Source organism: Muscardinus avellanarius, assembly GCF_963383645.1.
Source record: "Muscardinus avellanarius genome assembly, chromosome: 1".
NCBI classification, from domain to species: domain Eukaryota; kingdom Metazoa; phylum Chordata; class Mammalia; order Rodentia; family Gliridae; genus Muscardinus; species Muscardinus avellanarius.
The window spans coordinates 61,874,417-61,995,242 of record NC_137786.1 but is presented as its reverse complement, the minus strand read 5'-3'; the positions used below and the strand labels follow the sequence as shown (position 1 = coordinate 61,995,242).

Sequence of the window (120,826 nt, the reverse complement as noted above, 5' to 3'; positions counted from 1 at the left end):
CATAATATATTTTTCTTTAGCAGGTGGGACATCTGACCATTAATATTACAAAATATATAAATTAAAAAATTAAATAGGCTTTCCATTACTTGTAAGGATCACAGAAATCTTTTATACTAAGGATTTTAATAGTAAAAGTTGGTGAGAGTTCTAGAAATTTTATCTTAAGTATCAAAACTAATCACCATGTTTTTCAAATTACAAGATTTTATTAAAATCTTTAGTACTATAAGTTAGAAAATATGTAAAGATAATTGCGTTATTTTTTTTACTTTTATTTATAAGTGGAACATATTGAAAATGGTATACATTTAGACTGTGCTTGATGCCTTCTCTCCTCCCTTCCCCCTCCCAACAATGAGTGTCCAGATTAACCATGCTATATTCTCATTTTACACATATTTAGATGTAGCTCCTCCATTAATCAACCTCAGCCTTCTTCTTCTCTTACCCTTCCATTCTAGCTTTGCTGAGATTTCCCCTCCATCATCTGGAGTCCCTCTGGTATCCCCAATGCTCCCTAGTTTGGGCATATTAGAGAAAACATGTCTCTTCTCTTTCTGTTCTTGGCTATCACTTATCATAATGTTCTCCAAATCTTTCCATCTTCTTGCGAATGCCATGATTTTGTTCTTTAAGATATATCATGCCAGTGGAGACCAAAAATGGGCAGGGGTAGCAACGCTGATATCTAATCACCATTTTTAAAATGTTGGTATGGCTAAACAAAAATAAGTGCAGTAAATTAGAATAAATTTAACCTCAAGTAAATGAGAGCACAAAAATAGAAATTTATGGTCACAGGCTTATCAAGGTGATATTTTGGTTTGACCTCTTAATCTTAGATGAGATGCAGTTTCGTTTGTAGTCATAGAAGATCTATTTTTTACCCTTATTATTTGATATTAACAAGACTGATAGGGATTTAACACGTGGGTACATTATTTAAAATTCCATTTGAAGTATTTGCTGTGATTTTTAAAAATCTCTGTATATTTGAAGATGTTTACAAGCTTGAGTGCCCTTCCACTCTTAGTCAGGTAAACATCTCAACTAATGGAATTTAGCAATATAGTTTAATTTAGACTGTCTGGTCCCGATCTCAGATAAATTAAGCCAGAGACAATACTTTTGTTCCCATCTAATTAATCTCAACACTTCAGAAGTGAGGCTTCTTAAGCCTTCTCTTTAATCCCCCTACTGCCCTAATTCTATAGTTCTATTTCTACTCAGCTTTGACCTGCTCCTCTAACTAATGGAGTGATTCTCCAGTCAAAATGCCAGCTTGCCACTCAGCCAGTCAGCCAGTTTATAGCCCTTGGTATCCATTGGTTGGCTACTTTGGAACTGCCCCCACAATCTTAGAACCTAGACAGCAGGAGTAAAGCTGCCTTAGGAGCTGTAGTCACAGAGCGTGAAATCAAATGTTCAGTTGTTCTGTTGATCTTCTTCACTTCAGATTTGTTCTGAGAATACCGGTTTCAAGGTTGTCTCCTTTTCATACTTTGCATTTATTTGCCTAGGCAATATTGGAGGGAAAAGTTTTCATTTTTGTTTGGTAATTTGTTTTAAAATAAAAAAGGTTATTCTTACAATCCAAAGAGAATTTCAAAACTAGCCCTAATCTTTGGAAGTATTACGTGTACTTCTGTTTGCAGTTAGGTTGGAGAACGTTTTAAGACCATTGTGGTTTGTTTTTGAAACAGCTTGTTATTAATCCCTTTGTAAAAGAAACATGACTTTCTGCCATCATTTGTGGTGCTATGGCTTTATGTTGAAAGTTTATTCAGTCCTTAGTTGGGTGATGTCATGTCATTACGTTTATTTTGGGATATTGGTGTCATAGAAAGATCTAATTAGTTAGGAATCCTTAAGTAAAATAATAAGCACTCATATTTATATCAGATCTTGAACATTCATAGTTCCCATTTTCTGAACTGGTTAGGAAGTTAGATGGCAAGCAAAAAAGCACATTGGCCATTTCTCAGCAAATGCTAATTAAGTAAAAGAATAAGTATGACTAATGATACCAAATCTATCAAATGTTTGTGCTGTTTTGTACATTTTATGAGAAACTCGTTAAAATCACAACTAGGGATTTAACTTAAAAGACTGTTAAGATTCTGAAAATTCTTAACTTTCCTATTTTTCTTTTCCTCAAGTCAATTTTTAAAATTGTAGATATCTTCATATACTAATCTTTTTGTTCATTATTATGTTCACCTTTTTGCAGGTATAGTTTTTAAGAGATTGTGCAATACTGTTGATTTGTGAATAGTTGTGAGTTTAACAAAAAAAATTATTCATATACAGTCAGTCACTGGGGACTAACAGTATAAACTTGTTAAGCTTGTTTGGGTTAAACAGTAAAGGAATTAGCAATTTTAAAACTTTTGTTCAGCATATAAAATCTTGTTATATATTTTCTGCCAGAAAATGTTATTTTGGGGTTTATAGATCATAGAGAAAAGTTAGGTCACATGGGAAAAGCTAACTTTCATGGTCAGTAACCTGTGTTGATTATGTAAAATTAATTAACAAATTTTATTCTTCATAGAAAACCTAAATAAAGTTAATCAGATACTTGTAGGTTTTACAGGGCATTATAGAAACTTCCAGAATTAAAGAGGACTGCAATGTGATTTCAACCAGCTAGTCTAGTTGTTGAGTGTTTAGTCACATCTGCATAGTCCTTTGTGAACTATTTTGTTTAGAAGTCTTGTTTGTGGAGAAGTTGACTTTTGTGTATATACATATATATAAATATATATTTCCTTGTGTAATATAAAGCAGATGGTTATTAGCAAAATTTTAGTTCTACAGGTTTATTCAATTGCTAGACCTCACAAAAATTAGTATATTTAAGAATTTATTATAAAGTTCCTCTACAACTTTTAAGTGTTCTATTATGATTTTTTATAAACTCAACAGCATGACTTAGAATGTCAATCTTCTACTTAAAATGTATCTATATTCATGGTTTCCATTCATTGCAGAGATGGTAAGGATAACATCTAGTCATTGATGGTTTACTTTTAGCAGATTACCAGAACACTACCTAAAATAGTTTCAGTGACTTTAGAAAAATATCTTGAAGGTTTATGATTGCATCAAACGGAACCTTTACCTAATATCTAAATATCTACTCTTATGTTGTTTTATCCTTCAGGATTACCTTCTAAGGTTTGGTTACACCAGCAAACTGAGACAATTTTAATGTATATAACTTATACTAACAGTATTCATCTGTGTAACAGAATTTTAGAAACAGATTTCTGCCTTTCATGTCCACTAGTAGTAATATGGTGTTTCAGGTGTGTGATCCAGTCTTTCACAGGTGACTTGTTGTGTTATGCTTGTTTTCATTCTTAATATCAAGCTTCCTTTTACAAGATAATTTGCTTCTTTATTTTTTAAAAAAATAAGCAAGCTTTGCTTCTGTAGCATCTAATGATTATCTGGTCATTTTTTCTTTCACCTTCTAGAACCTAATTCACACATTACCTACCCATTTTTATTAGTGGCAGAATAATTTGTTAACTTCTAATAGTAACAAAGGTTTGGCCACTGTCAAGTGATCCTGTCCTACTAAATTGTCATTTCCAAAGAACTAGTCTTCCTTCCTGTCTGTGATCTGAAACTTGAACCATTTATAGGACCTTGAAACAGTGTTACGTTATGCAGAGTAGCAAGTCTTACCAAAATACTTATGTTTATTTTCTTGATAGTTTTTTTCCCTTTTCTTTTTAAAAGTATGAAGTAGTTATTAAACTTACACTTTGTATTTTTTTCTGGTCTGTTTTGAAATTCTTTTACCTTCTCTTTTCCCCATGTTCATTCATGAAGTTGTGCTTAATGAAATTGTTTAGACACTGAATGACTTTGTTAAAGGCACAATTACTCATACTGGCTGTACTTTGAAGACAGACTAAAAAATAAACAGAATTTAAAGTGATGTGGTGATTAGAGATTAATGTATTAGATACCCTAAAAGTTTGAAGTCATGACCATTGAATTCTGATCACAAAATTGCTTTGATCAAGTTATAACCCTAAAACATGTTTTTATATTTGCTTATTAACTGTAAATAAATTTCTCTTCAGGATACCAGTGCAAACTAAGAATTATCTAAACAATTTTTAGAAGCATGAGAATAGTCTACCTTATATTTAGAGAATTGACTTACTATACTAAGAAGGGTTAATCGTAGGTAGAGATACGAGTTAAAGTTTTTTTGTGTGTGTGGAACTGGGGATGGAATCCAAAGGGCATTCTACTTCCAAGCTATACCCCCATCCCTATTTTATTCTTTATTTGGAAACAGGGTCTCACTAAGTTGTGAAGGGCCTCATAAGTAGCTGAGGCTGGCTTTGAACCTTTGATCCTCCTGTCTCAGCCTCACAAGTACTGGGATTACAAGTGTGTGCCACCAGGCTTGGCTGAGTTGAACTTTTTCTATTTAGTGTAGCCTGCCTTCTCTTAAAATTTAGCGTAAATATTTTATAAGCTTAAACTATCATGTGTTAATCCTACAATGAGGTGGAAATTAACAAGCCTAATCCTTCTAAGTAAATTTGCATTAACTTTTGTAACTACAATATTTATTCCAGAAATGACAGATCTATATTGCTGAATATGCATTGTTTAATGCAAATATTTACAAGTTTGCTTTTAGAGTTAATTTTTTGGGGGGACATACTGGGGATGGAACCCAGGGGCATTCTACCTCCGAGCTATACCAAGCCCTATTTTTTATGCTTTATTTTGAAACAGGGTCTCACTGAATTGCAAAGGGCCTCGCTAAGTAGCTTGAGGCTATCTGTGAACCGTGATCCTTTAGTTTCAGTCTTCCAAATGCTGGGATTACAAGTGTGTACCACCATGCCTGGCTATAGTTATTCAATCTTAGTAAGATGGAAAAGCCAACCCAAAAATAAAGACCAATTTGTAAAAGTGGGCCATTTTAATGATTTTCTTTTTTTACAGTTTAATTAATAGTTCTCTTGATGACAACAGATATGGTAGTTACTAAGAAATATCTCAGCAGTGGTGGTTTATCTGACTGGTTTGTAAGTTGGAATCAACTTGTATGAAGTTGCTGTTAAACCAGTAAGACTGCATTTATGCATCCATCATTTTCAGGATTGTTGGTAACCTGGGCATATTTCCCTAGGAAAGAAAAAGAAAAAAAGAAAAAGGAATGTTAGCTAATAAAAATTAATCTGAGTTTAGTGCTGAGGATCAAACCCTGGGGTATGTAAGTATGCAACTACTAAGCTACATCGCTAGCCCTCAAAGAATTTAACCTTTGCCTAAAATATTTCTAATTACCACTTTTAAGTGAACAATGAAGGATAAATGAAATTTTTACAAATTTAAGTCATGGAAAATCAAGTTGTGTTCTTTTGGGGGGAAGTACTCAGGATCCAACCGAGAGGCATTCTACCTCTGAGTTACACACCCAGCCCTATTTATTTCTCTTTTGAAACAGGGTCTCACAAGATTGATAAGATTTTCACTATCTGCTGAGGCTGTCCTCAAACCCATAATCCTCCTGTTTAGCCTCCCAAGTATTAGACAAGTATACACTACCATTCCCAGCTTCTAAGATGTGTTCTGAATACTCTGTGTGTGTGTGTTGGGGGGGGGGGGCTGAGGATTGAACCCAGGGACATTCTACCTCCAAGCTACACCCCAAGCCCTATTTTATATTTCATTTCCCTAAATTGTAGGAGGCCTCACTAAGAAGCTGAGGCTGGCCTCGAACCTGCAGTCCTCTTCCCAAGTACTGGGATACTGGGATTACAAGTGTGTACCACCACACCTGTCTTGAATGCAATGGTTTTTTTTTTTTTTTTTTTTTTTCATTTGACAAATAGTAGTCAGCTTCACTAGTAGATTGTACTAACAAGCCTCTAGTTTTCCACATGACTCTTCCTGAAAAATGCATCAGATTTTAAATGAGTTTTTAATCACCTTAACCTATTTTATTTTTTGGTGGTACTGGGGGTGGAATCAGGGACTTTTCTACCTCTGGGCTATACTCCCAGACCTATTTTATACTTTATTTGGAAACAGGGTCTCACTAAGTTGCTGAGAGCCTCACTCAGAGGCTGGCTTTGAACCTGTGCGAACCTCCTGTCTCAGCTTCCCAATTGCTGGGATTACAAGCATGCACCACCACACCCGGCTACCTTAACCTATTTTAAAACAGGTTAGCTAACATGAAGTATGAGTCAAGAATTTCAGGGGTTGTCTTTCCTTTTGAAGAACATAAAAATTTAGAGATAATCTGGCACTAACACCAGGAAACTATGCAATGAAAAACATTTTAAATTCTATATGACAAATTTCAATGATAAATTACGGTAGAAATACTATGGTTCAATGATAAAAGCCTCCCTTCCCCAGCTCACAGTATATTTATTGTACTGTATTTTTTTGTTGTGGTCATAACTTGGTATGTTTGCTTTAGAAAAATAAGCATCAAATTTAACAATGCAAATACCTTATATAATGAAGACCAATATGCTAAATGATTTTATTTTTAATTTTTTTTGTGTGTGTTACTGAGGATTGAACCCAGGGGCATTCCGCCTCTTAAGATACATCCTAGTCCTATTACATTTGTTTTGAAACAGGGTCTCATTATGTTGCCTAGACTGGCCTTTAACTTGCAATCCTACTCTTCCAGCCTCCCAAGCAGTGGTGGGATTACAGGTACGTGCCACCACACCAGGTTCCAATAAGCTAAATTTAGAAAAAAAAACTGCATTTCTAACTTTTTCTACAAAAAAATTCTTCCTAATCCTAAAGATTTACATCAAGTTTTAAATTAACTCATTAAAAAAAATCTTGATGTATATTTTTTAATCAGCTTCAAAACTATTCCTATTAGTATGGATCAGCAACAGCCCAGCATTCAAAAATTCACTTACCCCAAATAACCTTGCCTCCTTGTGTTACAAGGCCCAGCTCGCTCACGTTCACCTCAATGACTGTACCTTTGGTAATAACACCCAAAGTTGTATATAGTGGGGATGAAGGATTTTTTTTCACACCAAGAATTGGCAGGCAAAAGGTGGCTTTCAGTTCAGGATGTGTCACATGGGCCTTCTTGAAACGTAAGCCCTAGTAAGTCAAACACAACAAAGTATATCCAAAATGTTAATGAGTAGTAGTCATTTTTTTTTTAATCTTTTCTAATCATGTCAAAAACCCATGGGTTGAGTTGGTTATATCTTAAATCACCTAACAAAATACATAATTTCTACAGAATAACAACCTGACAAATAAGTATGAGGATAAACTCTATACATGTACTCTTGAAAAAAATTTTTAATCATTTAATGGCTACCTATCAAAATACTCATATTTTGTCTAGTCATTTACACTGAATGAAAACTTGCTACATGCCATTCACAATGCTAGAGTTCACATCTGGCTCCTTGAAATGTGGAACATTGCAACATAGCCCGATAAGACAAATCCCTCCATTTTAAATGATAAAAACAAGTACCAGCAGGCTTAATGACTCGATTCCAGATTAAATGGCATGTGGTAAATAAAATAAAATCTAAACACTTATATACCTCAGCTACTTTTCATGATGCAAAACAGGATGGACTGTCAGCCAGCCTTCTTTGGTTGATGGTAACAGTTCAAAAACGAGATCATCCAGAGAGGTCTTCCTTATAAAGACCAGTGTGACACTAATCACCTAGACAGGGTCTTCTGGGGTGTACTACATCAAATGTCACACAACACTATAGTATTATTGTGTGTGTGTGTGTGTGTGTGGTACTGAGGATGGAACCCAGGGGCCTTCTACCTCTGGGCTACACGCCCAGACTGAGTTTTTTATATTTTATTTGGAAACAGGGTCTCTTAAGCCAGCTGAGGCTGGCTTTTACCTGCACGATCCTCCTGTCTCAGCCTCCCAAGTGCCACCACACCTGGCCTATAGTCTTAATTTTACCTGTATGAGAGTAGGGGTAAAATAATACTAAGTCAGGTCTTAGTAATCGACTCACTAATTCTATGGAACTGCTACCAAAGTATATTGAGAAGATTATAAATATGAAATTAATTGAGCTGGCCATGGTGGCACAAACCTATATGTGTAGTACTTGGGAGGCTGATACACATTGTAGGTTCAAAGCCAGCCTCAGCAAGACTCTGTTTCAAAGTAAAATAGAGATGGGGTTGTAGCTAGGAGGCAGAATGCTTCTGGTTTCAATCCTAGCACTATCAAAATAAATAAAATATAAAGAGGGAGGTCAACAATATAACCTAAGATGCAAGTTTTCTATAAAAGATTACAGAATAGACAAGAGCCATGTGTGGTACCACACACTTGTAATCCCAATACTTGGGGGCTGAAACAGGAAGATCACAGGTTCAAAGCTAGACTCAGCTACTTAGTGAGGACCTCCACAACTTAGTGAGACCTTTTTTCAACATAATAAAAAACAGGGCTGAGAATATCGCTCAGAGGTAGAATGCCTCTGGGTTTAAGCCAGATGAGGTAGTGCACACTTGTAATTCCAGTAGTTGGGAGGTTGAAATGGGAGGATTGCAGGTTTGAGGTCAGTCTCAGCTATTTAGTGAGGCCCTCTGCAACTTAGACCCTGTTTCAAACAAAAAACAAAATAAGCCCAACATAGGCTTTGCAGACCTTGGGGTCTATAGTGTAGCTATTCAACTCTTGAGGAATGGAGTGGGTATGTAATATACACATGAACAGACATAGCTGAGTTCAGGAAGGCTATACAAAAACAAGACTGTGTTACTGGGGTTCAAACCTAGGGGCATTCTTCCTCCAATGTACACCCCCAAACCTTTTTGTTTTGAAACAGTCTTGCTAGGTTGCTGAGGCTGGTCTGGAACCTGCGACCTTCCTATTGCACTCTCCCAAGTATTGGGATTACAGCCTGTTTGCCAATATTTTAATCCACTAAAAACTGAGTACTAGGATTAATACTACTAGCTTCCCTCTGATTCTTCCTATTTTGGTGGTGGTATTAGGGATTGAACCCAGGATCATTCTACCACTGAACCACACTCCAAGGCCTTTCAAAAAAATTTATTTTTAAATAGGATTTTACTAAATTACAACATGCTGGCTTTAAACCTGCAGTCCTCCTGTCTCAGCCTTGTGAGATTACAGGTACTGGGATTACACATGTGCATCACGATGCCCAGCTTTGATTCCTTTTTTTTTTCTAAGCAGGCTGGTATCTTGTAGTGTAATTCACTCTTTGAAGGGGTTGTATATTTTATTTTTCCTAAAGTAGGGGTGAGCAGGTGGGGGTGGGGATTAGATTGGGGACATACTACTATCACTGATGTCAAAAAATTTAGGCTATTTTTCTGTTTCTCAGGAGACTGAACTCAGGAGCATTCCACCTCTGAGGTATACTGCCAGTCCCATTTTACTTTTTATCTTGAAACAAGATCTCACCAAGTTACTGAGGGTGACCAAAATCCTGCAATCTTCCTGGGTCAGGATGAAGGTGCTTCCTTAGTAAACTAGAACTGAACGAACAAGCTGCTACTCAAGTTTTTTAGCTGGTGTCAAAGACAAATGTTTAATATCTAGCACTGTTAGATATATATGTTTTAAATAATTCACTGATAAGGCCCATTATGAAAATTCCTTTTAATTTAAATCTCTTAAAAAGGTGAAGATTTGATTCTTGACTGTGATGGAAAAGTGCTAAACAATCCCTATCAAAGCAAGAAAAACAGTATAAAAACATCTTGCAACCTGTTTTTCATATGAATCTTATAAAATTGTAATGTACTTTATCCAGTTTAACATGGGGAACTATAATACTTAAGTCACCACATCTTGGAAAGGACTTACCATAGGTCTGATGAATCTTTCATATTTAGGTGGTTTTCTCGTAAAGCCATCTCCAACAAAACAGACTTTAGTAACCATTCTCTTCCATGCCTTCTTTTTCCTTTTTCCTGTTCGAATCACCTTTAATACTTCTGTTTCTCCTTGGGCACGAACTTTTGGCAGAGGAACTTCCCATTTTCCCTAATAATAGACCACAGTTAAAAAGATAATGTTAAATATATTTCAGTTGTGCATAATAGTAGATTTACTTTTTCCTTTAATCATTCAAAATGGTTTTTGTTCAGTTTTTTTCTACAAGTCTGTACTGTCTCTTTGTAAAGCCACAATTAGAGAAAACTAGTAAGATTTACATTTGTGGGCACATTAAATCATTTGCTTAAGCTAAAATTGTTTTTTTTTTTTTTTTTGGTCATACCGGGGATGGAACCCAGGGGCATTCAATCTCCAAGCTACACTATTTTTTTGTGTGTGTGTGGTACTGGGGTTCCTGGAAGCCCATCTACCTCCGGGCTACACTCCCAGACCTATTTTTTTATATTTTGAAACAGGGTCTCGTAAGCCAGCGCGGCTGGCTTCGAACCTGCACAATCCTCCTGTCTCCGCCTCCCAAGCGCGGGGATTACAAGCGTGCGCCACCACGCCTGGCCTATTTTTTATTTTTGAAACAGAGTCTTACTAAATTGCAGAGGGCCTCACTAAGTAGCTGAGGCAGTCCACGAACCGCGATCCTCCTGTTTCAGCCTCCTAAATGCTGGGATTATAAGAGTGCACCGCCACGCCCGGCTAAGCTAAAATTCTTAATGCCTTGTTATGGGGAAATGTACCATCTGCAATAAGGTGACTTCTAAAAGCAGGGACTGTGTACTATTAGTTAATAGTACAACACTGGAAGACTGTTTCCACTTAATTGTATCTTTACAATTCTACTTTAAATGGAATTTGGGGTTGTATAATATTAGTGAGATAAAGTTCTCATCATATGTTTTGTACTTCCCTAGAATGCAACTTTGTGTGGGTGCACACATATATACATTAAGTTATGGCATTATAATTTTGATACTACAAATAAGAAAAAATGGGAGGCAGTTAAGATTTATTTTTTTCCACTAATGGGGATTGAACCCAGGGATATCTATCTCCAAGCTACACTCCCAGCCCTATTTTTTTTTTTTTAATTCTTTATTCTAAAACAGGGCTTCACTAAGTAGCTGAAGCTGGCCACAAACCTGTGATCCTCCTGTCTCAGCTTCCCAAGTATTGGAATTATAAGTGTGCACCACCATGCCCAGCTAGGGCAGTTAAAATAAAAAAAAATCAAATTTTGGAAACTATAAGCTCTTCAAATCAAATAAAAATACTGCATAGTCTTAGATTTCTTTCTTTCTTTCTTCCTTTCTTTTTTTGCGGGTCTGGGGATGGAACCCAGGGGCATTGACCTCCGAGCTACACCCCCTGTCCTATTTTTTATTTTGAAACTGGATCTCACAAGTTGCAGAGGGCCTCACTAAATAGATGGGGCTGTCTGCAAACCGCCATCCTCCAGGTCTCAGCCTCCTGAATGCTGGGATTACAAGCATAAGCCACCATGCTGGGCTTTTCTTAGATTTCTATCAACATATTCACACATGTTTAAAAGTATGTCCCTGTTTTTGGCAGAATTTTTACTTTTATTTTCTGGTAGTACTGGGGTTCCTGGAAACCCTTCACCTCCTGGCTACACTGGCTTCGAACCTGCACAATCCTCCTGTCTCCGCCTCCCAAGCGCAGGGATTACAAGCGCGCACTACCACGCCCAGCCAGAATTTTATTTTGATACCAAATGCAATCTAAAGGTATTTGTTAAAAAATATTTAAGTCAAATCATCTTCCTTCTTTCTGTTTTGGTTCTGAGGCTTGAACCCAGGGTCATCTGTCCTCCAGACTATACCCCAGCCTTATTTTTTTTACTCTGAAACAGGATCTTGCTAAGTGGCTGAACCTGGCATTTAAACTTTTTATTATAAAATTTGCAAAATTTTTAAGCATTTCAACATCTATATGAAATCTATATATAAGAATAATGTTTCAAATTAAACTGAACCTCAAAACTAAAGATAACAAAGTAAAAAAAAAGACTTCAATATTTATTGCTTACCGCCTTTTCTTTTCGTTTTTGTTTAATCATGTTGGAAAGTACTTTGGCTCGGGATTGTCCTTCTCTGTCCAGCAGATAGGCAGGCACTGCTCCCTGTGGAGTCTTGTCATCATTCTTCTGTTTGGTGTTTCTCTTTTCATGCATCTTAATACTATCAAGAAGAAAATTGATTCACGATTACCTGTTTGACAAGTATTCACCCAAAGGATATAACCTTATGAGAAATAAATCACTTACGTCTTTTTCATTTGTATTTTCTCAGCATGGCGCTGTTTATGGTAGAGCTTAGCCTTCAGGCCTATCATTTTTTTTGCCTTCTTTGAGCGTTCATGAGCCTCTCGACTTTCTTTTTTTCTCTTTTTCTCATGGTAATCCAAACGATATCCATAGCGTTTACGGTGCAACTCAATATACTCGTTTTGTGGCTATAATGATGCAAGAAATGTTACTTAAATATTATAACGATAAACAAAGATTACTTAAATATTATAAAGCACATAAAGTAAGCAAGACTCCATATTGCTCAAATGCTCACTTGCTTAAATAACTCTAACGCTTGGGTCTATTTACATGCTCTAAGTTAAATAATTTTGATCTTGGATGATAGCAAAGCAGAGTTTACATCTGTAATAATCTCAGTGACAATCACTCTTCAATGAAAGGAACTGTCCAAAATCTACTGGACCACTAAAAGGATGAGCTGACTACAGGATCTCTTGTTCTTTCCTCTCTGAGAGAGGTAGTTGAGTTTTTAATAACATTACCATTATTTTATATTTTATTTAAAAAAATGTAAGCCAATTTTGCCTGGCATGCTGGTGCACGCTTGTAATCCCAGCATTTGGGAGGCTGAAACAGGAGAATCGTATGTTCAAGGCCAGCCTCAGCTACTTAGTGAGACCCTCTGCAACTCAGTGAGATCCTGTTTCAAAATAAAGAATAAAAAAATAGGGCTGGGGGTGTAGCTCAGTGGTAGAACTCCCTGGGTTCTATACCACACACACACACACACACACACAAAGCCAATTTTATTGAAATAGAATGTGCCTCTTTTTAGGTGTACATATATACTTTTCCTAACCCCCAATCTAATAGTTTTGCCTTTCCCAGAATAGAATGTGAATGGAAGCTGTAGTACATAGTCTTTTACATCTGGCTTATACTAGTATAAGGCTTTTGAGATTCACCTACCTTGTTAAACATATCAGTTCTTCAATAGTTTTTATTGCTAAGTAATACTGCATTGTATGGATATAACATTACTTGTTTATCCATTATCCATTAACCAGATGATGGACTTTTGGAGCTATTTGGACTGTTCATAGATTTTGGTAATTAGGAAGAAAGCTCTATGAAGATCCATGTGGACATGTTTATTGCCAGACGTAAGTGGCTGTATCACTTTGCATTTCATTAGTAATGTATAGGATCCCTTTTGCCTTGGGGGGAGGGTACTCAGGATTGAACGCAGGGGCATTCTTCTTCACAGCTACCGTCAGCCCTATTTTATTTTGAAACAGGGCCTCCCTAAGTTGCTGAATGCCTCACTGAGTAGCTTAGGCTGATCTTGAACCTGTGATGCTCCAGTTTCTGCCTCTCAAGTGCTTGGATAACAGGGTTGTGCCACCATGCCTGGCTCCCACTTTTGCATTTTAAACAAGATGTTGTATTTTACATACATGGCCAGTCTATTTGTATTTTAAGACAAAAATACGCAAAACATAATGCTGCAAAGCCAATTCCAGCTCAGAAAATAATGATAAAGTATTAGTTGTAGTGTTTTCAAAACTGCTAACACAAATCGCAAACACAACAGAAAGGCATAAGAATTCATTCTGTAGAAAACACACAGAAGTAGAAAGTAAGAATCTGGTAGTCAGTTCTGGGCCCTTAAGTTCGACTTCGCAATTCAGTCATCTTTAGGTCTCTGGAAAGGATCTGTTTCCTCAGCAGTAAAATGAAATGATGCGATTAATGCTTACTGTATGGGGCAACCACAAGGCTCAACCATGCTCCCATTAGGCGCTGGCACTAATAACCAAACCCACATGAAGCGAAACCAGGAAGTTTACAGGATGAAATGCACTCGTTCCCAGATTCGTGTCCTGGCAAACTCGCAGAATGGGATACTCTACGTTCCAAAGGTAAAGTTTTTTCCCACTCCAAGTCCACCTTTCCTCTCTTCAGAAGCATCGCATTTCCGCTTCCCCGCTCTCGCTCCCCGCCCCGGCGCCGTGGCCTCCCAGGCTCCACGAACTCAGACGCCCCAAGTCGCGAGCGCCGGAGGCAGCCTCCTCACCATGGTGACGCTCGCAGAGCCGCCGGGTGCAGCCTCCGGGGCAAGAAGTTTTCAACTTTGGGTCCCGTAGACACACAGTCCAGCTCCAAGCAGTCCGGAACAGGAAAGAGTTACACTCAAAGATGGCCGAGCGAAGCGCTAGCGCAACGCGCCCGTTCCGAGCTTATCCACTCTGGGCATGCGGGCGGACGTTGCTGGCCGGCGACATTTGGCTGGTGCACCACCGGAAGTCCCGGCGCGCGGCTGCCCGCGGAGCCGAGTCGGCGAGCTAACCGCGTTCCTTCCTGCAGGTAAGAGGGCTGTCGCGTTGTGGTGCTTTAAGCGCGAGGCCTTTACACACTTTGGAGGGCTTGGTCCCTCTTGCTCTCTACAGCCTGGCAAGAAGAAGCGAGACCCCGTGCACGGCGGAGCGCCAGGTGGCTGCCGCGCCGAGCCACCCCGCGCACCTCGACCCTGCCCTGTGCTGGGCGTCGCTGACCGCCAGCCACCGAGGACCACAGGGCCCCGGCCGCGCCCGGGACCTCGCCGACGTCCATCGCCATCCTCAGCTTGGGACACTGACCCCCCACTTCCAGCGTATTGTCTGCACAGTTAAGAAGAACGCGGAGGAATGAAAATTTATTGAATAGGAAAGTAAAAGCACTAGACTTTATAACCTGGAGCTTCAGAAAGAGTTGCAGAAATTCCTAAGGCCTTGCGGTGTACTGGACTAAGGCCTGAGTGGACTTGCCTGTAGTGGGCCTTTAGTGCCGCCAAGGAAGTAATTCACAAGCAAGTAACATCTAAGAACAAGCCTTTCCTGCCTTCAGAAACATCGCATTTCTGCTTCCCACTCTTTTTTTTTTTTTTTTTTTACTAGTCACAGAAGTTTCCTTAATTACTCCACGGTTTGGAACCTGATTCAGTTAGGAAAATAAGAGCAACCAACAACAGCAAATGCATACTGTACCCCCCAAAAAAGTGCATTTCATTAAATCTTAGTGCTTGGATTTGAGGCAGTTCCTTGAGGCTCCATCTTCTAATGGGATCTTATTTTATTTTTTGGTGGTACTGGGGATGGAACCCAGAGCCTTTCTACCTCTGGGCTATACTCCCAGACCCATTTTTATATTTTATTTGGAAACAGGGTCTCACTAAGTTGCTGAGAGCCTCACTAAGCTGCTGAGGCTGGCTTCGAACCTGTGCGATCCTCCTGTCTCAGCCTCCCAAGTGCGGGGATTACAAGGGTGCACCACCACTCCCGGCTAATGGGATCTTATTTTAAAACCAGAACTAATATTAGCATTTGTGTATTTGCAGGTGCAATCAATTATATAATCTCTATTTGCAGGTGCAATCAATTATATAATCTCTGCCTAGGGTATGCTTCCTTCCCCCCATTGCCTTCCACACATACTTTAGGTCTTTGCTTAAATGTCACTTGTTAGGCCTCTTTTGACCTCCTTACAGTTATAACTGCCTCAGTTCAACCCCTTTCCTGCTTATAGCACCTGTCACCATAGTAGATGCTGTGTATTTTTCTGTTTGTGTCTATCCCTTGAGAAGGATGGAGGCAGTGTAAAAGCAGGGATTGTTATATTTTGTTCACTGCTTTTTTTTTTTTTTCTTGTACTCAAGGTTGAACTCAGAAGCATTCTACCTCTGATCTACACCCCATCCATATTTTATTCTTTAAATTTTGAAAGAGGATTTCACTAAGTTGCTGAGGCTAACCTCAAACCTGTAGTCCTGTCTCAGCCTCCCAAGTACTGGATTACAGTTGTGTGCCACCATACTCAGCCTTTTTGTTCATAGTTTTAACCCCAGCACCAAGAAGGGAATGGTCTAGACATTTTTTCTTTTTTTTTTTTTTCAGATCTGGGGATGAAACCCAGGGACATTTGATCTACGAGCTACATCCCCTACCCAGTCAGTCAGTCATCTTTCAGTCTGTCTGTCTGTCTGTCTTTCTGGTGGCACTGGGGTTCCTGGAAGCCCTTCTACTTCTGGGCTACACTTCCAGACCTATTTTATACTTTTTTATTTTTGGAAACAGGGTCTCGTAAGCCAGCGTGTCTGGCTTCGAACCTGCGCGATCTTCCTGTCTCCGCCTCCCAAGTGTGGGGATTACAAGCGTGCGCCACCACGCCCGGCTTCTTTATTTTGAAACAGGGTCTTACTGAGTTGCAGAGGGCCTCACTAAGTAGCTGAGGCTGTCCTCAAACCGCGATCCTCCGGTCTCAGCCTCCCAAATGCTGGGATTACAAGTGTGTGTCACCATGCCCGGCTCATACTTCTTACTAAATAAGTGAATTTAATTCTCATACCAAATCCTGTAATGTGATAAATGAAAGATATTTTCATGAGATTTTAAATGATTTAGACAAGATCACAGAAGACTTGGAACCCCAGCAAGTCCTTTTATTCTAAAGTCTTTTCTCAAAGACTTTATTCAAATGTCAAATACATGCAGAAAAATGCATGTACTATAGTTGTTCATTTCATTGGGTTTTCAAATCTGAACACACCCATGTTATCTGCACCCAGATCAAGAAATTACTTTGACAAGCCACCCCAGAAGCCCTTCTCTTGCCTCTTTCCCCAAAAGTAAACACTATCCTGACCTCTAACATAATTACTTTTACCTTTTTATCCATGGCATAATTGAAATCCAATGGGATACATTCTTTCATGTTGCTTTCTTTTGCTTAACATTTGAGCTTTATTATTCTTGTTTCCTGGTTTTGTTTTGTGGTACTGGGGATGGAACCCGGGGGCATTTTACCTCCGAGCTTTACCCCCCAGCCCTATTTTTTTAATTCTTTAGTTTGAAACAGGATCTCACTAAGTAGCTGAGTCTGTCCAAGAACCTGGGATCCTCCTGTCTCGGCCTCCCAAGTACTAGGATTACAAGCATGCACCACCACACCTGGCACTGTTTCCTGTTTTTGTAGCTTGTTCAGATAGTGGACATTTTTAATAGGTTAGATTAATATGTACCAATATCTTTTTCATTTATAATTTCTCAAACCACTAGTTCCCCTTTTTCTTTCTGAATCAAGAAGAGAAAGTAAGTGAAGTTTGAAAGGTTGGCCAATGAGCACTCCTTGATTTGTGCAAAATATAAAAGGCAGAGTGATTGGTTATGCTATTTAGTGTTTATTCCTAATTTCACGTGTTATCATGACATTAAAATGGGCCAAACAGACCAAAAGCAAAAAGTTCTCTTAAAAGATTATGCTCTGTATTCATGGAAGAAGCTAAATTGAATATTATCACTACTTTGTTAAATCTACCAAAGGTTGTAGGTACCCAGTCTTTGCTTCTTGATGATCAGAAGCATAAAATGATATTCTTCTGATCTTGATGAAACTTTACATAACATTTATTGGTGTAGATTAGATTTGATGTGAAAAGCCAGAGGAATGTAGGAGCTACTTTGTCGTTTGATTGTGTGCAGTTAAAGAGTGATGCTAGCCGGGTATGGTGGCTTGGAATCTCAGTACTTAGGAGGCTGAGACAGGAGGAGGACCACAGATTTGAGGACAATCTTTGCAGTGTAGCCAGACTCTCAGCAACCTAGTGAGACCCTATTTCAAAACAAAACAAAAAAGGGTTGAGGGTGTAGCTCAGAGGTAGACCATCCCTGGGTTCAATCCCCAGAACCACAAAACAAAACAAAGAGTAAAGCTTATTTATATTAAGAAGAAAAAACAGGTATAATTTTAAGAGCTTTGCAAAAAGTTATAATGAACAATAATGCTTGCTATGTGTGATATGCAGGGGATTGACTAGAATTTTTAATACTTTTATTAGTGCATTGGAAAGATACATCATACTGTGGCTCAACATGACAGAAAGACACAGGCACACAGCATTTGATGTATTTCCTTCTGCATCCCACTTGTCTCCCTTCTGCTTCCCTGTAGGTTAGTGAGATTGTTGGTGGTGCCTGTGTATATGGACATAGCATTATTTGAACTGTTTCCTTTCTCAATCCTCCTTTTTCCCCTCTTCACTTCCCTCCTGACTCCCTCCCACTCTTCTACTGGTCTCTTTTCTGGTCCGTTATGTTTCCTCTTTAAGCTTCCACATAGGAGAGAAAACATAGGCTCCTTATTGAGACTCACTGATCTCACTAGGCATAATATTCTCTGATTCCATTCATTTTCCTGTAAATTACATAGTTTTGTTTTTTTTTTTTAATGACTGAGTAAACTTCCATTGTATGTATATAGCAATTGGTTCCCTAATTTGGCTATTGTGAATTGTGCTGCTATGAACATGGCTGTTCAGGTATCCCTGTAGTATTCTGACTTTAATTCTTTTGGAAGGATGTCAAGGAGTGGTATAGCTGGGTCATAGGTGGCTCCATTCCTAGTCTTTTGAGGAACCTCTGTGCTGATCTCCATAGTGGTTGTTCTAATTTATAATCCCACCAACAGTGTAGAAATGTTACTATTTTCCCACATCATTGCCCGTATTTATTATTGTCTCTTTCTTGATTGCCATTCTAACTGGACTTAGATGGAATCTCAGTATAGTTTTGATTCGCATTTCTCTGATTGCTAATGATGTTGAACGTTTTTTCATATATCCATTTGTACTGAGAAGTGTCTATTCAGTTCAGTTGTCCATTTTTAAATGTGTGTGTGTGTGTGTGTGTGTGTGTGTGTGTTATGTTTTTCAAGTTCTTTATTTATTCTAGATATTAGTCCTCTACCATAAATAAGGTTCCTCAGCTTTGGCACTGCTAAAAATTTGGACTAGCTAGTCCTTTGCTGTAGGGTGCTGCACTGCCAATGGTAGACTTTTTTGGTAGACTTTTTGGTAGCATAAATCTCCTGGAGTAGCAGCTTTTACTTACCTACTAAATACCATAGTGGTTTGAAGTCATTGCCAGATGTCTCTTGGGCAGGGTGGGTGCAAAATTGCTCCTGGTTGACAATTGCTGAGACAAATATGTATTACAGTGGTAACCAGAGAGGGATGATGAGACCCTGAACCTTGGCATTCGAATGAAGAGGGAACGGGTTCATGAAACATTTAGGAAATAGAACAAAAGGACCTGGTGACTTCCTAAATAAGAAAGGAACAGATTTGGGAATAGTACTGTTGAGTTTCTACATGACTTCCTAAGTGACCCTGAGTATTGTGGTTTAGCATTGCCTCCTCCCACCCCTAGTGTCTCAGATGCTTCCATGCTTTCCCCAGAGCCTTGATACTGTGTTTAAAGCAGTAATTTAGTTGGTTTTTTTTTTTTTTTTTGGTGTGTGTGTGTGTGTGTGTGTGTGTGTGTGTGTGTGTGGTACTAGGGGTGGAACCCAGAGGCTTTCTACCTCTGGGCTATACTCCCAGACCTATTTTATATTTTATTTGGAAACAGGGTCTCACTAAGTAGCTGAGGCTGGCTTCGAACCTTTGCGATCCTCCTGTCTCATCCTGTCTCAGCCTCCCAAGCACAGGGATTACAAGTGTGCACCTCCACGCCTGGCTAGTAATTTAGTTTTTTTTTTTTTTTTTTTTTTTTTTTTTTTGGGTGATACTGGGAGTGGAACCCAGAGGCTTTCTACCTCCGGGCTATACTCCCAGACCCATTTTATATTTTATTTGGAAACAGGGTCTCACTAAGTTGCTGAGAGCCTCACTAAGTAGCCGAGTCTGGTTTCGAACCTGCGCAATCCTCCTGTCTCAGCCTCCCAAGCGCGGGGATTACAAGCATGCGCCACCACGCCTGGCTAGTAATTTAGTTTAATAAGTATGTTTCTTTTTGCTCCTGGGGATGAACTCAGGTCTTTGCACATACTAGGCAAGCACTCCACTACTGAGTTAAAACTCCAGTCCCATTAATTTTATTTATTTATTATTATTATTACTATTACTATTATTATTTGTGGTACTAGGGATGGAACTCAGGGGCAGTCTACCTCCAGGCTATACTCCCAGCCTGATTTTTTATTCTTTATTTGAAAACAGAGTCTCACTGAATTGCAAAGGGCCTCACTAGCTGAGGCTGTCATAAACTGCGATCTTCCTGTCTTAGCCTCCCAAATGCTGGGATTACAAGTGTGTGCCACCATGCCTGGCTCTCCAGTAAATTTTTATTTTTTTATTTTTTGTGACACTGGGGATTAAACCCAGGGGTGTTCTACCTCTCAGCCATGCCCCAAGACCTATTTTACTTTTTATTTTGAAACAGTCTCACCAAGTTGTGGAAGGCCTTGGGAGTTTCTGAGGCTGGCCATGAACCTGTGATTCTTTTCTATCAGCCTCCCAAGTCCTGGGATTGCAGGGCGTGCACTGTCACGCTCATCTCCTAATAAATATTCTTAAAATAAAAATTCTTAGTTTCTATAATCATAGAGTAAGAAGACTTGCTTCTGTGCCTTTTATGCATGATTTTACCTTTACATATTTTTGGTAAGACAATCAGAATATAGAGAGGAGTTTCATGCCAATGAGAAATTACCATATTTACATGAGAAATGTTTACCTTTCTATACTAAACTCTATATACTTACATAAAAATGTATTTGGTTGGTATGATGTTTTTCAATTTCAGTAAATTTATTTCAATATCTTCATATCTTTAAGGATTCAGAAGTGTGTTGAACAAATAAGAGATATTTTAATCATGATCATATTCTCATATTTAGTCAGAATATTTGTTTTTGGAATGATGCATTGAATGTTTTGATAGCTAAAAATTTTTTCTAAAGGTAATACACTTCTACCAAACATATGTCTTATAAATGTCTTATTTACTTGTATTATAAAAATTAATTTTAAAATTTTCTGTATTTTTTCAGAGGCTAACACTTTAGAAGATCAAGATGTTGACCAACTTGAGGATATTTGCACTGAATCATCAGAAAATACCCAGCTTGCACATTAATGTAAGCTTTTCTTGTGAAATTAAATAAACTATAATAACCTCAGTTATTTTACTCCCCACACCTACTGTAGCTTATCAGTTTTTTTTTTAATCTCAAACTTAGTTTAATCATAACCTTTAGCTATCCTCAAGGCAAACTAATTTAAAAGAAAATAATTTAGTAAGAAATATAATAAGAAATTAACTTAAAAATAACCTTGAAAGCAACAGTTTAAACCAAAGGGTGTTCTCAGGAGTACTGAAATATCAGTTGTTTTTGGAGGTAGATGTGCTCTATATCTCTTCTAAGAATAGCAGCACTTAAGGCACATTAAACTTGTAACTATGAGTGTGCTTTATGCTGTTCACAAATGGAAACTTCTATGAAATAAATTTCTCTTAAGTTAATGGCAAGATATGTTACTTACAATGGCGGCTGTAATTTTAGCTTGGGCAGACTTGCTCTCAGTCAGTGATTGTCAGCTGCACTGCTACACTGGAGACACTTGGAGAACTTTTAAAATGCTGCAACCCAAAGCCGGGCGTGGTGGCGCACGCTTGTAATCCCAGCGCTTGGGAGCTTGAGACAGGAGGATTGCACAGGTTCAAAGCCAGCCTCAGCTACTGAGTGAGGCTCTCAGCAACTTAGTGAGACCCTGTTTCCAAATAAAGTATAAAATAGGTCTGGGAGTATAGCCCAGAAGATAAAAAGGCCTCTGGGTTCCACCCTCAGTACCACCAAAAAAAAAAAAAATTCTGTAACCCAGTTCTCCCAATTCTCCTTTCCTTCTTCCACCCCCTTGGGAGGCTGATGAGACAGGAGGATGACAGGGTTTTTTTTTTTTTTTTTGGTGGTACTGGGGTTCCTGGAAGCCCTTCTACCTCCAGGCTACACTCCCAGACCTTGTATGTATATGTGTGTGTGTGTGTGTGTGTGTGTGTGTGTGTGTGTGTGTGTACTTTTTTTTTTTTTTTTTTTTTTGAAACAGGGTCTCTTAAGCCAGCGCAAATGGCTTCGTTTTCGCCTCCCAATCACAGGGATTCAGTGCGATCCTCCTGTTTCCGCCTCCCAAGCACGGGGATTACAAGTGTGTGCCACCACGCCCGGCAAGGATCACAGTTTTGAGGACAGTCTCAGCAAGTAGTGAGACTCTCATCAACCTAGTGAGACCCTGTTTCAAAATAAAATAGGGCTGGAGGTGTAGCTTTGAGGTAGAATTCCCCTGGGTTCAATCCCCAATGATAGACAGACAGACAGACAGACACACACACACACACACACACACACACACACACACACACTTTCCAGATGATTCTCATTGTAACTACTGTTACAAGTCCTGAAAACAGCTAATTATTTTTAAATTCAGGACCCCCACAGGCTCCTAGCAGCTGCAAAAGAGAGGGTATGTTCAAGGTTATTTAACCTTTCTGATTTCCTTATCTAAACTGTAGGATACTGGTTTTCAAACTTTAGCTGCTAAAGTCACCTGGAGTGCTTGTTAAAACCAGGTTATTTGCCCTATCTCTAGGAGTGGAGCCTGAGAATGTGTATTCTGTATAAATTCCCATCCCATGCCAAAGATGCAGGTCTAAGAGAGTTCTCGTTGTTTTAAAATCAGCCCAAAATAGCAAATTAATATTAATCTTATTCTTTCCTGTGGTATAAATTTGGGTTGTCACTTTGTACCTGAGTGCATATGTGTGTGTGGTACTGGGGATGGGACCCAGGGGCATTCCACCTCTGAGCTGAACCCCCAGCCCTATTTTATTTTTTATTTTGAAATAGGGTCTCACCTAGTTGCTGAGACTGGCCTTCAAATCTGATCCTCTTGTCTCAGCCTTCCCTGTACTGAGATTACAGGCCTGTACCACCAGACCCAGCTGGGTTGTCACTGTGTGTGTGTGTGTGTGTGTGTGTGTGTGTGTGTGTGTGTGTGTGTGTGTGACATATACTGGGGATGGAACCCAGGGGAATTCCACCTCTGAGCTGCACCCACAGCCATATTTTATTCTTTAATTTGAAACAGGGTCTTACTAATTGCTGAGCTGGCTGTGAACCTGTGATCTTCCTGTCTCAACCTCCCAGGTACTGGAATTAGAAGCATGAGCTGTCACATGTGGCTCTTACTTTTTTTTTTTTTTCTTGTTTAAGAATTATTTTATTAGCCGGGCGTGGTGGCGCACGCTTGTAATCCCCGCGCTTGGGAGGCAGAGACAGGAGGATCGCAGTGGTTCGGAGCCAGCCTCGCTGGCTTAAGAGACCCTGTTTCCAAATTTAAAAAATATATAAAATAGATCAGGGAGAGTAGCCCGGCGGTAGAAGGGCTTCAAGGAACCCCAGTACCACCAAAAAAAAAAAAAAGATTTTATTAAACCTTGAGTATACATGCTTTTAATATTCTGAGCAATGAAACGGGAAAACACATAAAGCATTTCTGATGCATGCATAAATGAAATTGTCCCCCCAAAACGCTCATGTTATTATTTGAGTCAAAAGTTCAGCTAGTTGCTTTATTATTGAAAACAATTTTTACTCTTTGAAAGAATTAGAGTTAATTGAGACTGCTTTAAGAAGAGTCAAGCCGGGCTTGGTGGCGCATGCTTGTAATCCCAACATTCAGGAGGCTGAAACCAGAGAACGGTTCGCAGACAGCCTCAGCTACTTAGTGAGGCCCTCTGTAACTTAGTGAGACCCTGTTTCGAAATAATAGGGCAGGGGGTGTAGCTCGGAGGTCAAATGCTTCTGAGTTTCGTCCCCAGACCCGCAAAAAAAAAAGGGGCAAAATACTTTCTTCTGACAAATCATAGGGACAAAGTTTAAACTACTTAATAAGTATCTATAATACTAAAATAAAAATTAATACCAAATTCTTTTTTCTCTTTACTAGAATATATGCTGCTGTAACATAAGAACAAGTTTAAGAAGATCAAAGCCACATGTACCTCCTGGAAGAAATTACAGTTCCCTACCAGGTAGAAATGTTAGGTTCTTCTCATTTTACCACGTAACCTGCTTTCTCTTTTCTTTTTCTCTTCATTTTGTTGGTGAGAATCTTCCTTTTTTAAGGCCTCCAACCTTTTTTTTTCTATTTCCCTGAGATCATCAGAGGTAGGAGTGTTCTGATAGATCAGGCGGGAATGCTCGTACAGTCATGCTCTTCATCCCCTGGATGTGCTGATGAGCCGAGCAAGGGGTGCATTGGTGACTTTTATAGATGGCTTACAAGTTTAGCATGGGAACTGACTTGTAGAGTGCTTTTGCGACAAAATATGGATTCTCTAGTTCATTGTTGGGTTTTATGCAAAACTGTTTTCTGTCACAGAGGTTTACTAAAATAGATACATAGCTCTTAGAAGCTGGAAGGCCGAGGTGGGGCCACTTTAAATTCCTGGTGTTTTTCTTGTGTTTGAAGTAAGCAAACATGGTAGACTCCATGAAACTAGTTTAATTCTGTTGCTGTTCTCATTACCATCTTTGTCACTTGAGACTAATGGAGTAAAAATATTGATTGGTTTTTGACTTATAAGGACACATGAATTCAATGTGTTTCACTATGGAGTTATGTAGGTTTTTGTATTCTGCCCATGTAAATTTACCTGTAGTAATATACATTATCTTCTGATCTTCACTAAATTAACTGTTGTTGCTTTAATATTACTTATTATTAAAGCCTGTGGTAAGCATGAAATTGGTCATTATGGAAATATTTTAAATTTAGGAACTACTACCTGACCTTTTAGAAGCAATACATCATCATAAGTTCTGTCCAGTGTTGCCTCCCAGGTCATCCTTAAAGGTATTCTGGCCTAGGATTACTGAGGTTTCACGTTGTGCAAAAACTTGTATCGGCTGGGTGAGGGCCGCTCGAGCTCTTCAGCCCTTGGGACATGCATGTCTGTAGGGTGGAAACTAGTGCCGTTAAATATTATCATTCTGAAATTCTAATTCTGCGCTTCTGTTAATAGAGCTATTAAATGACAGAGATTGGGGTAAATCTGTATTTTTCTAAAAATAGATTTATAAATTGATGTTAAAATTTTTTACCTTAGCCTTTTTCCTTGCAGACTATACGTAAATAAATTTTAGATTCAGTGATTTTTATTTTGCTTGAATTTTACTTTATTTGCAATTACAGTATTTGACTTACATTAAATTTATTTGTAAATTAAAAGAAAATTTCATGAATGTAACAGTTTAATTTTAACCCTCTTTCCATTAGGCTTAATAGGAAATGATATCAAATCCCTTCATTCCATCATTAATCCTCCAATAGCTAAGTAAGTATTATAATTCGTACTTTTTTTTTAATAGGCTGCTGAGAAAAGTTACAGGTTTTTTCTAATGCACATTATTAGTAAATATTGTAATTTCTGTGACTTTCTGTCCTGATAATTATAAGTAGATGATGATAGGTATCTTAAAAGTGGTTTTCTTTTCTCAGTGCTATAAAGTTTTAATGTGAAAATAGTACACTTTTCATGGAAATAAGCATAATATATTTTCTTTTTTGTTGTTGTTACTGAAGGTTGAACCCAAAGGAGTGTTACCTCTGAGTCACATCCTTAGCCTTGTTCTTGTATTTTAGTTTGAAACATGGTCTTTTTAGGTTCTTGAGAGTCTTGCTACGTTGTTGATGCTGTTCTAGAACCTGAGATCCTTTCTGATAGCCTCCATGTACTGGGATTACAAGCCTGTACCACCACACCTGGTTACAGAACATATTTTCAAGATTGTAGGTGGCTCTTTTGTTATTTAGTTACTTTGTCAGAGTAATGTAGTAGCATGTATTCTAAATGTTTTTTTGTTTTCCATACTTAATATAAGTCATAGAATTCAAATCACCTTTGAAGTTTACACAACATAAGTATTTTTGTTGTATATTTTACTAATGTACACCTCATAATGCATGTGTTTATTTTTCTTTTTCAAACAGAATCCGTAATATTGGAATTATGGCTCATATTGATGCAGGCAAAACTACTACCACAGAAAGAATATTGTACTATTCTGGATACACAAGAACACTGGGAGGTTAGAATGGATTCTTCCTCTCCCCACCCCCATTAGCTAAAGCATCACTGGAAAATATTTTGATTAAGAAGTCAACATAGAGACCTTGAGTATGATGTGGAGTCAGTGACGTCTAAACCACAGCATAAAGATAAGGTAGTTGCAACACCCACATAAAGGTCTGACTGGACTCAACTAAACGTGCAGACTCCCAAGGCTGTTGTGGGTCCCCACTGTTCTACTCAGAAGGCTTTAGGACAGGAGTCGTAGCTTACCATTAGCACTGGATATTTTTTCTACAAGAGCTGCCCTCAGGGAAGATATATTACTTGAGTTATGTAGCTCAGGTTATAGCTTTGCTCAATTCAGATACACATTTCCAATCAGAAGTTACTTTTTGTCAGGCGTGGTAGCACATACTTTTAATCCCAGTACTTGGGAGGCTGAGACAGGAGGATTGTGGGTTTGTGGCCAGCCTCAGTTACTTCGTGAGGCTGTCCACAACTTAGACCTGTTTGAAAATAAAGAATAAAAAATAGGGCTGGGACTGTAGCTCAGAGGTAATGCTCAGATACCCCTGAGTTCAATTGCCAGTACCAGACACACACACAGAAGTTATTTTTGTCATGTTGCCTAGCAACATAGTTGACATATTTATCTGGTTCCTGGGGGGGGGGGGGACTGGAAAGCTAAATAGAAGTCAAATTCTCACATAGAAAATGAACTTTATTAATCCTTAATCCAATAGTAATACCTAAATTTTGAATGTATTTTTTATGTAAAATATAAAAAGTGTGGTTCTTGACTAGGCATGCATATGTGGATTCCCATGTAGGTTTTAGATTTTGTATTTTTGTTTTGTTTTAAACTAATGCTGCCTTAGCCCAGCTCTGGAAATTAAGATTCAGATGGTCTAGTTTATGATACGAACCCTATTGGAAACCACTTCTCTAGACCCTTGGAAATGTCTGAGAGTTAACATTTATGAGGAAAAGAACAGCAGGATTTGAATTTTCCTGATGATACGTTCCTAAATGTATAACCACCTGAATTTCTCATAGAATGACTTATATAAATGAGCTGTATGACAGATAGAAACAGGGGAACATTGCTGGGTTTCCTGTGTTGTATCATGAATCTGATAACAATTCCTAACTCACATGCCAAGTTTGTATACCTGAAGGGATGATCTATTTTCTCAGTTACTATATTTTTAAAATTGTGACAAAATAATTTTAACAGTTGTTAAGTATACAGTACAGTGTAGGTTAAAATGCTTAAAATACCAGAAGCATTTCAAAATTTGGAATTTTTTGGATTTTAGAATATTTCCATGGTCTTTACCAGTTGATCATCATTAATCTGGAAGTCAGAAATAAAAAATGCTCCAAGATTTGAAACTCCAAAAACTAACTTTGGGTTTCCATAGGCCTAGGAACAAACTAAATTGTGCAGAACTTGCTGGTCCAAGGTTGATTTTATAAACTATAAATTAATAATCATAAAGAGGTAATGTGAAAAAGGTTTTTATCATTGCAGAAGACCTTACATGTTTTAAAAACTTACTGCTTCATTTAGAAATTATGGTTAGCTATTTTGTCTTTGTTACTTAATGATGTGTATTTTCTCTGGTAGCTATGTTGTCAATAACTGGCAGCACTGATACAAATCATAGATGTTAACAGATATTTGGATATGCTGACAAATACTTTTATTTTTCTTGTTTCCCCTGCTCTTGTTTGCATTACGTGTGTGCATATTCTTATATTGTATGCAAACAAAAATAAGGGAAAACTAGCTGCCATTTTAGGGGTTTGGTGCTGACATAAATAGTATAAGGCCATGATATCTCATATTCCTGAATTTTGAGTGTTAGCAAAATTATTTTTGTTAATTGTACTGCTTATAAATTTAATCAGAATAAAATGCATAGTTCAATAATTGTATTGCCTAGTAATTTGAGTGAGCTTACAGGATAAAGACTTGATATTGGAGAAGTTTTCCTTAGACTTTATTTGCATTTTGAAAATTTAACGAAAGGGATTTGGGAAAGATCATTTAACTTGGAAATCATTTTTTTTTCTCTACTTCTTTTCATATAGTTGCCATTTACCATCTACTGGATTAGGTACTTTATCCTTATAAAAACCAGCAAGGATAGGTATAGCTTTATTAACCTTATTTATTATAAGTAAATTAATTAATTTACTTAGGATCATAGAGTAGTATGTGATAAGGTTAGGATTTAAATCTAGGAATATCTGTTTTCCTTCGTTGCACTACTCTGCCTCCTATTAAGAGAATGGGAAGGATAAAAAGGGGATAGTGAAAGTCAAGCTAGAAAAGAAAAAATGAAAAAATATACAGTTCAGTAAAGTTAAAGGAAGACTACCTTTTAAAAAAAATTATTTTCTAAGATACTAGGGATTGAACACAGGGTCATTCCACCTCCGAGCTATGCCTCCAGTTCTATTTTTTATATTTTATTTTGAAATAGGGTCTCATTAAGTTGCAGAAGGCTTAATTAAGTAGCTGAGGCTGGCTGAGTACCTGTGATCCTCCTGTCTCAGCCTCTTAAGTACTGGGATTATAAGTGAATACTACTATACTAGTCTTGGAAAGAATATTTTTTATGACAAAATTACTAATCTTTCCAAAAAAGCTCTTTTTAGAATGAGGCTTTACTTAGAGAATGGATTCTAAATATTAAAGGCTCTAGATATTTATTGAGGGCTCTAAATATTAAACCAAATATTAAAAAAAATTTAAAGCATATTAAACTATGTCAGATAGATTTCAAGTGTCAGTAAAATACACTTGCCACTATAAACTGTGTCTGTTTTTCTGATTAGATGTCGATGATGGAGATACAGTGACAGATTTCATGGCTCAAGAGCGAGAAAGAGGCATTACTATTCAGTCAGCTGCTGTTACATTTGATTGGAAGGGATATAGAGTCAATCTGATTGATACACCAGGTATGGCTCTGTTTCACCAAAAGAGCACTGCTGTATCATTGGGCTTTTTGGTTTGCTTGTGTGGGGTTTATCATTTGGGGTTTTTCGCTTTTGTTTTTTCTGTGGTAAAATTGTAAAAAATCAGAAGTTTATCATCTTAGCCATTATTAAGTGTATAGTTCAGTAGGTATTAACTATGTTCACATTACTGTGAAACATCTCCAAATCTGTTCACTTTGCAGAACTAAAACTCTATATTCATTAAAAACTCCTCCTCTTTGTCCCCTGTCCCCACCCTCGGTAACCATTGTTTTGATTTCTGTGTCTGTCTGTGGCTTGGCTACTTTAGATACCTCCTGTAAGTGGAGTCATATATTTGTCCTTTTGTGATTGGCTTATTTCACTTAGCATAAAGTCCTCAAGGATCATTCGTGTTGTAGCATGTGACAGGATTTCCTTTCTTTTTAAGTTGCACAGTATTCCATCGTACATACAGTGACTATCTCTTGGTATCTAGGACCTCTGTGGGTAGCAGAAATCTTGAGATGATCAAATCCCTTACATAAATGGCTTAATATTTGTATATAATCTACAAAATGCTCTTGTGTGCTTATGGTAAGTAATATATAGATGCTGTATAAATGTTGTTATGCTTTATGTTTAAGGAATAGACAAGAAAAAAGTCTGCACATGTTCAGTTCAGACCCAGTTTCTTTTTTTCTGGATATTTTTAATCTGACTGATTGAATCTATAGCTACAGAACTCATGGATGTGGAGGGGTGACTCTATACCACATTTTGCTGATCCACTCATTCATTGAAGGACACGTGGGTTACTTTCACCTTCTGGCTATTGTGAATAATATTGCTATGAGCATGAGTTTACAAATGTCGTTTTAGACTCAACACTTTTGGCTATATTCTCAGAAATGAAATTCTGATCATATCACTGTTTTGTTTTTAAAACAGTTTTAGCCATGCGTGGGGCATACACTTGTAATCCCAGTACTTGGGAGGCTGAGACAGGAGGATCGCAGGTTTACAGCCAGCCTCAGCTATTTAGTGAGGCCCTCTACAACTTTGTAAGACCATGTTTCAAAATAAAGAATAAAAAATAGGGCTAGGGTTATAGCCTAGAGGTAGAATGCACTGGGTTCAGTCCCTAGTATCATATGCACAAAAAAAGTAAAATTAAACTAAAATTAAAAAAATAAAGCCAAGCATGTTGTCCCGTGCCTATAATCCCAGTATTTGAGAGGCTGAGACAGGTGGATTGCAGGCTGAAGAACAGCCTCATCAACCTAGTGAGACCTTGTTTCAAAATAAAAAATAGGGCTCAGGATATAGCTCAGAAGTAGAATACCTCTGGGTTCAGTCCCCAGTACCACAAGATAAATAAATAAAACAATTTTAAGTATTTCTCATCTTTGTCTTAGGTCATGTGGACTTCACCTTGGAAGTTGAGCGCTGCCTAAGAGTCCTGGATGGCGCAGTAGCTGTATTTGATGCCTCTGCTGGTGTAGAGGTAAAAAATACTGGGAAAGTAATGCATATCATGATTTTACAATAATATAATTTATCAGAATTAGTTGATTATAATTCCTTATTTAGTAATAAGTTAACATAAATCAAATTAGTTTTAAAGTAAGTAGGAACTTAATGAAATGTAATCTGTATATGATATCAGCTATTTCATAGTAAGGACATTTTGCTCTTCTGTAAGAAATGTAGAATTAATGTCAAGAACTGTGAAGGGAAATCTGGGTGTGGCACACACCTGTAATCCCAGGAATTTATAATCCCAGCTGTGTCAGGAAGATCAAAAGTTCAGGGTCAGCCTGGACGGCTTAGTGAGAACCTGTATCAAAATAAAGAATAAGAAAGGGCTAGGAATGTAGCTTAGTGGTAGAGTGCTTGCTTAGCATGCATGAGACCCTGGGTTCAATTCCTAGTAGTGCAAACAAACAAACGAACGAACGAATGGTGACGAGCCTGAGGTTCTATGTTACTTTTCAAACTAGCAAGTGCTGTAGTTTAATGGATTCTTGAAGCAGACAAAAAAATTACTGGGTAAGAGACAAACTATTAGTCATAGAAATAACAATAATCAGAGTATCATTATTTTCTTGTACTAATTCCCCAAGTCCCAATGTCTAGATGGTGACATGAAGAGAGTCAGGTGACACCTGCAAAGGAATTCTGTGCTTAGGGAATAGAATTTTACTGATTTTTGTGATACTTGGCATTAAACCTGGGACATATTACCCCTGACTACACTCCATCCCTATGTTATTGTATGTATGTGGCACTAAGGATTGAACCCAGAGGAATTCCACCTCTGAGCTACACCTCAAGCCTTTTTTTTCTTTAATTTTTATTTTTTTGATATAGGGTCTTGCTAGTTTGCTAAGTCTCACCATGTTGCTAAGGCTGTTCTTGAACCTGTGATCCTCCTGTCACAAGCTCCCCAGTACGGGATTGCGGCCATGCACCATCATGCTCAGTATTATTTTTTATTCTGAAAGAAGGTCTTACTAAATTACTGCTCACTGCTGGCCTTGAACCTGTAATCCTTCTTTACCAGCTTCCCAAGTTTTGGGATTATGGATGTGTGCAGCCACCATACCTGGGTAGAATACAAATATTTTGTAATTTGCAGGAAATATTCCTGCCTTTTGCTGTGGAAGGAGACATTATTTTCCAGATGTGTAAGCAAACCTGCCTTTTGCTCTAGGGAGAGATATTATCTCTATCTTCCAAGGCTGTTTGCTATGCAAGCATCCTCAAAAAGATGGTCCAGAAGGACAGAAATCAGTGTCTCTCCCAGCATAGCATGCAGACACACTATCTCCCAACAAGTATTCTAAAGGTCGTTAGGCTGAGAATGTAGCTCAGTAGTGGAGCCCTTGTCTAGCATGCATAAAGTCCTGGGTTCGATCACCAGCACCCACAAAGATAAATAAAATAATAGAAAATAAAATAAAGTTTTTAAAATTAATTTTGAAAATTGCTAGTGGAGTGCATTATGTCCTCTTTGTAGCTGGTGTCCTTCTCATCCTATAATCCTTAATCAGCTCTATGTTGAATATAGAAACTATATTAGTCCTTTTATTTTAAAGTTACCAGCTGTGATATTAGGTTAAGTGATCAGAGTTAATATATTTAATAACAGGATAAAGTGACATAATATAGTACACTGTAAAGAACATATTACGTATGATGTATTCCTGCCAAAAGTATTTGGCCCATATCTAATCATGAGAAAATAATCAGAAATTTAAATGAAAACACTTTTTGTGGATAAAAAGAACAAAAAACTTTCTAGGAGGAAAAATAGCCAGAACATTTTGAAAACTAAAAAACCAGTCTTTCAGTGTAAGCATTATGAAGGATTAGACGGAACGCTGAAGAGTTAGTCTAGATTAAAGGATTCAAAAAGAAAAGAAAATAAATGTATTTCATGAACTTTGGTTGGATTCTGGATCTAAAAATAAGTTACAGCCGGGCGTGGTGGCGCACGCTTGTGATCCCCGCGCTTGGGAGGCTGAGACAGGAGGATCGCGCAGGTTCGAATCCAGCCGCGCTGGCTTAAGAGACCCTGTTTCCAAATAAAAATATAAAAAATAGGTCTGGGAGTGTAGCCCAGAGATAGACGGGCTTCCAAGAACCCCAGTACCACACCAAAAAATAAAATAAAATAAAATAAAAAATAAAAATAAGTTACAGAGAACATCATTGGGAAAACTTGAATATGGGTTAAATGTATTAGATAAAAATGTGTCAAACCTTAAATTTTCTGAATGTGATCATTCCTTAATTGGTTGTTTAGGAGAAAGTCCTTATTCTTTGGAAATACTTGCTAAAGTATTTAAAGTTTAAGTGTGGCGATACCTGCAGCCTACTCTTATGATCCAGCCCTCAGCCACTTACACTCTCGGTATTAGTTTGGGCCCTTTGAGAAGTAGATACCCATATTGGGTCAGATATGTGGGAGTTTTATTGAGTGAAATACCTATGAAGAACAAGGGAGAAAAGAGAGAAGGAGGGGAGAGTACGTAGACCACAGTGCAGGTCTGGCACCTGTGAAGGCTGCTACAAGGATTGGGTAGGATGCATCTTGGACTGCAGTGTGGTTCCAGACTGATTTGGCCAGGTGAGTGGGGAGTCCTTGAGCCAAACTTCCTTTCTACCTCCGGTCTATACTCCCAGACTTATTTTATACTTTAATTGGAAACAGGGTCTCACTAAGTTGCTGAGAGCCTCACTAAGTAGCTGAGGCTGGCTTTGAACCTGTGCGATCCTCCTGTCTCAGCCTCCCAAGCGCGGGGATTACAAGCTTATGCCACCATGCCCAGCAGTATTTTTATTTTTTGAAGCAGGGTCTCACTGAGCTGCGAAGGGCCTCACTAAGTAGCTGAGGCTATCCATGAACCACAATCCTCCAGTCTCCACCTCCCGAATGCTGGGATTACAAGCGTGCTCCACCATACCTAGCCTAACAATTTCTAAGGATATAAGAAGCATATGTTATAAAAGGAGAAAGTCTGATTAAACTTTTCAAAATTGCGTCCGTTCATTAAAACTAAAAGCAACAAAAATAGATGACAAAAACACGAATAATATAAGCCTCGACTGAGAAAAATATTTATAACTTAAAGTATTATGTGAATGCTAAATTTCCTGAATGAAATAATCATATTGTTTGTATAGGAGATTGTCATTATTCTTAGGAGATATATGCTGAAATTTTTATAATACATATGACCAAGGAGTTGTATCAGGATTTACTAAGAGTCATTAACAACAACAATAACAACAATCTTGTTTAAAATATTTAACAAAAGACTTGAATGAACATTTTATAAAAAAAAAAAAATTTGAATGACCAGAAAGCACAATGTCATTAGTCATCACAATAATGCAAATTAACAAAGACATACCATTTTGTACCTTCAAGAACACTTAAGAATAGTAGTGCCTGGTATGGTGGCACACACCTGTAATCCCAGTTACTTGTGAGGCTAAGAAAGGAAGTTTGAGTTCAAGGCCAACCTGGACAATGTGGTGAGACTACTTTGCAAAACATAAGTAAAAATAAAAAGAGTGATAGTAAATTTGGATGAGAGTGGGGAGCAACTGGAACTCTTACACGTCATTGATAGAACTGAAAATTAATACAACCACTTTCGAAAACTATTTGGCAGTTTCTTATAAGGTAAAATGTACACCTAACAATTCTCCTATATAGTTATCTGAGGGAATTTAAACATTTGTTCACTAAGAACTTGTTGAGAGTTTTTATAGTAACTAAATTCATAATGGTCCCAAACTAGGAACAACCCAAGTACATATCCACAGGTGGGTAGAAAAACAAACTGCTACATTTATATAAACAATTATGGTACTGTAAAAAGAATGAACCACATACTGCAACAGGGTGGATGAATTTCATAAACATGTTGAGTCAAAGAAGCCATGCTGTTTATATAAGGTTCAAAACTAGAATGAATCTGTAGTGACACATATCAGAACAGGTTGCTGATAGAGGGAGAGAAAGCATGAGAAAAATTTCTGGAGTCATAGCATGTTTTATGTCTTAATTGGAGTATAGTTACACAAAAGTCTATTTTTATCAAAACTCTTTGAGCTATATATACTTAAAGTCTGTGTATTTTATTTTATATAATTTTACCTAAACAAATAACAAATTGGCTTCTATTGCATCTAGTGTTAGCACACTAGGCTTTTTATGCATTGCTTCTGAACTGTTGGACTCCATTAGGTACAGATGTTTTAGCAGACTCGGTGTATGTTACTTAATATGTGTTAAAATTGAAATCAATAGAAACACATGGGAATTATAACAAATAATACAGGTATTGCCAGGCATGGTGGCTAAAACTTATAATCCTAGTAGTACTTAGGAGACTGAGACAGGAGAATCACAGGTTTGAGGGCAGCCTTAGCAAGTGGTAATACTCTCAGCAATATAGGAAGACCTGGTTTCAAAATAAAAATAGTCCGGTGTGTAGCTTGGAGGTAGATGCCCCCAAGGTTCAATCCCCAATAACACACACACACACACACACACACACACACACACACACACACACACACACTGCAAGTATTGTTTTTTCCATTCTTAAAACCTCTATAGTTTACATAAACATTTAAATATCACAATGAAATATGTTATTTTTATCATAATAGAATTTATATTATATACTTCTGTTCTTTTTAATCTCTTATCAATTGACTAAAGCAAAAGACCCTTTTTCACTCATCAGAAAAATGGCATTAATTCCAAATTGTGATGCATACTAGGAAAGAACACCAAACAAAGAGTAGGTCTTTTACTTCTCAGCTTACTCCTCACGACTCCTAGTACCTCTCAGGTACTAACTTTGTGTGGAGCCTGGTCCCCCCAAAATACTATTCTTAGTTTGAAGCTTACTTTTTATCTCACTTCATCATATTCTCAGCTATGTGAACCTGATAACAAAAGAGTAACCTTAGAAATACAGTTTAACTATATGCTAGAGTCAGGCCCAGTTCCGTGTTACTGTAGATTCTTGGATCTATTCATTCCATGTCTACTAGCAGTTTTGTCCAGAGTGTGTGTGTGTATTTGCCTGAATATATTTATACATCATATATATATATGGATTTTTTTCTTTTTCTTCCTCTCATCCTTGCTTTAGGCCCAGAGTGTCACAGTGTGGAAGCAAGCTGATAAACACAAGATACCTCGAATCTGTTTTTTAAACAAGATGGACAAAAATGGAGCAAGGTATCTAAAATATATTTCTTTGGCTTATCAAAGTGAGAATACAGTTTGAGCTTTTCATGGACTACAACTTAAGTTTAGAAATGGCTGTTCTTCCCAAAGAGTATAATGGGATCCTAATTATTACCTAAAATAATTTCAAGCTGCCTGTGGTGGCACACACTTGTAATCCCAATTCTTAGGAGCCTGAGAGTTTCGGGAGGATCGCAGGTTTGAGGACAGATTTAGCAAGTAACAAGGTCCTGCACAACTTAGGTTCTCTACAGCTTAGTGAGACCTTGTTTCAAAATAAAGGATAAAAAATAGGGCTAGAGATTTAGCTCAGAGGTACAATGACCCTGAGTTCAATCCCCAATACCACCAAAAAAAAAAAAAAAAAACCCAAACAAAAAAAAGCAGCTAATTCATAGGTTAAATAGCAATTTGGGATTAATAGAGAGCTGATACGTTATAAATCAACCTGTATCTAATATAGAAAGGTGGAATGATATTTTCTGGGTTCTCTTTAGAACTGTCTGTGGTAATTCCTGTGTTGCTGGGGATTCCTACACTCCCCCTCATCTCTGCAGATAGAGTAGAGAATCATTTCCTGTAGTTGTTTCAGAGATGGTGTTCTTGCTTGTCCACTTGTCAGGATAACAAGCTCTCAACAAAGAACTGGGAAGGGAGAATGTACTTGCTATAGGACCCAAATATGAGGTAGAAGTGATTAGTGCTGAGATATGGTTGTCATGCTCATTGACTTACAGAGTGGTAATCCAAAATGGATACATTGTTCCAAAAACATAATTTTGAGAGTCAAAAATATATGAAGGATTTGGAGAAAATGTGAAAGGGAAAGAATAAGGAATATTAAGGATTCCAGGAGAAACGTGATAGAGAAAGATCCTAGTCTGTGGTGGGACAGTGGCAAAAACAAAATAAAAGCTATCTTTCCCCTATGACTGCACAGTTGTATGCTTTGTGTTCACAGAATTCTCCACAGTAATTCTAAGGCTGTTTGTTTAAAGGACGCTTGACTTAATTGGTAGTAACACAATGACCTTTAAGACGTGCGAGGCTCAAGTTCTGATCTTTCCTGTTTGGACTTCCTCGTGGTGGATGGAAGTACTTTTTACTCAATGGTAGTGCCTATGGTGATGGAGAGGGAGATGCCGGGATACTAGGCTGGCTCTCAGAGATACTGGGACTAAGATGAACTGCATGTATATATAAATGAACCTGTGTGCCCAAGATGGCAGGTGTGCCATAGGTAGTCAACCCCAGTGTTAACTTAGAAATGAATAGCATAGCATATGATATTAAGAATGCTTGAAATAAAACTATAGAAAATGTAGTCAGTCTGGCTTAGAAGAAACATGGCAGCCTGTATGGTAGCAAGTCTAGCTATAGAAGAAAGAATTATTGATTCAAGTGAAGACTTGCATTAATTTAAACTTATGTGACTTTAATCAATTCATTTAACCTTAATCTTAAAGTTTAGTTATATGATACAACAAAAATACCCTAAACTTCTGCATGGCAGGATCATGGTAGACATTCAATCACTGTTACCTGAAATTGATATAAGGTTTGTTCCGGATACTGTAGAAGCTGTTCAAATGGTGAGCAATAGCTGGGCATGATGGCACTAGCCTGTAATCCCAGTACTTGGAAGGCTGTGCAAGTTCACAGCCAGCCTCAGAAACTTAGGAAGGCCCTCCATAACTTAGTGAGGTTCCTGTTTCAAAATGAAGTAGTGCTAAGGATGCAGCTCAGAGGTAGAAAGAATGCCCCTATGTTCAGTCCCCAGTGTCACACCATAAACAAAAGTGAACATAGGGAGAATAAAGGTGTAGAGAACATCCTTGAACCTGTTATAAGAATATTTTACTAAAATTTTTTAAATTTTATTTTACTTTTTTACGGTACTGGGGATTGGAACCCAAGGGCTTTCTACCTCCAAGCTATACCCTCAGACCTGTTTTTTATTCTTTATTTTGAAACAGTCTCACTGAGTTGCAAAGGGCCTCACTAAGTAGCTGAGGCTATCCATGAACTGCAGTCCTCCTGTCTCAGTCTCCCAAATGTTGGGATTACAAGCACACACTACCACGCCCGGCTTTTACTGTATTTTTGACCAGAATTATTTTTCTTTCTACAGTTTTAACTATGCAGTTGAAAGCATCAGAGAGAAGTTAAAGGCAAAGCCTTTGCTTTTACAGGTAAATTGGTTATATATAATATCAGCTTTGTTTTCTTACCAGTTTATTTATTGTGACATACATTTTTGAAGCTATGTCAATTCTCCTTTGGAAGAAGTTGGGATAGAAATAAAAATAGCTATAGCTGGGTGTGGTGGCGCACGCTTGCAATCCCTGTGCTTGGGAAGCTAAGACAGGAGGATTGCGCAGGTTCGAAGCCATCCTCCGCTGGCTTAAGAGACCCTGTTTCCAAATTAAAAATATAAAATAGGTCTGGGAGTGTAGCCTGGAGGTAGAAGGCCCCTGGGTTCCATCCCCAGTACCACCAAAGAAAAAAAGACAAAAGAAAAAAAGAAATAAAAATAGCTACAGATAATGGTAAGGAAGATCCTAGACATTTTGGTTAGAGTGATATAATTAGGTAAGCTTATCACTGACACTGCTAAGTGAGTGATGATTTAGTCATGTTAGTCTTTCTGGTTTACAGTTACCAATTGGTGAAGCCAAAACTTTTAAAGGAGTGGTTGATGTAATAAGGAAAGAAAAACTTGTTTGGAATTCTAATTCAGATGATGGAAAAGACTTCGAGAGAAAACCCCTCTTAGAAATGAGTGATCCTGAATTGCTGAAGGAGACAGTTGAAGCAAGGAATGCCTTAATTGAACAGGTAAAATAAAATACTTGGAACTTAAAATTGCATAAGTACTTGAAAACATTTGAACATATTTTATTGTGAAATATTATGTAAAATTACATATGGAATATGTAAAGAATAATGACTAATAACCCCAATATGTATATATACCCACAGACACATAGGAAATAAAATATTAGCAATGCCTTTGAATCTGTCATTTCCTGTTTATGTCTTTTCCATGAATCATCTTCCTGACCTATTTAATTGTTTGCATGTTTGTTTATATTTTGGTCCTGGGAGTTGAACTCAGGACCTTGTACATTCTAAGTATACACTATACCTTCCAGTCTCTCCCCAATATATTATTTGAGTATTTATTCTTCATATGTTTTTCCTTATAGTTTACCACAAATGTTTATAGCCCTAGATAACGTAGTTTTTTGTAAAATATACATAAGTGGAATAACTGTTTTATTATATTATTTCATATTATGAAGATTCACCCATGTTGTTATGACTTACTCACTTTCAGTCTTAGATGGTGCTTCAATATATGATTATACCACAGTTTTTTTTTGTCTTTTCTACTGTGGATGGACTTAAAGGTTTTCTTTTTTGCTATTACAGTTTTGCTGTGAACATCTGTATGTCTCTTGCACACATGTGCAATAGTTTCTTGAGGGTTAAATTTTAGGAGTAAGCTGGGAGTGGTGGCACATGCTTATAATCCCAGTATTTGGGACGTTGAGATAGGAGGATTGCAGATTCCAGGACGGCCTTAACATGTAGTGAGACTCGTATCAACCTGACAAAGCCCTGTTCCAAAAAATAAAAACAGAATAAGGCTGGGGGTATAGTTTGGAGATAAACTGCCCCTGGGTTCAATGCCCAATATCCCTTCTTTCGCCCCCCCCCACACACACACATACACACAACATCAGGAATAGAATTGTTGGTCAAAGGATCTGTCCAAGCCAGGTGTGGTGGCTCTAGTTGAGGAACACATATTATCTCATCTTCTAGGATATGATAATATATAATAGAAATAGAAAATTTGAGACCATCAGTAGCTAACAATGGGTGCCAATTAAAAGAAATATATAAATATGTATAAAATTCAGAGAACAAGACCAATGCACATGCAGTGAGATATCTTTAGTCAAAACAAACTCAGAAAATACATGTTGGCAAAGATGGAGAGAAATTGTCTTCATGTGCTATTAGTGGAAATGTAGTGATACAGTTTCTGTGGAAATCTATATAGAGGTTCCTCAAAAAATTGGAAATTGAAATTTTGATCCAGAAGTTCCATTTTGGATATATACCCCAAAGAACTGAAAACAGGGTCTTTAAAGAGATATTTTGCAAGCTGTACGTGGTGACACATGCCTGTAATCCCAGTACTTGGGAGGCTGAGAGAGCAGGATTGAAGGTGGCAGCCAGCCTCAGCAGCTTAGTGAGGCCCGCTAGTTAGTGTGACTCTGTTTCAAAATAAAAATAAGATAAATAGGGCTGGGTGTGTAGCTCAGAGGTAGAATGCCCAGGGTTCAGACCCTATTGCCACATACACACAAAAAGAGAGATTTGCACATCCATGTTCCTAGCAGCATAATCCAAGTAGCCCAAACGTGGAAGCAACAGTGTTCATCAGTAGATGAATGAGTAAATAAACTGTGATATGCATGTGCAGTCGAATATGATCCAGTCTTTAAAAGGAGGGAAATTCTGACAAGAGGTTCAACATGGGTAAATATTGAGGACAGTACATGAAGTGAAATAAACCAGTAGCAAAAAGACAAATACTGTATGATTGCACTTCTGTGTGGTAATCTAGAGTAAATTCAGAGGCAAAGTAGAATGGGAATGGTGGGGACATTTACTGCCTTCCAGGAGGGTGGTTAGGTACATCTCTGCTGTAGTTGACTCTGTTAAGAGTGGTTTTCTCACCTAGTTTGAACATTTTTGCTCCTTTGTACTGTTACCAACTTTGAAAATGTTTTTGTTAATATGTTATCAACTGAACTGTCTTGTTTTCTGTAGGCAGATGATTATGAAAAGAACATAAGCTAGATAGTTGTATTTTTTTATTATTGAAGCAGTGCCAATGTCCTTCAACTTAAATTTACTTTCCTTCAGGGCAAGTCGGCAGTAACATCAATTCATTTAGTTTAACTGTCTTTGGAAACCTAGTTATCATTCAGAATGTTAAAGGGATACCACCAGATGAAACTTTTTATGAATTGAAACTCCCAAATTTATCTAGTAAATAGTAATGCGTTGTATATATATTACTATTGGCTGAAAATTGTACATATTCTTTTAGCTCTTGTGAGCAGTCTAAGTAGATAACACTTTATTGAGAGGCTTTATCAGGCTTTGGCTTTCTGTGAATTTAGGAACCTCATAATCGCAGATCTTCAGTTTCAGCTTTTCTTTGAAAGAAAACTCTCTTTAGAAAATGTGAACTGTTGGTCAGCCTGGATAAGGTAGATCATGTAGTTGTCTTAAAGTATTTGAATAATAATTATTCACAAATAATTAATATTTGTGGCATTTGGACAAGTTAATTAACTTAATAGTTATGAAAATAAATGCTGGTTATGAAATTTAAAGCCTTTCTTTATAGGTTGCAGATTTGGATGATGAATTTGCTGATTTGGTTTTAGGAGAATTTAGTGAAAATTTTGATTTGCTACCAGCTGAAAAGGTATTTGTATTATTAAGTTGCTTTGATAAAATTTTACTAATTGGATGTAGTTTAATTTCTCTGTCTTAGGTTTTTTTGTTTTGTTTTGTTTTACTTTGCATACTATTAGAAAATGCTGGCTTAAAATTTAAGGTAAAATCACTACTAATATAGGTACTTTAGCAATGCCCACAATATACTATGTTCAGATTAGCAATTAAATCTTTTTACTTATAAAGTCAGGATCAGTTAATTCATATTTTATAGCCTTTCCTCTTCATTCTGATTATTTTTCTAAGGATGTTTAGGAAAATCACAGGTCGAAACGATCATTTTTCTCAGTGTTTTTCTAAATGTTTTAATTTTTAATGGAAACATTTATTTATGGTAATATATATATATATATATATATATATATATATATATATATTTTTTTTTTTTTTTTTTTTTTTGGTGGTACTGGGGTTCCTGGAAGCCCTTCTACCTCCGGGCTACACTCCCAGACCTATTTTTTATATTTTTATTTAGAAACAGGGTCTCCTAAGCCAGCACGCGCGGCTGGCTTGGAACCTGTGCGATCCTCCTGTCTCCGCCTCCCAAGCGCGGGGATTACAAGCGTGCGCCACCATGCCCGGCATGGTAATATATTATTAAAACTGAAAAGAAGTAGGCAAGATATTGATAGTAGTTTAATTATGACAATTTTCTTCAAGGAATCTGACAGGAACCTTCCCCATGATTTGACAACTTTATTGCTTATTTTTCTTTCTGAAACATAAGTTGCTAAGTAAAATGTTTCTAAGTGGTAATCTGTACTATGTGGCCCCCAAAAAAGCCCAGTAAATTCACTGAGTTATCATCCATGAAAAGAATGAAAAACACAAGAGGTGAGGCATATATCTGAACCACTTGAAGTCAGAGACAGGAAAAAAAGTGAATTTTTTTCCCTTTTGAATGAAATGCCATGATCTTTTGAATCTTTTGGTTAGCACTTGAATGTTTAAACGTCATGTTTACTAATCCTACTGTCATGTAATTTGTAATACGAATTCTGATTTCAGAGATCTCACAATCTAAAGTGGAATTGGCCTAACAATTCTTTTTTTTTTTTTTTTTTTTTAATGGGTTTGGGGATGGAACCCAGAGGCATTTGACCTCCAGGCTACACCCCCTGCCCAATTTTTTATTCTTTATTTTGAAACAGGGTCTCACTGAGTTGCAGAGGGCCTTACTAAGTAGCTGAGGCTGTCCACGAACCGCGATCCTCAGGTCTCAGTCTCCCAAATGCTGGGATTACAAGCATGCGCCACCACGCCCAGCCTAACAATTCTTATTATCAACACATCCAGTCTTTGCTTGATTTTTGAGGTCTTAAAAAAATTTTTTTTTTTTACTTTCTCTTCTCATCTTCCTGTTAAGACTATTGGGGTTGAATCACAAGAGTATTAATTTGTTTATTCAAGAAATATTTTTGAAGCCAGGTATGGTAGCGCTTGTAATCCCAGCACTTGGTATGTTGAGACAGGAGATCACACAGGTTCAAAGCCAGTCTCAGCTACTTAGTGAGGCTCTCAGTAATTTAGTGAGACCCTGTTTCCAAATAAAGTATAAAATAGGTCTGGGAGTATAGCCCAGAGGTAGAAAGCCCCTGGGTTCCACCTCCAGTACTATAAGGAAGGAAGGAAGGAAGGAAGGAAAGGGAAGGAGGGAGGGAGGGAGCGAGGGAGGGAGGGAAGGAAGATTTTTGAGCCAGGCATGGTAGCTCATGCTTGTAATCCCAGTACTTGGGAGGCTGAGACAGGAGGATCACAGGTTCGTGGCCAGCCTACTTAGTGAGGCCCTCCACAACTTAGTGATACCCTGTTTCAAAATAAAGAATAAAAAATAGAGCTGGGGTTTAGCTTGGAGTTATGAAGCCCCTGGGTTCAATCCTCAGTATTGAAAAAAAATTTTTTTAGCTTGTTTTTATATTTCAAACTTTCCTAATTTGGGAGGATTTCGCATTATTTTTATGGGGTTTACTGTGGTGTGCATAGGGATTTTACATTCTAATGAAAAAGAGATAATAAATCTCTAACATGTAGGTAGTGGTTAGTGTTATAAACAAAAGGAAAGCTATAAAGAATGATGGAAGTGTGGTAAGGAGTGCTGTTTTACGTGGATGACTAGAGAGGGTCTCTAATTTTGAGAGATTGTAAGAGACCAGGATCCTGCACACAAAATAAATGCTCACTTATGTCTGTTTCATAGTTACAAAGTGCCATACACAGAGTAACACTGGCTCAGATGGCGGTGCCCGTCCTTTGTGGAAGTGCCCTGAAGAACAAAGGTGTGCAGCCCTTGCTCGATGCTATTACTACGTATTTGCCTTCACCCGAAGAGCGCAACTATGAATTTCTGTAAGTATGTGATAACATAGATTAAATTTCTATAGCCTTGAAAAGACAGGTGGGTGTAACAAGTAGGCCCTGTTTCATAAGTAGTTAAATCACCATTTTTGACTAACAGATGAAAAAAAAATTGTATATATCTATATTTTGTGGTACTGGGGTTCCTAGAAACCCTTTTACTTCTGGGCTACACTTCCAGACCTATTTTTATACTTTTTTATTTGAAAACAGGGTCTCTTAAGCCAGTGCGGCTGGCTTCAGACCTGTGCCATCCTCCTGCCTCTGCCTCCCAAGCGCGGGGATTAGAAGCGTGCGCCACTGTGCCCGGCTGACTTTTTTTTTTTTTTTTTTTTGGTGGTACTAGGGGTGGAACCCAACAGCTTTCTACCTCCAGGCTACACTCCCAAACCTACTTTTATACTTTTATTTGGAAACAGGGTCTCACTAAGTTGCTGAGAACCTCACTAAGTAGCTGAGGCTGGCTTCGAACCTGTGCGATCCTCCTATCTCAGCCTCCCAAGTGCGGGGATTACAAGTGTGCACCACCATGCCCAGCTGAAAAATATTTTTTTATTAATATAATATAAAACCGTAGTAACCTTTACTTGAAAGTGACATTTTTCATCATTTCTTAAAACCTGCCAGATGTACAGATGGCTTTTCACTGTGTAAAAGTGTAAGTTTTGACCCTGCCATCTTTTTTGTTTTGTTTTGTTTTGTTTTTTGTGATACAGAGGGTGGAACCCAGGGGATTTTCTAACTCCAGGATATACTCCCAGACGTATTTTATACTTTATTTGGAAACAGGGTCTCACTAAGTTTCTGAGAGTCTCACTCAGTAACTGAGGCTGGCTTTGAACCTGTGTGATCCTCCTGTCTCAGCCTCCCAAGCGCTGGGATTATGAGCGAGAGCCACCACACCCAGCTGCCATCTTGTTTTTAAAAAAAGTTTGCTAAACATTCAGTTGATGTGTTTATATTCATCTAGACTTCAGGATTTTCCTGCAAGCTCAAAGTATTTTGTGGCTATTAAGAAAGGTTACTTTTTACTCCTGCTGTCACTAATAGCTTTATACTAAGTAATAACTCCTCTAAAATTTGAGTGAGCATTACACAAAATAGCAGAGAAGTGGACTTCAGATGTGTGTGTGTGTGTGTGTGTGTGTGTGTGTGTGTGTGTGTGTTTGTGTGTGTATGTGTCACTTGGCATTGAACCCAGGGACATTCTACATCTGAACTATAGGCCCAGTCCTTTCATTTATTTATTTTATTTTAAAACAAGGTCCCATTGCTGAGGCTCGCCTTGAAACTGTGTTCCTCCTGTCTCTATATTTGTATTTGTTAAAGTTAAAAATTGAAAGGAAGCCAGGCATGATGGTGTACACCTGTTCTTGGGAGGCTGAAACAGGAGGATCATAGGTCCAAGGTCAACTTCAGCAAATTAGCAAGACCCTTAGCAACTTAAGGGGTCATAAAATTAGGGCTAGGAGTATAACTCAGAGGTAGAATGCCCCTGGGTTCAACCCCCAGTACAAAAAAAATAAAAAGAATTGAAGGGATAGAAATACAATTGGAGAAGTCCTATAATAGAGCTTAATTTAATAACCTACTTTGAGTTTACTTCTTCGGCACACAGTTTGTTGATTTCAGAAACCTATCTAGCTTAAAGCCGGGTGTGGTGGCGCACGCTTGTAATCCCTGCGCTTGGGAGGCTGAGACAGGAGGATAGCACAGGTTCGAAGCCAGCCTCAGCTACGTAGTGAGGCTCTCAGCAACCTAGTGAGACCCTGTTTCCAAATAAAATAAAATAAAAAGAAACCTATCTAGCTTTCTAAAACCTATCTGGTAAACATTCATTTGGGAGGAGAGGATTGAGACTGAGGATTTGTACCCAGGGAATTCTACCTCTGAGCCATATCCCCAGCTTTACTTTTATTTTTATTGGTGCATTGTATTCATACATCTTAATGGGATGCAAGATGGTGGATGCACACTTCAACCAATTAGCCCTTACCCAGTTCCCACCCCATTCCCTTCCCCTCCCTCCTTATCATGCTTGGCTTAGTGATTGACTTTGATGTATTTGTTAGAGAACATCATGTGCATTAGAGAATTTCCCTCTTCCCCCTTTCCATCCCCTCAGTTAGGTCGCCTTATTGGTCATCTATAGAATCTCCTTCATATAGAGTTCAACCTATGACCCATTTTCTCCCCAGCTTCTGTATATTAGGGAGAGCATCGTTCATTTTAAAGCATGGTCTCACTAAGTTGCTGAGACAGTCCTTGAACCTGTGATCCTCCTGTCTCAGCCTCCCAAGTACTGGGATTATAGGTATGTGCCACAACACCCAGTTCATTGAACACTAATTTTTTTTTTTCAGTACCGGGGGTGGAACCGGGCATTCTACCTCCAAGCTACACCCCCAGCCCTAATTTTAATTCTTTATTTTGAGACAGGGTCTCACTGAGTTGCAAAGGGCCTCACTAAGGAGCTGAGGCTGCCGCAAACAGCTATCCTCCTGTCTCAACTTTCCAAATGCTGGGATTACAAGCATGTGCCACCACACCGGGCTTGAACACTAATTTAACAACATCATTCTATTAAGAATGTGGGCTATGAACACTTGATGTGGTGGTGCAGGCCTGTAATTCCAGTACTTGGGAGGCTGAGACAGGAGGATTACAGGTTCATCCCCTTAGCAAGACTCTCATCAGTCTACTGAGACCCTATTTGAAAATAAAAAATAAAATAGGTCTGTGGGTATAGTTCAGAGGTAGAATGTCCTTGGTTTTGATCCCTGGTACCACACACACACACACATACACACACACACACACACAAAATGCTAGCTGTGAAATAGATTCAAGACTAGAAATTTAAGACAAGCTCAAGACTGTAGATTTTTATGGTTATGCAGCTGGACAGAACGTGAAGAGCTTGAAGACAATAACTGCAAAGTTCCTATTTATTTATGGCTGTGTAGATAAGCTTTTTTTTTTTTTTTTGCGGGTCTGGGGATGGAACCCAGGGGCATTTGACTCCAAGCTACATTCCCTGCCCTATTTTTTTATTCTTTATTTTTAAACAGGGTCTCATTAAGTTGCAGAGGGCCTCACTAAGTAGCTGATTCTGTCCACAAACCGCAATCCTCCGGTCTCAGTCTCCCTAATGCTGGGATTACAAGCTTGCGCCACCATGCCCAGCTCCGTGTAGGTATGCTTTTTGGCAAAGAAATCATTTGTAAATAGAGGTAATGGTTGGAGGAGAAGCCACTATTTTTATTTTTGAGGAATTAGTGGTAAGATTGCTATTAATTTAGTGGAGGAAGAAAGATAAGTAGTGACATTATTTAATGGCCCTTAATAACTACTAAAAGATAAAAAGGATCTTTGGAGGACATCAAGGTTAAGTTTCTGCAGTGATTCTGTCTTGATCTGAGTAGGTATGTGGGAAGTGTATTTTGTAGGCCTTCCTGTAATGTCCCCTTTATTTTATAGGCAGTGGTATCAGGGTGACTTATGCTCACTGGCCTTCAAAGTGCTCCATGATAAGCAGCGAGGACCACTGGTTTTTATGCGCATTTACTCAGGCACACTAAAGCCCCAGCTGGCCATTCATAATATTAATGGAAACTGCACGTAAGTAGAAGCTTAGGTTATTTTCTAAAACTGCACTCATTTCTTTAAAAGTACTTTACTATGCTAATATAAATCATGGTTTCATAGGGAGAGAATAAGTCGTCTGCTTTTGCCATTTGCTGACCAACATGTGGAAATCCCTTCATTGACTGCTGGTAACATTGCTTTGACTGTTGGGCTTAAACATGTAAGTTACCAAATGGTTTCTCTAGGAAATAATAGTTTAAATGTTTAGTTAGATGTAGGGATTTTATAATATAAGAAATCCATAAACAATCTAAATGTCCATCAGTAGAATAATGAATATTGGACCATATTCATCAACATGGTTGAATGTCACACATTGGATAGAAAAGTAAATTACAGAAGATGACAGATGAGATGGAGTATATTTAAATAAAGTTCCAATCAGGTAAAATGTACTATTTATGTGTATGTGTATATATATTATGTATGTGTATACATACACATACATATATATACATATATAAATAAAATACATATGTGTATCTTGTTTATTTAAAATTTTATTTGCATTGGGTTTTTACCTATCTTGATAATCGCAGAAAATTTGATCTAACCTTATAACTGATGAGCTAACTGAAGATATTTTGTTAATGAAGGCTCCGTGAGGAGGAGGAGTTCTGTTCCATGTGTTTACAGCTCTACCTCAGTCTGTATATCAGTACTTGCATATGGTAGACACTCCACAGACAGTAGGGGATGAATGGATGAAAACACTTGATGCTGTGTCTATTTTCACTGGGTGAAAACTGAGGACATTTCACTTATGTGGATTAAGTCACATGTAGCTTTCTCATTAAACATTGGTTTGTCATTTGGATGAACATTGCTGCTTTTAATGTTTGAAACTCTTCATAGTTGATTGCAAGTTCCAGTTTCCTTTAGTAGAAGAGCCCTATAGTCTAGATTTTGGTTTTTGGTATGGAAGCATCTCTTCCTTCTACCCAAAGACAGGACCTGCTCCTTGTGTATATTTGAAGGAGCTCTACAAATATGTTTGGACTATTACTTCAGTAGAACTGTCTTTACAGAGAAGAAAATGGACACAGAACTTCATAATACAAAAAATTAAAAGTGAAATTTAAATTTTAAAGAATATTGGAGTATGGAGAAGCTATTAATTCTGCATGCTCATGAATATTCTGTTTTAGTTAATAGAGATTTTTCTGTAAAAGAGTAAAAAATTGTTTTAATTTTTTGTTGTTGTTGCTGTACTGGGGATGGAACCCAGGGGCATTTGACCTCCAAGCTACATTCCCTGCCCTATTTTTTTATTCTTTATTTTTAAAAAGGGTCTTACTAAGTTGCAGAGGGCCTCACTAAGTAGCTGAGGCTGTCCAGGAACCTGATATCCTCCTGTCTCAGCCTCCCAGGTACTGGGATTATAAGCATGTGCCCTAGTGCTAAGACACTGTAATGGATTTCTACCTAACCTGTCCTGTCATGACTGAAAATCTGGGTAGGTGCATTTGTTTCAACCAATGAATTTTGGATGTCAGTTTTGCATGTGAGTGTGTGTGTGTGTGTGTGTGTGTGTGTGTGTGTGTGTGTATGCATGCACACACACACACACACACACACACATTTTATTGTTTGTTAGAATTTATTACAGCTGAGACAATAGGATTGCAGATTCAAAACCAGGACCAGCAACTTAGTGAAGCTCTCAGAAATTTAATGAGACCCTGTCTCCAAATAAAAGATAAGAGTTGAGTGTAGAGCTTGGAGGTAGAATACCCCTGGGTTCAATCCCCAGAACCATACACACTAAAAAAGTAAATTAAAAAAAAATTTAATACAATAATATTTTGGATAGAATTCTTATACAAGTTAAATGAGCTTTACATAAGCAAAGTTATGGTGAACTTTATGAATTGTTTCATTGAAGTTCTGATGAAAAGAAAGTGTCTCATTAAAGATGTTTTGTCTCATGAGTCTTAGTGGAAAATGAATGCCTACTAAAAGCCTGATTTTTCTTTTTCTTTTTTTTTTAGGTACTGGGTATTGAACCCTGGGTCAGTCTACTTCTGAGCTATATCCCCAGACCTATTTAATTTTTTATTTCAAAGCAGGGTCCCATTAGGTTGATAAGAGTCTTACTAAGTTGCTGAGGCTGTCCTCAAACCTGCAGTCCTCCTGTCTCAGGCTCTCAAGTACTGGGATTACAGGTGTGCACCATCACGCCTGGCTTTTAAAAGCCTGTTATGTTCCAAGTTGTCTTGTTTGCTTACAGACTGCCACTGGAGACACCCTTGTCTCATCCAAATCCAGTGCGTTAGCAGCAGCTCGTCGAGCCAAAAGGGAGGGAGAAAAGAAGCATGGCCAAAACAGTGATGCAGAGAGACTCCTGTTGGCTGGGGTGGAGATTCCAGAACCCGTTTTTTTCTGTACCATAGAACCCCCATCAATGGCTAAGCAGCCAGGTACAAAGAGTCTTGGTGTTTCAGTTAACTGGTGCTATGTAGTTTGTGTAAAATACTTAAAATATGTACTCAAAAGATTTCATATGAGATTGAGTTAAACTTTATTTGAACTTATTTATAGTAATTTATTGTGGTTGATCTCAGTTTTTTTCTTGTAAGATTTTTGATTTTGATAAACTGTATTTTTTCCCTCAAATCTTGGCCATTTTTATTTCATATTCCCTATTCTTGCCCTTGCAGTGCTATCTATGGAATTTGAAGTCAATGGCTTTTAGACCTGCTCTTCTAGTGTATTAGATAAGCTAGTAACTGATTTGTAACTCATTCAGTTTCTCTTGTATACAAATGTTTTTATCTTATTTTCTAGTTCAATCTGTAGAATCTAGTGAAGATATTTATATACTATGGTTACTGTTGCTTGGCTTTTTGAGAGTTGTATAGAGAGTTGTATACTTCACCTAACACCTTAGCTCAAAATTCTTCATTAGTTTCTCATTGCCTCCAGCACAAACCCAAACTCCTTAGTGTGGAACATAAACCTGGCCATTTCAGCTTTATCATTTCCAAATAGACTTGGTTGCATATAACAGGAAGGCCCCAAATAACATTTGCATTAATAAGACCAAAGTTTTATCTGTTATAAAAGAAGCCTTGAATTGATAATCCAGGTGTTAAAGGGGGTCCACAAAATGATGAGGCACCCAGACTTGTCTTTTACCCTGTGATGGCTGCTGGAGCCTGGGGCATCACCTTAGAGTTGCTGAGAGCAGAAAGCATATGAGAGAGGAAGAAGCTAGGTTCCTTCCCTCTCAAGATTTCTTTTTATATCTTTGGCCAACACTGATTACAGAGGGGTCACATAAAAGTAGTTCTGAGTAGGCATCAGCAGAGTGGAGCTGAAGGCTACCAGCAGCCTGTATAATAAGCCTTCGTGCCTGGACTCATTTCCTGAAACGTCCTCCTCTGTTGTGTGCTTTCTTTTATCACTTACACAAAAATAAAAATAGACTAACTGCCCACCCCTCATGCTCCCATAGTAAAATAGATCTGATTTCCTGAGGATGCTATTCTCTTATTGCATTGCTACTTCTTTTCACTTAATCTCTTTTACGGAATTATAGTTTCCCCTGAATGTATCTGCCTGGCAACTGTGTACTCTTTTTTCTTTTTTCTTTTAAATTTTTTTATTGGTGCATTATATTCAAACATCATATTGGGGTAAAAAACTTGTGTGTACAAACATGTACTCATCGCTGATTTAACCCCTACCCAATTCCCACCCCATTCCCTCCCCATCCCTCCCTCCCTTGCTTGGCTTAGTGATTGACTTCGATATGTTTAAGTACATTGTGTGTTTTAGAGATTTTCCTCTTCCCCTCTCCTTTCTCCCCCTTTAGGTTGTCTTGTTTGCTCCTCTATAGGATTTTCTCTTTCAAGAGTTCCTCCTATGACCCATTTCTCCCTAACTCTCACATATTAGGGAAAGCATATGATTTCTTATTTTTTGTGACTGACTAATATCACTTAGCATAATGTCTTCCAGTTCCATCCATTTCCCTGAAAATGATGTAATTGAGTTTTTTTTGATGGCTGAGTAAAATTCCATTGTGTACATATCCCACAGTTTTGTAATCCATTCATCTGTTGATGGACATCTTGGCTGGTTCCATAGTTTGGCTATGGTGAATTGTGCAGCTATGAACATAGATACACATGCATTAGTTTGGTACTTTGGCTTCCTATCTTTTGGGTAGATACCCAGAAGTGGTATTGCTGGATCAAATGGTAGATTTGTTCCCATTCTTCTGAGTATTCTCCATACTGTTTTCCAAAGTGGTTGCACTAATTTGCAATCCCACCAACAATGTCTTAGAAATGTCTTAGAGTTCCCTCTTCTCCACATCCTCGCCAGCATCTGTTGTTGTTTGTGCTTTGAATGATTGCCATTCTAGTTGGAGTTAGGTGAAATCTCAGGGTAGTTTTGATTTGCATCTCTCTGATTGCCAGTGATGTTGAACATTTTTTCATGCATTTATTGGCCATTTGAATTTCTTCTTTTTTTTTTTTGGTGGTACTGGGGTTCCTAGAAGCCCTTCTACCTCCAGGCTACACTACCAGACACATTTTTACATTTTTATTTGGAAACAGGGTTTCCTAAGCCAGTGCACGTGGCTGGCTTCGAACCTGCGCGATCCTCCTGTCTCTGCCTCTCAAGCGCGGGGATTACAAGCGTGCGCCACCACGCCCGGCGAATTTCTTTTTTTGTGAAGTGTCTATTTAGTTCATTTGCCCATTTTGTTATTGGATGCTTTGTTTTCTTAGTGTTGAGTTTCTTGAGTTCTCTGTATATTTTAGATATTAGTCCTCTATCAGTGGTGTAGGTGGCAAAAATCTCCCATTCTGTTGGCTCTCGATTGAGGTTCGTGATAGTTTCCTTTGCTGAACAGAAGCTCTTCAGTTTTATGCAATCCCATGTATTGATTCTCCTTTTAATTTGTTGTGCCTTTGGAGTCTTGTTGAGGAAATGTTTATCTGTGCCTATGTGTTGTAGTGTTGGACCTATGCCCTCTTCAAGGAGCTTCAAGGTCTCTGGTTAAATTTCCAAGTCTTTTATCCATCATGAGTTGACTTTTGTACAGGGTGAAAAAGTGGGATTAATTTCCAATTTTCTTTTTTCTTTTTTTTTTTTTTTTTGTGGTACTGGGGTTCCTGGAAGCCCTTCTACCTCCGAGCTACACTCCCAGACCTATTTTTACATTTTTATTTGGAAACAGGGTCTCCTAAGCCAGCGCACGTGGCTGGCTTCGAACCTGCGCGATCCTCCTGTTTCTGCCTCCCAAGTGCAGGGATTACAAGCGTGCGCCACCACGCTCGGCTAATTTCCAATTTTCTGCATATGGTTAACCAGTTTTGCCAACACCATTTGTTGAGCAGGCTATCTTTTTTCCAGTGTATGTTTTTGGCCCCTTTGTCAAAAAATCAATTGGCTGAAAGTTTGTGGACTTGTTTCTTGGTCTTCTATTCTGCTCCATTGGTCTATATATCTATTCATTTGCCAGTACCATGCTGTTTTTATTACATTGGCTTTGTAGTATAGTTTAAAGTCAGGTATTGTGATTCCTCCTGCATGGTTTTTGTTGCTGAGAACTACCTTGGCTATTCTGGGCTTTTTGTTATTCCAGATAAATTTTTTATTTTATTTTATTTTTTTACTTTTTATTGGTGCAATGTATTCATACATCATAATGGTATAAAGAAAATATTTTTGTAGACATACATGCACACATCGCCCAGTTAGCCCCTACCCGATCCCCACCCCGTTCCCTCCCCATCCCTCCTTTCCATGCTTGGCTTAGTGGTTGACATCTAGTTTTATAGCAATTTATCCAATATTAACGATGATAATCTCACAAAACAGTTTCATTTGTCTGATACCAAGATTTTGATAACTAAAAGATAACAGTTCAATATTTCTTTTTGCTTTCTTTTTTACCAGAAAATGTTTTTCTTTTTTTTTTTTTTGTTTTAGGTGAAGCTATCATACATTTATTTTTCAGAAAAAATCTGTCCTGATATGGAATATGGACTCTACATACCCAAAACAGTCTCAAAGAAGAACAAAGATAGAAGATATATATTTTCTGATTTCAAACCATATAAAGCTACAATAATTGAAACAGTGTAGTACTGTTCCAGAGGCAGATATATAAACCATTGGAGTTAAATAAAAGCCTAGAGATAAATTCTTCCATATATTGTCAAGTTATTTTTGACAAGGTTTCCACGAACATTTGGTGGAGGAAATACTAATCTTTTAACTAAATATTGTTGAAACATAATAATTACATGGAAAAGAATAAAGTTGGACCCTTACCTAGCATATTTACACATATTAACTCAAAATAGATAAAAGACCTAAGTATAAATCTTAATACTATAAACTTTTAGAAGAAAATCTGGGTCATAAAACCTCACAACATTGAAACTGGCAGTGATTTCTTGAATATGATTTCAATGGCGCAGACAACAAAAGGGTAAATAAACTCCCTAAAAAATAAAAAAATATTGTATATCCAAAGACAATGTAAACAGAGTTAAAAGTTACTGATAGAAAGGGATAAAATATTTCCAAATGCTATATCTGAAGGTATATTAATATTCCAACTAGAAATCCTAAATATTAGCAACAATAAAAGCAAACAATACAATTTAGAGATAGGTAAAAGACTAACATAAATAATGAATCTCCACAGATATCCAATCTTAGTTGTCTGTTGGATGGAAAATCTTGTTTCTCTGGTTCTGGTGTGTGTTACCTATTTCTTCTTTGTAGTTAATCTCTTTGAGTATTTTCTCTAGCGCTGGTTTTGAAGGCATAAATTCCTTCAGTTTCTGTTTGTCATGGAAGCTTCTTATTTCTCCATCTAATTTGATAGAAAGTTTTGCTGGGTAGGAAATTTTTGGCTGGAAGTTGTTTTCTTTCAGAGTTTGGAATATGTTGCTCCAAGCCCTTCTGGCTCTCATGACTTGGTTTGGGAAGTCTGGAGTGATTCTAATTGGTTTGCCTCTGGATGTCACTTGGCCCTTTGTTTTTGTTGCCTTTAAGATTCTCTGCTTGGCTTCCACAGTGGTCATTTTGACAATTATGTGTCGTGGGGATCCTCTTCTCTGATCCTCTCTAACGGGAGTTCTATAAGTTTCCTGGACCTGTGTATCGACCTCTTGCTCTATGTTTGGAGTGTTTTCTGCTATTATTTCCTTGAAAAGATTGTTAATCCCTTTGGCTTCACCTTCTTTTCTCTCCTCTATTCCAATTATTCTTAGGTTAGCTCTCTTAAAATGGGCCCATATTTCTTCAATATCAGATTCCTGCTGTTGGATTTTTTTTTTCTAAATTAGAAACTATGCGTTCATTTTTTGTATGACCATCTTCTAGGAGCGAGATTCTATTCTCCATGTGGTCTAATCGGTTGTTTGTACTTTGAATTGAGGCCTTTACTTCATTTTTTGCATCCTTTATCTCTTTTTGACTCTCTCTGAATTCTTTTAGGAAGTCCTCTATTATTTCTAAAGTTATTTTCCTGATTTGATCTTCTAGAAATCTCTGCATTTCTGTTTGATCAGGTTCTGATGTTGTGGAGTTGTGGGCATTCATTGCTCCATTGTTATTCCTCTTTCCCATGATTTCAGAAGTTTGTGCCTTCTCTGGGTTCTTCCCTGGGTCACTACTACTTCACTTAAGGTGCTGTGGATCTCGAGTCTATGGTATCTCAGTCACCACTACTCCTTTACTGGGTTGTATCGCAGAGTCTCAGGCCCTGGGAGTCAATCGAGGCTGCTTTAGACCATGGGGGGTGCCAGGTTGGGCATTCTCCTATGGTGTAATATCTCTGCCACCACCACTCCCCCACTGGGTCAAGTCCCTGGGAGTACAGTACTGGGATTTCTCCTCTAGGGGCCCCAATTTGACTCACTGTTGAGTGCGCAGATGGAGCTATCGTGGACTCGGTGAATTCGCTGCTGCTGCCGCCGGTAGCAATATGGCGCCACTGCCGCGCCCTCAGCTGTGAGGCTGGCGTATTTCTTTTCTGTTTTTTAACTCCACTCTGGGTCCCTGCAGGGTGCACTGAGCCCAGCCCCTGGGAGCTTTAGATGCTCCCTGCGCCGAGAGATCTGCCGAATCCCGCCCTGCTGTTCCGCAGCGGCTCACCTCGGCTCGCTGTCCACCACTCCTCTCTGGAGCTTGGTAGGCTGTTGAGTGTGTTTGTCTGGTGCCGTCCGGTGAACTCACCGCTGCCGCCAGCAGTAAGGCGCTGCTGCCGCATTCTCGGGCATGAAACCGGCGTATCTCCTCTCTGGTTTCTGAACTCCATCCGTTATGAGTTCCCTTCCTCTCTGGAGCCTGGTGCTGCAAGGCAAAATGGCGCCCACCGCTTCATGCCACGGCTCCGGCTGCAGCACTGCGGTCTGGTTTCTGGTATCTCGTTTTTCTAGTCCTCTTTTTCTCTGTCCCTTAAAATTACATTTTTTGTTTCTCTGCTGATGGTGTTTTTTGGCTATGAAAGGCGCTGATTTTGTGGTAATAGAGATTGGTTGTTAGCGGGGCTCGTAAGCCCCGTTTTGCTCCATCGCCATCTTCCCGGAAGTCCCTCCAGATAAATTTAAGGACTGATTTTTCTATGTCTGTGAGGAATGATCTTGGTAGTTTAATGGGCATTGTGTTAAATCTGTACATCACTTTTGGGAGGATGGCCATTTTAATGATATTTATTCTGCCAATCCATGAACATGGAAGATCTTTCCATCTTCTAAGATCTTCAATTTCTTTTTTCAGTGTTTTATAATTTTCTTTGTAGAGATCTTTTACCTCCTTGGTCAAGTTTATTCCTAGGTATTTTATTTTCTTGTGGGAGAGCCTGAGTGAAAGTGTTTTCGGAATTTTTTTTTCAGTGGGTTTATGGTTGGTGTACAGGAAAGCTTCTGATTTTTTAAGATTGATTTTGTATCCAGATACTTTGCTGAATTTGTTGATCAGTTCTATAAGCCTTTTGGTTGAGTTTGTTGGGTTTTCTAAAAATAGTATCATATCATCTGCAAATAGTGAAAGTTTCAGTTCTTCTTTTTCTATTTGTACTCCTTTGATTTCCTTTTCTTGCCTTATTGCTCTGGCTAGAGTCTCTAGTACTATATTGAAGAGAAGTGGTGATAGTAGACATCCTTGTCTCGTTACAGTTTTTAGGGGGAATTCTTGAAGTTTTTCCCCATTTAATATGATGTTGGCAGTGGTCTTATTGTAGATTGCCTTAATAATGTTGAGAAATTTTCCTTCTATTCCAGTTCTCTGCAGTGTTTTTTTATCATAAATGGATGTTGAATTTTATCAAATGCTTTTTCAGCGTCTATTGAGATGATTATGTAATTTTTGTCTTTGATTCTGTTTATATGATGAATTACATGGATTGATTTTTGTATATTGAAGCAGCCTTGCATCCCTGGGATGAATCCTGCCTGGTCATGGTGTATGATTTTCTTGATGTGGTTTTGAATGCGTGTTGCTAGTATTTTGTTTAATAGTTTTGCATCCAAGTTCATCAGAGATATAGGCCTGTAGTTTTCCTTCCTTGAAGTATCTTTATTCAGTTTGGGCATTAGTGTGGTGTTGGCTTCATAGAATGTATTTGGGAGAGTCCCGGTTTTTTCTATTTCATGAAATAGTTTGAGTAGTATTGGGGTTAGCTCTTCTATAAAGGTTTTATAGATTTCACTTGGGAAACCATCTTGTCCTGGGCTTTTCTTTGATGGTAAGCTCTTTATTGCTGTTTCAATCTCTTTGATTGTTATTGGTTGGTTTAAGTGTTCTATATTTTCTTGACTCAGTTTAGAAAGGTTGTATTTATCTAGGAAGTTGTCGATTTCCTCCAGATTTTCCATTTTGTTGGAGTATAGTTTTTCAAAGTAGTTTCTGATAATCCTCTGGATTTCTACACTGTCAATAGTAATGTCTCCTTTTTCATCCCTTATCTTCATAATTTGGGTTGATTCTCTCTTTTTTTTAGTTAGGTTGGCTAGTGGTTTATCAATCTTGTTAATTTTTTCAAGAAACCAGCTTTTGGTTTTGTTGATTTTCTGTATTGTTTTTTTATTCTCTATTTCATTGATTTATGCTCTAATTTTAATAATTTCCCGTCTTCTGCTGGCTTTGGGGTTCAATTGTTCCTGCTTTTCAAGGGCTTTGAGGTGTGCCGTTAGACTATTTATTTGAAGATTTTCTGTTTTTCTTATATGAACACTCAGTGCTATAAATTTTCCTCTTAATACTGCCTTCAAAGTGTCCCAGATGTTTTGATATGTTGTATCTTTATTTTCATTTGTTTCTAGATATTTCTTGATTTCACCTCTTAAATCTTCTATGACCCATTCTTCATTCAGAAGTGTGGTGTTCAGTCCCCGCATGTTTATGTTGTTTCTCTGGGTCTTCTTATAGTTGATTTCTAGTTTCATTCTATTATGGTCTGAAATGACACAGGGAAGTATGTAACATTTTTTAAATTTGCTAGTGCTCATTTTCTGTCCCAGGATGTGATCTATTTTGGAGAAAGTTCCGTGAGCAGCTGAGAAAAATGTAAACTACGCTGTAGTTGGGTGAAATATTCTATATGTGTCCAACAGGTCCATTTGGTTAATGGTGTTCTTTAGTTCTGAGGCATCTTTACTGACCCTTTGTCTGGATGATCGGTCTAGTATTGTGAGAGGTGTGTTGAAGTCTTCCAGTATTATTGTGTTGGGATTTATGTGTGACTTCATGTTACAAAGAGTTTGATTTATGAAAGTAGCTGCCCCTATGTTTGGGGCATAGATGTTGATTATTGTTATTTCCTCTTGCTGGACTATTCCTGTTACCAGTAAAAGGTGACCTTCTTTGTCTCTTCTAATAAGTTTAGGTTTGAAGTCTAACTTATCTGATATCATAGTTGCTACTCCTGCTTGTCTTCAAGTACCATTAGCATGGATTACCTTGCTCCAGCCCTTTACCTTGAGTTTGTTCCTATCTTTACTTGTAAGGTGTATTTCTTGTAAGCAGCAGATGGATGGATTCTGGCTTTTAATCCATTTTGCTACTTTATGTCTTTTTATTGGGGAGTTGAGGCCATTTACATTCAGTGTGATTATAGAGAGATAATTTTTAATTCCCAACATGTTAAGATCTTATTTCTGTTTGAGATACTGTTTATTCTTCTTTGCTTAGTTGTCTGCTGGATGGGAATTCTGGTGTGTATTACTCATTTCCTCTTTGCAGTTAATCTCCTTGAGTATTTTCTCTAGCGCTGGTTTTGAAGGCATAAATTCCTTCAGTTTCTGTTTGTCATGGAAGCTTCTTATTTCCCCGTCTAATTTGATGGATAGTTTTGCTGGGTAGGAAATTTTTGGCTGGAAGTTGTTTTCTTTTAGAGTTTGGAATATGTTACTCCATTCCCTTCTGGCTCTCATGACTTGGTTTGGGAAGTCTGGAGTGATTCGTTTGCCTCTGCATGTCACGTGGCCTTTTGTTTTTGTTGCCTTTAAGATTCTCTCCTTGGCTCCCACACTAGTCATTTTGACATTTATGTGGCGTGGGGATCCTCTTCTCTGATCCTCTCTAACGGGAGTTCTCTAAGTTTCCTGGACCTGTGTATCGACCTCTTGTTCTATGTTTGGAAAATTTTTCTGCAATTACTTCCTTGAAGAGATTATTGATCCCTTTGGTTTCACCTTCTTTTCTCTCCTCTATTCCAATTATTCTTAGGTTAGCTCTCTTAAAATGGGCCCATATTTCTTCAATGTCAGATTCCTGCTGTCGGATTTTTTTTTTCTAAATTAGAAACTATGCGTTCATTTTTGGAGTGATCATCTTCAAGAAGCGAGATTCTATTCTCCATGTGGTCTAATCTGTTGTTTATACTTTGAATTGAGGCTTTTATTTCAATGATTGCATCCTTTATCTCTTTTTGACTCTCTCTGAATTCTTTTAAGAAGTCCTCTATTATTTCTAAAGTTATTTTCCTGATTTGATCTTCTAGAGATCTCTGGATTTCTGTGTTATCAGATTCTGATGTGGGGTTGTGGGCATTCACTGCTCCATTGTTATTTCTCTTTCCCATGATTTTGGAAGTTTGTGCCTTCTTTGGGTTCTTCCCTGGGTCACTACGAGTTCACTTAAGGTGCTCTGGATCTCGAGTCTGTGGTATCTCAGTCACCACTACTCCTTTACTGGGTTGTATTGCAAAGTCTCAGACCCAGGGAGTCAATCGAGGCTGCTTAGACCATGGGGGGTGCCAAGTTGAGCGTTCTCCAGCAGGGAGTTGTGACTATGGTGTGATATCTCTGCCACTGCCACTCCCCCACTGGGTTGCACTGCTAAAATCTCTGAACCAGGGAGACTATCTGTGCAAGTCCCTGGCAGTGCAGTACTGGGATTTCTTCCCTAGGGGGCGCAATTTGACTCACGGTTATTGAGTGCACTGATGGAGTTGTAGTGGACTCGGTGGATTCGCAGCTGCCACCGCTGGCAATATGGCACCAGTACTACGCCCTCGGCCGTGAGGCTGGCGTATTTCTTCTCTGGTTTTGAGCTCCACTCTGAGTCCCTGCCAGGTGTGCTGTGCCCGGCCCTTGGGAGCTTTAGATGTTCCCTGCACCGAAAAAACTGCTGACTGCTGCCTGGCTGTTCAGCAACTGCTCACCTCAGCTCACTGTCCACCCCTCCTCTCTGGACCCTGTTGGCTGGTTGAGTGCGTTGGTCTTCAGTCGTCTGGTGAATTCGCCGCTGCCGCTGGCAGTAAGGCGTTGCTGTTGCGTCCTCGGCTGTGAGGTTGGCGTAGTTCTTCTCTGGTTTTGAGCTCCGCTGAGTCCCTGCGTGGTGTGCTGATCCTGGCCCTTGGGAGCTTTAGACACTTCTTGCACCAAAAAAAAACTGCTGACTGGTGCCTGGCTGTTCAGCAGCTGCTCACCTCAGCTTGCTGTCTGCTGCTCCTCTCTGGCGCCTGGTGGCTGGTTGAGTGCGTTGTTCTAGAGCCGTCCGATGAACTTGCCGCTGCTTCCGGCAGTAAGGCTCTGCTGCTGCGTCCTAGGCCATGAGGCCGGCATACCTCCTCTCTGGATTTGAGCTCCTTTCTGAGTCTCCCTCCTCTCTGGAGCCTGGTGCTGCTAGGGTAGATGTAGCCCGCACCACTCTGTGCTGCAGCTGCGGCTGCTCCGCACCATGGTTCTGGCCGCTCCGTGCCGCAACCGCCACAGCACTTCGGGCTGGTTTCTTTCTGGTGTCTTGTTTTTCCAGCCCTCTTTTTCTCTGTCCCTTGTATTTACAGCTTTTATTTCTTTGCTGGTGATATTTTCTGGCTATGAAATGCGTTGGTTTTGTGGTAATACAGATCGATTGTTAGCGGGACTTGTACGTGCCGCTTTTCTCCGTCGCCATCTTCCCGGAAGTCCTTGTGTGTACTCTTTCTCTAGATCTTAGCTCAGGTTCCACTTCTTTATGAGGCTCTTAATTCCAGCATTAGACTGAATATCACCCTTGAACTCACAGCTTATGAAAAAACAAAAGACCTTTATTTTCTCCCCATATCTTCCTGAGGACTCAGAGAGAGAGAGAGAGAAAGACAGAGACAGAGACCCTAGTCAAAAGGAATTCTAGTTCTTCACTTATCTAAATGGAGTTCCAAGTATTGAAGGAAATTGGGTCTTTTCTTGGCCTGTTGGTGAAGGAATGGCACTTAAGTTAAAGTTAAATGTATCAGTTATTTTCATGTTACCTTAAAATGTCCTCGGGCCAGGTAGGTATAGCTCTGACTGATGGAGAAGGATCAGGTTTTCTCAGAGAGAGCCAAGCTAGTTACCTGAGTGCAGGTATTTAAGGCTAGGCTGCCTGAGGAAAGGAACCTATGACTTTTTTTTTTTTTTTTTGGTGATGCTGTGGTTCCTGGAAACCCTTGTACCTTTAGGCTACACTCCCAGACCTATTTTTTTATATTTTTATTTGGAAACAGGGTCTCTTAAGCCAGAGAGGCTGGCTTCGAACCTGCACAATCCTCTTGTCTCTGCCTCCCAAGCGTGGGGATTACAAGCATGTGCCAACCACGCCTGGCCGTCCTATGACTTTTTAATGCATTTGAAAGATACTTCTGATTTCAAAAATAATGAATGCCTAACTACAAATTTTAAGATAGCAGTTAATTCCTACCAGCTGGTTTTACATCTTAAGCCTTTAACTACTTTAGGGGAAACATTTGGTGTCTAAAGGTATCAACACTGGCATTAGTGCAGAAGTCCTGGGCCCCTCTCAGGAGGGGACTTCCCAGGAATTTCTAACTTGGTTTTATTTCAAGCGGCCCTACATGTTCCTTTTGTATATTTTTCTTGTATTTTCTCCATGGTCCTATTGTGGCATCTCACACCCTTTGTTATAATGCTGTATTTTCACCATGGTAAAACACTAAAAGATATATTTACACTCTTAAGTATCTGTATGTACTTTATATATATATAAAATAATGTCTCTGAATCTTGAATATGCATACATGTGTCTTGGGATTCTCGTTAAAATAAAGATTTTTGTAGGTCTGGAACCTCTGAGTTTACTTTCCCTTGGGCTCTGGGTGATGCTAGTGTTGCTGGCACTTGGGCCCTGCTTTGAGGTATCTAGGGTCTAGAGCAGCATTCCTCAACAGAAATTAATGTGATCCTCATACATAATTCAAAATTACTTACAGCTGCCAGGCTTGGTGGTGCATACTTGTAATCCCAGCATTTGGGAGGCTGAGGCAGGAGGATTGCAGTTCACAGACAGCCTCAGCTACTTAGTGCAGTCCTTTACAACTCAGTGAGACTCTGTCTCAAAATAAAGAATAAAAAAAAAATAGGTCTGGTGGTATAGCTAAGAGGTAGAATGCCCCTGGGTTTCATCCCCAGTACTGAAAAAAAAAAATTATATCTACATAAAATAACTTAAATTTGTGAAATTAATTTTTATGATACCAGGCATTGAGTGGTGATATATTTTACTTAACCCAGCACATCAAAATGCAGATTGAGTTTTTACTATAAAAATCCAAAATTTGAAATGTTTCAGAATCTGAAATACTTGTGGTCCTGTGTGTGTGTGTCTCCTGTATGATCACCTATATTATAATTTCACCATATATTATCCTTTCAACATAAACATAAAAATAATTATATTTTACGTTCTTTTTTATATTAAATATTTGAAATCTGGTGTGCATTTTACGTTCACACCATCTACCAGTGGCTACCATTGAACAGCACAGATCTGTGAGGTTGGTGTATATACAAGTAAGGACATTTTGAGTGTGTGATAAGGTTACATCACTATAGCATTATATTTGTAGAATTTCACTTCTTTTCTTCAGTTACACTTTATCTCTGCAGAAACTTTAGTATCTTTGTTTTATACAGAGAGTATACTCAAACTTTCCAGTTAATTGATAGTATTAAAGCAGCACTTCAATTTAGATAGCATGTTTAATGCCAATAATACATTCTTAGGGTTTCTCAAAACACCTAGTCTCATAGCCTTCCATCACTATTAAATTACTTTGTTTATATTCTCTACAAAACGTTTATGGCAATTTGAAATTTTGTTTTTCAAAATCTATCTGCTTGTTCATCTGTTCCCTTCACTAGGACATATAGTAAGTTATCAAGAAAATGAAATCATTTTTATCCCTCAGATTTGGATCATGCATTGAAATGCCTTCAGCGTGAAGATCCCAGTTTGAAAGTGAGGCTAGATCCCGACTCTGGACAAGTAAGAATATTATTACCTAACCTCAGAAGTCTTTCCATGATAGTGATTGTGTGTGTGTCCGTCTGTCTGCACCTGCACATGTACTGCATGTATCTAAAACATTGATTGGTATGGACTCTCCTTAGAAGTCTTTCCATGATAGTGATTGTGTGTGTGTGTGTGTGTGTGTGTGCGCGCGTGTGTCTGTATGTGTGTCTGTCTGCATCTACACATGTGCCTCATTTATTTATTTGTTTATTTATTTATTTATTCATTGTGGTGCTGGGGATGAAATCCAGGGGTCTTCTACCTCCAGGCTACACTTCCAAACCTAGTTTATATTTTATTTGGAAACAGGGTCTCACTAAGTTGCTGAGAGCCTCACTAAGTAGCTGAGGCTGGCTTCAAACTTGCGTGATGCTTCTGTCTCGGCCTCCCAAGCGCGGGGATTACAAGTATGTGCCACCACACCTGGCTCGTGCTGCATGTATTTCAAACATTGGTTGGTGTGTACTCCTGAAAGAAAAAGATATTTTTAAATTTAGAATATAAGCCGGGTGTGGTGGCACATACTTGTAATCCCGTAAGATTCATTAAGAAAAAGATTTCATGACATGCTGCACTCTCGTTTTAGGAGGGCATGGTAATGTTTATAAATGATTTTAAAAAGAATTCTTTTAAAAGATTATAAATTCAGGCTAGGCATGGAGGAGCACACCTGTAATCCTAGCATTTGGGAGGCTGAAATGGGAGGATCACAAATTCAAAGCCAGCCTCAACAACTTAGCAAGGCCCTCGGCAACTTAGTGAGATCTTGTTTCAAAATAAAAAATAAAATAGGGCTGGGAATGTAGCTCAGAGTTAAAATGCCCCTGAGTTCAATTCCCAGGACTACCCTCCAAAAATTATCAATGTTTGTTTGTTTGTCTGTTTATTTACTTTCTTTTTTGTGTGGTACTGGAGATGGAACACAGGGACATTCTACCTCTGAACTACACTGCCAGCTCTATTTTTTATTCTTTATTTTGAGACAGAGTCTCATTAAATTTCAGAGGGCCTAAGTAGCTGAGGCTGGCCGCCGGAACTCAGATCCTCCTGTCTCAGCCTCCCAAGTACTGGGATTACAAGTGTGTACTGCCAGGCATGGTGGAACATGCTTGTAATACCAGCATTTGGGAGGCTGAGACAGGAGGATCACAGTTTGCAGACAGCCTCAGCTACTACTTGGTGAGGCCCTGTGCAACTCAGTGAGACCCTGTTTCAAAATAAAGAATAATAATAAAAAAAAAAAATAGGACTGGAGGTATAGCTCGAAGGTAGAAAGCCACTGGGTTTCATCCCCAGTACCATACACACACAAAAAAAGAGTAAATTTCCATATGCCAGCTAAATGAGGTAGTAATTTAGTTTAATATTTAAAGATCACAGCAATAATTAAAACAAACTTTCTTTTAAAAACCTTGTATTTCAGCTAGGCATGGTGGGAGATGCCTGTAATCCTAGTACTTGGGAAGCTAAGACAGGAAGATTGGAGGTTCAAGGACAGCCTCGGTAAATAGTGAGATTCTCAGCAACCTAATGAGACACTGTTTTAAAACAAACAAACAAATAAATAAATAAATGGCTGGAGGTGTAGCTCAGAGGTAGAGGTAGAATGCTCTTGGGTTCAATCTTCAGTACCACAAAAAAAAGAATAAAGAAAAAAATTTATTTAAAAGATGGTAGTACATTTGGGAGTAGAGATACTGGGGATTGAACCCACAGACATTCTAACTCCAAGCTATACCACCAACCCCATTTTATTTTTTATTTTGAAATAAGGTCTCACTATGTTGCTGAGGCTGGCTTTGAACCTTCTTGTCTCATCCTTTCAAGTACGCAAATTATAGGTGTGTACTACCATGCCCAGTTAGCAACACTTTTTTTTAATAGCAAATAATGTACAAGTATAACAAGTAAAGAAACAGAACCTCTTTTTTTATCCCTTCATCCTGTTCAGTAATCATTGTGAATATTCTTCCATACTTTCCCTCAAATAGCTCTTTTATGATGCTATGTTATATAGCATACTATATTTCTCCACTTATAGACCAAGTTATTCTATTTGTATTTGTACACAACTTGCTTTTTTTTCTCAGATAATTTGCTTTTTATCTCTATATTAAAGAGTAGCGATCATATACCGAGTAGTCCCTTCTTAAAAATTTATGAATACAGTTTTATTACAGCAAAAGGATATAAATTACAACCAGTCAAAGGAAGAAACCCACCTAGGGAAAAGTCTGGGAAGGTTCTACATGCAAAGCATCTTCCATTCTTGGGAACATGTTGCCCTCCTGGCAGAGAACTGCCAACCAGAGAAGCTCACCCAAACCTTTTGTATCCTGAGTTTTTCTGGGACTCCGTCACATACTTTCCCGTGTGATTGGCCTTAAGTTTCCAGGCCACACGTAGGTTTGGCTAATATCTTTAGTCTCTAGTTTCTCTGAAGTCAGAGTAGATAAGGTATATTTATTCCAAAGTTCACATAATTCACATTGTTTGTCTGGTGGGCAACTATCAGCAAAGACACTTTGATCAGGTAGGACATTCTAGGGACCTTGAGATGACCTCCCAGGAGCTAAGGACAGATCTCTTTTTGGGTACACTACACAGAGGGCACATTGAACAAGGTAGAGCAATATGTACAACTAGGTTCTGTGCTCTTTCTTATACACAAAGACTGTTAGGTATAACCATTGTTGTTAAAAATACCCGAGTGATTTTGATTCAGAATTGGCTGTTCTAATAAAGACCCAAAGTAACATTGATTCCAAAAAGATAAAACTCTTTTACATGAAGGTTCAAACTCGTTTGGAGGTTTTGACTTGCCCACAAAGCTATAAAGTGCCCAGGTTGGTTGGGAATGCCCAAGTGGTTGAAAAAGTGTGGGGGAAGGTTATCTCCCCCATTAACAAGGTGTTGCCCTCGGTCACAGTTTTAGGACAGTTGCTTGCTTTATTAGGAAAAAGTCTTTACCCTCCTTTAAAGGCACAGAAGTTGCAAATATCAATTGCACTCATGTTTCATTGGCTAGAACTTAGGTTTGTCATTCAGATATGTAATCCTAGATAGGTGCTATTTAAACTATCATGGAAGGGGAAATAGCCAAGTACTTCTCTTGTAATCAATTTATCTTTCTAGTCAGAAAAGTAAAAAAAAAATCATGATTTGATGTAGGCGTTTTCTCCTCTTGAAAAATAAAATTGCAAAAGAAACTCAGTTTATGCTAGGCTTGGTGGCACACACCTGAAATCCCAGTACTTGGGAGGCTGAAACAACAAGAGGATTGCAGGTTCAAGGCCAGCCTCGGCAACCTAACAGGATCCTATTTTAAAAATAAAAAGAGAAGCCAGGTATGATGGTGCACGCTTATGATCCCAGCATTTGGGAGGCTGAGTCAGGAGGATCGTGGTTTGCAGCCTCAGCTACTTAGTGAGTTCCTTTTGCAATTCACAGAAACTCTGTTTCAGGGGGAAAAAATAAAAGGCTGGGAGTATATCTCAGAGGTGGAATACCCCTGGGTTCCATCCCTAGTACTGCAAAGAAAAGGGATGAGTATGTAGCTCAGAAGTATAGTGCCCTTAAGTTCAATACCAAAAATTTAAAATTTACAATTAATGAAAAATTACTTAAATATATATTATTATGCATTTATCTAGTATTTTGTAATAAATTTATTTTCTCTCGGTATTTATTTTATTTTCTTCCTCTTTTAATCAGACAGTCCTTTGTGGTATGGGGGAGTTACATATTGAGATTATTCATGACCGAATCAAGAGAGAATATGGCTTGGAGACCTATTTAGGGCCCCTCCAGGTGGCATACCGAGAGACCATCTTAAACTCAGTTCGTGTCACAGGTAAAAACTAAACTGTTTAGGGCTTGATGTTTTTATTTTCTCCTTTTCTGTCTTTCTGTCTAGTTACTTTAAATATAATTCACAGTCATTAGTGTCTTGCACAGTTTTAATATGTGTAGGGTTTTTTTGTTTTAAATACAACTTTATGCTATTACTATCCATACCCTTTATATTTTTTACTCGTTATTTTGAAACAGGGTCTCACTACATTATGGAGGGCCTCACTAAATAGCTGAGGCTGGCCGTGAACCTGAGATCCTCCTGTATCAGCCTCTCAAGTATTGGGATTATAAGCATAAACACCACACCTGGCAACCCATACCATCTTCTGGATCAGCTACTCATCAAGCAGATATGCCATTCAGTGGTCATGGGACAAGATAAGCCAATGAAATAGATGGCTTGTCCCAGTTCTCACCATCAGGGCAAATATGAGAATTTGAAATGAATATGATTTTTACTTCATAAAATAAGTGGATTTTTTTTTGGGGGGGCAGGTCTGGGGATGGAACCCAGGGGCATTCGACCTCTAAGCTACACCCCCTGCCCTATTTTTTATTTTTTATTTTGAAACAGGGTCTCACTAAGTTGTGGAGGGCCTCACTAAATAGCTGAGGCTGTCTGTGAACCGTGATCCTCCGGTCTCAGCCTCCCAAATGCTGGGATTACAAGCGTGTGCCACCATGCCCGGCATAAGTGGAAAATTTATTTCACTATTTAAAAAATATGATAATCCTATACTGCTAACATTCTTAAGAAAGTACAATTTTTAGCTTTTCAATAAAAAGAAAGAGGGTATAGGAGTCTAAAGAAAAGTGACCAGCCAGTAACCATTCTGGAGGAATCTGTCATCATCTTTAACCCAGCATTTGAGGGAAAGTGCTTCTGCAAAGTTTTAACTAGGAAAAGTCTCCTCTCAAAAGCAGAAAGAAAGGAAGCATATCTGGCTCTTGAAGTAGGGGGCACCATTTTTGAGAATTAACAGCTATAAGCTTCTGATGCAGGTTTCTAGCCAAAGTTCAAAGATGCAATATGATTTGAAAAACTCCCAAGAAGAATTTGTTATCAAGTATTTAAGTATTGATAGTATCCCACCAACAGAAAAGTGCATAGATGAATATATCAGTTTGAATCTATGGGGTATAATTACATTGTACCAATAGAAATCTGTAAGTAATATAGGTAATGATCCCTTAAAAACGAAAAAATTTAAGAACAAGCTGGGCCGGGCGTGGTGGCGCACACTTGTAATCCCTGCACTTGGGAGGCGGAGACAGGAGGATTGCGCAGGTTCGAAGCCAGCCGCGCTGATTTAAGAGACCCTGTTTCCAAAAATAAAAATAGGTCTGGGAGTGTAGCCCGGAGGTAGAAGGGCTTCCAGGAACCCCAGTACCGCCCCCCCACACACACACACAAAAGAACAAGCTGGGCATGGTGGTGCGTACCAGTAATCCCAGTACTTGGGAGGCTGAGACAGGAGGATCATAGGTTTGAGGCCAGCGTCAGCAATTTAGCAAGACCTTGTTTCAGAATAAAAAATACAAAAGGGCTGAGGGTTTAGCTCGGAAGTTCAATCCCCTATAAAACACACACATGCTCAGACACATGCACGCACGCACGCACACACCACAGCAAGCAGTGAAACATCATGCTATGTGATAAAGGAAATGCTCAAAAAAGTAGTGTGTATATGTGTGTGAGTAGTGGTGGTATCTATCACAGTGACAGGATTGCCAAATCTAGATTCATTGACCATCAAGATAATTAAGTAGAATAGTTGGAGAAAAATAGGTTTCATGAATCCATACAGATAATACATAAGCAAGTTATGGAGAGAAGAGGGAGTGTTCTTCCCCATATTTGTATGCCAGGCGCCTACTGTTAGATGTCAAGGAGGGCTAAAGTTGGAAAATAGTCTGGATGCCCCATGAACAATTTAAGTAAAAATAAACAAACTACTGAAAATAGTATTTATATAATAACAAATTCAAAATGGGATGTGTAAGGCCGGGTGTGGTGGCACACGCTTGTAATCCCAGCACTTGGGAGGCTGAGACAGGAGGATCGCATGGGTTCGAAGCCAGCCTCAGCTACTTAGTGAGGCTTTCAGCAATTTAGTGAGACCCTGTTTCCAAATAAAATATAAAAACGGTCTGGGAGTATAGCCCGGAGGTAAAAAGCCTCTGGGTTCCTCCCCAGTAACACACACACAAAAATGGGATGTGTATATGTGATATAACACTAAAGAAAATAATGGGAGTAATTACATATGATAGTATTTGCTTAAAAATGCTTCTAGATTCTGGTAATTTCTGTTTCTTTAATAGTTTCTTAAAATTTTTTTAAGCTTTATATACATTCTGTGGTGTGTGTGTGTTACTGTAGATGGAACCCAGGGACATTCTACTTCTGAGCTACATCCCATCGCTATTTTATTTTTTATTTTGAAACATAGTCTCACTAAGTTATGGAGGGCCTAAGGTTCAAGGCTGACTTGGCCTTGAACCTCTGATCCTCCTGTCTCAGCCTCCCAAGTTACTGGTATTACAGGCATGTGATACTACTTTTGGATGTATAAATTCTTAAATATAAAATATTTTATAAGATAAAAATAAACTTAAAAAGGAATTATGGCCAGGTGGTGGTGGCTCACGCTTGTAATCCCAGCATTTGGGAGGCTGAGACAGGAGGATTAACGTTCAAAGACAGACTCAGCTCCTACTTAGTGAAACCCTTTCAACACAGTGAAACCCTGTTTCAAAAAATAGGGCTGGGGGTATAGCTGGGAGGTAGAATGCCCCTGGGTTCCATCCCCAGTACCGCAAAAAAAAAGGGGGGGGGAATTCTGAAGAACTGTAGACTATAATCAATTTTTTTTTTTTTTTTTTTTTTTGGTGGTACTGGGGTTCCTGGAACCCTTCTACCTCCAGACTACACTCCCAGACCCATTTTATACTTTTTTTTAAATTTGGAAACAGGGTCTCTTAAGCCAGCGCAGCTGGCTTCGAACCTGTGCGATCCTCCTGTCTCCGCCTCCCAAGTGCAGGGATTACAAGCGTGCGCCACCACGCTCGGCCAATAATCAATTTTTAATTTCACATTTGGATTGTGAGTCACTGTGTCATGTGACCATTCACATAAAGGCATAGTAAGATAAAATCTTAGTAAATATGGAGTTTGAGCTACTGTTCTCAGTCTTACAAAAAGTGTTTTGCTAGTTTTGGGGGAAAGAAATAATCAGTACATAAAATATTGCTCAAAGCACATTTTGTGGGTCAACAGGGTTAAAATCCTTTCAATTTTTATTGGATAATCTTTTCTACTCTTGAAATGTTTTATCATTGGAGTGTTATTTTGTAACAAAAAATTTTGTAATTAAAAGAACTGTAATCACAAAAGATATTTGAGAAGTTTAAAGGTATAATCTTCATATGTGTTTCAACATATCTTAACATGATTCAGAGCAGATTTTTAACATTGACAGACATGCTTTGTACCTAGTAGAACTATTACCTTGTTTTTTTTGGGGGGCGGGGTCTGGGGATGGAATGGAACCCAGGGGCGTTCGGCCTCCGAGATACACCCCCTGTCTCACTGAGTTGTAAAGGGCCTAAGTAGCTGAGGCTGCCATGAACCGCAATCCTCTGGTCTCAGCCTCCCAAATGCTGGGATTACAAGCGTGCGCCACCATGCTCGGCTTATCCTGATTTTAACTATACTTAATGCCATTAGTCTATCTTCCATGAGACCTCGAGCTTGTTTGATTGTAATTTTGCCAATTCTAAAACCTTAACACTTCTCTAGAGCAAGTCTCTGAGGTTTCATACGCGACTTGTTTTTAGATACCTTAGATAGAATTTTAGGAGACAAACGCCACCTCGTGACTGTTGAGCTAGAAGCAAGGCCAAGTGAAGCCCCGTGTGCTCTGCCTGTGGTCGAGTATGGTGGCAGCGTCAGCGAGGACCTTCTGAAGGCCTGCCAAGAGGCTGTTGAAAATGGAATTCAGAGCGCATGCCTCCAAGGTAAGGCACTCAGATGAGGGTTAGCAGAGCGTTCCACCTGACCATCATTCCCCCTTTTTTTTTTTTTTTTCAGGAGGAGTGGGTGCTGGAGATGGTCTAACACATGCTAATAAGCACGTGCTGTATCACTGAACTACACTCTAGCCTCCCAATCATTCTTTACATTACAGATTATGTCAGTCTTTTCCTAGTTTTACTAGTGTCTTCTCCCCATTTCTTTGCACATGTTACTCCTCACTGCATATTGACTACTAAGACACTTTCTCCCCTGCATAGGACCATTGCTTGGATCCCCCATTCAAGATGTGGCAGTTACTTTACATTCACTGACAATTCACCCGGGTACTTCCACAACTATGGTTTCTGCCTGTGTCTCAAGATGTGTACAAAAGGTATACAACTGTGCTAATCCTTTTGCTTCAGGGCAACTGTAGAATGTCATAGTACTGAGCTTCGGTTACTACCCCAAAGCAGGCCAGTGGAGTACCAGATGGAGCACACTGAGCTGTGTGGTACTTTTGAGGAAGCCACGTAAAAGGTAGAAGGTGCTTTTTAAGTTCAGCAGTTAGGTAATATTAAGAAAAAGACTGAAGACCGTTCCATGAGCAGTGTGTCCCACTTAATTGCATGGAGTTGAATCCTCAGTTGTAGCATATTTCCCCTTAATTTTTGCCTTTCCCTACTCCATTTTTTTTCCCTGAAGGACATTTTCAGTTTCCCTGTTTATTTTTCTTTAAGTGCATGTTGTTCTTAGCCTTTGAAGTCTAAGATTCTAAACAGAATATTATTTAAGAAAGGGTTTATTATCGTTATGCTTTTATTGGTAGAAAGGGTTTAAAGAATACATTTCTACTATGTGTTCTTTAAGTTCCATCCTTTATTTGTCTCTGATTGCTCTCTCTCTCTCTGGCATGCAGTGTCTAATATATATAAAAAATATTGAAGCTCTTGACTTAAAAAATAAGATCTCTATGGGAAAAGTTAAAACAAGCAGGTTCACTAGAGCCCTAGGCTTAAGAGTATGGACAGAGCCAGTCGTAGTGTTGCGTACCTATAATCCCAGTACTTGGGAGGCTGAGACAGGGGGATCACAGGTTTGTGGCTAGCCTCAGGAACCTTGTGAAGCCCTCACAACTTAGTGAGACAATTTCCAAATAAAAATATAAAATAGAGCTGGGGTATAACTCAGAGGTAGAATGTCCCTGGGTTTAATCCCCAATACCACTAAAATAAAATAGGTCTGGGAGTGTTGCTCCAAGGTAGAATAACCCTGACTTCAAACCCTAGTCCCCCTCTACCCCAAAGAGAGTATGGGCAGTGTTTCAGTTTTTCAATTTTTTTTTTTTTTTTTTTTTTTGTACTAGGGATGGAACCCAGGGCCATTCTACCTACCAGCTACACCCCGAGCACCCCCCCTTTTTTTTTCTTTATTTTGAAACAGGGTCTGACTGAGTTGCAAAGGGCCTCACTTAAGTAGCTGAGGCTGTCTGCAAACTGCAATCCTCCTGTCTCGGCCTCCCAAATGTTGGGATTAACAAACGTGCGCCACCATGCCTGGCTTCAGATTTTCAATTTTTATGAATAATTTTCTTTAGTAGAAATTTGATTTCCAATATTAAAAAAGATGGGTTAATTCTTTATTCTCTTTAGGCTCTGAAGAAAGCTGACAAGCAGGTGTTAGAGCCCCTAATGAAGCTGGAGGTTATAGTGACTAGAGACTACCTCAGCTCCGTCCTTGGGGACCTGGCACAAAGAAGAGGAAGCATTCAGGAAGTCCAGACTCGTCAGGACAATAGAGTTGTTATTGGATTTGTTCCCTTAGCAGAAATGATGGTAAGTACTTTGTGACTGAAACAGATGTCCTCTTTTTTATATGTGTATATAGAAGCTTTATATTCCAAGTTAAAAATAGGTAGTAACACCTGAAGCCATCACGGCTTTGATTTAGAGAATGCAAGCTAAGTTCCAACCAGTAGGAATGGATAAGATTTTGGATTTAAGTTGCTGGGAGAATTCGGGGATTGCAGCACTTCAGGGGCTTCTGTCTAACCACAAGACCAGACATTGAGGGGCATCATACCTAAAATGGCTCTGGTCTTAATGACCACTTTTTCCTTTCCATGCATTTATCTTCTTCTGTAGTTTTATGGCCAACATCATCCTCCCCCATCCGCCTCTTCGGCTTTTAGGTACCTGGGTACCAGCAGAGCAGTAGGAAAGACAAGAGTCATTCTACCAGATACTAGGGCCACAGAATACAACTGCATCCTACCTACATGAGGCTGTGTTTTCTTGTTCTCCACAACATTTTCATATTCAGTTTTCTTAAAACATGGTTAAATGAAGGAAGTTTTATGATTAACTTTGCATCAATGACATTGTCTCTTTTCCTGGTAATAGTCAACAGACAATCAGCAGGAAGAGAGACTTATGGCTTAAATTTAATGCGATAATAAACTTATTTTGTTTAGGGTTATTCAACTGTGCTTCGATCACTTACATCAGGCTCAGCTACTTTTGCCTTAGAATTATCTACTTATCAAGCCATGAGTCCCCAAGACCAAAGTGTACTGCTCACTCAGAGAAGTGGTTCAGCCTAAATGTTTTATGTCCTTGAAAATGGAAAGAAATTCGGGAGCATCGACATAAAACCTACTTACTTCATTTTCAGTAAGAATCATTTTCATTTTATTTATTGGACAAACACATTACTGTCTCAGTACACTCAAAGAACAAGATGGTGTCATTTGACAGCGTAATGGCCCTGGCGCTGCCCGTTCTGGCTTGTATGATGAGAGCTGTGCCAGTGTACATGAAGCATACCTGAATTGATCCCCTAGGAAGCTGTTACTGCTCTTAGCTCTGTGGAATATTTTGAGTGGTACTATAAGGTTTTATTTCTTTTGTTTTTGAAGCGTCTCTCACAAGAAGGATGCTGATCTTCCGTATGTGATGTAAAATGACTCAATAAAAATATTCCAAACACAGTCTAATAACTTTTTTTATTTACATGATTTCAAAATCAAGTTGGTGGTAGTAGATTGCTATGGCCTTTTCCCCTCGTTTTTGTTTGTTCATTTTTACGTTTTGTTCTTTTAGTTACAGTATCCTGTATAGAGCGGTTGTGCAGCTATTCCACGTCTGTAGACAGATAACAAAAAAGATGTGTTAGATTGATAGAACTCTATCCTCAGTAACTAATGCTGTGATTTAGTAATTCTAATTTAAGTTAAGCTTTTTAAGATGAGTTATAAGTTATACTAAAATTTTCCATATCTATAAAACATATCATCTGTATCTTCTTATAGGTATTATTATCACCTACAAAAAATAATTCCCAGTTTCTCCACATTAACTCACCCTTTTTATTTATAGCACAACAAAACAAAACAACCCCACGAAGCTCAGAAACATCAAACAGTGGACTTCAGAGAACCCTAGCTTGAAGGAGAAGCGTTTGTCTTACTTGAGCATTCTGCAGCGGTGGCTTGTTAGTCTCTTGTAAGCATCATCAATGCTATCCACTTCTTCAGGACTCCAGAGTCTTTCACCAATAGCACTTGCCCGAGGCCTAAAAATTAAAACTTGTGTCTACCAAAGCAGTCTAAAATCATGTTTTCTCAAATGTCTAAGTCATATGCTTGGGGGAAGTACTTAGTGCTTTCTTACTTGAATGGCTTTTTTTTTTTTTTTTTTGGAGGTAGTGGGGATTTAACCCAGGGACATTCTACTACCAAGCTACAACCCCAGCCCCATTTTTTTTTTTTTTATTCTTTATTTTGAAACAAGGTCTCAGTAAGTTGTGGAGGCCTCACTAAGTAGTTGAGGCTGGCCTCGAACCTGTGATCCTCCTGTCTCAGCCTCCCAAGTACTGGAATTACAAGCACGTGCCGCCACACCCAGCTCAGCATCTTTATTCTTAACTCAAATGTTGCCACTTGAATTCCTTACCATAACCTTGGAATAAGGTTAGTTGAATCCACAAATTCTCCCCATAGACAAGCTTCTCCACCAATCACAAGTTTTTTCTGTTTCTCATTACCTGCATTAAAATCATTGAATTGATATGTTAAACAGTTGCAGTTGGAGGAATGTATACAGAAGCAGCACTGTTTTTTCTTCTGTCTTTATCCTTGGGTAACATTCCTCTCCTGGAGGCAGCAGGACCTTTGTTCCTACCCTTAGCCACAGTTCACAGTGCTTGATAGCACGTAGAGACAAATGTGGTGTGTCCACGTTAAAGATACTCTTTTGGAATACTAGTTTCTTTTTAATGGTTTATGACTACTACACCTGCCTTCAATTTCTATCTTTTGGTAATGAAAAGAAAACAAAGGACTGAGTACCTAGTAACTCTTTTTTGTTAATAGTAACTATGACCTTTGAATTGTCATAAAGTGCTTTCTAGAGGAAGTATATTAATTCTCAGTAGATCTATAGTTTTGATTTTGTGTGTGTGTGGTACTGGAGAATGAACCCAGAGGCATTCTATTTGAGCTACACTCCCAGCCCAATTTTATTTCTTATTTTGAAATAGCATATTGCTAGGTTGATGAGAGTCTTACTACTTGCTAAGGCTGTCCTCAAACCTGAGATCCTCCTGTCTCAGCCTCCCAAGTACTAGAATTACAGGCATGCACTTCCACACCTGACTAGTTTTGAAAATTTTAACAGCAGAATTCTTAAAAAGGATTTTATAAAGAGTGATATACAAAACTGAACAAAGTGGAACTGTTAATGAAGAGGGTCTGAGAGCTGGACGCTCCACTGTTCTTTGAACTCTTAAGTCTACACAGGCTGTAATCCACTAATTCGCTATAACTTTGCCTATGTGTCCTACCACGTTAATGTAGTCAAACATTTTTCAGATGTAGAAGCAAATGACAAGAATGATTACTGCAAATGGAGGTGATATTTTAGGGGGTCTACTTTTCAAACTATTTAGACAAGTACATGTTTTTTTTTTTTTATTCAGAGTTTAAGATGATACTGAGAGGGTACTTTTTTTAAATAAATGAACAAAATCAAGAACCAAACATAAAATATTTCGTGGGAAGTTAAAGAAAACTAACCAAAGTAAAGATGGTTGCTTCACTTACCTGGAAAATCAAGAGGATTTACTACATAGTAATTTTTCCAATCTTGCCCATAACTAATCAGATCTAAGTACCAAGGTGCAGAAAGGAGTACAGGGAAGCCAGATGCTGTGATGTTACTCATTTTTTCCGCATATGTTTCCTTTTTCCACACTTCAATTACTGTATCTGGTTGGAGCTATTAAAGTTAAAATTGCAACATATAGTATTAGGTCTAGCAGATACAGTTGATGTAAATCTTAAAGCATTATGGCTAGGAACATAGTCTTCTCAGAGTCTTGACAATTATGTTTTCCTCTTTCCCTAGCAGTTAGTGCCATATGCTGTTCAGTGTACAGTTTCATTGCTATTCAAGTACCATCAACCCAATGATTGTATTAAATTTAACTTTTGCCATAAAAACAGTGTACATCGATTATTTTACTTACTACAAAGCTACCTCACAAACAATAAAGATGTATTTGTTTTGAACTTCCAGGGGAAAAAAAGAAACTTCAGTCAGACTACTTCAATTTGTAGTCAATAATGAGAACACAGATTAAGGGGAAGAGCATTAAGACACTTGTATTATCAGAATTAAACGTGCAGTGGCTGAGACAGTATCCCAAGTTCAAGGCCAGACTCCATAACTTAGTGAGGCTGTTTCTCAAAATAAAAGCCTGAGGGTTGAATTTAGGGATAGCGTGGCCTTGGGTTCTATTCCTAGTACCACACACACACAAAGGTCAGGGGTTTTCTTCATAATTCGTACCTTCTCGTTAAAGGCCTCTTCCCAGACGATGGACCTCTTATTCATGGATGTAATAATGCTCAAAAGCCTAGCATTGTAAAAAAAAAAAAAAAAATCACAAAGTTACTTCAGATCACAATTATAATGATATATTAAAAGATGCATATTTTCTACCAGTGATCATTGGGAACAAAGAGGTACCTTGTTAGTGTTACATAACTATCTAGCAGAACCAGCCAAAGTTGGGCAGTGAGTCAGGTAGTTCCTTCTTTCTTACCCATGGCACAGAATCTAACATAGTAGAAGGGATTAATAATCATTTGGTCATAGTGCATGAACTAAAGCAGAAATAAGTTGGTAGGAAACTCATAGGAAACTATAGACAGTACTCTCAGGTAGTTTCATAGGTATCTTAGAGTAAGGAAAAATCATTTAGCCTGTATCACCTAAATGGCATTCAGCTGTTGGCGGGCAAACAGTCTACAAATATTATAGCCACTTAGACATTAGTAGGTGACCTGTGGGGTAAATGACAATGCATCCCACCAAAAGCTGGCTAGATGAAGGCTGGGATCTGGGCTTGCCAAATGAACAGTACAGAGCAAGAGCTAGCCCACTAGAGCCTGCCTCATGAGCTAAGGATGGCTTTTATATTTGTAAAGCATTGTTTTTGAAAAAGAAAGAAAGCTGGGCGTGGTGGTGCACACTTGTAATCCCAGCATTCTGGAGGCTGAGACTGGAGGATCAGGGTTTGCGGACAGCCTCAGCTACTTAGTGAGGCCCGCTACAACTCAGTGAGACCCAGCTTCAAAATAAAGAATAAAAAAAATAGGGCAGGGGTGTAGCTCTGAGGTCAAATGTCCCTGGGTTCCATCCCCAGACCCCCCCCCACACACACAAAAAGTACAAACTATATGGTCCACAAAGCCTAAAATACTTACTCTGGCCCTTTATGGAAAAAGTTTGCTGGTCTCTAATCCAGAACAGCACCCTCCAGTAGAACTTTCTGCCATGATGATTTCTTCAGTATCTGCACTTATAATATGGTAGCCACCAGTCCCATCTGGCTATGGAAAACCTAAACTGTGGCTAATACAACTGAAGTTTTGTGGGGTTTTGCTTTTGTTTTTGCTTTACAGTACTGGGGATTAAACCCAGGGGCATGCTACTTCCAAACTATACCCCCGGCCCTTTTTTTTTTATTCTTTATTTTGAAATAGGGTCTCATTAAGTTGCAGAGGGCTTCACAAACCTGTGCTTCTCCTGTCTCAGCCTCCCCAATGCCGGGATTACAAGGGTGCACCACCACACTTGTTAAGACTACATTTTTAACTTTAATTAAATACAAACAGCTGCCTGTGGCTGTGGCTACTGTATTGTATAGCACAGGTAGAAAGCAAAAGAGATGCTCTAGGAGTTAACAAGAGAATATGACGCAGGGGCTGGATGGTGAAGACTCTGCAGGCTAACTGGGCTTTGAGCTGAGCTCTTAACATTTGATGATTTCATTTTTGTATTCAAGCAGTTATTGCAAAATACTTAAGAGTGACTATGTTACTGATTTAAAGAAAGCAGTACACATCACTTCCTGACTTAGTGAGTTTTCATCTATACTTTGACAAAGGGCCGGGAGAAAATGAAAAAAAAAAAAAAACAGTACTAAATAACTTAAACTTTTACAAAATCATTGATAACAGAAGAAGGCTTTCAAATAACTTACTTTTCAATATAGTAAGTTTCTAGTTCTGAATAATTTTTGCCAAATCCTTTTTTCTTCATGAAATCTTGGATGTCTGGATTGGATGCCCTTAAACAAAAATTCAGTGATTATTATTTCACTAAGTTTTGGTGCCAAATCTACTATTTACTTGAGGTACTGGGGATTGAACCCCCTAGCCTAGCACATCCTGGGAGAGCAAGCATTTTGCCACTACACTACAGCCCTAGCCCTAGCTCTTGCCTCAGCTTCCCCACTAGCTGGTATTATAAACATGCACCAGTTACACCCAGCTACCAATCTACTATCTAAATAGCACGTATAGCCAACATCAATTGCGCAGACACAACTACTGAAATTTGTAGGGCATAAAAGCATAAAAATCTTAATTATGAGTTATAAATTTCCCATTACATTTTTCCAGAAGCTGATTTTCCATTAAAAAAAAAAAAAAAAAAAAGCCGTTCCCTACCACCACCCCGGCATCTAGAGCTTTTTGCAAAATCTAAGAATTTTTATTTGAAGAAAAAAAAAAACTCCATTTAATCATTGCCCTCTTGCACTAAAGTTGTTCTCACTTACAAGTAGTCTTATTTTTTATCTATTTTTATTGTGGTACTGGGGATGGAACCCAGGGGCTTTCTACCTCCGGGCTACACTCCCAGACCTATTTTATATTTTATTTGGAAACAGGGCCTCACTAAGTTGCTGGTCTCTTCTATTTAAAAAAAAAAAAAAAAGCCAGGTGTGGTGGCACACGCTTGTAATCCCTCGTTTGGGAGGCAGAGACAGGAGGATTGCGCAGGTCCGAAGCCAGCCATGCTGGCTTAAGAGACCGTTTCCAAATAAAAAAAAGTATAAAAAAATAGGTCTGGGATTGTAGCCCGGAGGTAGAAGGGTTTCCAGGAACTCCAGTTCCACCAAAAAAAAAAAAAAAAAAAATCTTCAGATTTCTTCTATACCTTGATTCTCCTTCCTAGGCTTTTATCTCATACCACCCAAATGTATATTCTACAAAAATCTACCATGTCAGGAGTTGTGTTGCATAGTATAAACCCTTACAAGCAGAGGTGTTATACCCCAGAATTTCTGCTTTTCACGTGGAGCCCTCTATGCCTACTTTGTTTTTTGTTTTTGTTTTTTTTGGTGGTACTGGAGGTGGAACCCAGGGGCTTTCTACCTCTGGGCTATACTCCCAGACCTATTTTATATTTTATTTGGAGACAGGGTCTCACTAGGTTGCTGAGAGCCTCACTAAGTAGCTGAGGCTGGCTTTGAACCTGTGCGATCCTCCTGTCTCAGCCTCCCAAGCGCGGGGATTATAAACATGTGCCACCATGCTTGGCTCCTCTATGCCTTTCTTTGAATGCAAGCTGTTATTTTTTAAGAGGTTTTAGAATCATCATACCAACAATCAAATTCCACTTCATCTCCTCCCAAATGAATGAAAAGGTCTGGAAATACTTGACTAATTTCTTTGAAAAATGTAGTAAGAAATATGTATGTTGTATTTAGAAGAGGGTTTATAGGCCCAAAACCTTTTTCATCTTTGTTGTAACATGGTGTCAGGAGGTCTTTCTGACCTAGAAGAAAATACAAAAATTCATTTTTAGAAAAGGGTGTTAAGCCAGGTGTGGTGGTGCACACTTACAATCCCAGCATTCGGGAGGCAGAGATTGGAGGATCGCAGTTTGCGGACAGCCTCAGCTACTTAGCAATGCCCTTCTCAACTCAGTGAAACCCTGTTTCAAAAAAAAAAAAAAGATTAAAAAATAGGACTGGATGTGTAGTTCAGAAGTAGAATGCCCCTGAGGGTCCCATCCCCAGTACCACAAGAAAAAAAAAAAGGGTCTTAACCACAAAGATGTGGCTTTGCACAATCTATTATGCTATAGATTCTCTTCCACTTATGGTGTTACATCCTGATAAACCCCACTGCAAGTTGAGAGTATTGTAAGTTAAAAAAAAAAACATTTAAGTCGGGCGTGATGGTGCACGCTTGTAATCCCCGCGCTTGGGAGGCTGAGACAGGAGGATTGTGCAGGTTTGAAGCCAGCCTCAGCTGGCTTAAGAGACCCTGTTTCCAAATAAAATATAAAATAGGTCTGGGAGTGTAGCCCGGAGGTAGAAGGCCCCTGGGTTCCATCTCCAGTACCACCAAAAATAATAATAATAATAATACATTTAATAAGCCAGGCGGGGTGGCATACACCTGTAATCCCAGTACTTGGGAGGTTGAAACAGGAGGATGGCAAGTTCGAGACCAACCTTGACAGCTTAGTAAGACTCTGTTTCAAAATTTTAAAAAAATGGGCTGGGGGTGCAACTTAGAGTTAGAATACCTTTGGGTTCAATCCTCAGTACAACACACATAGCAAATGCATTTAACACACCTAACCTACCAAATATCATAGCTCAGCAGCACTGTACCCTAAAGAGTACAGGTTGTTTACTCTTGTTTGGTTATGTGACTGACTGGGACTGAGAGCTAGGGCTCATTAAAACCTGCCACCAGTTCAGGAAAAGACCAAAATTCAAAGTATGGTTTCTGGACAGACATGGTGGTGCATGCTTGTTATCCCAATACTTGGGAGGCTGAGACAGGAGGATTGCAGGTTTGAAACTAGCTTCAGCAACTTAGTGAGGCACTTAGCAACTTGGTGAGATGCTATTTTCAAATAAATAGGTCTGGGGGTATAGCCTGGAGATGGAGGCCCCTGGCTTCCATCCTCAGCACCACACACACACACACACACACACACACAGAGTACGGTTTCTATTAAATGCATAACAGCTTGAAACCATTATCAAGCAAAAAATTTCAGCGGCCATGATAAGTCAGGACCTTCTGAACTCTATTTCTTTAAACTATAAAAAAAATTCATACAGAAAATATAAACATGCTTACCTAGAGTTACTATGGGTTTTCTTCCAAGAAAAACCAGGGAGATTTGTTTCCTGAGTTTCCTTCCTGTATCTCCCTCCCTCCCTCTCCCTCTCCTTCTCTCCCTCTCCCTTTCCCTCTGTTTCCCTCTCTCTCCCTCTCCCTCTCCCTCCCTCTCCCTCTCCCTCTCTCCCTCTCTCTCTCTCTCTCTCTCTCTCTCTCTCTCCCTCTCCCTTTATCTCCCCCTCCCTCCCTGTTTCCTTTTCATCCAGGCTTTGAGATTTTATCCACTTTAAGCATCAATGCTTCGCACCCAATCTTCAGTTGCCTTAACTCTTAAGTTTGTCTGTTCTTTAAATCCCCTGCTCAACACAACTAGGAAGCCTACCTGCATTTCAGTCGGATCTAACAAAAACCAAACCCCTCTACCAATGCTGTGACAGAGCCCCTTTAAAACAGAGCCTCACAAGAGACCCTGTTTCCAAATAAAATATAAAAATGTCTGGGAGTGTAGCCCGGAGGTAGAAGGCCCCTGGGTTTCATCCCCAGTACCACCCCCAAAAATAAATAAAGCCTCAAGTTGCTCCCCCCCCCTCCACTCAGTTTTCTTACTGGTAAAAGCCATTTGTTTCTTCTGAACTTCCTCATGCTGAAAATGGAAACAGAAGCTACCCCTCAGCCAGGCAAATAGAAACTGTGACATATTCTCTGACCAGCATAACCTAGCTAAATCTATATATGGATATTTCCTGGCTTTTATTTCTCTACATTATAACTATGTCTATAGGACCAGTGGAGACAAATTAGCAGTTTCTACATCATTTGCTTATTTCTGATGTGCTTGGGTGCTAGCCAAGATCCTGGCAGGTTCCCTGGCTTGGCTACTGGTAACAAGTTTTCTTTTCTAGCTTCTGAATATTGAGTTCTAGTAAGGTCACCACCAACCTCTATAGTTCTTCCTTCTTCTGGAGTCAGTCAGTTGGCAAGTTCTGTGAATTATATCTCAGTTTTGTTATTTTTCATACCCATTACCACCCTTCTAGTCTAGGACTTTAGTCTCTATACCCTTTCAACTGTCACTTTCTCAAAGGTTTTCCCAAAATATGACTCCCATCATGATAGTCCTTTGCTTAGGAACTCTGCACTGGTGTCCTGAAGAAACTCATATTCCTCACCCAAGGCCTCTACAGTGTACTTTCCCACTACTCTCCATGTCTACCATAATCGGAGTATTTATTGAGCAATTATAAATGCCAGGTACAATGCTGTATGTGTTTTATATTCATAAATGAGTCATAATCATTTTTATGTTTTCTTTTCCCCTTGGTGTGGTGTTTTGTTTTGTGGTACTGGGGATGGAACCGAGGAACATTTTACTTGAACTACACTCCCAGCCCTATTTTATTTTATTATTTATCTATCGATTTATCTATCTATGTATTTTTGCGGTAGTGCAGATGGAACCCAGGGGCATCCTACCTCCAAGCTACACCCTCAGCCCGATTTTTTATTCTTTATTTTGAAACAGGGTCTCACTAAGTTGCAGAGGGCCTCACTAAGTAGCTGCGGCTGTCTACAAATGGAGATCCTCCTGTCTCAGCCTCCCAAGTACTGGGATTGTGAAATGTGCCACCACGCCTGGCTCCTATTTTATTTTTTATTTTTATTTTTTATTTTATTAGTAGCCTCACTAAGTTGCTGAGGCTGGCAACAAATCTCTTATCCTCCTGTCTCAGCCTCCTAAGTATTGGGATTACAAGCATGCACCACCAAGTCTAGCTTCCCCTTGATTTTTATACTTTACATATCTATACACGGTGACTTAACTCAATAGTAGACATGGAAGTTATTGAATCACATTTGTTAATAGTGCGGGTGTTGTGAAAACCACGATTAAAAAAAAAAATGACCAAACACCAAGCCATAAAATAAAGAGATGTAGGACCTGAAGTGTTCACTTTTCATAACTTATAAAATAAACTCCTTACCTTTTCCCCAGGACTGCACGTGTCCAGGGGTATCAAATTCTGGTATGATTCGAATCCCTCGTAATCTGGCATATTCAATCACCATACGGATATCACTTGGTGTATAAACATGATACAAAGTATAGCTTCCCTGTAATATTCAAGTTAAAATGCACAAAGTGGGTTTGGTCTTCTAGACACTGTTAACAATTCTGTTTGCATTTTGATATCTGAAGTCTAATTTTTCTACTTTTATAATATACTAAATAATACTATGTGATATATGAATCATTTAAAAATAATATACTAGTCTATGACCTGAATGTGCCCAATATTATCTGATAAAATAATATGCTGTCATAGTTTCAAGAATAAGACATATACAGAAAAGATAAAGCACAATTCTGCTAAATCACACATAATGGAAGACTAATAGCCACTTGTGGGGTCTTTTGTCAAATTATTTTATCAGCACATTCTCAGAATATTTTGGGTTAAAACCAGATTTACTGATATACATATCTACTTCTACCAGTGCCTCCTATTTCAATAGTGTCTACTATCATGCTATTTATTTATCTCCAAAGTAAAACCTCTAAAAACACTGCTCTTGTTAATTTTAGAAGCAAAATTCATCTATGAATATAAAACATAGCTTTTATCTCTCAAAGTCACTTTAACCCATTTTGTCCCATCCAGATGTGAAATAAAGTATACAATTATATAATTAATATGATAATACATATAAGTTCTAGACTGTGGTTTCCAACCTATTTTAATAGATGTGTCAATTTTGTTGAAATATTACAGGGCTGCAAACTTGGGACTCAATGAGTTGCTATGAACTTTAAAAATTCCCCTGTAAGCCAGGTGTGGTGGGGCACCCTTGTGATCTCAATACTTGGGAACCTGAGTTAGGAAGATTGCAGGTTTGTGGCCAGCTTCAGCTACTTAGTGAGGCCCTTTGCAACTCAGTGAGACCCTGTTTCAAAATGAAGAATGAAAAAACAGGGCTGGGGATGCAGCTCAGAGGTAGAATGCCCCTGGGGTTCAATCCCCAACACTGAAAAAAGTTCCCCTACAGACTCTATATATGACCTAATTGTTCTTAAAGATCATCTCAGTTCCACTGTGTCACTTGAAAATATAGAGCTCAATATTGGTTGTAACTAAAGATCCATTTAAAAAAAAAAAAAAGCATTGCTTAGTTCTAAGTGCTCAACTGTGAACAAGTCTTGGCCCTCAACCTCCCATATCAGATTTGTATCTAATCAACACTACAACTGCCAAGTTATACTAAACACAAGGGACAAGTTTACTGACACTGTGGGTATGCAGTCGACAAAACCCATACTTTGGAGCCGGGCATGGTGGCGCATGCTTGTAATCCCAGCGTTCGGGAGGCTGAGACCAGAGGATCGTGGTTCGCGGACAGCCTCAGCTACTTAGTGAAGCCCTCTGCAACTCAGTGAGACCCGGTTTCAAAATAAAGAATAAAAAATAGGTTAGGGGATGGAGCTCGGAGGTCAAATGCCCCTGGGTTCCATCCCCAAACCCACATTAAAAAAAAAAAAAAAAAAAAAAAAAAACATACTTTGGGAAGCTGTAGGATACACGCCATTGTTTCTTCAGCAGCGATTTATGATGAAAAAGTGATAGGGGCCAGCACTTACAGATAAAAAGAGAATTCTTAAAAGACATTAGCTGGGCATATCATACAGACTTTGTCTGTGTTCCAATGGAAATAAGTAATATGGTTATTTATTTATTTATTTATTTATTTATTGGTGGTACTGGGGATGGAACCCAGAGGCTTTTTACCTCCGGGTTATACTACCAGCCTTATTTTATACTTTATTTGGAAACAGGGTCTCACTAAGTTGCTGAGAGCCTCACTAAGTAGCTGAGGCTGGCCTCGAACCTGTATGATCCTCCTGTCTCAGTCTCCCAAGCATGGGGATTACAAGTGTGCACCACCACGGCCGGCTTGGTTTTTTCTTTTTTTAAGGAAAAGAAAGGCCAAGCGTGGTGGCATATGCTTATAATTGCAGTATTTGGGAGGTTGAAACAAGAGGATCGCAGTTTGCGGCCAGCCTCAGTTACTTAGTGAGGCCCTCTGCAACTTAATGAGACCCTGTTTCAAAAGAAAGAATAAAAAATGGGGCTGGTGGTGTAACTTGGAGGTAGAATGCCCTGGGTTCTATCCCCAGAACCACAAAAAAATAAAAAATAAATAAAGAGAAAAGCTAGGTTTGCTGCTAGTGCAAGCCTGCAATCCCAGTACTTGTGAGGCTGAGACAGGAGGATTTCAGGTTTGAGGTAACCTTCACTAAATTAGTGAGATCCTCAGTAACCTAGCAAGACCGTTTCAAAAGAGAAAAAACAAAGATTAAAAAGGGCTAGAGGCAGGGATATACCTGAGAGGTATAATACCTCTGGATTCAACCCCTAGTACTACCCCCTCGAAAAAAAGTAAATGAGAACAATGATTGGCTATCTAGATTACTGTTACTCTTTAGTTACAATAATGTATTGTGTTTCTGTTTCTTAAAAACCAGGCCTTCGTAATCCCTGTGCTTGGGAGGCTGAGACAGGAGGATCACGCAGGTTCAAAGCCAGCCTCAGTTAGTTTAAGAGACCCTGTTTCCAAATAAAATATAAAATAGGTCTGGGAGTGTAGCCTGGAGGTAGAAGGCCCCTGGGTTCCATCCCCAATACCACTAAAACAAAACAGGCCTTTGCCGGGCATGGTGGTGCACGCTTGTAATACCCACACTTGGGAGGTTGAGCCGGGAGGATCTCACAGCTTCGAAGCCAGCCACAGCTACTTAGTGAGGCTCTCAGCAACTTAGTGAGACCCTGTTTCCAAATAAAGTATAAAATAGGTCTGGGAGTATAGCCCAGAAGATAAAAAGGCCTCTGGGTTCCACCCCCAGTACCACACAAAAAAAGCCCTTTTTACAAATATGATACAATATCTGAGATTTGATGAAAATTATATGGTTGGTTGGGGGGACAGAGTCTTCAGGAACACAAGGGACACAAGATTGGCCATGTACTAATTATTGGAGCTGGGTGATGAAAATGTGGGAAATAATTAAACAATTCCGTTTCTGTATATGTTTGAAATTGTCCGTCATTCAAGGTACAACAAAAGCAAACCAAAACACAAGTGCTGACAGCATTTCGGCTTGTACTGCGTCATAGCGCTGGAGGATTTTCTGGAATTGTGGCCGGAGGACAGAATTTAGAGAGCTGACTCAGCCCTTTGCTTAGCACCTTACACAAGGCCGACGCCACCTCTGCTGTCAGCGGCTTACTCTCCATTATAGGGGCCTGAACTAGGTCACACCAAGAATTTCCCCAGCTCCACCGTTCTAGAAGAGTCCAGGCAAACACTTCCAACAGAGACCACCAATGTTTCCTAAGAAAGAACATTATCTCTAAGATTCCCAACTTCATGCGGGTTTTCAGAGAAAAAAGAAGTAGTCATTTACCCATTTCCGGACAATTCTGTTTAAAACAAATACACCTTTGGACTCCCTGACAAAAAACTGTATGTTACTCATGAATTATTCAGATCTCCTACATTGTTTTTAAAATTTCATACTGCCCTTGAGATTGATTGTACTTCCAATAATAAAGCATTTATAATAATAATTCAGGTAACATTTATAATATAATGAAATAGTTTTATGGATCTACAATGTAAGCCATAGCCTAAATATTTTTAAAACCATTAAAGATTTAACTTTTACAATTTATATTCAGAAGAAAAAACATTTATGCTACAAACTTTTAATGAAGCTATACCAAAGATTTTTGTAGAAAGACCACAATCATATGAATTACTCACTTTATTGCTTAACTCAGGAAAAGTGGTGCTCTGATAGGGGAAAGACTGGTCATCAACTATGTGCCAGTGGAGAACATTAAACTTATTAAAAGCCATGGCATCCTGCAAGGAAACATGTTAAGAATTATATACCACAGATGAAATGCACAACCCACACTAAATATATTTAGGATTGCTTCCAATACGTCTGCCTCCTTTTAAGATTTTTTTTCAGCAAAGAAAGAAGGTGGAAGAACTATTAATTCTTCATAATATATAGTTTACATGGTATGTCAATAAACAGCCTGTACAGACTATTTATTCTAGACAATAAGCTGTAACATTGCTCTATGGGAGGAAAGCAAGCTTACAAAATTCCCACCATGTAGGGGTCTCCAGGAACAGAAAAGAGTTTTGGTCTGCTGTATGTTTTGGAATGAAGAAGAGGAAAATGGGGTACTCATGTATGTATCAAGGCTTATAATTCCTACAATTCTGAAATCTGAGAGAAGCCTTAGAAATCAAGGAAATTCTTTACAAACTCAATATAATTTCCACCAAAATTTCCAGAGAAATATATGGGAAAATTCGTGTATTGATTTTATGTGGAGGAATAAGCAATATAATAATTACAAAATAAAACACTACTTGAAAAATTTTTTAAAAAGAAGAGGGTAGATATGCTCTGTAAGATAACCAAAACTAAAAGCTTCCCTTCTCATTCATCAGGGCTGAAGGGACCTGGCTGATGCTGCCAGAAAACAACTTACATTCAAGGGGATTGTGCCAATAATAAAATACATTGGGGATAATAGGGTTTTTGTGTCAGAGAAAAGTTAAAAATACAAGGTGGTTATTGGAATTGGCCTCTGCTTTAACCTTGTCCTCAAATGCATAACTGAATGTAATTCTAGTACTTTGGACCTGAAACAAGATTGTAGGTTTGAGGCCAGCATGCAGTAAGTTAGAAAGACCCTGTTTCAAAATAATAATAATAATAATAATAATAATAATAATAATAATAATATTGATAATAATAAGCCTGGCGTGACGGCGCACGCTTGTAATCCCAGTACTTGGGAGGCTGAGACAGGATTACAGGTTCGTGGCCAGCCTCAGCTACTTGGTGAGGCCCTCCGCAACTTAGTAAGACCTGTTTCAAAAATAAATAAAAAACCGGGCTGGGGGTGTAGCTTGGAGGTAGAATGCCCCTGGGTTCAATCCATACTATCACCAAAAAAATAAAAAATGAAAAAGGTTGAGTGTATAGCTCAGAGATAGAGCATCCCTGGGTTAAATCCTCAGTGTGCCCCCCATGCCTATGGAGATTAGGGAAATTTAATAAATTTTAAATATACTTGATATATTTAATACTTAAGCATTTAAAATTGAGGTTTCTTGGCAAAGAGTATGAGTTCTTTATACTTAAATGTAAAATTACTTCAAGAGAAAAACAGGAAACAAAATTTCTAAAACTACAGAAATTAAAAGCACCTGTGCTGGCCCAAGAAGATAAACTGGTAAAGAGAGAGTTCAGAAACTGACTTATGCATTTATGGGAATTTAGTATTTAATACTCATTATGCTGAAAACAGTGGGAAAATTGTAGACTGCTCAAAAATGACATTGAGATTACTGGCTAACCTTCTGGAGAAACTAAAATTAGAATATGTTGTCACAATACACTAAAGTAAACTCTAACTGAATCAAGAATTTAATGGGAAAAATAAAACATCAAAAGAAAATTTCAAGTTCTTTTTATATCTGTATCCTTGCTATGGAAAAGGCCTTACTTAGCATGCATACCTCCAAGGCTAAAACAATAACAGGTAAGATTGGAAGATACGACTTCATAAAAAATTTAAACTCTTACAGGCAAAAGATACTATAAACATAGTTTACAAGACAAATTTGGAAAATTTTCAGAATAGTGTCTGATGAATAAGTATATAAGCAAATATAAAAGTATCAAAGACACAGACAAATATAAAATTAAAAACATCATAAACCATAAGGAAGGAATTAACATTCTGGAAGACAAAATGCACAAGGAAATACATATTAAAACCACATATATACTTTATCACTGGACTAGCAAAGAATATGGCAACCCTACTGTTGGCCAAGCATGCACAGCTATGACCTACCACGAGGGCAGTTGGACAGTATATGCTAAAAGAGTATACCAAAAGATAAAAGATACACATCTGTAAACCCAAAAGGTTACTTTTAAGACATTATCCTCAGGATATAATCTTAACATGTGTGCAAACAATATGTATAGGAAGGTTACTCTGTAACCTTTCCATAATAATAATTTACCTAAATGTCCCATCAGCATAAGACTGGATACATATACCATTGTGCATAATATAAAATATTAAAAATGTTAAAAAGGTTGCAAAAGTACAGCCTCATTTATGTTTTCTTAAAAGTCACACTGTAGGGTTGGGGATGTAGCCCAGTAGAGTAAAGGACTTGCCTAAAAAAATGCATGACGTCCTGGGGTCTGATCCCCAGCACCTCAAAATCAAAACCAAACAAAAAAATTTTAAAAAGCCAGATTATATGTGTTAACATTCATTTTTAAAATCTAGAATGAGATAAATGAGACGCTAAAATTAATGTCAATCTTTGGTAAACGAAATTAAGGGATGACTGCCTATTTTATGCACATCTTTATTGTTTGAATTTCTATCTTTTTATTTTTTTATTTTTGGAACTGAAGATTGAACCCAGGGGCATGGTACCTGAGTTATCCCCCCATCCCTATTTTTTATTTTTTATTTTAAAACAGGATCTCACTAAGTTGCAGAGAGCCTCACTAAGTAGCTGAGGGTGGCTGCAAACTTGAGATCTTCCTGTCTCAGCCTCCCAAGTACTAGGATTACAAGTATGCTCCACCATGCTTGGTTTGTTTGAATTTTTAAACTAAACATTTATTTCCTTCATACAAATGACAATGTTTTTTGGGAAAAAATGCAGAGTATTAATGTAAATGCAGAAATAATTTTTTTGTGTGTGTGGTACTGGGGTTTCTGGATACCCTTCTACCTCCGGGCTACACTCCCAGACCTATTTTATATATTTTTTTTATTTGGAAACAGGGTCTCTTAAGCCAGCGAGGCTGGCTTCGAACCAGCACGATCCTCCTGTCTCCGCCTCCCAAGCGCGGGGGTTACAAGCGTGCACCACCAAACCCGGCAGAAATAATTTTAATAGCATGATATATTCATAAATAATCAAGTGTAGGTATAAAAAAAACTGGTGCATGTATGTCACTATCAACATGATTTACATTATGTGAAAATATAATACACCAATAAAAGCACATTATTTAAGAAAAGGGAAAAATCTGGGAGGAAAACCTCCCTCCTCCTCTACAAATTGGCAGGTGATGGTGGAGATGAATCAATAAAAAGTCCGTAGGAAAAGATGATGACTAACCTTCTTCCTAACTCCCATTGCCCTGAGGTTCCATTTCCCTTAGGAACATTCCCGTTTCTATGCCACTTAAAGAAGGGTCACAAATTGAAAGCCATTAACCAGAAGTATGGTGGCCATGTATTCCAAACCAAAAATCTGGACACTTAGTTTGACAAATGGGATATGCAGAGTGACCCAACAACGGTATTGAAACTGTCTTTTTAAAACAGAATTGGCTTAATACATGTCTATGGTCCTCCCACTGAACACAGAAGAGTGATCCAGGAAGGGACCACTCCACCACACCGCTGAGGAAGTACTCTTCCCTGGGAGGAGAGAAAACCCAGGGCATATGCGAACAAGAGGAATGCTCCAGCTCCAACATACACAGCGGCATAAGTAACCAGGATGGAGTAACAGCGTGAAGGAACGCGACACATGTCAGAAGGGGCATGGGACAGATTACAGTGATTACCTACCAGAGTTTTAAGAATAGTCTTAACTGACAAGTAGTGTCTGGATGTATCAATTAAAATTCCTCTATGTGGAAACCTTGGAGAATCCACAATGTTAGATTCGTTGATGGTGAACTATGAGACAAAATAAAAATTTGGTTTAGCTAATTAGAATTTTCCCCAACTTGAACTCAAGACTATATTTGTCTATGCAAGTGTTGGATAAAAGATGCATGGACTATCAAAGTTAATGACTTATTGCCCTCTTTCAGAAAAAAAAAAAATCAGTGCCCCCTGGGTGATTCCACCACCCCCTTATTTTTATTCATTGCCCCCCAAGTGTACCTGAAGCTACTCTGGCCCCTGGATTGTTCCAGTGCCTCCTCCCCAGGGAGAATCACCAACTTTGGGAATTTATGATTTTTTTTCTTTCTTTGCAGGTCCGGGGATAGAGCCCAGGGGCATTTGACCTCCGAGCTACACCCCCTGCCCTATTTTTTATTCTTTATTTTGAAACAGGGTCTCACTAAGTTATGGAGGGCCTCACTAAGTAGCTGAGGCTAGCCGGGCGTGGTGGCGCATGCTTGTAATCCCCGCGCTTGGGAGGCTGAGACAGGAGGATCGCACGGGTTGGAAGCCAGCCTCAGCTACTTAGTGAGGCTCTCAGCAACTTAGTGAGACCCTGTCTCCAAATAAAATATAAAAATGGTCTGGGAGTATAGCCCGGAGGTAGAAAGCCTCTGGGTTCCACCCCCAGTACCACCAAAAAAAAAAAAAAAAAAAAAAGTAGCTGAGGCTGTCCTCAAACCGCTATCCTCTGTTCTCAACCTCCCGAATGCTGGGATTACAAGCGTGCACCACCACGCCTGGCAGGGGATTTATGATTTAGAATAATAGCAAAGCCAGGCATGGTGGTGCACGCTTGTAATCCCAGCATTTGAGAGGCTGAGACTGGAGGATCGCAGACAGCCTTGGCTACTTAGTGAGGCCCTTTGCAACTCAGCGAGACCCTGTTTCAAAATAAAGAATAAAAAATAGGGCTGGGGGTGTAGCTCGGCGGTAGAATGCCTCTGGGTTCCATCCCTGATACCACCAAAAAAAAAAAAAAAAGTGAAATTTACATTTACCAGCTAAAATAAATTTGGGGTAAAAAGAAACCAAGAAGCAATAGCTAAACAGGGTATAGTTTTCTAATAGTAACATGTCTCTTCAATAATTTTTAGCAATATAAAATAATTATACTTACAGCCCCATAAGAATCTTGATAAACTAACTGGCTGAAGGTTTCTAATCCTAAGGAAAATAAAATGTATTGCATGAGTTTATAAAATAGTAAATTGGGACAAAAAGGATGTACTATCCAAACAGACTCATAACCAGGTAAGACAAAAAAAATTAAATGTAGTATACCTGTACCCTCTAAAATACAGTGTTGTGCCTACATTCTTGAACATTGTTCTAAAATCAAAACTGACTAAAAAAGCAAAACCCCTGCTGCTTTCTCTAGTCATCTAATACTTGTGCTTATGCCTCACTGTACCCATCCCCTGGGTTTTGTTTGAATGTTAAATACAAAAGTGATTCAATAAGATAAAATTTCAGATCCTTAACAAATTTATAGCATTATGAGAAAGAATTTTTATGATCAAATATTACCTTAGAAAGTATCTTAATATAACAGAGGAGGGAAAGGCTTCAAAACTATAATACTATAAATCAAAGCCTAATTTACAACTTAACAGTATTTTAGCAGACTGTCTCCTGGCTGTTTTTTTTATTCAAGTGGATTGTTCCATAATATACTAGATTTCAGGCTAATTCCTCTCACTGCCCTTGAGTTTATCAAGATTTGTCATTTTAGCTGACCACTGGATTGCCAAGGAAACTCTTTTTTTTTTTTTTTTTAATATACTGCAGGCTGGAACCCATGGGCATTCTACCTCTAAGCTATACCCCGAGCCCTATTTTTTATTTTTGAAACAGAGTCTCACTAAGTTGCAGAGGGCCTAAGTAGCTGAGGCTGGCTGTGAACCTGCAGTCCTCCTGTCTTAGCCTCCCAAGTGCTGGGATTACAAGCGTGTACCACTGTGCCTGGCTGCCAGGGAAAATCTTAATAATAGTTCAGCTGGGCATGGTGATGCACGCTTGTAATCCCAGCATTCTGGAGTCTGAGACAGGAGGATTGCAGTTCGCAGACAGCCTCAGCTACTTAGTGAGGCAGGCCCTTTGCAACTCAGTGAGGCCCTGTTTCAAAATAAAGAATAAAAATGATAGGGCAGAAAGTGGAGCTCGGAGGTAGAATGCCCCTGGATTCCATCCCCAGTACCACACACACAAAAAAAAGAATAGTTCAAAGTCATTTTTGCTATGCCTTCCTCGCTCTTGACCCTTCTCAAATACACTAGGATTCATACTGGGAAGAGCAACTATGAAATTCCCTGTTAAGTGACAGTATACTCCATTTCAGTCTAGGTTCATAACTTTGAAAGTCTGGGACCAGAATACAGCCACGGCATATTCTCTAAAGTTCTTCATTTGGTATGGATCAGGATAGACAATAATAAGGATCTATTCTCCCTAACAGACCTCAGGCTAGACAAGTAGATCTAAAAAGTCTTAAAGCGCCAGGCGTGGTGGCGCACACTTTTAATCCTAGCATTCAGGAGGGTGAGACAGGAGGATCAGGGTTAGCTGACAGCCTCAGCTACTTAGTAAGGCCCTCTGCAACTTAGTGAGACCTTGTTTCAAAATAAAGTATAAAACAGGGCTAGGGTGCAGGTCAGTTAGAATTCCCCTGAGTTCAATCCTCAATAACACACACACACACACACACACACACACACACACACACACACACACACCTGTTATTGGTACAATCAGTACAATCGCTTATCTACCTAGAAGAAGAGGTCAAAGAAAATGAACATGCCTGGGGGCGCAAGAATTTAAAATTGAGGAAAAGAGATGCTACTGAAGCAGCAAGTGAGCTGAAGCAAAGTGCTCTAATCAGAACAGACTGGAGTCATTAACACCCCTCCAAGCATCACCGCCCCAGGAGCCAGCTGATTTTTTTTTCCATACTGGGGATAACCCTGGGGCATTCTACCTCTGAGCTATACCTCCAGCCCTATTTTTTTATTCTTTATTTTGAAGCAGGGTCTCACTGAGTTGCAAAGGGCCTCACTAAGTAGCTGAGACTGTCCTCGAATAACAAACCTCCTGTCTCGGCCTCCCAAATGCTGAGACTACAAGCATGCACCACCACGCTCAGCCCCAGCATACATTTTTTAAAAAGTCAAATGAGGTTTCCCCTGTGCTTTTAAGTCATAAGTGTTTCGCGGAATGATCTTGGAACCCCTGAGCAGAGCATTCTCTACAGGACCCAACACAGAAAGGTTGTGCCCTTCTTGATTTGACAAAGCAAAAGCTGAGGATATTTCTTTATGAGAAACTATGAAACAGCTCAGAACTTACCTCGTAAGGCTCCCCAAACTCTGTTGGCCTTGAGGACAGCCACGGGTTCTTGCACAAGTAAAGTATCTGTATGGGGAGGATACTTTTGTTAATTTCCCAATGGCCCAAAATATTTTCTAAACGCATCATTGGTATCTCTGGACCATTCTTTTCTTTGAGCACCAGACTTGTTTTTCCAGCTGCCTCCTGTACAACCTTATTTATTAACTAATTAATTTATTTTTAAGATACTGGAGATGGAATCCAAGGGCATTCTACCTTTGAGCTACACCCCATCCTTCTTTTTTATTCTTTATTTTGAAACAGTCTCACTAAGTTGCAGAGGGTCTCAGTAGCTGAGGCTGGCTGCAAACCTTCCATCCTTCTGTCTCAGACTCTCAAGTACTGGGATTACAAGCGTGCACCACCGCCCCTGGCTTGTACAACCCTATTTAGACAACTTGCAGACTCCTTGAACTCCATGTGCCTAAAACTAAATCCCTTCCCCCTACACACACATCTCAGTGTGCTCGCTCCTGTGTCCCCCAGTTCAGTGAGTCCCAGCCTTGCCATCTGTTGAGTGAGTGGCTTAAGCCAGGGCCTGGGTATCATCTCCAAGACTCCTCACTTTCCCCTCCAGGAGTTAGGTTCTCAAACTGACCCTCCACACTGTAGGGTCCTGGTTAAGCCGAGATTTTAGGTCAAAAAAATGCAAACATTCCTCGATGCCCACAATTCTTTGGTTACTCAAAACTTCTGCTCCCCTTAAGGCCAGAGCCCACCATCCCTGAACAGCATCTGCAATCTGTTTCAGACTTGCTAGCTCACTGTTCTGTAATTCAGTCCTAACACAATAAAACTCCACTCTGGTTGCCTGATACAGACAAAGGGGTTCATCTTTCCCACTTGGAAATCCCACTCTGCCTAAGTTGGCCCAGTAGTTGGTTCAGCATTTCAGAGAGGTCTGGGGTACCAAGTCAACCACAGATAAGAGTACAACCCTGTAGGGGCCAGAGCTGGAAAGCTGAAGTGCCCGATACATGCAGACTTTGCCAGCGAAGACACTCAAAGGCTGGAGGTTAGAGTTGAATACCATCTCCTCAGGGCTGGGTAATCACCCTCTGTCACCCAGACGACAGTCAGCTGCAGGTAGGGAAGGAGCTCTTGGTCAGGTGGCTGTCAGCTGATAGTCTTTTGACAGAAAGCCTTTTCCATCACAAGACCACAGTGATGAGTTAGCAAAATGCCTGGCCAAAAACTGTATTGCAACTCCAAGAACAGTCTAATCAGGCCTCCTATTCACCAGCAACGTTCTTAATCAGCTACCTAGATCTCGCAGTTCCACTGATCACTGTGTAAAAATACACTTTTTTTTTTTATTGGTGCCCTGTATTCATACATCATAGTAGGATACATACTTTTGTAGACATACATGTACACTTTTCCCAGTCAGCCCCCACCCAATCCCCACCCCATTCTCTCCCTATCCCTCCCTCCCATGCTTGGCTTAGTAGTTGACATCTAGTATTATGGCAATTTATCTAAAATTAAAAATGATAATCTCACATAACAGTTTCATTTGTCTGATACCAAGCTTTTGATGACTTAAAGATAACATTTCAATATTTCTTTTTGCTTTCTTTCTTACCAGAGTATTTTTTTTCTATTTTTTAGGTGAAACTATCATATATTTATATATTTATTTTTCAGAAAAAAATCTATCCTACTGTGAAATATGGACTCTAGGTACCCAAAACGATCTTGAAAAAGAACAAAGCTAGAAGATATATATTTTTTTATTTCAAACCATATAAAGCTACAATAATTGAAACAGTGTAGTACTATTCTGAAGGCAGATATATAAACCATTGGAGTTAAATAAAAGCCTAGAGCTGAATTCTTCCCTATATTGTCAAGTTATTTTTGACAAGGTTTCCACGAACATTTGGTGGTGGAAATAATAATCTTTTAATTAAATATTGTTAAAAAATAATAATTACATGGAAAAGAATAAAATTGGACCCTTACCTAATCCCATATACAAATATTAACTCAAAATAGATAATAGACCTAAATATAAATCTTAAGACTATAAACTTTTAGGAGAAAATCTGGGTCATAAAACCTCACAACATTGAAATTGGCAGTGATTTCTTGGTTATGATTTCAATGGCACAGGCAACAGAGGAGTATACAGACTCCCTAAAAAATAAAAAAAAATATTGTATATCCAAAGACAATGTAAACAGAGTTAACAGTTACTAATAGAATGCGATAAAATATTTCCAATTGCTATATCTGAAGGTATATTAATATTCCAACTAGAAATCCTAAAAATTAACAACAATAAAGGCAAACAATACCCTTTAGAGATAGGTAAAAGACTAACATAAATAATGAATCTCCACAGATAACCAGTCTTAGTTGTCTGTTGGATGGAAAATCTTGTTTCTCTAGTTCTGGAGTGTGTTACCTATTTCTTCTTTGTAGTTAATCTCTTTGAGTATTTTCTCTAGCGCTGGTTTTGAAGACATAAATTCCTTCAGTTTCTGTTTGTCATGGAAGCTTCTTATTTCTCCATCTAATTTGATAGAAAGTTTTGCTGGGTAGGAAATTTTTGGCTGGAAGTTGTTTTCTTTCAGAGTTTGGAATATGTTACTCCAAGCCCTTCTGGCTCTCCTGACTTGGTTTGGGAAGTCTGGAGTGATTCTAATTGGTTTGCCTCTGAATGTCACTTGGCCCTTTGTTTTTGTTGCCTTTAAGATTCTCTGCTTGGCTTCCACATTGGTCATTTTGACAATTATGTGGCATGGGGATCCTCTTCTCCGATCCTGTCTAAAGGGAGTTCTATAAGTTTCCTGGACCTGTGTATCGACCTCTTGCTCTATGTCTGGAAAATTTTCTGCTATTACTTCCTTGAAGAGATTGTTGATCCCTTTGGTTTCACTTTCTTTTCCCTCCTCTATTCTAATTATTCTTAGGTTAGCTCTCTTAAAATGGGCCCATATTTCTTCAATGTCAGATTCCTGCTGTCGGATATTTTTTCCTAGATTAGAAACTATGCGTTCATTTTTGGATTGCTCATCTTCTAAGAGTGAGATTCTGTTCTCCATGTGTTCTAATCAGTTGTTTGTGCTTTGAATTGAGGCCTTTACTTCATTAATTGCATCCTTTATCTCTTTTTGGCTCTCTCTGAGTTCTTTTCAAAGCACCTCTATTATTTCTACAGTTATTTTCCTGATTTGATCTTCTAGAAATCTCTGATTTTCTGTTTTATCGGGTTCTGATGTTGTGGGGTTGTGGGCATTTATTGCTCCAGTATTATTCCTCTTTCCCATGATTTCGGAAGTTTGTGCCTTCTCTGGGTTCTTCCCTTGGGTCACTATGACTTCACTTAAGGTGTTCTGGATCTCGAGTCAGTAGTATCTCAGACCCCACTACTCCTTTACTGGGTTGTATCACAGAGTCTCCGACCCAGAGAGTCGATAGAGGCTGCTTTAGACTGTGGGAGGTGCCAGGTTGCACGTTCTCCTATGGTGTGATATCTCTGCCACCGCCCCTCCCCCACTGGGTCAAGTCCCAGGGAGTACAGTACTGGGATTTCTCCTCTGTGGCCCGCAATTTGACTCACTGTTCTTGAGTACGCAGATGTAGCTGTACTGGCCTCGCTGAATTCAGTGCTGCTGCCGCCGGTGGCAATATGGCGCCGCTGCTACGCCCTCGGCTGTGGGGCTGGTGTTTTTCTTCTTGGTTTTGATTTCCACTCTGAATCCCTGTAGCGTGTTCTGAGCTCGGCCACTGGGAGCTTTAGATGCTCTCTGCGCAGAGAAATCCCACCTGGCTGTTCCGCAGTGGCTCACCTCAGCTTGCTGTAGCCGTCCCGTGAATTTGCCGGTGCCACCGGCAGTATGGCGCTGCTGCTGCGTCTGCCGCGGCCTCGGGCGTGAGGCCGGTGTATCTCCTCTGTGGCTCTGTTCTCAGTCCGCTTTCTCTCTGGAGCCTGGTGATTTTTTATTTCACTGGTGATGGTGTTTTCTGGCTATGAAAGGTGCTGATTTTGTGGTAATGGAGATTTGTTGTTAGCGGGGCTCTTAAGCCCCGCTTTTCTCGGTCGCCATCTTCCCGGAAGTCCTCAAAAATACACTTTTTTGCCTTATCATTATTGTGTGTGTGTTTGTGTGGTGCTGGGAATTTGGTCCAGAGGCATTCTACTTCTGAGCTGTATCTCCAGCCTATTTTATTTTGGAACAGTGTCTCAGTAAGTTGCTGAGGATGTTCTCCAAACCTCCCATTCTCCTGTCTCAGCTTCCCAAATACTGGGATTATAGGTATGCACCACTGTGCTCAGCTTTTTGCCATGTTATGGAGGTCACCCAGAAATAGTATGAAGAGTCACCGATTAGTGAGATTAGTCAAGCACAGAAAGAGAAGGGACATACGTTTTCTCTAATATGTCCAAGCTAGGGAGTAGTGGTAATACCAGAGGGACTCCAGATGATGGAAGGGAAATCTCAGCAAAGCTAGAAAGGAAGGATAGGAGAGGAAGAAGGCCGAGGTTGTTCAATGGAGGAGCTACATACGAATATGTGTAATAGCATAAATACAACATGGTTAACCTGGACACTCTATTGGGTGGGGAGGGAGAGGGAGGGGGAGGGGACGAAGCACAATGTAAATGTACACCACTCTCAATATGTTCCACTTATAATAAACTGATATAATCTCTAAAAATAATAACATATTTTTAGATAAAGCTGAAATCCTCTTTAAGATCCCACTCAACTCTCTCTGCCCTTCCTTAGAGGAAACACTGGTTCTTTTCCTCCTGGGAATATACATACATATACATGTAACAAGAATCAGTATTGTTTCATATGCACATTTCTGTGTGTGTTGATATCATCTTGTGTACATTATATACCTTTGTTCAACTCAGCTGTTTATCTTGGCAAGCTCTGCATGTCTATTCTTAGCAACAATTTGTCTTTATTCTTAACTGCTGAGCAATACTTTTTAGTAGGGATGTACTTTATATAGTTAACCATCTCTCTATTGACATTTTGTTCACAGGTAAATCATGCTGAACATCCTTGATGTGTGTAATTATTTCCCTCCAGGTGAAACTAGTCCACTTCTGGTTCTTAGGGTAAACCCATTCTTATTGTGAACAGATGGTGCTCTTCTCTTCTCTTCTCTTCTCTTCTCTTCTCTTCTCTTCTCTTCTCTTTTCTCTTCTCTTCTCTCCGTGCTGGGATGGGACCGGGGGCCTCATGCATGCTAGGTCAGAGCTCTACCACTGAGCCACATCCCCAGCCGCTCACTTGTCACTTCCTCCAACGTTTCCTCCTACCCTGGACATTTGAAACCTTATTATTTCAACTTGTATAGGTTACTTTTATCATCATCAACAACTAGCATAAAGACTTAAAACTACCTTATCCTCCAATCAGAAAATTTTACAATCATCTCAAGAAGCTTTCCTTTCAGGAGAGAGGTTTCACAATAAACAAACAAATGGAGGAGGAAGAGAAGGAGGACAACAAGGAGGAGGAGGGGAAGATAAGAAAGAAAAAAACTGAATGGAGGGTTTGAGGAGCTGACTAGAAAATGAGCATGACTCCGCAGTCTCAATACACTCTATTTTATGGAATTCACACATTTACAATTTATATCACCGATGCTAATAGAGAGCAAAGGCTCCTTGGTACCGTAATGGCCATTGCTATCTCAATTCAGATTGCAAAACCCACTTCACATAGCATCTGAGTGCTGAGCAACCACTTTAATCACGTGGCCAATATTGGTAAATTAGCCTATTTCTCTCCTGAGAGTAACTATAGAATTGAAAGGAAATTGAGCTGTTTTTCCCGAAGGGATGCATTAAGAAATCTCATCTCTATCAGGAGGATGAAGACCTGCACTTGCCTGTCTGTGAAGGCAGTCTGAGGACAAAGGGGTCATTCTTTTCTCTAAATATGTGACATTCTTTCTACCTTTACACTCGATTCCCCACTCTGCTCTCTCTTGCACTAAACTTATGTTACACATGTTTTCACATTGCCCACTTATTTATCTGGGGATTGAATCCAGGAGCATTTTACCTCTGAGTTTCACCCCCAGACCTTTCCATTTTTTATTCTGAAACAATCTTGCTAAGTTGCTGAGGCTGGCCTAGAACCTGTGATCCTTCCATCTTGGCCTCCAAAGTACTGGGATTACAGGCATGTACCACCATGCCTGGCTTCCCCTTTTGATGCCTTCATACAATTCCACACTACTCCCGGCCAGCACACCCCATTTAAATGGTCAACCCCATTGTTTACTCCTTTCAAAAATTTTGGGAAAAGCCCTAGAAATCACACTTTAGGGAGCAACAACACAAACCCATATATTTAAATGTCGATTATCCTCTCAAATAAAACATTTCTATTTATCGCCCCCCAGTTCTGCCTTATCTTTGTGTAAAATTAGATCATAAATACAGATGATGGTTATAAGCACAGACGGTCTTCAAAGACAAGAGTTAAGAGAGACAAAACAAGAAATTAGCCAAGCAGACTCATTTATACAGTTGCAGAACATTGTTAAGCCATCAGAACTGATGTCACAAGGACTATTTAATGAAAATCATAAATATTAATGTATTGTTATGCAAAAAATACAAAAACACAGTACAAATATACAAAAAGCAGAATTTACATGTACAGGATTACTCCCATGTTCATGGCAATGTTTATGTGTTGACATTTATATCTACATAAAACATTTAAGTGTTTTAAACTGCAAAATATCCACTCATCTGAAATAACAGTGGTCAATTCTGTCTGACTACTAGGGTTATGAGTGATTTCTTTCTTCCTCTTCTGCACTTACTGTACGTATACATTTTCTACTGTGACCATGTGCATTGTGTCTATACAGGTACTTACAGGATTCATCTGAAGACACACTGGGGAAAGCATCACACTCTGACTCAAGGACAATCGAGACAAGAAGTTTCTGTAGCTCTGTTCCAGGATGAAATTTAGCAGGGCCAGAGTGCTGCTTGTAGTAACCAAAAATATACTCATAATATCTGTGGGAGGAATACATTTAAACAAAGCTTAAAGTCATTTCAGCCAAATTTAAAAGCCTATGTGCCAGTGGACATTGCAGTCCACTCTCAAATTCAGGCCACCCTCTATTAGCCCAACCAAAGACTCTCATCCCAAGCTGTATACTAAAATCGTTTGGGGAGCTTTTTGATTTGAAGGTCTAGAAATCCAGATGTCTAGACCTTCAGAATCAGAATTTCTGAGAGCGGGATGGAGTATGGGCATTTCAAATCTCCACACTCTCAAATGATGATTATAAAGCTCCTATTTAGAGCCAGTAGTCAAAGCCATCACAGTAATCCATTACTCTTAAATGTGAAAAATAATATATATATTTTTGGTGGTACCGGGGTTCCTGCAAACCCTTCTACCTTCGGGTTATACTCCCAGACCTATTTTTATACTTTTTTTAAATTTGGAAACAGGGTCTCTTAAGCCAGCGCGGCTGGCTTCAAACCTGCGCCATCCTCCTGTCTCCGCCTCCCAAGTGCGGGGATTACAAGCGTGCGCCATCATGCCTGGCTTCATGAGAGATTTCTAAATAAGCCTTCTGTTGGTATCCAAATATCAGAGAAAGAGAGTATTAAGTTAAAATGTTAAGAGGCTAAAGGAAAAAAAATCAGATAGACTTCAGAGCAGTTGTTTACATATTTTATAGATTTTTTTAAAGCCAGAGTACAGAACTATTTTGTGCTTTTCCAGAGTAGTAAAGAGGGGTAGGAAAATTCCATGGGCTCAGAAGTCTCTGGAGCTGAGCCAGGCATGGTGGCATGTGACTGTCATCCTAGTACTTGGGAGGCTGAGACAGGAGGATCGCAGGTTCAAGGGCAGTTCAGCAAGCAGTGAGACTCTCAGCAACCTAGCAAAAACCTACTCAAAATAGGAAAATAAAATAGGGCTGAGGGTGTAGCTTAGAGGTAGAATGCCCCTGGGTTCAATCCCAAGTGCCACCAAAATAAAATAAAATAAAATAAAGTGTTTGGAAGCAAACCAGTGAGAAAACAGAAGGGATGAATCGACTGAGGGTCTTTCTCCCAGAAAATCCTTGATTTAAAGGAAATTAAGGCCATGAAGTATATACTTAAAATGGTTATGATGATAAATTTTATATGTATTTTGCCACAATTTAAAATAAAATCATTTAAAGGAATTTGAAGGAGTTGGGCATAGAGTGTTTGCCTAGCACATGCAAGGCCCTAGGTTCCATCTCCAACACCAAAAACAAAGTAGAGAGAGATTGAGGCTGCTGGCTGGCCACCTTTGAGACCTGAGTTGGGTGCCAGCTACCCTTTTAGGAATTGAAGAAGCAAGGCTACTCATTCAATTAAATAATTAGTGTCCCACACTATTTAAAAGCTGAGGTGAAGCCAGGCGTGGTGGCGAACGCTTGTAATCCCAGCATTCGGGAGGCTGAGACAGGAAGATCGTGGTCTGTGGACAGCCTCAGCTACTTAGTGAGGCCCTCTACAACTCAGTGAGACCCTGTTTCAAAATAAAGAATAAAAAATAGGGCAAAGGGTGTAGCTCAGAGGTAGAATGCCCCTGGGTTCCATCCCCAGACCCGCAAAAAAAAAAAAAAAAAAAGCTAAGGTGAAAGCCATACACCTAACAGCCAAACTTCCCGCCTGCAAAAAGCATCCTGTTTCAAAGCAGGGCATGTGATATATACAGCTCGGGCACTTCAGAGACAGGGGCCACAGGATTCTGAATAACCTGGGGCCCCAGGCTGTGTATGTTCCCAACCAACTGTATCTTCAAAGCCTTCCAACCCCACTGTGCTTTTACTCTGATAGAGGTACTGTTCTTGACTTCCTAGAATGCTCAGCTTCCATGCTTCAAGTCTTAGCTATGTTTTACAAGCTGCTTCCTAACAACGCCAGGTATAATTACTAACTGCTCCCCACACAGGCTGTGCAATACCCAGCCTTGTTTTCAAACATTTCACAGCTGACTCAAGTCTTTGTTATCTACCATTAACTTATGGCACGCATGCTTTCTTGCTATACTAATGTCACCATGCAAAAGGAAAATCCAATTTCCCAATCTGAGCCCCAATGAAACAGAGCAATTCAAGGAGGCATTTGTTTATAACAAAAGTATATTCTCGAAAAGGTTTCTTCCTTCTTCTTCTTCTTCTTCTTCTTCTTCTTCTTCTTCTTCTTCTTCTTCTTCTTCTTCTTCTTGTGGTACTGGGTTTTCTGGAAGCCCTTCTACCTATGGGCTACACTCCCAGACCTATTTTTTATATTTCTTTTTTATTTGAAAACAGGGTCTCTTAAGCCAGCGCGGCGGGCTTCGAAACTGCACAATCCTCCTGTCTCCGCCTCCCAAGTGTGGGGATTACTAGTGTGCACCACCACGCCCGGCTTTTATTTATTTATTTATTTATTTTTTAAAGAACTACTTCATTCTCTTCTTGGGCAAAATAGCACTGCCTGTAATTCTAGTACTTGGGAGGCTGAGACAGAAGGATCGCAGGTTTGAGGCCAGCCTGGGCCACTTAGTGAGACCTTGTCTTAAAAAATAAAAAAGAAGTCAAATGTGGTGGCACATGACTGTAACACAAGTACTTGGGAAACTGAGACAGGAGTATCACAGGTTCAAGGCCAGCCTCAGCAACTCAACCAGGTTCTGAACAATTTAGAGAGACCCTGTTTCAAAATAAAAAAAAATAAAAATAAAAAAGGCTGGGGGGAGGAGGAAGAGACCAGAGGTAGAATCCCCGGTGTCAAAAAATTAAAAATTAAAATAAAAGAACTAGGGGTATACCTTCAAGGTAAAGAACCCATGGATTCAATGTTCAGTACCAGAAGAAAAAAAAATCTACTTCCTCTTTCCCTTTCAACCTTTTCTCCAATCTATTCCTCTATCATTAACATCTCTATCCTTGCTCTTGGTATTCTAAATTGTAAAGAACGCTCTTTGTAATATCCTTCCCCTCCTGGGCTTAATTTCCAGGGGACCTAAGTATTTGTGGAGCAAAGAGTGCTAAAGCCTAGCCTCTTGCCCTTGTATCCTAACACCAAAGTAAACATGGTGAGGATGTTTTTATGGTTTCCAATCCTGGTCATGATCCTCTTTGAGGTAACCTTCAAGCAGCTTTCCATACAATCCTCGCTATCCCCCAAGAAAACTAACCACTTGGGTTGCACCTCTTCACCCTGCTGTGGCTACAGCATTCTGACCTGTTAGAGACCAAATGCTCATGCAGCATGCCTCTTAAAACAGGATGACAACATCCCTTCAGCTGTACACAACAGAAGGAAAACATGAACCTTTCAGAGGCAGAGAAAGCGCCAAACCCCCACCATCAACATCTCCACAGTCAACACTCTGAGCCTCTGCAAGCCCCCTAAGCTGGTTTTATGTTTCCCACCAGGCAAAATTAGACTATATAATTGTATGCACAAGACACAGAAACAGAATCTGAGGGTGGGAGGATTCGGAAAGTAGCATCAAAGTACTACACCGAGGGGACAGCAGATAGCACCTTCAAACGTCTCCCAGGCAATTTCGGCTGGCTCGATGCTCCCACACACACAAAGCTGGCTCAGTGCTCCCACACTCACAAAGCTGGCTCGGTACACACACACACACACACACACACACACACACACACACACACACACACAATGACACAGGTCACTGTCTGGGGCCAAAAGGGTCAGAGATCTGAGAGGGCTGTGAAAATGTGAGGTGCTGAGTAACTCAAAAGGCTTATTGGGGGCCTGCTGAGGAAACCGAGTAAGCACTTGGCTGCGTTGAAAAACAAAAAGATAAAGATAATGGTCCTATAAACGCAATTGGATTAGGACATCTAGCATTGCACAGGGCAGGACAACTTGGTCTTCCAAGTTTGTGCAATGCTCCAGTTTACAGGCTTCGGCCACCAGCTATCACAAACGGAGAGCAAGCCAGGGCCTGTAAATGACAGTCAACTTTGCAGGATCCCTGATCCTTGGAAACAAGCGTGTCGGATGCGATGGGGTCCCTCAGAACTCTCTTCCCCAAAGCTGTTGCATTCCGGCTTCTGAGCAACTTAAGCCTTCCTCTCGATTTCCTGCTCCCACTCGGAGTCCCCGAGCTCTCGGGGGCAGGAGGGGAAGCGAGAGCTCTGGGGATCGGCCCTGCCACCTCCAAACCTTAGGTCGGCTCGCGGCCTGCTCCGACAGGGGCTCCTGGACGGTGAGCGGTGGCCCCTGTCTCTGAAGTGCCCGGGCTATACGTGTCACATGCGCAGGACTCCGCGGCGCCCCGGGGCCGCCTCTCCCGCCCGGGGCCGCGCGCTCACCGCCGAAAGGCCTCCTGCAGCAGCAGGCAGGAGCGGCTGGCCGTGGAGTTGGGGCCGTGGTCGATGTAGAAGTTCTCGGGGGCCAGGTGCAGCAGGCGCGGGGACACTTGCACCCGGAGCGGCTGCGGCCACAGGGCCAGCTCGGGCGCGGCCCAGGCGGCCCGGGCCGGAGCCAGCAGCGAGGCCAGCGCCAGCGCCAGCAGCAGCCGCGGCCCCCGGGCGCAGGGCGGCGGCGGGCGGTGCTCCATGGCCGCTCGGCGGTGCTCTGCGGGTCTGCGGAGCCCGAGCCTCCGGACTTCCCGCCTGGCCCGGCCTCCGGGGAGGAAGCAACGCCCGAGTGTCACCAGGTCAGGTGACCCTGCGCCCCGCCCCGGACTCCGCCCCCAGGCGGCCCCACCCAGCCCGCGGCCGAGCCCCCGGGGTGCTCCCGGTGTGCTCCCTGAGGGCTCCCGGTGGCGGCCCAGCCTCGACGGCACCGCAAATATGGCTCCATCAAAGTCAGAGGTGGAGCTGCCATCCAGAGCGGGGCCGCCAGCCCTGCGCCAGCTTCCACTCGAGCTGGCCCCTACCTAGAGTGACTTTGGCTTCAGTGAAACTAGATAATCAAATGAGTGGTTTAGCTGATCAAAGGCTATAAACTTTTCTGCAACGGGAACTCAGCTCTAAGGAATAAAGCCTTTTCATCAGAACTCCCTGAGGCTGATTTTTTGTTTTTTCTGCACTAGGGATGGAACCCAGTACCATGGAACCCAGTACTGATGGAACTCCGAGCGACACCCCCAGCCCTATTTTTTCATTCTTTATTTGGAAACAGGTTCTCACTGAGTTGCAAAGGGCCTCACTAAGTAGCTGAGGCTGTCCTCGAACCACGATTCTCCTGTTTCAGCCTTCCGAATGCTGGGATTACAAGCGTTTGCCCAGCAACTTTTTTGAACAAGTGAGAGGTTAAAAAATTACACAGAAGAAGCTGGGCGTGGTGGTGCACACTTGTAATCCCAGTACTTGGGAGGCTGAAACAGGAGGATGGCAGGTTCTTGGGCAGCCTCAGCTACTTAGTGAGGCCCTCTGGAACTTAGTGAGACCCTGTTTCAAAATAAAGAATAAAAAAATTGGGAATCAGGCTGGGGGTATAGCTCAGAGGTAGAAAGCCCCTGGGTTCAATCCCCAGCATATCTCTCTCTCTCTCTCTTTCCCTCTCTCTCTCTCTCTCTCTCTCTCTCTCTCTCTCTCTCTCTCTCTCACACACACACACACACACACACACACACGCAGAAGAAATTTTGTAAGCACAATCATGGCAGGGGCGGGAAAGACACTATGGGCCTAGTTAATGGAGAAGTGATCCGAAGAGGGAGTACATTGATAAGAAAGCACTGAGCCAGACCTGGTGGCACATGCTTATAATCCCAGCATCTGGGAGGCTGAGCTAGGAGGATCTTGATTTGCTAGCAGCCTCAGCTATTTAGTGAGGACCTTTGAAACTCAGTGAAACCCTGTTTCAAAATAAAGAAAAAATGGGGGGGCTGGAGGTGTAGCTCAGAGGTAGGATATCCCTGGGTTCCATCTACCCCCCCCTAAAAAAAAAAGAAAAAGAAAGCATTGATATTGTATAATTTTCCCAAAAGGTTTAAAACATAATTGCTACCATATAGAATGAAACTATGTCAAAGATTTTATTCAGTTCCTTAATTAGGGAAGTATTGCAATGGTAAATATGGTCCAAGTACGATTTAATAAAGAGATGTTAAAAGACTGCTAGTTTCAAAATTGGGAATGTCCTATAGGAATACAACCCTGTGAGCCTGAACCCCAGCACCACAACCCTTAGTCAAAAAGAAAAGAAAAACTCCATTTATAATAATAAATTGCCAAGTGCAACTTAAATATTAATTCACAACAGGCATCTCTATATACTATTTGTAGATAAAATAGATCTTGATGCATTGCAGATACCTTATCTTTTCTTGTCGCCTGTGCCGGAGCCAGCCAGCAAAAGTATAGGTTCTGAAGAGAGGCGTGAGGATTAAAGAATTTTTAATTCTAATATGGGGAAACCACCAGCCCACCATCTCCTCTGGCCGACCCCTGCTCCTGGGTCAATATCTCCACTGGTCGACGACTGCTCCTGGGTCAATATTCTCCACTGGGCCAACTATGGGTTTATTTCTCTAGAGGTATTTATACAGTTACAGGTCAATCAATATCCTCATGCTATCGCCACCAGAATACAATAAAGACTAATCCAAAGCACATACATTACAGGTAGGTTAATCAGTACCCTCGTGCCATCACCACATGATGTCTCAGACCTTTTACTTTGAACTTTCCATGACCCCAAACCTTGTTGACTCTGGGTGAAGGACAGTCAGCTGAGTCAGAAATATTCTTTTAGGGGAAAACATTAATGGCTTCCCACACTCCTGTACAAGTCTTATTCTTCATCTCAGGTTTTTTCTCTATCAGCTTTATGCTAAGGCAAGGTCCCGCCTCATTATGATGCTCTGGCAGCCCCAGGGTACAAGGCCCACCCTGAGCAAAGACTATGTCCTACACTCACTCATTCATGTCAGTCCTGATAAAGGGTCCCAGATGACAAGCATATTACAGACCATTCCTAAAGAAGAACTAGTGGTCCCATGACCAACATGGATTGGAAATGCCGACAGGCATTCTGTTACTAGAGGAGAAGAGGGATGTGAAGTAAACAGAAGCCAGTGATCTACAAAAAATATTCAGAAAATGTTGAAAACCTACAAGGAACGACTTAAAAGAAACATTAGGACACATGCTCAAAATCAAATCCTTTCATAAAAGCCAGCTTCAGTGTCACACTATTTTCCTTGTTTCTTGTAATTACACTGATTTAATTTGCATTATCCATTTTCACTGCCTCTTTTACTGTTGGTTAAAGGTTAACCAGCATAGTGGTACACGCTTGTAATCCCAGTACTTGGGAGGCTGAGACAGGAGGATTGCAGGTACGCTGATCCAAAGGAGGGCCTGAAATTGCATGATTCTGGTATTAGAAAGCCATCTCTTGGGTGGGCTCCATAAGAGGGTCTCCATGGAGTAGGGAGCCGTGATAAGGAGTTCCTGCCCTAAAGTTAGTTTATCAGAGTCTTTAGCAAACATGGCAGTGGCAGCAATGGCGTTTAGGCAACTGGGCCAGCCTCCCGCCACTGAGTCTAGATTTTTTTTTTTTTTAAAGATAGGCCACAGAGCCGGGCATGGTGATACACGCTTATAATCCCAGCATTTGGGAGGCTGAAACAGGAGGATCACGGTTCAAGGATAACCTCAGCTACTTAGTGAGGCCCTTTGCAACTCAGTGCAACCCAGTTTCAAAATAAAGAATAAAGCCAGGCGTGGTGGTGCATGCTTATAATCCCCACGTTTGGGAGGCGGAGACAAGAGGATCATGCAGGTTCGAAGCCAGCTGTGCTGGCTTAAGTGACCCTGTTTCCAAATAAAAAGTATAAAATAGGTCTGAGAGTGTAGACTGGAAGTAGAAGGGTTTCCAGAAATCCCAGTACCACCAAAAAAAAAAAAAAAAAAAAAAAAAGAATAAAAACTAGGGCTGGGGGTGTAGCTCAAAGGTAAAATGCCCCTGGGAAAGAAAGAAAGAAAGAAAGAAAGAAAGAAAGAAAGAAAGAAAGAAAGAAAGAGGAAGAAAGAAAGAAAGGTCACAGGCCTTTTCCATAGGGCCAGTGCTGGGAAGGACATGAGAACTTTCTTTAAATTGTTAAAAGCTCGGTCTTGATCTTGGGTCCAAGAAAAGTCTTTTTCTGGGCCCTTTGTGTCCCCGTATAGGGGCTTGGCTGTTTCTGCAAACTTTGGTATCTAAAACTGACAATACCTGACAAAGCCCCAAAACTCTTATTTGGTCTTGGGAGTTGGAATCTGAGCAACTGCATTAACCCTAGAAACTGACAAGGTCTACTTACCTTCGTGTAGTTCTAACCCAAGTTAAGCAGCTCTATGTGTGCAGAGCTGGGCTTTCTTTGCAGAGACTCTATACCCCAATTGCTGAAGGGTCTCCAGAAGCACCTCTGTGGCTCGGAGGCACTGCTGGTCGTGCTGGGTGGCAACGAGGAGGTCGTCCACATACTGCAGCAGTGTCACTTCAGGCTTGGCTGTGCGGTATTCTTGGAGATCGGCATAGAGAGCTTTCCCAAGGCTTACTTCCCACTGAGTTGTCCAGGAATGAGTCTTGGGTCCTGTAGCCCCCTGCTCCAGAGTTTTTCCTCTTGACAACAGTCCTTCTGCCTTATGCAGCATCAAAACTGAGCTCCAATATCTATGAGGAAACTGACCAGCTTCTCCTCTACCTCAAGGGTTACCTGCAGCTCAGGGAGGGGTTTCGAAGCTTGACCCCTTCAGTCTTCATTAATTTGGAGCACCCTGGGAGGTGCCTGTCTTTCTTGGAGCACATTTTTCCAGCATCTCATTTCCTTGTAATAGGCATATTCTTTTTGAGGGGCCCTTTTCTTTCCTTGAAGTGGGGGTCCTTTCACCACCTTTGGGTCCTTTTTGTATGGTGTCCTTAGATCCCTGTACTTGCTGGAAAGTTGCCACCATAACCATAGCTATCCTTTTTGCCTGTTTATCCTCTGGGATGTCTCTACTATTAAAAACCCTAGTGGCTATTTCTGCCAGTTCAGACAAATTTTTACGTTCGAAACCTACCTTTTGATCCCTTTTTCTGATATCTGAAGCTGACTGGGTCACAAATGCAATGTGTATGGCTCATCTGTTTTCTGGGGCCTCTGGGTCTATAGGCATATAAGTTTTATAGGCATCCTACAACCTTTTTAGAAAAGCTAGTGGAGACTGTGGGTCCCTGGATGACTTACTAACCTTAGATAAATGTGTGGGATGCCTGGCGGTGCCCGGAGACCACACAGCAGAGTCCAGTGAGAGGAGTAGAGACTCCCTAACTTCATCAGTGTGGGGATCGCAGTCAGGTCTAGCCATTGGGAAGACACGCTCCAGAAGCTGTGGCTGGTCGGCGGGCCTCCCACCAGGTCCAGGGACCAGCTTGAGAGTCTCTTGCAGGATACATTCCCTTTCTTCTGATGTGAAGAGGGTCTGTAGGAGTTGCTGACCATCACCCCAAGTCGGCTGGTGGGTATAAAATATAGCATCTAGGAGAGAAATGAGGGCCTAGGGCTTCTCAGAGAAGTGTGGATTCTGTTTTTTCCAGTTGTAGGAGTCACTGGAAAAAAAGAGGCATAAACCATGAAGACAGAAGGAGCTTCCCCACCCTAGATGGGCAGCACTGCTTGCTCAGCCCTCTTCCTCTTTCATGAAAGATGGTATGTGCTTCAGGTTTCTCAGCTTGCTTTGTACTTATAGAACTTCTGGGGCCCAAAGACTTCTTTTCACTTGATAGTGTCCCTGTCCTTTTGAATTCCGGCAGGCAGTGTTTCTTTTTTTCTTTTTTCTTTATTTTTTGCGGTACTAGGATGGAATTCATGGCATTGTATCTCTCAGCTACACCCCCAGCCCTATATTTTTAGTCTTTTTATTTTTATTTTTATTTTTATTTTGAAACAGAGTCTCACTGAGTTGCGAAGGGCCTCACTAAGTAGCTGAGGCTGTCTGCGAACCGCCATCCTCCAGTCGTGTGCCACCACGCCCAGCTTGCAGGCAGTGTTTCTGCTGATGTAATTTTATTAAAAACTTTGTTGGTTTTGTATGAATCTCAGCGAGGCTCAGGCCATTAAAATAAAAGGCACATTCAAAATCTCTTCTAGATATTCCATGTTGTTTGGAAAAGTTTGTCAGGGATACTCAAAAGTATTTAGGTAGGTAGGAGTAGGGTACTGGGGATTGAACCCAGAGACATTTTATCTCCAAGCTATACTCATAGCCCTTTTTTTATCTTAACATTTTGTTTTGAAACAGAGTCTCACTAGATTGCTGACAATTTCACTAAGTTGCTGAAGCTGGTCTTGAACCTGTGATCCCCCTGTCTCAGCCTCCCAGGTACTGAGATTACAGGCATGTTCCATCACACCCAGCTTAATAGCTCTTCTTTTAGTTTATCTCGCTCCTTTTGCATTTTAGTCTAGCAGAGAAACGAAGCGAGGAGGCATCTTGGATACTCTCGCTGGGATCCTCCTTAGATCCTAAGTTCCTTAGGTGGGCACAACTGCTTTCTGCATCACTGCAGCTGCTGTATCGCCAAGCTTCCTGCAGTGCCATGACGAGGGTTTTATTTCCTCCAGGTGTCTGTGAGATTTTCCTCCCTCCTTTAAATGCGCCTCCTCCAGTGTACACTTCTCCTCTGTCCTTCAAGGTTCTTCACACTTTCATTATTCCGTCTTCAGAGTCTTCCCACTTCCTGTCTACTGCCCAACTCCAAAGCCGCTCCTGCAATTTCTGTTGGTGATGGTAGCACTTTGCTTCCAGGTATGAGTTTATGTATTTCAGGTATCATTTATTTAGTGTTGTGTAACAAATTATCAAAACTTAAAGTATGCGTACAATTAAGATGTCAATAGACAGTGCCACACTTTCCTACAAGAAAAGGATAATTACATGCCAGTGTCTTTTTTCTTACAATCTCATCTCACAGTGTTATTCATCTCTTTTAGTTTTTTCTGTGTGTGTGTGTGTGTGTGTGTGTGTGTGTGTGTGTGTGTGTGTGTTAGTTATTGGGGATGGAACCCAGGGGCTTTCTACCTCCAGGCTACACTCCCAGACCCATTTTATATTTTATTTGGAAACAGGATCTCTAAGTTGCTGAGAGCCTCACTAAGTAGCTGAGGCTGGCTTCAAACCTGCTCAGTCCTCCTGTCTCAACTTCCCGAGTACTGGGATTACAAATGTGTACCACCTGGCCCAGCTTTGTAAATTGTTTTTAAATGTATGTTGGGGGAGGTATGGGGGATTGAACCCAGGTCCATTCTACCTCCAAATTACAACCCTAGCCATTTTTATTTTTTGTTTTGAAACAGGGTCTCTCTAGGTTACTGAGAGTTTTGTTGTGTTGTTAAAGCTGACCTAAAACCTGCAATTCTCCTGTCAGCTTTCCAAGCACTGGGATCATAGATGTGCTTAATTACTTGTGAGATTGAATAACCATGTCATATCTTCATATCTTCTAACAAAAAACTTTTATATCTTTGAGTTGTTTTCTCTAGTAATTTGTGTGCATGGTTTATTTATTATTATTATTATTATTATTATTATTATTATTATTATTATTATTTGGTGGTACTGGGGTTCCTGGAAACCCTTCTACCTCTGGGCTATACTTGCAGACCTATTTTTTTATTTTATACTTTTTATTTGGAAACAGGGTCTCTTAAGGCAGCGTGGCTGGCTTCGAACCTGCACAATCCTCCTGTTTCTGCCTCCCAAGCGTGGGGATTACAAGTGTGCGCCACCACGCCTGGCGTATGCATGATTTTTAAATTATGGAAATTAATTCATCCTGTAGATTACAAACATTTTATCCCAGTCTAGGTATTTTCCTTTGCGTTTATTTATATGATATTTTGTTTATATAGTTTTAGCTTTTTTTGAGGTCTAATTCGCCAGTCTTCCTGTTATGGTGTTGGTATTTGTCCTGATTGTGATTCAAAGATGATAAAAATTCTACTTTTCTATTTTTATAGTTTTTGTTTCTGAATTATATACTTTTGCTCTGCTAATGTTTATGTATAGTTCAGATAAATCTCTATTCCTCCCCATGATTACCAGTTATCAAAATGCCATATAATGATTAAGCCACTTTCATCACTGACTTAAAAATACTTCCTGTACATTAAATTTTCATAATGATGTTAGTTCTGTTTAGGGCTCTTTATTCTATTCTGTGCATCTATACATGTCTTCCTGAGCCTGCTGTTGTGGGGTCGATGCCACATTGCTTTAATAATTGTTCTACAACTGAGTTACACTTCCAGTCACTGTTTTGATATCTTAACAGGCATATAAACATTGTTTTTATGTGTAAAATTTCTTGGTACTTTAAATAACTTTTCCTTCCATATGAACTTAAAAACTTGACCATCTAGTCTCTTCTTGCAAAAAACAAAAAAACAAAGAAACAAAAAAAGCCCTGTGGCTATTGGTTGGAATTTTATCAACACTATAGATTAATTTAGAGAGAACTGACATCTATGAAATATTTGGTCTAGGGCTTTGGGAGGTTGAGACAGAAGGATCGTACAGGTTCAGCTCAGCCTCAGCTACTTAGCGAGGCTCACAGCAACTTAGTGAGACCCTGTTTCCAAATAAAGTATAAAATAGGTCTGCGAGTATAGCCCGGAAGCAGAAAGCCTCTGGGTTCCACCCCCAGTACCCCCCTCACACACAAAGAAATACTAGGTCTTTGCACTTAGAAATACTTTCTCTTATAAAATGATCTTATGCTTGTCACCATTCTTGTTAAGCATGTCTCTAGACTGCTTCTTCCCCCCCCCCCTCTCTCTCTGAGCTATACCCCTAGCCCTGTTTGTGTGTATGTGTGGTGCTGAGATTGAGCCCTGGGGCATTCTACCTCCAAGATACACCCCCAGTCCTATTTTATTTTTAATTTAAAACAGGGTCTCACTAGGTTGATGAGAGTTTCACTACTTGCTGAGGCTGTCCTCAGACCTGCAATCCTACTGTCTCAGCCTCCCAAGTACTAAGATTATAGGTGTGTGCCACAACGTCCAGCTTCTATTTTATTTTTTATTTTGAAACAGAGTCTCACAGGTTGCTGAAGGTCTTGCTAAGCTGCTGAGGCTGGTCTTCAACTTGTGAGCCTCCCAAATACTGGGATTACAGGTGTGCACCACCACATTTGGTTTGACCTTTTATTCATTTTGTTGGCACTAAGATTCTCTCTGCCAACCCCAACTTCTCCTTAGAGAACCTACAAAGATGAAGTAGAGTTGTGTTGGTCTGGAAAGATCTTTGCAGCTTATACCTCAACTTCCTTTCCCTCCCTCGCAGTGAGCTACAGGAATATAGCTACCAACGTCTTCTTTGTGAGATATAAGCTAGTCATGTCAGTTCCTTGTTTAAAACATTTCAATGGTTTTCCCCCATCATCCCTAGAGTAAAATACAGGATCCTTCCCATGATCCACACAGCGTGAAGAATCTGGCCATCTACCGGCCATTCTGATGGCATCCCTTCCCTCTTGCCCTGCTCCAGGCCTTCAGGCACACTGGCCTTCAGCCATGAGGCTTTTTCCTCCCTTTATGCCTTACCTAAGGTAAGGAAGGGAAACTTGGGAAGGGAAGAGGAGCTAGTGGAGCTGCTGTTGCTCTATGCCGAGCACTGTGACATGTAAGAACTGACAAAGCTTCTCTTCTTCACCAAAGTTTACTCGGGCTCCTCTGAGCCCACTTGGCGCATCCTTACTGGGCTTGAGTATGGACACCCCTACTGTTTGTATTCAATCATTTTCTGATCATACTCCTCATCCCTTTCCCTTGGTATCTGATTACTTTGGCTTGTTTTCAGCAAGAAACCTATTAACTTGGTTTATCAAGAATCCCCCTACTAATTGTTTTAATTCCTGCTAACTGTTTTCTCTTAGCAATTTCTCACCCACTTACTTTGATGATTGGCTATATTTTTCCAGCTGTTTTTTGCAGTATTCAAAGTGGAACCCAATCTGTCTCTCCTATTGTCATTGGCCTGACACCTAACAGCATGGTCCTGTATGCATTCTTCCTTACCATTTTAAAATGTGTCAGAATATTTTTTTTCCTTACCACACTTATTCAGCCAACAGTTGTAAGTCAATTAGTATGGAGAGTGAGAGAAAGCGAGAAATTTAGGAAACATCAAATGTCTAGCTGAGACTTATAGATAATTTATCATCATTCAAGGATGAATTACAGAGAAGAAAATTGACTCCAACTAGTTATAGCAGAAATAAATTAACTCTAGGGTAGCAAGTGACTCGTGGATATTTGAGAAACCTGATGAACTTGACTTGGCTGAATTCCTTGAGCAACTGTTTCTGACATGACCAGGAAGTGCCCTGCTGTGTGGAGAAGCCACTGCTACAGCTGCTAACTCTACACTTTTGCCACCTTCCACCACTAAAAGGGATCTCTCACCAGGCATGAGGGTACATGCCTGTAATCCCAGTACTTGGAAGGCTGAAGCAGGAGAATCACAGGTTTGAGGCCAGCCTCAACAACTTAGTGAGATTTAGCAACTCACTGAGATCCTATTTCAACATACAAGTTAAAACAGGCTGGAGTGTAGCTCAGAAGTAGAACTGATACTGAGTTTCCTATCAGGTCTTTGTCTTTTATTCAAGAATGAAATACATGGACATCAGAGAAGTGAAAGTAGGGAGTTTATTCTAAAGAGCAAGTAAGCAGAAAGGCAGGCCACCCCGGGGCCTTGGCCAACTCCAGAGCCCAGCGGGGCTTTCTGGCACTGCCTGGGTGTAGCCTGGGCCACACACCATTAATACACACCGCCTTTCCCCAAAGTCCACTCTCCTGTCAAAGAGAGAAGCAGGGTTAAGCTCAGGCGAGGGGTCCTGAGAGGGCAGCCGACACTGATGCTGAGCATAGGGCTTTATATATGTTTGAAGACCTTTTGTATAGACATTAACCGATGAAGAAAGTCTCTGCTTTTCATCTTGTTTTTCTTGAATTAGCTAATTTGTCATCTATGGCCTTTAATTCCCTGAAGTCATGAGACTTTGTTCTGCATTTTTGTTCCGTCTAGTCTATATGTAGCAGCATTCCATGAGTCTAAGGTTCCTGACATCCTGATTCCACTCCTCCATATTTAATTGTTCCTTTCAGATCCAATGAACTACATGAAAACACCTTTTTGGAGGGTGGGGACAGTGTCTGGATTTTGTTTTCCTTAATCTTTAATTCCCAGGAGTTCCATTTCCTCATTGCCTAACCAATACCTAAATCCTCAGAATGTTAAATCCCCAGTATAAAAGGGGGGGGGTGGTGGTGGAGAGGAACATCTCGTGTCTGGTCTCTATTTAACTCACTGCTGAATTTGAGCCTCATGTGATCACATTCCATGAGCAGAAACTGAAGAACAAGGAACCCCATCAGCAAAGGAGCCTGGGAATTGTAGTTTCCAACCTCCATTAGTAGAAGGTGAAATGGTTGGAGACTGGGTGAGCCCGTTCAAATCCTCACGGGAGGTGATGCAATGAACTGAGATGGGTGGAATGCCTAGGAACAGGGCAGATGAGTGTCCAAAGCAGCCCAACTGAGGAAATGTGAACACTGGCTGGAGGGAGCTCCTGATATTGAATGTATATTTCTCTGGTCTCACAGCCATAAGCAATCCTGACATATTTGTGAATTCTGTGGACAAAATCATAAAACCTGAGAATGAACTCCATGTGGCAAGAGGGCACTAAGCTGAAGTGTCCCGTCACAGCAAGAAGAGGGCTTGAGGTTAAATCTGCTCTGGCAATGGGCAAGCATTTCTCTCAGCTTTGCTAAAATTAGCCCTAGAAACAACTCCAACTTCCTTATCTGCTAAACAGTGCCACCTGGTGGGGATCTATGCTTCTGTTCTGCAGCACCCTTTTATCTATGGATAAATAATATTCAATAATATTCATATAGCTGGGGTATGGATTTTTTTTGGTGGTAGTGAGAATTAAACTCAGGAGCATTCCACCTCTGAGCTATACTCTCTGCCCTTTTTTATTTTTATTTTGAAATAGGGTCTTGCAGCTGGGCGTGGTGGCGCATGCTTGTAATCCCCGCGCTTGGGAGGCTGAGATAGGAGGATCACACAGGTTCAAAGCCAGCCTCAAGTACTTAGTGAGGCTCTCAGCAACTTAGTGAGACCCTGTTTCCAAATAAAATATAAAATAGGTCTGGGAGTATAGCCCGGAGGTAGAAAGCCTCTGGGTTCCACCCCCAGTACCACCAAAAAAATAAAAAATTTGAAATAGGGTCTTGCTAGGTTGATGAGAGTTTCACTACTTGCTGCGGCTGTCCTTGAACCTGCAATCCTGCCTCAGCCTCCCAAGGAGTGGGCACCATGCCCGGCTTCATTTGATCTTTCAGTGCAGGCCAAGTACCCATACGATAAACAACAAAAGATGAAAAGACTGAAACCACTTGGATTCTGCCGACCGAAGGCTGCCATGACGCCTCAAAATGCACAGATCCAAAAGAAGCTAAACTTTGAAGATGCTAAACCCAAAATCTGCAGACCAGTGACTGCAAGCCTTCTACAGCTCCTGATAATGTCCCTTCCTTGCCCTCCTCCCATCTCCACAATTTGTGTTGAATATGAGGAAGACAAGAGGAGGGAGATTGGAAACGCAGAGGAAAAGGAACTTAATCTGAGCTGTCAACGTGCACGGTAGTGTGGGACAGCAGAAGTGGTGTCAGCTGTTGCCTTAGTAATGAATTAAGTAGAAGTCAACTTGTAAGTTTTTAAAAAAATAAAACTCCTACTCTATTAATCCATGCCAGTTAGACACTATAACTAAAATTTCCAAGCAAGCACAAAAGTAGATGAAGGAATTATTTACCTTTTTTGTTTCAATGGTTCAGAGGAAAATGGTTACGACAAATACAGGCAAACTGATTGACCAGTCTAGAACATAGTATACTAAATTTCAGTCTCAAATGGTGCTAAATGCTTTATCATTAGTGTGACATATTTTGGTCTATGATGTAGTTTAATGTCAGGAAGGAACATAATTTGTTACAGAAACACATAGATTGCTGTTGGCTTTTTTGTTTGTTTTAAAGTATAGATGTAGGTTTTAAAAAGCCAGGAATACTTCCACATACAAAGGCAGGTTTTCCCAGGAGGAATTTACAGAAAGTAGTCTGGGGTGTGGTGGGTAACATGAGGTTCTCCACACCGAGGTACTGAGTCAAAGTGAAGAAAAGAATATTTTAAAGTATCATCTGGTTCCATGATAGGAGCTTGATTCTCACAGCGATAGCAGTAATTGGGTGCACTGGAAATGGTAACTACATTTTGATCATGCCATCAGTGTGTGTGTGTGTGTGTGTGTGTGTGTGTGTGTGTGTGTGTGTTACTGGGGTGAAACTCAGGGGACTTCTACTTCCAGGCTATACTCCCAGACCTATTTGATATTTTTATTTGGAAATAGGATCTCACTAAGGTGCTGGGAGCCTCGCTATGTACCTGAGGCTGGCTTTGAACCCATGCGACCCTCCTGTCTCAGCCTCCCAAGTACTGGGATTACAAGCGTGCGCCACCACACCCGGCTCATGGCATCAATTGTATCCCTCTGTTACAAGCTGGTGAGCACAAGAAACCAGTGTGAGGCCATTGGCATGGTTAAATGTTTCAGAAATGTCTTGTCCAATGTGTAGCCAGCATCATGTGGTGAAATATCCCATCCACTACGATCATCTGGATCTGACCATGGCAGATGACACACTGGACCCTCACGTGGACCTTCTTGTAAACAATCCAGAGCTCTTATATGATCAGTGTATCTGTGGATGGAGAGAGGCCATCATAGAGGCAGAATATCTGTCCATCTACTGAGACTGTGAGTGGAAGATAGTCAAATAGATGGGTAAAATATTTCCAAACACTGGCCTTTCATACTTAAGTAGACATTCATCATAAAAGCCATATACTTGGGTAATTTGTCAGCTTTAATGATTTCCTCTCAGTATCCTAATGCATTCTGGGTAAACACCTCACAGGCGAGCTGCTGGTGGGTGCGCTCTGCCCAACGAGCCCCGCGTGCCTCAGAGAGTCCAGGGCTCAAAAAGAGAGAGAGAGAGAGAGAAAAAAAAATACAAAACTCCTCCCAGGTTTTGTACACCAAATGTAACATTGAAATTGAGCTGGGGACTCATGAAGGAAGTAAGCACCAGACTAGTTATCAAAAACTGCTTTAATCAAACCCGGCCCCTTCGGACAATGTCTATGGATCGTGGGGGGAGGAACCAATGAGTCACACGGTCCGCAGAGTCACGCGGGGGAGCAGAAGTACCCCGATATTTATTTATTTATTTATTTATTCATTTTGGTGGTACTGGGGATGGAACCCTTCTACCTCTGGGCTATACTCCCAGACCTATTTTTATATTTTTTATTTGGAAACAGGGTCTCTTAAGCCAGCAAGGCTGGCTTCGAACCCATGCGATCCTCCTGTCTCTGCCTCCCAAGCACAGGGATTACAAGCATGTGCCACCACGCCCAGCAAGTACCCTGACATTTAAAGCAGAGGGTCTGGGATGGGGTTAGCAGTGTGAGAATGCCGATTCTCTAGTGACATCCGGAGTTTCGCGATGTCTGGAGTCTGTCTGGCGATGTTTGGAGTATTGTGACACCTGGAGTCTCTGGATATCTCCGCTTTTGGCTTCTGGGGTTCTGCCTCCTGTCCCTGCTGTGGGGTCCCGTGGGGGAAGGGAGGGACCTGACCTATCAGATACTTGCTGGTAGACATATTGGCTTACATGGGCTCACAGTGTGACCCTTTCCACGTAAAATATCCTTATCATGCCTTAAGAGCTTTTCCCTGCACATATGTGTGAAGTAAAGACAGAGCTGCTAATTCCAAAGAAGTTAAGCTAAAAAGATTCCACTCCCCCCTCAAATTCCCATTTCTTATCCTGGCGCGGTGGCACATGCCTGTAATTCCAGTACTTGAGAGATCAAGACAGGAGGATCCCAGGTTTGAAGCCAACCTCAGCATCGTAGCAAAACCCTGAGCAACTTAGTGAAATTCTGTTTCAAAATAAAAAAGAAAATAGGACTGGGGCTGTAGCTCAGAGGTAGGACATCCCTGGGTTGAATCCCCAGGACTGGAAAAAAAAAA

At 39.8% G+C, this 120,826-nt stretch overlaps 3 protein-coding genes and 1 pseudogene across 4 annotated transcripts in view; 1 reads left to right on the top strand and 3 right to left on the bottom strand.

Annotated features, from left to right (window-relative positions):
* Positions 1 to 5,056: 5,056 nt before the first annotated feature.
* Positions 5,057 to 14,052, bottom strand: NSA2 (NSA2 ribosome biogenesis factor; the record flags this gene model as incomplete). The annotated part of the gene is made up of 6 exons (XM_080704977.1): positions 5,057 to 5,169; positions 6,939 to 7,131; positions 9,869 to 10,048; positions 12,003 to 12,153; positions 12,240 to 12,427; positions 14,047 to 14,052. The coding sequence occupies 6 exons, from the start codon at positions 14,050 to 14,052 to the stop codon at positions 5,102 to 5,104; spliced, it is 786 nt and encodes a 261-aa protein (XP_080561103.1). The 3' UTR covers positions 5,057 to 5,101.
* Positions 14,053 to 21,113: 7,061 nt separating this feature from the next.
* Positions 21,114 to 73,699, top strand: GFM2 (GTP dependent ribosome recycling factor mitochondrial 2; the record flags this gene model as incomplete). The annotated part of the gene is made up of 20 exons (XM_080705316.1): positions 21,114 to 21,176; positions 24,046 to 24,130; positions 25,378 to 25,435; positions 26,092 to 26,189; positions 29,021 to 29,146; positions 30,562 to 30,650; positions 35,827 to 35,915; positions 38,056 to 38,116; positions 38,583 to 38,762; positions 41,359 to 41,439; positions 43,669 to 43,817; positions 47,307 to 47,447; positions 47,535 to 47,634; positions 49,705 to 49,894; positions 63,121 to 63,197; positions 66,939 to 67,077; positions 70,920 to 71,099; positions 71,376 to 71,491; positions 72,750 to 72,932; positions 73,571 to 73,699. 20 exons carry the CDS (start codon positions 21,114 to 21,116, stop codon positions 73,697 to 73,699), a joined length of 2,334 nt encoding a protein of 777 aa, XP_080561442.1.
* A 384-nt stretch (positions 73,700 to 74,083) lies between these two features.
* Positions 74,084 to 106,295, bottom strand: HEXB (hexosaminidase subunit beta; the record flags this gene model as incomplete). The annotated part of the gene is made up of 14 exons (XM_080704872.1): positions 74,084 to 74,240; positions 74,566 to 74,670; positions 75,051 to 75,141; positions 76,199 to 76,373; positions 76,947 to 77,013; positions 78,646 to 78,732; positions 80,051 to 80,225; positions 83,515 to 83,644; positions 87,350 to 87,451; positions 91,234 to 91,344; positions 92,456 to 92,502; positions 94,684 to 94,749; positions 101,592 to 101,737; positions 106,048 to 106,295. 14 exons carry the CDS (start codon positions 106,293 to 106,295, stop codon positions 74,195 to 74,197), a joined length of 1,596 nt encoding a protein of 531 aa, XP_080560998.1. The 3' UTR covers positions 74,084 to 74,194.
* A 12,538-nt stretch (positions 106,296 to 118,833) lies between these two features.
* The window catches only part of LOC308269400 (serine/threonine-protein phosphatase 2A catalytic subunit beta isoform-like), an 11,922-nt pseudogene continuing 9,929 nt past the window's right edge, over positions 118,834 to 120,826 (bottom strand). Inside the window, exons 2-3 of the transcript in view lie at positions 119,234 to 119,698; positions 118,834 to 118,994 (exon numbers count right to left, since the gene is read on the bottom strand). The product of the transcript in view is annotated as a serine/threonine-protein phosphatase 2A catalytic subunit beta isoform-like (transcript). The remainder of the gene's footprint in view (positions 118,995 to 119,233; positions 119,699 to 120,826) is intronic.